Raw genomic sequence first — 144,179 nt, forward strand, 5'->3', positions numbered from 1 at the left:
ATGATTTCTACCATGATTTAAACCCAAATGCATAATTGTTTACAAGTTCTAACAGCCCTAAAACTTACATAAATCTACATGTGATAACCAGAGAAATAAATCTCAAAAACCGCTCAATAACAACTTGCTAAACCAACATACCCACTAAACACCCAATAAAACCTAGCATACACATGGTGCTTCATAAGAAAATGGAGGGAACCAAAACTATACTGGATTTTTGCCCAAAATTTGATGAGAACCGTAAGCCTTGTTGAAATCCACTGAATCCTCAAATCCAGATCTCCAACGATGGCCGATTCTTGAAAATCTCAACATGTGCTTCAAGGAGAGCGACGTTGGGCAAAACTTTGATGGGTTCATCGGCAGGACCATGTTGATGGACATTTATGGCAGGTCTATTGCTGACCTCTCCAAGACCGGTGAATGGATCTTTGCATTCTTCATATTTGATAATAAGATGACAAAGAGGATGGCGTTGGTGTCGTGTAAACACCCCAAATTTTCCACCTTCGTTCACAAACCCTTTCTCCTTGCCACTAAGATCCGCTCTCTAAATCCTTCAGGGAACCAGTTGGTCGACATCTGAGCCAGGGCTATTCAGAGCTTTAATTTTGCCCCAAATTCAAATATTTCAAAATTCAATTTTCATTTTGGGCTCAATTTCAATCATTAGTTTTTGCCTTCAAACAGAAATGGTCAATTCTTTATCTCTGCCAGGGGTCCGGGACTTCAAGTCTCTCATCCAGGGTTTGTCTTTTACATCTCATTTCATATCATTTCACATCATTTCGCATCATTTCGTGTCATTTCATGTCATTTCATTGCATTGCATGTCATTTTTAAGATCTAGCACTCTGTTTTTCCAAAAAATTTCAATCCATATTTGAGTTTTAAAATTTTCTTTCGAAATCAATTATAAATACCTGGTTTTAAATTGACATTTTGCCATTTGCCAACCCACGGGAGCTTTACTTCAAAATATTTTTTTTAGAAAGTGATCTGAATTCATTTTAAAATCAATTTTTAACTAATTTCAATTCTCAAATGAAATCTATCTAGGTAGTGTCGCTTCTGGATTCTTTCATTTCTCAAATTTCTTAAATTTTAGAGTTTTAGTTGATTTAGGACTCTGTCTTTTTAACTTTTTGAACCTTTTAAAATTCTATTTTGGTTTTAAATCAGAGGTAGTCTTATTCATCATCAATTTCTTTCATTTTGGCCAAAATCTCAGAGTTTCAGTCATACTAGAACTCTATCGCAGAGTTTTAGTCGAATTAAGACTCTATCTTTCATTTTATTTTTACCTATTTTCAATAAAATCTTTCCTTTTGGCCCAAAATATCAAATTTTCAGTCAGACTAGGACTCTATCACAGAGTTTCAACCGGATTAGGACTCTGTCTCTCATTATTGTTTTAACCTGTTTTCAAGAAAACCTTTTCAAATCTCTCAAAAAAAATCAAAAATTTAATTAGAGTTTTAGTTCATTTAGGACTCTATCACAGAGATCCACTCGAATTAGGACTCCATCTTTAGTTTCTATTTTTACCTATTTTCAAAAAAATCTTTAAAATCTTTAGAAAAAAATCAAAATTTTAGAGTTTTAGTTGGATCAGAACTCTGTTCCAAAGTTTCAGTTGGATTAGAACTCTAATCCTGACTTCATTTTTAAGAAAATCCTTCAAAAAAGTTTTTATTTATCCTTCAAAAAATCAAATTTCAAAATTTTATGACTTTATTATAGAGTTTCAAAATTTTAGGACTTTGTCCCAGAGTTTCAGTCGGTTCAGAACTCTACTTTGATTTCCTCTTTTTACTTTTATTTCACTTATTTTTTGAAAACATATTCAATTCTAAGAGTTTCAAAATTCTGGGACTCTATCCTAGAGTCCCACATGATTAGGACTCTAACCATGGTTTCGTATTTTTGCTCATTTTTACTAATCTTTGAGAAGATCTTTCAAAATCTCTTCGTTTGTCTTTCAAAAACCAAAATTTAAGAGTTTCAAAATTTTAGGGCTCTAACCAGGAGTTTCAATTGGTTTAGAACTCTAGTTTTCTCAAATTTTATCCTTTGCTTTTATTCCCATCTGTTTCAAAAACTTTTTTTAACCTTTATTTTAACCTGTTCAAAAACTCAAATGCGAGGACCACATACCTGGTGCCACATTCGAGAGATTTTCAATTCATCTAGGACTCTAGAGGATTTAGAATTTTGATTTTTACCATCTATTTTAAACCCTTTTGAAAATCTTGTTTTTAACCACTTTATTTTCAGGTTTTTAAATCGTTTTCTGGAAAACAAGTGAAGGCCCACACTAGGTGGTGCCACATTTGAAAATATTTTGGTTAGCTTAGGATTAGTCAGCGTTCTAATTAGGTTAGAAGTTTAAAAGAGTCAAAATTGATTAAAAAATACATTTTCACTTTGGTGTTTTTAACCTTGTTTTATTTAAAGTTTTAAAATCAAATGTGGGCCCACAGGGATGGCGCCACATTTGGGTTGGTTTTAAGGCTTGATTAGGACTCAATTAGGTTAATTAGGGTTGACTAATTAGATTTTAGTTAGGATAAGATTCTCAAGAAAAAATGTCCTCCTTAATTGGATTTATTAAGAAGAGTTTCAAAAAAATAAAACACCTTAATTAGGTTCTAAAAAAATCTACTTAAAGGACTCTAAGGGGGTCGACCTCCACTTATTTTTCTCACCCTCTCCCTCTCTGAAATTCGTGGCTCTCTCTCTCTCCTTCAAGTTCCTCCTCTTCGACCATTGCTACAACAAAGGTGAGTCTTCTCTTCTTCTTCTTCTTCTTCTTCTTCTTCTTCTTCTTCTTCTTCTTCTTCTTCTTCTTCTTCTTCTTCTTCTTCTTCTTCTTCTTGTTTTACTTTATTTTTTTATTAATTTTCACCATTGTTGCTCCTATGTGTGAGCTTTTTTATTTTTATTTTCAAGATCCATGCTCCACGACCTAAGATGATGATCTATCGATCATCCAAGGTTGTTTTCATATTTTTGATCCATTGAATTTGTTGGAAATACGTTTATTATGCTAAATGATTGAAAAAGATCAAGATTCAACCTTTTTTATAGGTCATATCCCTCTTTTAATGGCTAAATCAAATTTTTAACCATGTTTTTCTGAATGTTTTTTGTTTATTTTAGCATATTAATGATTATTTTATTTGTTTAATCATCAAAGCATGATTCATTACATCATTTGCATATTTTTTTAGAATTTTACATGTTTAGATTAGGTTTAGTTAGGTGCTTTATCGATAATATGTGAATCTTGATTCTAGACACACAGAAACAGTGTTATTTCATGTACATTTTTTGGTCAATAAAATTTGATTTTTTTAGAGTTGAATCATGTGTTTGTCAGTGACTTTCAATAAAAATTTTAGATCATTTTGAGTTCTGTAACCCTGCTAAAAAAAAATAGAAATCAAAACCTGGTTTTTGTACCGTGAAAACGTTATATAGAATCAGGTACAGTTTTTTGAGGTGATATCTCCCTCATCGAATATCCAATCGATGATCCGTAAAAAGCAGTGAGTTCCTCAAAATATTCAATATATGTTGTGAAATTTTTAGATTTTACATGGTTTTTGCTATTTTTACTCTGTCAGAAATTAGAATTTGTTTATCAGAGACAGTTATGTATGGTTTAAGATCTAGGTCAACTTACGCAAATCGTATCTCCCTAACCGAAGATCATTTTTCCAATCCGTAACATACCACAGATTCAGTAGCATGTATAGTTTTATCAATGTTAATTTGGTAATTTTTGAATTTTGTCTGCTATTTTTATTTGAACCAAAATCAAAATTGTATTTTCTAGAGCCGTTACACATTCGCCAGAGTCAAGAATATATTGTTGAAACGATATCTCCCTAACTGAAGATGCTTTTTCCGATATGTAAAAAAAAATATGTTTTTTCATCTTTTCAGTTTCTTCATGTGAAATTTCACTATTTTTAATTATTGTTTGTTACCCAATTCGGGTCTGACACTGTGATAAGTACGTGCCCGCTGACAAAATCATATGTTTTCTTTTCTTTATTTAATTTTCATATCAAAGTAATGCCAAAAATTCTATTTTTCGATTTCATTTTAATTTTAGGGTTATTAGAAGTGTCTGTGTCAATTTTAATGAATTTTGCCACTCATTTGATGCATTATTTAGTTAAATCATGAAAACAAGATGCCCGTGGAGTCCTGATTCAAGCGGAACATGGGCAAAATTTGTTTTTATTATAATATTTCATATCTTTCATAAAAAGTTTCATATTTTTAGGGTTTAATCATGTTCATAATCGTATTAGGGTGCCCTCCACCCGATTTTGCATCATTTTGAACTTGTTTCATCCCCGGGTTAAACTTTTTACAAAAATATTTTCTGAATAATCTGCATTTTAACCCTATTTTGCAACAAAGGTCAAATTTTAAGGATATTTTGGCAATTTTTTCTCAAAACTTTGAATTTAAAAGTTGTTTATTTTTATTATTTCTTTAATTATGCATCATCTTTTATTATATTTCTTTCAGGAAAACATGGAAAAAGGCTTATATCTAGATAAATCCCTTAATTTCAGATATTGTTGGATAAATCCTAAAAAACTGACATATGTCCACAAACAAGTTTGCTAGCTTTGCAGGGACACTAAAGATTATATTTTCTTTATTTTTTTTCTTTATTTTAATTTATTATTGATGTAAATTATAAAAAAAATATCATAATAAGAATTTAATTTTCTGCTTAGAATAGTGTTGCATTGCATATAGTTTATTTATTTTCAATAATATTATTTGTATGATGGATGATGACTCATGCATATCCAAACTCACAATGGTCTACACGAATGACACGTGCACCTGCTTCTAAAAAGTTGATAAACTTGGTGGGTTTTGTATTTATGGTTTTAGTCAGAATACGAATGAAACCGAGATTTACCATATTTTTCTAAGTTACAAACGGCCTACACTCTAAGACTATCTTAAAAAATTATTGTATTTTCAAATATTTCTTAGTATTTCTCCCTTTTAGAACCAAATAAGATATATTTAATGCATATTCATGGCCATAGTCAGGGATATGTGTTAAATCTATTTCATCTAAGTTCTATAAGGTATGAAAATTCCTTTTATCAATGATTATCTAAAAATTCTTCAAAAATTATTTTTTCAAAATAGCATTCATGCCTTATCTAGGTTATAGTGCTTCATGAAAAGAATTTGACAGGGTCACACGCCCATTCTTATGATTAATTCCAAAATCCTATCTCAGAAAAATTGATTTTCTCAAAACCCTTGGTTTTTCAAGAAATTTTTAATCTTTATCAATTCAATTCATGATTCTCTAAAGTTTTAATATTTCTCAATTCCAGGGTTCCAATTCAAAGAAATCAAACTTCTTAAAAATTATTCAAGTTTCCTTTAAAAGTTGATTTTCTCAAAACATCAGGATTTCTTCAATAATCGATTTTAATTCTCTTCAAAGTATTCTCCCAATGTGAATCACGATTTTTAAAGTGTCTTTTTTCCAACTATTTTAAATATTCGAAGCATACATCATGTTTTCAATATGCATTTTCAAAAATTCATAGTACATGTCGGATTCTTTGTGCATTTAGGAATAGAACATTTATTTAGACAAGTTGAGCAAAGCAAAGCATATGTGTTGAATGTATTTCATCTAAGTTCTATAAGGCACAAAAATTCTTTTTATCAATGATTTCCCAAAAATTCTTCTGAAAATATTTTCACAAAATAGCATTCATGCCTCGTCTAGGTTAGAGTGCATCATGAAAAAAAAATCACAGAGTCACACGGCCATTCTTTTGATCAATTCCAAAATCCTATCTTTGAAAAATTGATTTTCTCAGTCACTTGAGTTTTTCTCAAAATCAATTTTCTCAAAACCCTTGGTTTTTCAAGAAATTTTCAATCTTTCTAAGTTCAATTGATGATTCTCCAAAGTTTTAATATTTCTCAATTTCAGAATTCCAATTCAAAGAAATCAAACTGCTCAAAAATTATTCAAGTTTCCTTTAAAAGTCATTTTTCTTGAAACATCAGGATTTCTTCAGAAATTGATTTTTCTTCTCTTTAAAGTATTCTCCCATTGTGATTCACGATTTTCAAAGTGTCCTTTTTTCAAGTATTTCAAATATTTGAAGCATACACCATGTTTTCAATCTGTATTTTCAAAAATTCACAGCAGATACCTGATTCTTTGTGCATTTAAGAATAGAACAGTGATTTAGACAAGTTGAGCAAAGCAAAGCACATGATTGATTCTTGGTTTGATTACCCCTAGTTATGACACCAGGAATGGTTGAACCTCATACCGACAGGCGAGTCTCATTCTTTAGAATTTTCCCGCATTTTAAAACGGAGGTGAGTTATTTTCAAAATCTTTTTCAAATGTCAGTTTAACTTGCAAAACTAAAATTTTGCAATGATAACATGTCGACATTGAGAAAGGGAGAATTTGTGGAGACCAAGCAAGTTACCAATGAATCGCAGGTTGTTATTGTTGTAGTTGCAAGAGGTGTGATAACAGTGTCGAGGCCACAGCAATGCAGAGCCCAACTGGATGGTGGTCACAAACCATGGCAACAGGAAGGGAGGAACATAGAGAGAAGTGTTTTTCTTTCCAAAGCACAAAGTCACAATAGGAGAGTTCGGGGTTTTACGGTTGGGTTTTGAAATAAAAAGAAAGCATAGAGGAGTCAGGTGCCCTAGTGGGACCCACCCAACTCGTTCTACCCAAAGGTCAGGCGTTCCCACACGGTTGGGCCTAGATCGAGCATCGGCCCAAGTGGGTCGGTTCCTACTCAACACATCATACTAAAAGACATAAAATAAATTAAAATAAATGTATCTATATATAGACCATTTCAATAAAATAAAAAGAAATAAAATATAGACGCCTCATAAGGTAAAATACCTAAGGGTTAAATAAATACACAAATCAATTTAAAATGAGATTTCGAGTCAACCCATTGGTTCTGAACCCACTTGGACACCAATTCTAAATTGCAAATCCATCTACATGTGAAATCTTTTAAATGGTGTTTTAGAACTCTAAAAATCATTATTAACTATTTGTTGTGACAATATTTTAAATATCCAATATTTTAAATATCCATTATATTAAAATAAAAAATGGTTGATTAACTATTATTTGACCAAAATGCCCTTATGATTATAAATCAAAGATATGATAACTAATATAACTAGTTAGTCAAATAAATAGTTGATTATATTTCATAGTCCATAATATCATAATAAAATTTATATATTTAATTATAACTTAAATATAAATGATGGTTAAATGGCTGAATAAATCTAGAAATCTCATTTCTACCCATACCGGTCAGAAAAGAATACCTGAGCATGTAAAATAACCATAATTGACAATTAAAAGACATAAACACATTTCTAACTCAATGATAAAGTTGAACTATTTATTTATTAATAATCCTTAAAAATTACAGATTTTACATTCTAACTCCCATTAAAGAAATTTTGTCCTCAAAATTTTTTACTAAGATACAAATAAATGTGGATACTTATCAAGTTCGAATACAAATAAATGTGGATTCTTTTCAGATCATTGACCTTTCCTAGCCAAACCATCTGCCCAATAAAAGATCACACAATGAATGAGTCTTAGGCATATATCTAGATTCACATCAATAACATTTCAAACATCACCCATCGTACATGTTTTTCATATTTAATATCGATACATTTCATATATGGGCCTTGAAAAGATTTACAAACGGATACCTTGTGAAGGTCGTCTTACTCGCATCTCATAGCCACAGTTACCAAACTGCTCTGATACCATTTGTAACGCCCATAAAATTTTAAGCTTAATTATTGTTAAAATATTGAAATTTCAAGGCCAAATTTTTTTTATAAGTAAATAAGATCTTATAATGCGAAAACGATTTAAAAATACTGGTTAAAAAGTTTGGGTAGGGTTACACGAAATATAACAATTATATCAAAATGTATGGGATATACACATTTCATACCACATACAATATAAGACTGAAATATGAAGAGTTTTAATTTCATTTCAAATGAGAGTATAAAAACAATAGTTCAGTCTCTATATGATTAAGTACTTAAAATGAAAATATCATGTTTACCAAGATCGCAAGGTAAGAGTGCACCCTCGAGGATGTAGCTCAACCAGTCCTTCGCTTGACTACTCATCATACTTTGCTTGCATTATTTGTCCCCCATAAAACAGGGTCAGGTTCGCTAAAGTCTAGTAAAGCAACCTAAACTCAAACTAAAAAAAATATCAAGCATTTAAAGGTAAAGACATGATATCTTATTCATCAATCGTCAACTGATAGACAAGGGAACAATGTCCTATGAGTCACTCATTTCAAGCATTCAAACGTAATGCATTTAAAAGCATTCCATCACTTAATATTCTATTCAACCTTAACTCACATAATAAAGCATAATTAATATTCATTCAAATCATACAAGTCATCGCATATATATACGCATCTAAGACATTCTGTAAACACTCTAAATTTTTCAGGTACATTCTGGACACCCTGCTTTCACAAATGTCAACCCTGTAGTACAGTGTAGGAGTCTAATCCCTAGGTTTGTTCCAGTTTAGGTATCATTTTACCCCTTTTTACCTGAAAAAATGCCATTTTACCCTTAGGTCACCTTAGACCTCTGTCAGTCAGATCCGTCCAAGCTTATTTTTAAGTTTAAAAGAGTTAGAATGACAGTCATTTCTAGTTCACCTAAGCTCACGATAAGTAAATCCTATTCATTTCTCATTATTTTAGCTAAAATTGGTTCATTTCTTGAGAAATGAGCCCATTTCTAGCTTGAATTCTAGCCAATTGGCCCAGAGTCAATTATTTTCAGTTGAATCTGCTTCCATGAGTCTAACTCAAGCTCACCAAGAGTTCAAGTTGTCCGGTTCCCGTTTAAATTCATTTTCCACAGTCTTGGAGTGCATTTTAGCTCATTCCAGCTGAAATTGAGCTAAGCCTTGTTAGTTCAGCTAGTGTTTGAGCTTCAAATTTAGTTCATTTCTCACCATTTCTCTGAGAATTGTGTCATTTCTCAATCATCTAGTGTAGGAGTTTAGTTAAGTCAGTGTCTTTTTAGTTTATCTGAGTTTAGAAACCCTAGAACCCAGTTCAAACCTCATTTTTCAGTGTCACTCCTTGCCCTGTAGAGGCAAAATCATTTCTTAAGTAATTTTCATTCAAAACATCATTTTTATCATTTTCCAAGTTGGTACAAGTGCCAATTCGGACTCGGATCAATTTCTTTTCTAAATTTTTAGCTATATCCAAGATCTAATTCACATTTGGATAGGATTCAATATCAAATCTGATATCCAATACTCAATTTTTATTCTCAGACGGGAATTTTTAATTCTTTGTCTCTGCCAGGGGTCTGGGACTTTAAATCCCTTATCTAGGGTTCACATTTCGCATGTCATTTCATATCATTTCGTGTCATTGCATATCATTTCATGTTATTTCATCTCATTGCATATCATTTTCGAGATCCAGCACTCTTGTTTTCAAAATATCAAATCCAGACTCGATTTTAAAACCTTTTTTTCGAAATCAATTTTAAAAACCTGAATTTTAAAAGCCAATTTTTCTAATTTGACCAATCCCTAGGGTTTTATTTCCCTTATTTTTAAAAGTATTTCCTTAAAAAATTTATTTGTATTCAATTTAAATTTGATTTTTCAACCAATTTCCAATTTTCTTCAAGTGGGGTCAACCCAGTAGGAGGCGTCAACCGTAATTTCTCAATCTTTACTTAATTTAATTTTATTTCATGTCATACTTATTTCAAAAATACAAAAAATTTAGTGGGTCTAGGTGTCTTTTAAAAAACTTTTGAAAATTTTGTTCTTAATCCCTTTATTTTGCCTTTTTTAAAATTATTTTTTTAAACCAAATGAAGCCCGCACATGTGGCACCACATTTGAGGGTATTTGAGTCTATTAGGTTTAGTAAGAGTTTTAATTAGGTTTAGAGTCTGAAAAGTTAAAAGCCAAAACGAGAATTCAATTTGGAATTTGTTTTTATTTTCAAATTTATCTTTTGTTTTAAACTTCTTTTAAAAACCTTTATTTATTTGCTTTAAAAATTAAATGTGGGGCCCACTTAGGTGGCACCACATTTGAGGATTTCCAAGCTTGTTTAGGACTTAATTAAGTTTAGTCAAAGCCAAACCTCATTAGGAGTCCTCTAGAGAAATCCCCCCCCCCCTTGTTTATCTCTTTTAATTAAGAGAGTTTCGACTAGAACAGAACTCTCTAAACCTAAGCCAACTTTTTTTTATAAATAGAGCCCTCTAGGATTTCGACTCCCTCATGCATTCCTTTCCTCTTCTCCTCTCCTCCAAGTTCCAGCAGCCTCCTCCATTAAAGACTAAAGTGAGTGCCTTCTTCACTTTTCGTTTATTATTTTTTTTACTTGTTTTTTTATGATTTCCCATGGAATCTACCATTGCCGCCCCTTGTAGTTCATCTTTTTCTTTTCTTTTTCATTTAAGAACCGTATTCATGATTCAAGAATATGATCAGCTGAGTGTTTAATGCCCTTTACATCATTTTGATCCATTAATAATGTTTATGATACATTTATTTTGTTAATGCCTAAAAAAAGATCGAGATTTGACCCCTCTATGGATTGAATCCCTCTTTTAATGGATAAATCAAATTCGTGATCATGCTTCCCTGTATTTTTATTTTTATTTTATCATGCTCATGCATATTTGCATTATTTCATACATTAAATCATGATTCATAGCATTAATTACACGTTTTTATTGTTTTTAGCATGTTTAATCAAGTTTTATTTTGTTCTAGGGTTTTAGATTTCATATCTTGAATTCTAATCGTCTGTTAATGCTATTATTTTAGCTGTTTATATTCGTTTGTTAAATATAAATTTTTTAGGGTAGAATCATGCATATATCTATGCTTTCTAATAAAAAATAGATTTTTTTGAGATCTGTAACCCTGTTTTCAAAAATCAAAGTCAAAACTGCTTTTTTGAAACAGAAAAACGCTGTGAAAATCTATGAGCATCTTTTTGAGGTTGTATCTTTCTCATCAGAGATCATATTAGCGATCGATAAAAATAAGCATGCTCGTCAAAGTGTCTATCTTGTTCTATGATTTTTTTATAAATTTCTACGATCGATTACTATTTTTCTTTAACCTGACATCAACATCTATGTTTCTTGAACCGACAAGCACAATTCAGAGCCAAGTTCATCTTTCCAAAGTGATTTCTCTCTCACCAGAGATTGTACTGACTATCCATAAAAAGTGACTGATTTGTTTATGTACCTACTTTTTGTGGTATGATTTTTTATAATTTTTCACCGTCATTTTCTATTTTATTGAAGTCCACAATCAGAGTCTACGTTTCTTGAATCGTCAGATATGATTTGAACCCTGGGTCATATTGCCGAAATTATTTCTCTCTCCCATAAAATTATTTTATTTCAATTATTGATGTACATTGTAATTGTAACATTGGAATAAGAATTTTTATTTTCTGCATAGATTAGGGTTGTATTGGCATATAGTTTAATTCCAATATTAACTATGATTGATGATAATTCTTGAATATTTCAAATTCACAATGGTCAACACGAATGGCATGTGCACCTGCTTTTAAAGAGTTAATAAACTCAGTAGAATTCATATTTATGGCCATAGTCAGAATACGAATGAAATTTAGATTTATCATCTTCTTTTAAGTTACAAACAACCTACACTTTTAGGCTATCTTTAGAAAATATTGCATATTCTCAAAAGTTTTTTCAAGTATTTTCCTTTTTAGAATCAAATGAGATATATTCAATACATATTTGGGGTCATAGTCGGGGATATGTGGCGAATTTACCGTATTTAAATTCTATAAGGCACATAAAAGCCCTTTTATACAAAATCAATTTCGGAAAGAAAGGGGATTTCTCAAAGCCTTTTCAAATTTCTTTTTTCAAATATGATTTTATAAAACCACATTTCATTCACCATATAGGTTAGTCAACATCATTTCTAAGCCTTCTTTTCCTCAAAATCAATTTTCTCAAAATCTTTAGTTTTCAAGAAATTTTCAATCTTCTAAGTGCAATTCCTGATTTTTGAAGTTCTTCTTTTTTTTTAAATTGTTTTACAAGTTTAAAAAAATAATTTTCTAATCATATCCTTTTTTCATATATTTTAAAATATTTGAAGCATACATCATGTTTTCAATCTACATTTTCCAAAGTCTTGGCGCATTCCTGCTTTTTCGTGCATTTAGAAATAGAATAACGATTTAGATAATTGAGTAAAGCAAAGCACAAGATTGAATCTTGGTTCGATTACCTCTGGTTATGGCGTCAGGAATAGTTGAACCTCGTACCGACAAGCGAGACCCATTCTACAAAATTTTATCGCATTTTAAAATGAAGGCGAGTTATTTTCAAAACTTTTCAAAAGGTCAATTTGACTTGCAAAAGAAAAAATGTGATGATAACAGGTTTGACGACCGAGATGGAACCTGTCTTCGCCTGATCAATCTAGTGCTTTTCTCTATTCAACTTGTCAAAATCGTGTTCTACAATGTCAGATATATTTCATGTGAACCTAGTTGCCTAGAATCAAACCCAACTGACATGAAAGATGTAGACTTTGGCATGGTTTGGTAGGACCGATTGAGGAGGCATTATTCATGCTCACATAGACTTAAGTTTCATACAATCCTCCTGAATCTAGGAATTGCTTGAAAACATTGTTTCCTTCTCAACATTTTTCAAAACTCTACTTCTTTAGGTCATTAGTGTCTTCAATTTTCTTGCATGTTGATCATTTTTCAAAAACAACCCCACCTACTTTTACCGGGTCACCACGTTGCTCGGCTTTCTTCCAGATCCAAAGTTTGGGACAAAGCCTCACAATTAGGCCACCTATTTGGGTTGATCGCCCCTGCCACGTACCAAGAGCCATAGTCCAAAGTATATTGGCAGGTGTTATCATTGTAAAATTTTACTTTTGCAAGTCAAACTGACTTTTGAAAAAGATTTTGAAAATAACTCGCCTCCATTTTAAAATGCAGGATAATTTTGAAGAATGGGACTCGCCTGTCGGTATGAGGTTCAACTGTTCCTGACACCATAATCAAAGGTAATCGAACCAAGGATCAATCATGTGCTTTGCTTTGCTTAACTCATCTAAATCGATGTTTTATATCCTAAATGCATAAAGAATCAATCATGTGCTATGACTTAGAAAAATTTTGACCGAAAACATAATATATGCTTTGAAGATTTGAAAATATTTGGAAAAAGAAGACAACTTGAAAATTGTGAATTGCATTTGGAAAGTACTTGTGAATAAAAGGAAAATCGATTTTTGAAGAAAAGGAGATCTTTTTTAGAAAATCAAATTCTGAAGAAACTTTGGAGATTTTTAAGAAAATCGATTTTTTTGAGTTTTGAACTCTTGAATTGATCAAAAGGATGGGTGTGTAACCCTGTGAAAATCTTTTCATGATGCAATCTAAACCTAGATGATGCATGAATGCAATTTGAGAAAATATTTTCTGAAGAATTTTTGAGAAATCTTTTGTAAAAGGATTTATGTGCCTTATAAAATTTAGATGAAATACATTCTCTACATATCTCTGACTATGGCCACGAATATGTATTGAATACATCTCATTTAGTTCTAAAAAAAGAATACTTAGAAAAGTTTGAAAAGTATGCTATGCTTTTTTAAAATGCCTAAGAGTATAGGGCATTTGTGGCTTAGAAAAAGATGACAAATCTGGGTTTTGTTCGTATTCTGACTATATAAATAAATATGAAATCCATCGAGTTTATTAACCCCTTAGAAGCTAGTACATGTGTCATTCGTGTAGACCATGGTGGATTTGAATATTCACGAATCATCATCCATCACACAATCAATATTATTGAAAAATACACTATATGCAATGCAGCCTATTCTAAGTAGAAAATTAAATCCTTATTCCAAAGTTTACAATTTACATCAATAAAAAAAAGCAAAATAAAAAGAATACAACCTTGAGTATCCCTCCAAAACTAGAAAACTTGTTAATGGAGATATGTCGGCTTTTCGAGATTTATCCAATAATATCTAGAAATTATTGGATTTATCTGGATATAAGCCTTTTCTCATATTTTTCTGAGATAAACATAACAAAAGATGATGTAAAATTGAAACAATAATGAAAATAAACAACTTTGAAATTCAGAATTTTGGTAAAAATGATAAAAAATGCCCCTAAAAACAAAACTATGGTCTTGAAATTAGTGTTTTCAGACAAGATTTTTGTAAAACTTTTGATTTAATGATCAAACGGATTAAAATCAACACCAAATTGGGTGTGGATTGCCCTAACAAGATTATGAACATGATTAAACCCTAAAAATATGATGTTTTTCAAAAAAATAAAATATCTTAAAAATATCAAATTTTGCCCATATTTCAGTTGAATCGGGATTCCGCGGGCATCTTGTTTTCAAAGTTTAACCAAATAATGCATCAAATGAATTCTAAAATTCTTAAAAATTGACATTGACACTTATGTTGACCCTAAAATTAAAGTGCAAATTAAAAACAGAATTTTGGGAATTATTTTAATATGAAAATTAAATAAAACCCAAAATATGCGATTTTGTTTGCAGGCACACACCTGTCATAGTGTCAGACCCGAATCAGGCATCAAACAGTGATAAACATTTATGAAATTTCACATGAAGAAACTAAACAAATAAACAAAAATATTATTTTTTATAGATCAGAAAATGCATCTCTGGTTAGGGAGATACAATCTACGCAAGTTGAACTGATGCTTAAACGATGCACAACGGTCACTGTGAAATAGATTCCAATTTCTGACAGAGAAAAAATAGAAAAAGACCATAGAAAATCTAAATTTTTCACATAATATACTAGACATCATAACAAACACACTGTAACTTACGGATTGTCGATCAGATCTTCAATGAGGGAGATATTGCTTCGACAAACCATACCTGATTCTCTATAATGCTTTCATGGTACCAGAGTCAAAGTTCAGTTTTTTGACTTTTTTAGCACGGTTACAGAACTCAAAATAATCCAAATTTTTTATGAAAATTAACTAACACATGCACAGTTTAACCCTAAAAAAATTAAAATTTCATGACAAGAAAAAGAACAAGAAATAACACTATTCCCGCATGCCCAAAATCAAGAACGCATATTATCAATAAAGCGCATGAATAAACCAAATTTAAGCATGTAAAAAACCATTAAAAAATGTAAATAATGCAACGAATCATGTTTTGATGCTTGAACACATAAAATAAACATTAACATGATGTTATCATTGCAAAACTTTATTTTTGCATATCAAACTGACCTTTGAAGAAGATTTTGAAAATAACTCACCTCCCTTTTAAAATGTAGGATAATTTTGAAGAATGAGACTTGTTGTCAGTACGAGGTTCAATCATTCCTGGCATCATAACCAGGAGTAATCGAACCAATGATCAATTATGTGATTTGCTTTGCTTTGCTTTGCTTTGCTTTGCTTTGCTTTGCTCAACTTGTCTAAATCGATGTTCTATTTCCTAAATGCACAAAGAATCAAGCATGTGCTATGAACTTTGAAAAATGCAGATTGAAAACATGGTGTATTATTTCAATATTTGAAATACTTGGAAAAGGGAATACTTGAAAATCGTGAATTACATTAGGAAAGTATTTTGAAAAGAAGGAAAATTGATTTCTAAAGAAAATGAGATCTTTTTGAGAAAATCGAATTTTGGAGAAAGACTTTGGGGATTTTTTGAGAAATCTGATTTTTCTGGGTTTTGAAATCTTGAATTGATCAAAAGAATGGCCGCGTGGCCCTGTGAAAATCTTTTCATGGTGCAGTTTAACCTAGATGATGCATGAATGCTATTTTGAGAAAATATTTTCTAAAGAATTTAAGGAAAATCATTTGAAAAGGAAATTTATGTGCCTTATAGAATTTAAATAGAATAAATTCTCTATATATCCCTGACTATTGCCACGAATAAGTATGGAATATAATTCATTTGATTCTAAAAGAGGAAAATACATAGAAAACTTTGAAAATATGCAATGATTTCTGAAGATAGCGTAAGAGTGTAGGTTGTTTTGTAACTTAGAAAAATATGATAAACTGAGTTTCGTTCGTATTCTAACTATGGCCACAAATACGAAACCCATCGAGTTTATCAACTTCTTAGAAGCTAGTCCATGTGTCATACGTGTAGACCATGGTGGATTTGAATATGCATGAATCATCATCCATCACACATTAACATTACTGAAAGAAATAAACTATATACAATGCAACCCTATTCTAAGCAAAAATTTAAATTCTTATTCCAAAGTTTTTATAATTTACATCAATAATAAATTAAAATAAAGAAAAGAAAGTAAAGAAAATACAGTCTTGAATGTCTCTACAAAACTAGCAAACTTGTTAGTAAAGATATGTCAGCTTTTTTGGATTTATCCAATAATATCTGAAAAGTATTGGATTTATCCAGATATAAGCCTTTTTACATGTTTTCCCTAAGATAAACATAATAAAAGATGATTTTAAATTGAATAAATAATAATAAAAAATAATTTTGAAATTCAAAATTTTGAGAAAAATGGTCAAAATATCTCTGAAAACAAGACTATGGCCTTGAAATCCGGGTTTTCAGAAAAGTTTTTTGTAAAACTTTTGATTTAAGGATCAAACGGATTCAAATCAACATCAAATCGAGTGTGGAGCACCCTAGCATGATTATAAACATGATAAAATTCTAAAAATATGATATTTTTTTATGAAAAATATAAAATATTATAAAAATATCAATTTTTGCTCGTGCTTCAATTGAATCAGGACTCCATGGGCACCCTGTTTTTGTGATTTAACTAAATAAACCACCAAATAAATTCAAGAATTAACAAAAATAAGCACGTACACTTATAATAACCCTAAAATTAGAATAGAATTGAAAATTAGAAATTTTGACATGAAAATTAAATAAAAATATGAAATACACAATTTTGTCCGTAGGCACGTATCTGTCATAGTGTCAGGCCTGAATCGGGTATCAAACCACCATAAAAATTTATAAAAATTTACAGAGAGATACTAGACAGATAAACAAAAATTTCTCTTTTTACAGATCAAAAAAATCATCTTCGGTTAGAGAGATATCATTCCGGCAATATACGCTTGATTTTGGCGAATACGTAACAAGTGAAAATAAATAGATCCGGTTTTGGGTGTAGAAAAATATAACTAAATGTATTCAAAAATTATAAAATTTTAGCAAATGACAGTGAACACATAGATAAAGATGCTAATGTTTACGGATCATCGATCAAATCTTCGGTGAGGGAGATACGATCCGCACAAGTTGATTTAGGGTTTAGACAATGCATAACGGGCTGTGTGAAACCGATTTTGATTTCTGTCATAGGAAAAATAGAAAATAGATATATAAAAACTAAAAATTTTACAGGAAATACTAGATAGGATAAAGAACACACTGCAATTTATGGATCACTGATCGGATCTTTGATAAGGAAGATATTGCCTCAGCAAGTTGTTCCTGAATCGACATAGCGTTTTTCCAATTCAAAAAGCATAGTTTGGTTTTTTATTTTTTTGACACAGTTATAGAACCCAAAATAATCTATTTTTTTTATAGAAAATCACTTACAAATGCCAAGATCAACCCTGAAAAAATTTATATTTTTTTACAGAAAATCAAACATAAAATAACATCGTTTCTGCGTGCCCGGGATCACGATTTACATATTATTGATAAAGCATAAATAACCTAATCTAAACATGAAAAATAATAAAGAAAAAATAATAAATAATATAACAAATTTATATTTGATGCTTGGATGAATAAAACAAATATTAATATGATGGAATAATGATAAAAAAATCAAGGAAAACATGATTGGGATTTGATTTAGCCTCTAAAAGAGGGATTCGACCATCGAACGGTCGAATCATGATCTTTTTCGGGCGTTTAGCACATGCTTGATTCTTTGTGCATTTAGGAATAGAACATCGATTTAGACAAGTTGAGTAAAGCAAAGCACATGATTGATCCTTGGTTTGATTACCCTTGGTTATGGTGCTAGGAACGGTTGAACCTCGTACCGACAATTGAGTCTCATTCTTCAGAATTATCCTACATTTTAAAACGGAGGCGAGTTATTTTCAAAATCTTTTCAAATGTCAGTTTGACTTGCAAAAGTAAAAATTTGCAATGATAACAGGTCTCCTTCCCACTGCCAATCTCACCACCACCACTCACTATCTTATCATCACTGCCACCACCACCATCAATCTCACCACCATGACTATCTATATCACCCATCTCTTGAAAAATCACACTTCCTACCCTACGATGAATTTTCACTATCCATTATCACCATCCATCTCACCACTACCACTACCACCCACTTCCCCAAAAAATCACCCTTTCCACCATCAATCACCATTATCCATCACCACCCGCCATCACCCACATCTTGAAAAATGGCATCGTAGAAGGTCCACCACCACCGTTACCACCCCATGATGATTTTCCACCACCACCACCCACCATCGCCCACCTCTCAAAAAACTATTCTAGAGAAGCTCCACCACCACCCTCTCCTCATCTCGTATTTTTTAAGATATTCTATTTTATTTTTCTCATGTTATTTCAAGTAAAAAAAATCATTTTAGAACAAATTTTGTATCAAAACTTTTCATATACAAAATTTTCTTTTCTTATGAGAGTTTTTCTTGCTTCCAAACGTGCCCTTAAGGTTCTATTTGAGAGCTCGTGAGGAGATGAGAAGGGTGATAAGAGTGGAGAATAAAACGAGAGATGAACATGGAATTTTTTTAAAGGCAAGTTGGGGTTACGCATATCCCTATCATATATCTCTTAATTCCCATGTGTTAGAGGAATTCAAACCTGGCCTTCAGCTTGGCACAAGACTCCGCTCACCACATGGGATACCATCTTGGTGGTGAGTTGAACATGGAGTTGTCAATACCATCCTTGTAAAAATGTAGTTGAAAATCATGACAACTCCATCCTTGTAAGAATGCAGTTGAAAATGACATATCTCCATTTTCATATCCATTCCCAACAGTGTTCTCTTCTTCCAAGAGGGAGTTCTCAAGTGCAATAAGAGGCCGAAGCAGGTTATATGCCCCCCCCCCCCAAAGATGCATTGTTTTCTACAGTGCATGTTCGGGGGTCTAAATGAGCGCCACGTATATAAGCTCGTGGGGCTTGTATCTCCGTGGTATGTGTCAGCATCACTTAGCATCGGAGTCTAGTGCGGTTGCAAAGACTTAAGTACCCTTTCCTGCCATTCTTGCCAGAAATGATGGTTCAAGAAAAGGACAAAAATATCCTCCATCTAGAAAAGTGAAACGACGGTTTAAGATCCTCCATCTAGAAAAGTGAAATGCCAATTCGAGAATGATGTTAACTCTTCAAAGTCCAAACGTTCTGTTTTTGCCCTAAGCAATAAACTTTTGCACCATCTGTTGTAACAGAAGCTCCTTTTGACGACACACCATTTGCCATCGTCTGTTGCCCCAGACCCTCTTTTGTCATCGTCTGCTTCCACCAGAGCACCCTTTGTCGTCGTCTGTTGCTGCCGGAGTGCCCTTTTCCATCATCTGCTGTCTCTGGAGCAACATTTGGCTTTGTCTGCTGTCGTCAGAGCACCCTTTGTAGTCGTCTGCTACCACCGAAATATCCTTTATCGTCGTCTGCACAGTGGCAACATCATTGTCGTCATTGGTTGCGTCTACCTTTTGGGTGTTTCTCCTCCACTATCGGATTACCAAAACTCATATCGTTTTGGTGAGTTTCGTGTAAGGTTTAGTTATGCAAACAAATCGATTTATAAATCTAAATGCTAAATCTTATAATTGGCTTTACTATTCGTGCTAAATAACACCTATTTTTATACTGAAACAAATCAATTTGTACCTATCCACCTTTGGTGCATCGAAAAATAGTTAGCACGATTTGTTCTTATAAAGCAACAATGATTTATATGTTTGAAGCAATAACGATTTAATGAAATTACCACGATTTGTACTTAAGTTTAATAAATCATACAACAATGTTTACGTATGAAGCCCAAATATTACAACGATATATACTTATGAAGGTTGTGATTTCTATAACGATTTGTAAGTTTAAAGCAGCAACGATTTATACATTTAAAGCAGTAGTGATGTGTATTTATGAAGTTGCCTCGATTTGAACTTAAGTTTGTTAAATCTTACAACGATGTTTACTTATGAAGCCAAATATTGCGATGATTTATAATGTTGGTGATTGTCTAACGAATGGGGTAATTTGTAATATTATATACTTGGGGAGGCAGTTGTAATATATTATGATGCGGTTAAATTTATGTATTGTGCAGATTAGCAATGTCTAAAGCTCGTCAGACAAGAAATCCCCTGCCATTCGATTTCATGAAAGTTACTGAAATAATTCACCGGTCCCATCTATATGAGCGTTATGAAATGTACCAAAATATAATGAAGATTAAGAATGATAAAGAAAGGTACAAAGCGTTGAAATTGTATTATGCGAAGCAATATCCATCAGATATTGAGGCCGAAGATCAAAGGAAGCATGAGAAAGAACTAAAGATGAAGAAGAAGAAGAAAAAGGATGACAAAGAGAAGGAAAAGCAAAGGAAGAAGGTGGAGGAGAATGAAAAGCAAAGGCAAATGAAGAAGGAGGAGGAGGAGGAGAGAGAAAGTCAAAGGAAGAAGGAGGAGGAGGATGAGGGGGAAGAGAAGGAAAGACAATTGAAGAAGAAAGAGGAAAATGAGAAAGAGAAGGAAAGGCAAGTGATGAAGATGAAAGAGGAAAGTCAAAGAAAAAAGCATCAGGATGAGGAAGAGAAAGAAAAGCAAAGGAAGGAGAAGGAAGACAAGAAAGAGAATGAAAGGCAAAGGAAGGAGAAGGAGGACGAGAAGGAAAGGCAAAGGAAGGAAGAGGACAAGGAAGATAAGGAAAGATAAAGGAAGAAAAGGAAAGGGAAAGGAAAAAAAAAGAAAAGGAAGAGAAGGAAAGGGAAAGGATGAAGTAGGAGGAAAAGAAGGAAAAAGCAGGAGGAGGGAGAGAAAGAAATGAAAAGGAAGAAATTGAAAAGCAAAGTAGGGAGCCAAAGGAGCGAAGGAAGAAGAAAGATAGAGAATGGAGGGAGGGGATGAAGAGGAGAAAAGTGTGACCGAGGTACATAAATTGATCCTGTTTGTCATGATTTATTCTGATAGTTATTACTATGTATAGTGATTACTGTGAACGATTTACTGTGATAGTGATTACTGTGAATGATTTATTGTTATAGGTATGATTATATATAGCGATTATTGTGATAAAAATTACTATATATAGTGAGTGTGCAATGATTATTATTTATAGAGATTATTGTGTACAACAACGTGTAGAAGTACAAATAAAACTAATTTTGATTTGATATGAAAAATATGTTATTTTGTGTTATAAGAAGGTCACAAGAGAAGTAGAGAACCAGGTGAAAAGCTCAGAGGGCGGTGTTAGTGGCCTGTAGTTTTGTCATGGTATGGACAGCTGAGTGAATATCAGAAGGATCGATTGCAAAATATGCACTTTGACAGCCTTCTGGACCGGCATTCTTTTGAAACGTGCTGGAACACCATGACCCACCTAGTAAATAAGTGGAATAATAAGACGAACACATTCCAGTTTGATTCTTTTGAGATCACCATGACCTTAGAAGATGTGGCACGGATTATGAACCTTAAGTGTCATGAAAGTGTTGTCCTATTACGGGATTCAAACTATGCCACAAGGGACAAGTGCATGGCCATTTTAGGAATGTCGATGGAGGAATGGAGGCAATGTATTTCTGGTGGAAGCAATTCCACATCGATGAAAGTTTATTCTTTCTGTAATAAAATGGGAAGGTAAGTCTGCTACATGTGCATCTAAAAGAGCTGACCAAGAGTTGTGCGGCTTCCTTCTTTATTTTTTTGGACTTACTTTATTTTCTGGTTTGTCTGGTTCGAGAATAAGTTACATGTGGCTGCAATTCTTAGAAGACTTAGATAAAATCGACAACTATGCATGAGGTGTTGTTATGCTTGCACACTTGTATAGTCAACTTTATCGTGCAAATAATGGTACAAAAACCGATGAAGGGTTTTGGCCATTTATCCAGATAATTGTTTATTATATATGTTGTAGTTGTAGACTAAGATAGTTGAAGGTTATAGTCTTACTAATATATATGATTTTGTAGGCCTGATTATGGGAGCATATTATCGTCTTACGTCTTCAGTGTAGCCCTACGATTTGTGGTTTTCGAAAGATCGGTCGGTGGGCTAGAATAAATGTAAAGCAAGATAATGCTAAGTTCATTTTACATGGTCTGCAATTAAATGAGGTAAATGGTTTAAAATCGTTTACAATTATATCAACATTTATCATTCATTAGTATAAATCGTTGAAATGTTTAGCGTTCTTAGGTAATCATCGTTGCAGGATTTTCACTTTGTTAGTATAAATCATTCTAATGTTTAACATTCTTAAGTAATGATCGTTGCAGGATTTTGTATTCCTTAGTACAAATCGTTATCGCTTTAGCATTTAACTTTCATTAGTGTAAATCGTTGTAATCATTAGCATTCTTAAGTAATGATCATTGCAGAATTTTGTATTCCTTAGTACAAATCGTTATCGCGTGTAAATCGTTGTAAATGTTAGCTTTCTTAAGTAATGATTGTTGTAGGATTATTTCTTTGTTAGTACAAAGCATTATGTTTTTAGCATCTAGCATTTGTTATTGTAAATCATTGTAATTTGTAGCATTCATTAGTGTAAATCATTTTAATATAAATCTCTCATTAGTAATAGTCCTTGTAATATATTTAGCACTCGTTATTATAAATTATTTTAATATTTAGCATTCATTTGCATGAATAATTATGTCTATACCTAAACCATAATCTCTAATATACAGGTTGTGTGGAGGTCGTATGGAGATGGGAAGGTTGTGGACCAAGAGATTGTTGCTCAGGCTGCAAGACTGTCTGGCTGAGATATTTGGCTGTTTAGCAATTATGAAGCCGAGTTGCAGCATGGTAGTCAAGTTCTTCTACAAGCTGGCTTATGATAGTCTACCCCAAAGCAGCCTGTGGAAGTGAGAAGGAATATGAAAAGTGGTGGGACCAGAAACGTAAATTGGCACGATCGCTTCAGGGAACAATTGGATAGCTGGAACAAAGGAGGTGTTCATGTCATAGCGTATGATTATAAAGAATGACAATATGACCCCAACTATTTCAAAAAATATTTGGAACCCATGAGTCAAAATCTGGAGATTGAGAATAAGGAATGTGAAAATGTTAAAAACCCATGTGTCCCTTTTATCCCCCATCATGTCGTCTCCCAGCATAGAAAATATGTCTATCATGTCTATTTAGCTATAGCAACGATTCCCTCAGTTGCAGTACACGATGAGGAGCAAACACAACTCACAAAAAAGAAGGTAATCTCCGCCACAAGGTTTGAGATGCTGGAGAGGGAGAATAAGGAGTTACGAAAGCATGTGAGGAATTTGAGGAGACAAATATGGTCACTGGTAGAGTTGATTACCAGTGGTTTTAATAAGATCACGGGAACCAAGAGGCTACCAAGTAAAGAATGTCCACCAAGAAAAAGAAAGAAATAATTTGTATGTCAAAGTCCATCTGAGTCATCAAGTGCCACTGAATAAACATTATAAGATTTTTTTATCTTGATATTTATTTATTGCAATTTTATAATTCTTTATTGTAATTCTATAATTTTTTTTGTAAAGTGACATTTTATAAATGTATAATTCTTTTTTTAATAAGCGCAATACACAAGTGCCATACATTGACTGATAAAAGGTGAATAAATATATATCTACTTAGAACCATAATTCTTTAAGTATCATAATATAATAATATTTTTTCTCTGGCAATTTTCTTTTACGAGCTATATCTATGTGAATGATATGTCCATCGCGATTTACACAATGACTGATTCTTAAATGGCAGAAAAAAAAAACAATAAACAAATAGACACGATGTTTAGACTTAGTAAACTACAAATCTTGAAATAGTAGCAAATTGATTTCACTGTAATGATACTTGCTATAGTGATTTGCTTTATACTGATTGTCCTCTCGCGAATTAATTTGATGAGCTTTGTATATGTGAACATGTCCTACCGTGATTTACATAATGACTGATTCATAAAAGGCAGAAAGGAAAAATAATAAACAAATCGAGTTAACTTCAACGATACATTACAATCACATTCATTTACAAAATAATGAGTATTTAGTTACAATACATAACCATCATCATCAAAGAAAATAGATATCATCAGCAGCAGCAGCCCCATATCCAAATAGTTATGTGCTTCGAGTGCAATCCAGGTGCGCATGAAATCTAGCTTGATTTCAGGCATAACTGAAGTATATCAAAGGTATGGATTGCAATAAGCAGAGAAGATGCAACTCGCATGACTAGCACATTCAGTTTACTGAGTGGCCTTCGCTAGTCACTCGGAATGATAGAAGGAAAATCTATCTACCAATGGAGGTACTTATATCTTTGCAAGTTTTTTTTGCAACACATTTGTACCTCTTGATTATGCATAGACTTGTTCCCATGTGTTTCTCCTAACGTATAAGAGTTGCTTGACTTTTCCCATGCATAGACTTTTACCAAGATATGCAGCTACCCTTTGACATCCACTTCTACCAAATATCTTAACATCAAAATCCAAATTACAATTATATTTGAACACCGAAAATTCTTCAAATTGCAAGAAATGACATGCGACAAATGTTGGCCAACCATTCTTGAGAAACATGGCACCATCTTTAGCGTACACTTTCACAGGCCAAGGGCCGCCTGTATGGTTGTTTAAGGTGACATTAACATATTTATCTAAATTGATACACCTTGCAAAGGCTAGAGGAATGTACTGCAAAAGCAAATGGTCTTTCAGATCATGCATTTATCACTAGCCAGGGGAGAATTTAACACTCAATCAAATGATTCCAAAAGTTCTCAAATTTTCATCCCAGATAGAACCCCACATAGAACAATCGAAACAAATGAGTATTTAGTTACAATACATCATGGAAAGCTATTTATGGGAGGACATTTTCGTCAAACGCATATCTATCTTTTAGAGACCCCATTTTTATAGAAGAGATCACCAAAACATATATATGGTTCATCGTCGAGTTCATTTCCTGCTACAAAATTATTCTATGTGCAGCTGAGGATACATCCTCTCAAAGAAAATGAGTTCATTAGTAATGACAGCCCACTGCACCATTTTGTCATGAAGTATATCGAAGATTAGGCAAATATTTTTTCAACTGCGAAGTATGGTTTGCGAACAATAGAGGGACCGACAGTAGAAATATATCAAATAGATGGACATCAGCATCACCCCCTGTCTATCATGCAAAATATATGTGCTTGCTTTGGTATGGCGACAACGATTGAAGATGATTATGGTCGTTATATTCTGCGTAAGCTTCGATATACTTTATGACAAATACACCACAATCATATATGTCATAAATATATTGATATATACACAAAAGATAACAAATATAATCATCATCGAAGATTATATAAATCTTTCTTCACGGCGTGAAACAACTACATTATAAGCATCAAACCCCATCTATCAGGCACAGGTAGAAGGAACACAGAAGAACAAAGAAGAAAGAAAAATACAAGAACGAAGAAGAAGAAGAAGGAGGAGAAGAAGAAGACAAAGGCGAAGGAGAAAAAAGAAGAAGAAGAAGTTATGTTGCCGCAAAAAAGAGGAAGATAGGTTGAATAGATTAGGGTTTTAGACGTAGACAACGGGTAAGGTAGGGTTTTACATAGAATAGGGTTTTACACTGATTTATATTAGGGTTTTACATATAATAGAATTTTTACCCACGTGTACACAAATCGACACGTTGTTTAGACTTAGTAAAGTATAAATCGATTTATAACTTGATATAACTATTTAAGTAAAAGTTGCAAATCACAATTATTGTTTTATAGAAGGTGTTCTATCAGAACCTGTATAGCAACAGACATAAAGTGAAAATGATTTATCATATCCCAATTTGCATTTACGAGATTTGTCTATGTAAACGATGTCCTATCACGATTTACACAATGCTATATTAGTAAGAACCTGTTATTATAAATCATCATCTCATGTTTAGCACTCATAAATAAAAATTGTGATTTACACAATAATGCTATATTAGTAAGAATCAGGATTAGGGTTTGTTGTCCTGTTGTGATTTGCTTTTATGAGCATTTTCTATATGAGCGATATGTCGTATCGTGATTTACATAATGATTGATTCATAAAAAGCGGAAAGGAAAAACACTAAACCAATCGACACGATGTTTAGACTTAGTAAACTATAAATTGAGGTAACTTCATAAATATAAATCGACGTAACTTCATAAATACAAATCAACATCATTCACAAAGACATATTATTGTCGCGGTAACTTCAAAACTATAAATCGATGTGATTTACAACCATATTCATTTACAAAATATATGAGTATTTAGTTATAATACATCATGACCAATGGTTTGGCTTAGATACAATACATGACTATCATCATCAAAGAAAACAGACATCATCATATGCCCAATCGCGATTAGGGTTTAATATTTAGGATTTAGGATTTTAAGGGTTTAGGTTCTAGGGTTTAGGTTCTAGGGTTTGGGGTTTGCAGTTTGCGGTTTGGGGTTTAGGAGTTTAGGAGTTTAGGGTTTAGGGTTTTATGTTATAGGGATTGTGGTTTAGGTTTTAGGGTTTAGGATTTAGGTTTAGGGTTTTAAGGGTTTAGGGTTTAGGATTTAGGTTTTTGGGTTTTATGTTGTATGGATTGAGGTTTAGGGTTTAGGGTATAGGGTTTAGGGTTTAGGGTTTAGGGTTTAGGGTTTAGGGTTTAGGGTTTAGGTTTTTGGGTTTTATATTGTAGGGATTGGGCTTTAAGGTTTAGGGTTTAGGGTTTAGGATTTAGGTTTTTGGGTTTTATGTTTTAGGGATTCGGGTTTAGGGTTTAGGGTTTAGGGTTGATGAGCTTTGTCTATGTGAATGATATATCCTATCGCGATTTACACAATGACTGATTAATAAAAGGCAGAAAACTAAAACAATAAAAAAATCGAGACGATGTTTAGAATAGATAAAGTAAAAATCGAGGTTACTTCATAAATACAAATTGATTTACAACTTGATACCGATTTAAGTCACAGTTGCAAATCAATTTCATTGTAACGATTTGTCCTATCGTGATTTGCTTTGACGAGCTTTATCTATGTTAACGATTTTCCTATCGCGATTCATATAATGACACCTAAAAGACAAAAAAAAAAGAAAAAAAATAAATCAACATAATGTTTATTGGTAATATGAATGATTTGTCTTATCACGATTTGTTGTTACGAGCTTTGTCAATGTGAACGATATGTCAAGAAAAACAATAAATAAATCAACACGATGTTTAGACTTAATAAACTATAAATTGAGACTTAGTTGCAAATCAGTTTCACTGTAACGATACGTGCTATCACGATTTGCTTGATACGTTCTATTGCGTTGACTAGTTTTGTAAAAGGCAGACAAAAAGATGCGCAATGCAATTTATTTGCTCGCGCTTTTTGAAAACTGGCAGTATTTTTTTAAAACTGACAGTATTTTTTAAAAACTGACGGTATGTGAAACAACGTTTCCTTTATGTATGAGTGACACACCACACAAGTTCAGGAGGGTGTCATTTTGCTTTGCTTCGTGATTAAGGAACAGACAAACCGACATTTCCTTTATAAACGACGTGTTCATGAATCGAACATATAACCTGCTTCATTGTAAAGGGGGTATCGATGTCGAGGAAGGAGACGATGACAACTACATGGTTAGCAATGACAAGAAAGGAGACAATGACAGCTACACGACCAACGATGGCGAATCAAACGTATATTATCTAAACCTCATGATGAGTTTCGTCAAAATTTATCTCTTTTATGCCGTATATTCGATTTATGTTGTATACTGTAGAAAGGAATTTCAATATCGTTTATTGAATATTCTGTTAATGTTAGTGGAACTTTCACAAAAAAACAGTGCCCGAAAACTCGACAAAGAGCTCCAAGATAACATCATTCAGCTGCAATACAAATTTACAGAAGAAAACATTATCAGTAATTTTATATGTATGAAACCACTATGAGTTATATATTACGTATGCTATGAGTATGTATGTTAACACATGCATATTTGTTGCAAACGGACTATATCCGATTTCGTCATGTATATTCAAAGCAACGCAACAACCAATACTAGATGTGTCGTCACCCCTTATTTCATGGTATATCGGTTCTCTTATATGTTTATTTTCTTTTTTTATTTACTTTTTTTACTTTGTGTTTTAACCTTACTATTATCACTGTTTCATTCAACAAAGTTTTGTCCGTCGATTGCCATACTCCATTGGATTTCAAGATGGACTATCATACTGGGTTAACGATGATCATTGCAGAGCTTCTTGTCCAAGGTTTAGGCATAACAGTCCTAAAACGATTTGTACTATCAATTTGTAAGATATTGTATCGATTTGCAGATATTGATTCTTACACTCTAAAAAACTGCTCAGCATTGGGTCTTATACGTGATGGATTTATGGAAAAAATAAATATGGTTCTACAACTCATTGGACTTTCACATTGGTGTACAATGTGACATTTTGCATTTGGTAAGTTTCCATCTATAAGGGTATTGTATCATGTATGGTGGCCCAGAATTTACTTGCTTTTCCATTAACCACATGTGGGATTCATCAAAGATGTTTTGGGTGTCGACATTGGCAAGTGGAGGTTTCACTCAGCACATGATGCTCCTTTACAAAATAATGGTGTCGATTGTGGCATATTTGTAATAAAGTATATTGAATCAATATACAATGGATGAGAAACTAATTTTGATGTTGTATGCTCTTTATTATCCTCTATTATTGGGGACTCAATTTATATATTGGTATCACATTATATTTTTGTTGCAGGATGATATACCTGGATTCCGCACAAAACTATGCAAAAAATGGATGGAGTTTCTAATTGTGAAAGAGAAAAAAACTCAGCCAACAAGAATACCTAGAAGGCAACGAACGACGCGACCCCCTCAGGAGTAATATGATGTACATCGACTTCTAACAGATTTCATAGACTTATAACCAAATTTTGTAAGACTGTGTATATAAATTATGTAAATCTCTCTGGGTTAAAATAAATAAAATTCCAATTTTACTAAACACGCCAATAAGTTCAACTGTTATTTATAGTAAATGCAAGTCGTTGTTATGTTCGCCCTTCGTAAATGAAAATTGTAAAAGCGATTAGCGTTGTGTACAGTGAAAATGAGATCTTTTTTGTAACATGACATTTTATAAGTGTATAAATCTATTTTAATTAGTGTAGCACACAAATGCCACTCAGCAAATCATTGTAATGATCGGCCTTCGTAAATTAAAATCGACATGACGTTTAGACTTAGTAAAGTACAAATCGATTTAAGTAACAATTGCAAACCTTTATGAGTAAATCATGATATTACATATCGATATCGTTCACATAGACAAACAAAGGCATATCATTGTCGCAGTTACTTCATAAATATAATTAGACGTCCCGATAATTACCTACCGGTGATGATATCTATTTTTTTGATGATGATGGTCATGTATTTTATCTAAGCCAAACCATTGTGGTCAGGTAAAAAAAGATTAGTTTTTTTTTAAATGATTATGGTTGTAAATCACATTGATTTGTAGTTTTAAAGTTACCGTGACAACGATATGTCTTTGTTAGTCTTTGTGAACAAAATCGATTTATATTTATGAAGTTACCACGACAATGATATGTCTTTGTTAATCTTTGTGAATGAAATCGATTTGTATTTATAAAGTTACTTCGATTTGTATCATTAAAAATTTTTTTATTTATACTTTACTAAGTCTATACATCATGTGACTTTGTTTATTGTTTTTATTTTTGGCCATTTTTTAATCAGTCATTTCGGTCATTGGTCATAATGTATTGTAACTAGATACTAATATTTTTGGTAAATGAATGTGGTTGTAAATAACATCGATTTGTATTTAAGAGGCTACCACGACAACGATATATCTTTGTTTTGTCTTTGTGAGCGATATCGATATATAATATCGTGATTTACTCATGGATTTGCGATTGTTACTAAAATATTGTTTCTGTATAAAACGTAAATCGGTATCATGTTATAAATCACTTCAAATTTACCTCAATTTTTTCGTTGAATTTCACATCGATTTGTATTTATGGATTTAGTTAGAAGAGTGATTGGATTGGGTTGTACAACGATGTGTATATTTGAAGGCTAGATGAGACAACGATTTGTCTGTGCACTTTTATCGCGATTTATAATCATGCACATTGCGATTTTCATTAAGTTGTGGTTGACATAGACGTTATTATGTAGATCGCGATAGGACACTACATGGTATAACATCTTACAAATCGATACTAGAAATACATAATATCTTACAAATCGATATACACATCGCATAATATATTACAAATCGATACGAAAATTCAGCATAATAACTTACAAATCGACACTACAAAACACATAATATCTTATAAATTGATATACATATGATAAAATATATTACAAATCGATACGGAAATTCAGCATAATAACTTACAAATCGATATTAACAAACAAAATAATATCTCACAAATTGGTAGTATGTTACTACAACTGCGATTTGCGATACATTGCATATACTGGGTGAATGGACGATACCGGATGAGGTAGAGACCCTTCCTTACATCTGTAAACAAGCATTTTTGTCAACAGGTCGCACAGTTGTAGCATATTTGTCATAAAGTATATCGAAGATTAGGCAGATATTTTTTCAACTACGAAGTATGGTTTTTGCGCAACGATTTAACTACAGTATATGTATAACGATTTGTATATGTGAAGGTTAGATGAGACAACAATTTTCACTAATTGTATAAGCACTGAACAATGGCGATTTACCTACGGTATCAAAATTGTAGTTTTGTAGGCTAGATGAGACAACAATTTAGTCATGTGAATGATACATATTACAACAATTTATACATGTGAATTCAAGTAGACTTTCTAATTCTACTTTTTAGATGATGCCATTTTCATGAACGGTGATCCACAAAAATATTACCAATTCTATTTTTATGTCTCACGATTCATGAAAATGGCTTTATCAAAAAACTCTTTCTTAATACGACCATCCAATGTACAAGCATATTCAACTCCTGTTTTGTTAAATTCTTAACAAATCCGACAATGAGGAAATTGGGTCATGCAAAGAGGAATAACAACTAACTTTATGGTAAGACTTAAGCAAAATTCACACACGATTCTTGTGTTCTATAGCTCGCTTTTAAATTGATCTGAGCTTGTCATGAAACAGAACAATATAAGACATTATATTAAGTTTCACAAGAAATGCAAACATCCTCTCAACATTGATTACATACAAAAAGACTTGTAAAACTGAAGCTATCTTTCCAGAAAAACTGGTGAGAAGGATTGAAGTTTACAACATTGTAGTGCACATCTGTAGGGTATTGCTGCATGTTGAAAATTACACAAGTTAGATATTAATAAGTTGTATGTAATGCAATTTACATGTAAAGCAATATAATGTATTATGTACCTGTTCATGCGAAGAGCTTGGTTGCTTTTGCTTAGAGGTTAGTTGTTTTTTAGACCTTTTCTTGCCAACCAATTCTAGTGCACTCTTTATCCTCCAATGACTGTGATCTGAGACAGGTTTTCTTTTGATACTCTTCGCTAGGTGAATTTTTTTATTATAATCTACAACGTTTACTCTTGAATTGTTGAAGATGATGTTTACACTTCGACGCAACTTCTCATGAGTGTCAAGGAAAGCATGATTTTCACTTCTGTTGTTCGCTCTCATTTTCTTGGACTGGTCTTCATGAGCTGCAATGGACTGATGGTGAATTAACTACACATTTTCAAGTAACTCTCTTGACACTTTTCTTATGCATACATAGGCTTCTTCACTTTTCGATGCCAAATCTGCAACATGCATAAGTGACCTACATAGTTGTTGGTAACAGGAGGCTATGTGGCACTTCTCATCAACATCAGATTGACTGATATTATATGTATCTAGCAGTTTGATTTTTGTTTGTCTCATCCATCTTTGTATTAAATATGACTCATGTATTTCTTGTATTTTTTCTTGATTAAGTGCCTTTAATGCATGACGACATAAAATACCTTTGAATTCATACATTTTGCACGTACATACAAATGTTTTGTTGTCAACATTGCACATAACATGTGTTTCTTGCCTTTTTGGATGCTCTTTGCCCTCCCATACAATATGGTATTTGTGCATATTCTCGATTTGCACGTGTCCTTCTATGTTGTACTTTGCGAACTGTATAACCTCCTTAATCCATTAAAATACAGATAGTGTATACAGATCTACAGGTCACATCAATATTTTTATGCCCATAGTTACAGAACGTGTATTAAAGCATTTCATATCTTATTCAAGCTCATTCTGTCTAAGACCGTCTACAAATAATTCATATTGTTTCATGAAGCGAAACATTGTTAAACATGAAGACATGGTTTTCTTCAGTGTGACATGCATAGATTCAGCTCTTTATGTGCTTATCATACCTGCATAAAAGTATTGTCTTTCATATACCAATGCCCACTTCTCTTTTTCTGAATATAAATTTTATAACTACATACAGTCTTCAAGGTTATACATCTGAATCGTTTTCTCCCAATAAGACATAAAGGTGACCTTGTCTGCGCTCTCAAGTACACACCTTGTAAACTTTTTTGTCAAACCCTGTCTTCTGATTAAATGTGTCCTATGTTCTTTACTGCATTTTGAAAGATATGCCACAAACATAGGCGATGATGTGCATCTGGCCATACATAAGACACTGCATCCGCAATTGTGTGATCACCACCTGTAAGTACAACTTCAGGTTGCTTCCCATTCATTGCTTGTATAAATACTCTGAACAACCACTCAAAGCTTTTCTTCGTATGGTCATATAAAAAAATGTCGCCTAATATACAACTCTGTGAGTGATGGTTCACTCTGACAAACAACACAAATGACCATTGTTCGGTATTAATCTTCACTGTCGTATAAAAAATATGCACATCATTGAAGCATTCATAATCAATTCTTGACTTTGAATATGCCCAAAACATATTCACAACATATCCATCTTCATCCATATGCATTACACTACAGAAACCAGGGTCAATGTTTGATTTCTTCTATAAGTAATCAACCAAAGAACATATTTCTCTATTCTTCATGTTATATGTCCTCTTCTTTCTCAAGTGGTTTCTTAGATCCATAGGTGTGAATCACACATTCTCGCGGCCACCATCTATGTGCATGCAAAAATTGTATGTCTTCCTTGGTGCAATGTTAATGCTATCAGCTATTTCAGCAATTGCAGCATGCGCTTCACTTACTTTATGATGTGACATTAACATAGGAGCCATAAATAAAGCTGCTAAATCATGGTTATGATTACTGATTAAAGTCTGAACTACATATTTTCTATTTGGAAGTCTTCTTAACACCATTCTCGTTGGACATCCACATCTTAAATCTGGCTTGCTCCTTATTGGATTTCCACTTTTCTTCCAACCTTCCTTAGAACAAACATATGTCTTTCTCACCACGACACCCTATGCATTTTTTGACCAAAAATACCTTCTAAAACTAAAGCCAAGTTTTAAGGCATAATCATTATAAAATTTATATACAACTTCCTCATTATTAAACTGCATTCCTTCTAAGGGAACAAAGTCAAGTGTAGTATCATGTACATTCCCAATGCCTGCACATTTATCAAGTGTATTGTTATGATCGTCTACCTCATTATAGAATTGCATTTCTTCTCCTAGAGCATTCAAGTCAAGAGTGAATCCAATGCCTGCACCCTTCTTATCATGTGCATCATTAGTGCACATGTTCACTTATTCATAACTTTTCAATGATTGAGATAGATCATCTTCACTGCAACTAGGTGATAAACTCACCACTGTCATAAGCAAGATATCATTTTGCGTTAAACAGATACCGATAAGGTTAAGCAAGTCAATGAAATGATTGAATGAATCACAATATAAAAGCAATATTGATTTCTTATTTGCTTATACTATGTATCGAGTTGTTACTTACCATGCCAATAAAAGAAACAATTTGTCATATATGTGTTGACGATAGCGATTCACGTGACAATGATTTAATTATATCTACGATGTTGTGAATCGATTTCAATAGAAATTGCTAAATGAACATCAATTTGAATACGAAAATTGTCACCGCAAGCATGCAATAATGTATTTTTGCATGCACACGTTTTAAAATTCTTTCTATAAATATCTTATAAATCGATACTAGAAAATACATAATATCTTACAAATCGATATACATATCGTATAATATATTACAAATCGATACAACAATTCAGCATAATAACTTATAGATCAGCACTATAAAACACATAATATCTTACAAATTGATATGCATATCACAAAATATATTATAAATCGATACAGAAATTCAGCATAATAGCTTACAAATCGACACTATAAAACACATAATATCTTACAAATCGATATACATATCACAAAATATATTCCAAAACGATACAAAAATTCAGCATAATAGCTTATAAATCAATATTAACAAACAAAACAATATCTCACAAATCGGTAGTATGTTACTACAATCGTGATTTGCGATACATTGCATATACTGAGTGAATAGATGATACGAGATGGGGTAGAGGCCCTTCCTCACATCTGTAAACAAGAATCCTTGTCAACAGGTCCTAGCGTCTTATAAATATCTTTTATTTTCAATCGTTGAAAGGACAAGATCCACCTGCAATAACAAAACCACACCTTAATGGCACTCACGAAGACATACGTTCTTCAACAATAGCACGATGGCATGGAAAGGTGCTCACGACGCCTTAATGGAACTTGTTGGAATGTTTGTGCGTCATTGCTTTCTTCCATAGTGCCTAATGACAACGAAAAAGAAGAGAAGACTATAAAAAGAGATGGCTGACAAATGCCCCTATGATGCCCACCAATGATCAAACCAGTTGATCGATTTATAGTTATCTCCATAAGGTAGGAACGAACTCAGGAATGTTTGTAACACAAGGCAGGAACGAGAAGGCAGCAATGTATTGCAACACAAACTAAAAACCAAAGCGGGAACCTGGACTCGAGACAATGACAAAGGCTGGTCTGACGGCAATAGACGACGGTAAAGGGTGCATCGTCAAAGGGAGCTCATGTTACAACAGATGGTGCAAAAGTTTACTACTTAGGGCAAAAATAGAACGTTTGGACTTTAAAGAGTTAACATCATCCTCGACTTTCTAGATGAATGACATTTTTGTCCTTTTCTTGAACCGTCATTTTCCTTTTTTTGAATGAAGGACATTTTTGTCATTTTCTCAAACTGTTGTTGCATGGCAATAATAGCAGGAAAGGGTACTTAAGTCATTGCAACTGCACCAGACTCCGATGCTAAGTGATGCCGACACACACGAGAATAGGAGCCCCACGTGCTTATATACATGGCGCTCATTCGGACCCCCGAACACGCACTGTAGCAAACAATGCATCTTCAGGGGAGAACACGCAATATCCTCCCATAAGAGGCAAGTGGTATTTATTAAATCCTCATTAAATATCATCTCCCCTCTCATCTTCATCTACCAAACATAGCCTAATTCATTCTCTCACAACCACGTTTTTTAATAACATTTATAACATGCCTCACAACGAGGCTTGCGAGAAATAAGGCTAGGAGACGAGATGAGCTCCTTGCAAGTTACTTCACATAGCTAGTTAAGAGCTCATAAAATAGGCTTGGCAAGCTCCTGCATGAACAAGTTCATAAGGGGTTAGCATAGTTGGAGCGGGCCATAGCTGACACACCATTAGTTGGGGGTTCGATTACCGTGGGCGCTACTTGGGGGTCAAGCGTCCTAGCCACAACATTTTACGCCCCGAGGATGGCAACTAAGTCTCCATACCCCGTGCTACGGTTTCTTTGTGTAAAGCATGAAAATAAATAAATAAAAAGTTCGTGCATGAACAAACAACCAATATGGGTAGGGGTGTCAATGGGTCAGGTTTGGTTTGGACTTAGGCGGAACCAGACTTTGACCAGATTTTTAATATGAAATTGGGTCCCGACTTGGGTCTAATTGGGTCTACTATAAGAGAAACCATACCCAGACATGATAAAAACTACATGAACTAGACCCGGACCATACCTGATAAAATAATTGAAAGTTCACTAGGATCGAGGCAACGAGCACTAGAGGGGGGGTGAATACTGCTTTTATAAATTGTCTGCGGAATATTGAAGGATTTTGCAAATTGAAAAGCAAACACACAAAGAACAGAAGATTTTATCCTGGTTCGGTCTATCCCGACCTACATCTAGTCCCCAAGCAAAACCCGCTTGAGATTTCCACTATCAACCTTGTTAACTACAAGATCACATGGACCAAAACTGGTCCCACTTTCAGTAACAACCCTACTGAAAGCAAACAACTCCTTTAAACCAAAGAGTCCTTCTTTTTACAGAAAAGAAATAACAACTTACAATACAACCTATGAGCCTTTTTTTGAATGCAAATGAGATGCAATTGGCTTTTGAGGTTGTTGAAATACTCTACTCACGAATTCACTATCTCTCAAAGTGATTTGAGTCAAAAACTGAAGTGAAAATATCAAGTGAGTGAGAAAACAAATACTTGAATGAATATGAGTGAAAAGCAATAAGTAAATGATTCAAATCGATTGAATTCTTGTTATTTTGAGTGTAAAATGCACTCATATTTATAGTTCAAAGATTTCATACGTTGAGAGTATGAAAGGGTGTCAAAACAGTCCATTTTGAATGATCAAAACGCTTAAAAAATGAAAAGACACGCATTTTTAAAGTTTCAGGAAAATGACAAAATTAGTCGACTGAAACATCAGTTAGTCGACTAATAGTTAGTTATTAGTAGACTGACAGTTATCGTCGGTCGACTGATCTGTTAATCGAGTCGTTTGAAAATCTGAACTTTTGAAACTTAGTCGACTAGAGAAAAATTAGTCGACTGATAATATCATCAGTAGACTGAAAAATCTTTCAGTCGACTGCTGCTAAAATCTTCTGAAAAACAAACATTCTGTTCGGTCGACTGATAAAAGCATTAGTCGACTGCTGCTAAATTTTCAGAAAACACATGTCCTGTTGAGTCGACTGATAAAACCATTAGTCGACTGCTGCTAATTTTCCAGAAAACAGACATTCTGTCCAGTCGACTGATAAAACCTTCGGTCGACTAATTTGACAAAAATGACTTTTTAGAAAATATGGCGCGAAAGGATTAGTCGACTGGTAAGTCGATTGGTCGACTAATAAACATGAAAATTTAAGAAAAGAGTTTTTTAAAAAGATTTTCAAGAGGGTTTCTTTTAGAAAAGTTTTTCTAAAGACTTTTAAGGTGAAATGCAACCTAAATATGCACTCTAAGTAAGGCTTTTACAAGAATCTAAGACTTTTAATGAATTAAACATTTGCACACTAGTCTTCAAAGATTCTTCATAGCCTTAGCTAAAATGCAGTTGATTCTACTTGCTCATCATCAAAACCTTGTACTTGAAGTATCATGTATGACTTCATTGTCGTAACAATCTCCCCCTTTTTGATGATGACAAACTTAATCAAAGATGAAGCATTTAGATGCATAGATGGAGATTTTACTCCCCCTATCAATATGCTGCAAAACATTAAAAGTTAGCACATTTAAAACCCATATATCACATATTGATTGGTTTGCATTTCCATTCATCATTACTTCATGCATTTTATCTTTTTCTCCATATGAGATTTTTCTCTTGCAAGATCTCCTGCAAATTCAATTTAATGCTATCTTTTATCTTTTTCTCCCCCTTTGTCAGAATCAAAAAGAGTAAGGGCAGAAATAGCATAAGCAAAATAGCGATACAAGTTTAAAATATTACAACCAATAAAGTATGAAAGTTTAGACAACAAAGATCAGAAAAGTGAGTTGAGCAAATCCTTGATTGAAGTAATCTCTTTCTGAATCGAAGATAGTTGTTGGGTCACATCTTCACGAAAAGTGTGTTGATGCAGCTCCAAAGTTTCCAGTCTCTGCATAACTTCATCATTGTCTTGATTTGTAGAAAATTTCTTTCTTTTTGCATGAAATGAAGGTGTTGCAGAAGGTGAAGGTTCAAAAATAGATGGTTCAGTAGGATCAGATGGTTTAGTTTGATCAACATTTAAAGGAGGCAGATATTTAATTTTCATTCTTTTAAAAATTGTTTGATCAAAGAACTCTTTTTGCTCAATATATTTTTCATTTGTTAAGGGAACTTTGAAATGTCTAAAAATACGAGTTAAAAGACAACCATAAGGAAGAAATGGTTTTTGTTTCCACAAATTTGTAAAATACACATTGGCCCAGTTGACAGAAATATTTCCAAATAAAACATAAAGAGTCGTAGAAAGATCTGTGGAATAATAATCAAAAGAACCAGTTTTAGGTAGAACATTGTGGGCAAGGATTCGTCCAGCAATGCGTGCACGAGTTTGAAGATTAGTATTTTTTAAAGGAGGGCAGTGAGGTGCACCTGGAAGAAGAATTTGTTCAAAAACTCTTTCATTATTTAATTCAATAGTGTTGAAAAGAGTGTCTGAAGGTGGAATTTCAAGAATTTCTCCAAGTAGTTTCGAATCAAACTCGATTTCAACATCACGAACAAGAGAAGAAAGAACTCCAGTTTCATGATTAATTTATAAATTCGTGTAAAACAAGTGAATCAGAAAAGGATAGTGAAGAGTATTTGCACAAGCATCAAAGAGATGTGAAATTCCAGGAAATAATTCTCTTATGTTGTAACGAGAAAATAGGTGAAATAGAACATTTCGGCCTGGTAAAATAGGTAGTGCAGAAATTGATCCAAAAGTATCATATAAGAGAGGATTTCGGAGTAATCTGAGTGAAAAAACATGTCTTGAAGAAGGTGTAGGAGGAGGAGAACCTAAACCTTTTGCAGATGCAGACTTCGTACGAGGCATGGTTAAAAACAGAGTTACCAAAAAAAATGTCGGCTTCCAAATGACGTCCGGCAAGAGGAAAATGTTGTCCGGCGTTCAGAAACGAAGGAAGATACGGTGGCTGACGGCGAATAGAAGTCGGCCACAAGGGGATTCCGGCAATGGCGGAAAAATACACTGTCACGGCAAGAGAGTTCCGGCGTGTTTTGAAGATGCGCCAGTTACTGCAAGAGGATTTCGGCGTTTCAAGATCACGATCAGAAGACTCCGGTGTCTCCTTGTCACGGCAAGAAAATCCCGGCGAGGATGAGATCGAACGACACTCCGAGGGTTTTTCGGAAGAGAGAGAGAGGCAAAAGAGAAAGAGGGTTTTCGTTTTAAGGGTTTCATTTTTAAGAAAAACGAAAAGGTACGAAAACGAAGTGAAACGATGCCTATTTTAAAAAGAACGGGTAAAAAAAATCCAAGGGGTATCGGGTCCCTTCTTTTAATTTTTTTTTTTAAAAAAATAGTCGACTAAAACTTTATCGGTCGACAAAAAAATGTGCGACTCATTCTAAAAAATATCATCAGTCGACTAGAAATATATCGGTCGACTAATATGGTGTGATTCATTCTAAAATTTTAAAACATCAGTCGACTAGAATTTTATTGGTCGACTAATATAGTGCGATTTTTAGATTTTGTTCAAAAAATAGCATTTTTACAAATCTAAAAACAAGCAAATACCTAGTTCTCTCCTAATTCTCATAAAATCTTCATTCTTAAGAGGTTTAGTGAAGATATCGGCATGTTGTTCTTTAGTGGAAATAAAATTTAACGAAATATCTCATTTTAACACATGATCTCTTAAAAAATGATGTCTAACTTCAATATGCTTAGTTCTTGAGTGCTGAATAGGATTTTTCGAAATATTTATAGCACTAGTGTTATCACAATAAATAGTTGTTGTGGAGTAATTCAAACCAAAATCTTTTAAGGTCTGTTTCATCCAAAGTACTTGTGAACATGCTAAACTAGCCGCTATATATTCAGCTTCAGTTGTTGAGAGTGATACTGAATTTTGCTTTTTACTAAACCAGGAGACTAAGGAATTTCCTAAGAAATGATAAGTTCGACTAATACTCTTGCGATCAGATTTACTTCCTGCAAAATTTGCATCACTATATGAAACTAAATCAAATGAAGATGATTTTGGGTAAAACAAACCGAAATCTGAAGTATCTTTCAAATAACGAAGAATTTTTTTTACTACAGTTAAATGAGATTCCTTTGGATTAGCTTGAAATCTTGCACACATACAAACACTAAATATAATATCAGGTCGACTAGCAGTTAAGTATAATAGAGATCCGATCATACCTCTGTAGAGCTTAGTATCTACACTTTTACCATTTTCATCTTTATCAAGAGAAGTAGTTGTACTCATAGGATTCCTTCTTGATTTCGATGAGTGCATCCCAAATCTCTTGAGAAGTTCTTTTGTATACTTAGCCTGATTGATGAAGATTCCTTCTTCAGTTTGCTTTATTTGAAGTCCAAAGAAGTAGTTTAATTCGCCCATCAAGCTCATTTCAAACTCTTCATGCATAGCTTTAGCAAATTCTTTACAAAGAGAATCATTAGTAGAACCAAATATTATGTCATCAACATAAATTTGCACAATAAGAATATCTGAATTAAGATTTTTAATAAATAAAGTGGAGTCTACCCGACCAATGGAAAACCCATATTGTTCTAGAAAATTTCGTAGTCTTTCATACCATGTTCTTGGTGCTTGTTTGAGTCCATACAAAGTTTTTTTCAATTTGTAGACTTTTTCTGGATATTTCTCATTTTCAAAGCCTGGAGGTTGCTCTACATAAACTTCTTCATTGATGTGTCCATTTAAAAATGCACTCTTAACATCAATTTGATATAACTTGAAGTTCATGTAACTAGCAAAAGCAAGCATCATTCGAATTGACTCTAATCGAGCCACTGGTGCATAGGTTTCATCAAAATCTATGCCTTCTTCTTGATTATAGCCTTGTGCTACTAGCCTTGCTTTGTTACGAATGACTTCACCATTTTCGTCCAGCTTATTTCGAAAGACCCATCTTGTTCAAATTATTGGATGATCCTTTGGTCTATCAACTAGATCCCAAACATCATTCCTAGTAAATTGGTTAAGTTCTTCAGACATGGCCAAAAGCCAAAATTCATCATCACAAGCCTCATTGACATTCTTTGGTTCTAATTTAGATATGAAAGCAACATTTGCAATATATTTTTCTAATTGCCTTCTACTTTGGACACCACTCTTTATTTCACCAATAACTTGTTCATGTGGATGATTATGAACTTCTTTCCAAACCGGTTGAAGATGAATATTTTCTTGAGAAGTACTCTCTATCAAGGATTCTTCTTGAAGTATTACTTCTTCTCCTTCGCTTAGAGGTATAACCTGCTCACAATTCTCATCAAATGCAACATGTAAAGATTCTTCAATACAAGATGTTCTTTTATTGAAAATACGATAAGCTTTACTTCTAGAAGAATATCCAAGAAATATTGATTCATCTCATTTTGAATCAAACTTATCAAGATTATCTTTGGTATTTAACAAGAAACATTTACTACCAAAAAATTTGAAATATGAGATCTTTGGTATATGATCATAATACAATTCAAAACATGTTTTATGTAAAATTGGTTGAATAAGAACACGGTTTAGAACATAACATGCTGTATTAATTGCTTCAGCCCAAAAGTATTTTGGTAAATTTTTATCTTGAAGCATGGTTCTAGCACATTCTTGCAAAGTTCTATTCTTTCTTTCAACAACTTCATTTTGAGGAGCCACTCTAGGAAAAACAAAGTTGTGAGATATACCATGTAAATCACAAAACTTTAGAAAAGATTCATTTTCAAAGTCACCACCATGATCACTATGAATTTTAATAATAGATGTAGCTTTTTCATTTGTAATTCTTCTACAAAGTTTGGAAAATTTCGAAAAAGCATCATTTTTGCTTTTTAGAAAAATTACCCATGTAAACCGAAAATAATCATCTACTATAACAAAAGCATACTTGCTACCATTCATACTTTGAATTCTAGATGGTCCAAATAGATCTAAATGTAAAAGTTCAAGAGGACGTTTTGTTGAAACTATATCTTTTGCTTTAAAAGAACTCTTGATTTGTTTACCCCTTTGGCAAGCATCACATAAGTGATCTTTCTTATATGGTATTCTAGGTAGGCCTCTTACAAGATCATTCTTGGATAACTTTGAAATAATTTTAAAGTTAACATGTCCAAGTCTCTTGTGCCATAACCATTGAATTTCATTTGAAACAATAAGACATTTTTCATTAAAAGTGGGTAATTCATCTAGATATAGTTCATACACATTGTTCCTTCTTTTACCTTTAAAAATTATCTTTTTAGATTGAAAATCAGAAATTAAGCATAAATCATTTTCAAAAGAAACATAAAAACCTTTATCACATAATTGACTAATAGATATTAAATTATGCATTAAACCATCTACTAAAAGAACATTTTCTATCAAGGAAAATTTTGGATTACCAATACTTGTTACTTTTCCCTTGTTATTGTCACCAAAGGTGATGGTTCCTCCATCCTTATTTTGGAGGGTGGAAAATAACTCCGGCCTTCCAGTCATATGTTTGGAACAACCGCTGTCCAATATCCATTTGCTCCTTATGTTGTGTACCTACAACAAAATTAGAAAACAGAGCATTTGACCCCTTTCTATTTTCGGGTCCATGAGAGTTAGTCTTAGGAACCCATATCCATTTGGATTTTGGTTTCCTTTGATAATAAATATTCTTTCTATAAAATGATTTATCATGTCTAGAATAATCATGTATAGAATAATCATGTCTAGGATAATCATGTCTGGAATAATAAGCATTATAGTTTCCATGATTAGATGCATTTCTATTAGAACTAGAAAGTTTAGTTCTATGAACAAATGGTTGAGAATAATGTCTTTGATTTTTCACCACATAGTTTGGTCTATTTTGAGTATCAAATAAGCTATATTCCAATCCGGTTTTATTAACCGAGCATCTTTGAGAACCAAGAAGTTTTTCTAGATTCTCTTGACCATTTGTGAATTTGGTCACTATGGAAAGAAGATCATTTGATTTTTCTTTTAGACTAGATATTTTTTTTTGTAAGCGATTGGTTCTAACTCCAACTTCTTTTATCTCAAATGCTTGGCAAGAGTTTTCCTTCTTGAGATCTTCTATCTCTTGAAGTAACACTTTATTTTGAGAGCCAAGAGTTAAATTTTCAGTTTTTAACTCTTTATTTTTAGAACTTAGACTCTTGAATTTAGCATATAAATCATTGAATGCTTCAAATAATTCATCATAGTTAAATTGACTTACTGAATCTTCTTGTGCTATAAAACACATGTTGGCGACTTCTTCATTTGTTTCTTCATCGGAAGAGGAGTCACTATCATCCCAACATGCTTGAAATGCTTTTTTCTTCTTGAATTGGTCCTTGGGCTTGATTTTGAGAAGAGGACAATCTTTCTTGATATGTCCTGCCTTTTTGCAGTTAAAGCATTTGACTTCATTGGGATTGAAAGAATCTGCTTTCTGTACCTTTCTTTGAAATCTTCCTTTTTTGATGAATCTTCTGAATTGCCTTGTGATGAGGGCAATATCTTCATCTTCATCTTCTTCTGAATTTTCTGAGTCAGATGTAGCCTTAAAAGCAAGAGATTTCTTCTTGGGCTTTTCTTCTTGTCTGTCTTGAAGTTGGACTTCATATGTCATAAGGTTACCAACCAAATCTTCAAGAGTGAGAGTGTTAAGATCATTTGCTTCTTCAATAGCAGTGGTTTTTCTCTCCCATTCAGGAGTTAAACACCTTAGAATCTTTCTGACTAAATCTACTTGTGAATATTCTTTTTCAAGGGATTTCAAAGTGTTAGTTATATCGGTTATTCTAGTTACCATGTCCGATATAGATTCATTTTGCTTCATTTTGAACAATTCAAATTTATGAACTAAAGAAGCAATTTTAGATTCCTTTACCTTTGACGTACTTTCGTGAGTCACGAGAAGAGTATGTCATATTTCATTTGCTGTAGAGCATTGAGAGATGCGATTGAACTCTACCTTGTCAACAGCACAGTACAATGCATTCATGACTTTGGCATTCAGTGAAACAATCTTCTTTTCATCATCGGTCCATTGGCTGAAATCAGTTGATGGAGTTTGATACTTTTCTGAAACAACTCTCCAGATTTCGAGATTCATGGATTGCAAAAATGTTGTCATTCTTACTTTCCAATATCCATAGTTTGTTCCGTCGAAGAGAGGAGGACGAACAGAGGAGCTTCCTTCTTTGTGCTCAGATGTTGTAGTTGCCATGCTAGATGATGGTCAAATCAAAGTAATAGCAAACCTGTGCTCTGATACCAAATGAAAGTGCACTAGGATCGAGGCAACGAACACTAGAGGGGGGGGGTGAATAGTGCTTTTATAAATTGTCTACGAAATATTGAAGGATTTTGCAAATTGAAAAGCAAACACACAAAGAACAGAAGATTTTATCCTGGTTCGGTCTATCACGACCTACATCCAGTCCCCAAGCAAAACCCGCTTGAGATTTTCACTATCAACCTTGTTAACTACAAGATCACACAGACCAAAACTGGTCCCACTTCCAGTAACAACCCTACTGAAAGCAAACAACTCCTTTAAACCAAGAAGTCCTTCTTTTTACAAAAAATAAATAACAACTTACAATATAACCTATGAGCCTTTCTTTTGAATGCAAATGAGATGCAATTGACTTTTGAGGTTGTTGAAATACTCTACTCATGAATTCACTATCTCTCAAAGTGATTTGAGTGAAAAACTGAAGTGAAAATATCAAGTGAGTGAGAAAACAAATACTTGAATGAATAAGAGTGAAAAACAATGAGTAAATGATTCAAATCGATTGAATTCTTGTTATTTTGAGTGTAAAATGCACTCATATTTATAGTTGAAAGATTCCATATGTTGAGAGTATGAAAGGGTGTCAAAACAGTCCATTTTGAATGATCAAAACGCTTGAAAAATGAAAAGACACACCTTTTTGAAGTTTCAGGAAAATGACAAAATTAGTCGACTGAAACATCAGTTAGTCGACTAATAGTTAGTTATTAGTAGACTGATAGTTATCGTCAGTCGACTGATCTGTTAATCGAGCCGTTTGAAAATCTGAACTTTTGAAACTTAGTCGACTAGAGAAAAATTAGTCGACTGATAATATTATCAGTAGACTGAAAAACCTTTCAGTCGACTGCTGCTAAAATCTTCTGAAAAACAAACATTCTGTTCGGTCGACTGATAAAAGCATTAGTCAACTGCTGCTAAATTTTCAGAAAACACATGTCCTGTTGAGTCGACTGATAAAACCATTAGTCGACTGCTGCTAATTTTCCAGAAAACAGACATTCTGTCCAGTCGACTGATAAAACCTTCGGTCGACTAATTTGACAAAAATGACTTTTTAGAAAATATGGCGCGAAAGGATTAGTCGACTGGTAAGTCGATTGGTCGTCTAATAAACATGAAAATTTAAGAAAAGAGTTTTCTAAAAAGATTTTCAAGAGGGTTTCTTTTAGAAAAGTTTTTCTAAAGACTTTTAAGGTGAAATGCAACCTAAATATGCACTCTAAGTAAGGCTCTTACATGAATCTAAGACTTTTAATGAATTAAACATTTGCACACTAGTCTTCAAAGATTCTTCATAGCCTTAGCTGAAATGCAGTTGATTCTACTTGGTCATCATCAAAACCTTGTACTTGAAGTATCATGTATGGTTTCATTGTCGTAACAATAATATTTTTTATCATTTTTACATTGAAAAATTGTGGGTCTTAATCAGAACTCGGGTTGGGCCCTGGTCTGGTATAAAATTTCACAAACTATACCTGGTCCATGTATTAATCGTACCTTCGAGTCAGGACCCAGGTCTTAATCGAGTTTTCTTATTTGTCTCAATACCAGGACCCTATAGGGTTTGGTCCGGGCCGGGTCCGGGTCTGGGTCTGGGTCGGGGTAAACCCGACCCGTTGATACCCCTAATATTGGATGAGGGACAACACGGGCCATTCAGCCTAACGCTCACGACCCTCTCTAAAACCCTACCCGCACACCGACTCGGTCTCGATACTTTTCACCCAAACCTCCTCTTGTGGCGAAGGCCCTACGATACAAGAGCCCTAGAATCCGAACGCAGGAGCAACGGTAGGGGAGGGATCCTAAACCCTAGGAAGGAAGCAAAGGAGGAGTGGAAATCCTTTGAATTGTAGGTCGAAGTAGTATAAGTGAGGGACGGAAGGTAGTGGAAGAAGGGAGGGAGGGAGGGATGGACGCGCTGCGGAAGCAACTGGACGTGCTGATGGGGGCCAACAGAAACGGCGACGTGAGGGAGGTCAACCGCAAGTACTACGACCGCGACGTCTGCCGCCTCTTCCTCGTCGGCCTCTGCCCTCACGAGCTCTTCCAATTGACCGTACTCTCCTCTTTTCTTCTTCAATTTTTTGGGGTTGAAATCTTCGTTTGTTTGCTTTTTCGGTTTTCTGTTGAATTTTCCGTTTTTGGTTGGACGGATCCTCGTTTTGGTTAGGTTTTTGTGATCGTTTTGGATGTATACAGATGATGTAGAAGCATTTGGATCCCAAACCCTAGGGTAATTTGGATTAACAAGGACAAAGTGCAATCTTGGTTAGTGTATACTGTTGAATTGGGTGGAAAATGGTAGTTTTGTGACAGATGAAGGTTCGGTACCTTATTTGTTGACCTAAATTTTGTCTGGGATGGATTCTAACAATTCGATTGAGTGGTGTCGGGTTTTGTTGAATGTAGTGGTTAAGATCTCACCAGGTTTGGATTGAAGTTACAGGTAACAGAACCTTGGGAACCCTGTGTTCAAGGAAGAAGAACGTGCTGGACCAGTTGTATGGATATGGAGATCGATGAATAGATGAAGTTATAGGTTCCAAGGAAGAACATGCGGGACCACTTGTACGGGTCTGGAGATGGATGACTTAATGAGGTTATTTGGTTCAAGGAAGAAGAATGTGCGGGACCAGTTGTATGGATCTGGAGATTGATGAATATATGAGGTTATTGGTGCTGCCAAATAGATTACGGAACTTATCTGTCTTGAAATCTACTGGAGGCCTGACTAGGTTTTGTATTTGCAGTTGTTTTGTTCGGTCTTTCTCCATGTCATGGCGAATTGAGCACTTCGTGCAACTTCATCATTAAAATATGTTTGGTTTTTTGGAAATGAAAGGCAACTCGTTGCATCCACAGAAAAGTCGAGGAAAGACATCACATGTATCTGAGACCTAGTTTCTTTAAAAATTTGATGGCAAGGGATTCAGGATTAGCATGATTTACAGGACATCCCAATTTAATCATCGTCATATTCAACGAGTTGCACATGATATACAAAAAAATAAGGATTAGATATTGAGAGTTTTTTTTTTGGTAGATTATTTCAATGACAGTCTCGTTTTCTAGAGTTTAAAAACATTAGGGATTGGATGCTGTGTTACAAAATAATTAACTTCTTAGTTCTTACCAGAGTCATATATATTTAGTGTTTGCATCAGACTGATTTTACTGTTTATGAAACAGTAGGGTTTCCGCATTTGTGTGTTATTCTTTTTTCCCTTTTCCCTCATAAGATCAGTAGGTTACATAATTACCTTTTGTTTAACTAGTTAATTTTAGGTATTTCTGTTCTTTATGCTAACTTGTTAGATCTACCACTGCTAATGCCACAACTTTGACTGTTTAAAATTTTTAACATTCAGTAGAGGCCTAATAAATAAACAAGGTTGACCTCTTGTCAGGAAAGCCATCTCATTATTGGTAACCCATTTGGATTAATGGAATGGGATGATGCAGGAACAATTGGATGAAGAAAAAACTATAAGAGATCATGTCTTACATTAGTTTATGTTGATTTCTTGGTTAAATATGTACGTATAGTTGTACGCATTGATGACCCATGGACATGCCACATTATTTTGCCTGTTATATTTAAAATATTTTTAATTCCATTTTTATATCATTTTTTTGTGTTATTTAAAAATTTCCATGTTTACTCCTTAAACTCATGAATCTTGACTTTCATGGTTATTTTTTTCAAGGTTACAAATGTCGGTCTCATCTATATCTCGGCAAGACTAATCTCATGATAAAATATAGGTTTGCTTGGTAAATCTCGGGAAAATCTCAGCATTAAAAAATTTCAAAAAATAAAAATAGCAGAAATACGGAATAAAGTAATATGTTTAGATCATAAGATACACATGTACAAAGTATAATGGAAGAAATATATCAAAAACATAAGACAGAAGAAAAAACAAATTTAAGCTATGGAAAAAAATAAAATAAAAAAAGTAAAAGTAACTGAAAATATTGTGATATTTTCATGATATTATTGTGGTAATATCACTATAAAACTATTTTGTAAAATATCACGATATTTTACTTTTTAAATTGTTTTCCCCAAAAAGGGTTTATAATGCTGATGTTTTCAAATTATCTGCTGTACCTGTGACTTATTTTTTTTATTGTGCTTGTCTTCTTGTTTATCTCTTGGCTAGTTTTCAGACTTTTTTGTCTTCTGTTTTTTCTTCCTCTTTTTCTTTTTTAACTCAACAGCTTTCATTTCCTTTTAGGCTTTGTCTAGACTCTAGCTGTCATAGTTGGAGTATGTGTCGAGTGTGTGGTGTGTGTTTGGTCGAGCTTCTCTGGCGATGTTGGTCTAGGAAAAAGGTGTTTAGGAGACATTTGCTCCTTTGTATTGCATTCAAAAGCGGAGTTGGCAAATAATCCCCTCTAGGAGGTGTTGTCGAAGAATTGGAGACATTGCATCTTTCGAACTCCCCAGTTCACTCTAGTGGCTAGCCCCCACACATAGCCAAGCTTGTTTCTTTCTTCTGCAACAAACTTTTAGGATATGGGAGTATTTAGAACCACTGTCACCAATATCGTCAATGTTTTGAAAATATCGCGATAATATCGGTGATATCAAGTCAGCCAATATTATTGACAATATATTGCGATATTATCGCAATAATACCATGATATTTTTAGGAAATTTCTTTTTTTTTTTAATTTTTTTTATTTATACATTTTCAATTTTTTTGTTTCTTTATATTTTAAGACCTTTTAACACTTTTTTTAAATATTTTTGCAAGGAAAAATTCAAGACTATTATTTTTTATCTTTATTATTATATTATATATATTTTCAATATTGTTAGGCTCTCTAGATTTTTCTGAGAAAAATCAACTTTTGAAAATCTCTCCAAGAAAGTTCCTTGAATGATATTGGTGACTATGCTTAGAACATCATTATTATAACATCAGTAAGATTTTTTTTCCAGAGAATTAGAAAAAGTGGGTTTCGAAGGAAACTTCATCACCTTCTAAAAACAGAAAATGAACACATTTAAAAATTAGAAACTATATTCTTTTTGAGGAAGAGTTTTTCAAGTAAAATATTTTGATATTATTGCAATATTATGTTGATTATATGTTGTAGAGATATTTTCAGTGTATTTAAATATTTATTTTAAGCTATAAAATGTCTTTAATAATGTATCTTATTGAAAAGTCATGACATTTAGTGATTACATTCATACGTACTATATGGTTCAACCCCTTTGACCTTTGTTTTATGTTACCTATTCGTCTGCATTGTGGAAAAGGTCCCATGATTTTGCAGGAGTGCATATACGGTCCATTCTTTGCGATCAAAATGTATTTAACATATTTTTCATTATGGTTTCTAGCTGGCACATTAATAACTGCCTTTTGTAGGATCTAATAGCTTTTATGATCTTTGAGCTGGATCCCCATTGCACTTCCCATCATGATAATTGTTGCACATTATTAACTGCCCTTTGTTGGATCTAATAGCTTTTATAATCTTTGAGCTGAATTTTTTTCTATAATAAGTTTCATCATGTCATTATGTCATGTATTGTTGTCATTCATGATTGTTATCTCTATCTTGTTATGAAGTTCTTTATCATCATGTTTTGATTGTTGCATAAAAAACATTCATATTCATTCAATCAGTTAGGTTGTCTCATTTGACCCACATTGGTCTATAAGTTTATCCTCCAGCAAGGTTTATTTTGACAAAATTTTATGCAAAACCGTGTTGATTTTATCCAAAATCGGGCTTTTCGCGATGCGTGGATCCATGGTATAGCTTTTGAAAAAAATGTCATTCCAAGTCAAATTTAAAATGTGTCATTGTCGTACTGCATTTTGTCTCACTTGTTTCATCTTGAGACTGATGATTGGTCGTCATCAATAGCTCCCACCTTGAACGACTATTCATTAAGCTAGGGAGACTCTCGTGTGAAACAAGGTTTCTATTTCGTCTTGAGACCGATGGTCACTGAACCCCTTGATACATACCTGGGCCTAGGGTTCAAATTTTTGGTCAGGGGGTAGGTTTGGTTTGGTTAGGACAAGTCAAATGGGCTAACTTAGGTAGACTGGGTATGGTTTTCTGATAAGTTTCTGGAGGAAAATCTGAACTCCCAAACGGTGCCACAGAAAAATCCCAAATTTTGATGCATGATTCTGGACACCCTAAACTGGGTTTGTTTAAAATTTCAGAGTTATACGACAAGGGAGCTGGGAGATATGATTTTTGGATGTTCACGGAATTCTGAACAGGACAGTGACAAACTGGGTTTTGGGCTATGTCACATGGGTGCGGGTGCGGGTGTGGGTGCGAGTGCGGGGATTCGGCACTTCCAAAAAACCCGGGTGCGGCAAGGGCAAAAATGTAAAATTATATATATATATATATAAGGGGGCCTGGGGGTTCCCCCCGCAGCGCCCCCCCCCCCCCAGAACTTTTTTTTAAATTCCACAGCCCATTTCATAGGGCAATTTTTTTTTTTTAAAAAACCAAAAAAATGGACCATCCGCAGCCCATTTCAACAACAACAACAACAACTACGCCTTCATCCCAAAACAATTGGGGTCAGCGATATGAACCAAAAAAGAAATTCATTTTGGGTCTTCCACATGAATCCTTTTCCTCCAATCATTTCTATCCAACGCCATGTCCTCGGTGAGGTTCAAAGCATTCCTATCCTTTCCTATCATCTCCATCCAAGTCTTCCTAGGCCTACCCCGACCTCTTTTAACTAATATATTTTCTCATTTCTCCAACCTTCTAACTGGAGCATCATTAGGCCTTCGCCGAATATGTCCAAACCACCATAAACGATTCTCTCGCATCTTATTTTCAATGGGTGCAACACCTACCTTCTTACGTATCTCTTCGTTCCGAATCTTATCTTTTATTGTATTTCCACACATCCATCTAAGCATCCGCATCTCAGCTACACTCATTTTTTGAATATGATGTCTCTTGACAGCCCAACATTCCGTACCATATAGTAAAGCGGGTCTAATAGTCGTCCTATAAAACTTTCCCTTCAACCGCAATGGCATTCTACGATCGCACAGCACTCCAGTAGCACTTTTCCATTTCATCCACCCAACCTTTATCCTATGATTTACATCTCCATCAATTTCTCCATACTTTTGAATGATGGATCCCAAATATTTGAAATAATCATTCACCGGTATATCTTGCTCACCAAGCTTCACTACACTCCCATCACTACTTCGTTGCTTACTAAACCGACATTCCATATATTCAGTCTTACTCTTACTCAACTTAAAACCTCTAGCTTCCAATGTCTGTCTCCATAATTCTAACTTAGCATTAACCCCAGCTCTAGACTCATCAATCAAAACAATATCATCAGCAAACAACATACACCACGGTACATTTTCTTGAATTGATCTCGTAAGCTCATCCATCACTATCGCAAATAGGAAAGGGCTTAAAGCAGATCCTTGATGTAACCCAACCGTTATCGGAAAATTGGTTGTCACTCCTCCACAAGTGCGGACATTGGTTACTACTCCTTCATACATATCTTTAATTATACTAATGTACTTGAGAGAAACACCTTTCTTCATCATTGTCCACCAGAGAACGTCCCTAGGTACTCTATCGCATGCCTTCTCTAAATCAATAAAAACCATATGCAAATCTTTGTTCCTCTCTCTATATCTTTCAATAAGTTGTCTAAGAAGATGTATAGCTTCCATAGTTGATCTTCCAGGCATAAAACCAAATTGATTCTCCGATATCATGACAACTTTCCTCAACCTAGACTCAATCACCCTCTCCCAAAGTTTCATAGTATGACTCATGAGTTTTATACCACGATAGTTTGTGCAATCTTGTATATCACCCTTATTCTTATATAACGGCACCAAAGTACTCTTCCTCCACTCATTAGGCATCTTATTTGTTCGCCAAATCAAGTTAAAAAGATTTGTCAACCATTCTAAACCTTTCTCTCCCAAGCATTTCCAAGCCTCGATAGGTATACCATCTGGGCCAACTGCCCTTCTTGATTTCAATTTCATCCGCAGCCCATTTCATAGGGAAAAATTAAAAAAAAAACAAAAAAACAAAAAAAATGGACCAAAATGACCCTGGGTACGGTCAACACACCCAGGGTCGGGTTGACCGCACCCGCACCCACGTCGAGTCGCGTCGACGAGGGTGCGGCACCCTACTAGCCGAGTCCCTGTGACATAGGTTTTGGGACAGACATGCTGACTTGTAAAATCGAGTTCTCCCTACAATGATCTCAATAAACCGTGAAACTCGGAGGGTTGGTTAAGGACACCCTAAAAAATACTGGGTTCAAAATTTAGACTCAGATCTTTCACGATTATAGCTGGGTGAATTTTAGAAGTTGGATGAATTCTGGGTTTGTCAGAATTCAGGTTTGGGCTGAAGTGCGTTGCGTAGGATCCAACTTAGGTTGAGGTTAAGAAAAAGGCTTGGTAGGCTTATTGGGTTTAGGCTGACATAGATGGGGTCTTCTATGACAGCTGGGTCGGCTGGTGGAGGTCGGTTGTACCACGAAATTGGCTTGGGGAGGTGAAGACTGCCGAAGATTTGGTTCTGACCATGCCGGTTGGGTGGACCTTGGCAGCAACCTTGGTTCGCTTAGTAAGCTAGACCCACTAGGGACCAACACATCGAAATAGGAGGGAGGGACGAGCCCTTGAGAGAGAAAGAGAGGGAAGAGGGGCAGAGAGAGAAAGACATCCTTAGAGAGAGAGGGATGTGAGCCCAAGAGAGAGACAAATTTGAGAGGGATCAATTCCAATTCTTTCATGTTTTGCAAGAGGGGGATACAAGGCCTATATATAGGCCAGGGGGCTCATTAAACCTTCACAAGTTACAAAACAAAGATTAAATGAAAATCTATATCTAGGTAAACCTTGAAATGCTTGGACTATTCTTGGTTAAGGCTTCCTTGGACCAAGCTAATTATAGAGTCTTCTTCTCTAGAAATAGACCACTCTTTGGTCTCCCAAGTTCCATCTTTAGAGGGGCTCTTAAAATGGGCTGTTAAAGCACCCTACACGCCCTTCCTTGCTCTCCAGAAATAGGTGCGGCACCCATGGGGTGGGTCCCACTAAGCCTTCCAGTCTAATTTTAGGAGGGGGCATCCCATGAGTGGACCCCACTAGTTCATTCATTTGGATAATTGGGTATGAATTCCTATCTGCAAAATTTGGATCCGTATCACCTCTTGTGATGGTAATTTTCTTTTGTGATGCTTGTGATTTCAAAATGCTTGTTGATCTTTGAGCTGGAACCCCACTGAACCTCTCATGATAGTAATTTTCTTTTGTGATGCCTGTGATTTCAAAATGGTTGTTCTGTCCTTTTGTTTCTTTAGCATCTTTCACCTTGTAAATCTTTCTCACACTCTCACTCTCTCTGTAGCGTTTTTGTCATATTTAATTACTGTTCTTTTGCTGTTATTGTTATTTTTGCATTTGTGAAGTGTTACATCCACCAGCTGTTCGCGTCATTTTGATAGTAAAGTGTTCCACTTCCATCCATTGGCTGTTATTGTCATTTTTGACATCGTGAAGTGTTTCATCCACCAGTAACATCTGTATTCTGTTATCTTGGCTGCAGAAAATGGATTTAGGCCCTTGTCCCAAAGTGCACTCATTGCAGCTGAGAAAAGAGTATCCTTAATATTGTCTTTCTATAGGTTTTGTGCTTATGGTTTCTTTCTGCATTAGAAGTTTTCTTGCTGGCTGTGCTTTTGTGCATGATTACTGTATATTGACAAATATTGTTGGCGTGCAATGCTAAAGTCAGTTGATAATAAATTAGAAGTGAGCTCCTGTTTGCCTTTCAAATCTTTTTCCTTTCTCTCCGGCTTTTCTCTTCGTGTATCCTGGTCAACTGATAGAAACGTTTTTTTTCTTTGCTAGAATGACTCATAATTGCTTTTAAATCTGAAAGAAAATCATCACATATAAAGGCTGACAATGTGGTGTATTTATTTGGATTGCGTTGTCTAGACTTGGTATTTTTTTGGTGTACTCAGTACAACTGGATTTGTTGACATGTCAGTTTTCCATAGTTATCATTTGTTAACCTGTGGTATTCTTGCCTGTGGCTGTCCATCTTAGTTGCAAGTGAAGCTGACTGAATCGTGCCTTTCCCGATAAATCCTGACCTGTTTTCATCATGATTTATGTTACGATTTTAGTTAGATATATCATTTGGGTGCTATATGTTGTTGATTTGCCTTTTTTTTTTCTGCCAAAAAAAAGATGATTCACCAAAGTTGACAGTCATTGTTTTCTTTGTGCATTGATTTTACTATAGGTATGATTGTATCATAAACCTCATGGACATACTTGGAAATATTGATATCTTTGGACAAATATTACCTTTTATGGTTTCCAAACCTTAAAGTGAAAAATGTAAATCACTACTCTTCAATCATGCAAAACAACATTTGTAATGACTTCATTAGCATTATTTGCAAAATGCAGATGCCACCAGAATATTTTTCTGATTTGAAGTCATTATTGAAATAACACAATGATGTTGTGGGCGTCACATAATGTAGCAGCCATGTTTAGCTTTACCATTTATGTCATTGTACATTTGTATATGCATCTTTACTTTTATTCTTTCCATTTTATAATGGTGCAATTTTTTTTGAAGGATATAATGGTGCAAATTTTACTTACACAAAGAATAATTGACAATGTTCTTGTCCTAAGGTTTTCCTTCTGTGATGTTGAATTTGTTGCATACCATTGTCATGCTCGGTGTAGTTTGCTTAGTGGTTAAAAACCTTAAGTTATAAAATATTATGTACAGTTATTACTAAGACTGTCACCATACCATGTTTATTTAATGCACATGATGGCGCTCTTATCAGAATCTTTTCCCCTAATTAAATTCAAAAAAGGAAAAAATCCTTCTTCCAGTTATATAAATGTCCTTAAACTGTTACACCATGAAATCCACTTCTTTTTTTCAGTCATGTTGTTTCTACTAGCTTTCACTGTAGATTGCATTGGAAGTAGAACCATTGGTTAAAGGATGCTTCATCTGGACTCTTTCATGCTGTATGCTCGTGTTCATCCAGAGTTTCCGTCAATTATATATGATGCACTGCACACAGGGAATAATATTCACTTCCATTAGTTTTGCATGTACCATTTCATGCTTTTGCAAGAAAAGAAAAATCCTTAACTCTTTTTCCAGGTATGAAGAGGCTAGGAAAAAGAGTATTGATAATTATGAAAGAGACCTCGAAGATGTCATTGAGAGGCTTATCCTTGAGTGTGATAGAAAAATTTCGAGGGCACTTAAGCGTCTTGAGGATGATGATGCAAAGGCTGCAATAGCAATATCTGTGTCTGAGGTCACTCAGGTAAAGACTAGTGTGCTTTTAGCGTATGATTGATTGTTTCTTGCTGCTGAAAAACTAAATTTCCTCTCCAAAATTGTAGACACCTGAGGTGCTTGAGCTGTCAAAGCAAATTAATGAAAAGCTGAAAGAGGCTGATGCTTTTGGTAATTGTTTATTTCATGAATATGATTATCTTTTACTTGTCTATGGTTTTGAGAAAATGTTCTGATAGTAACTTTTATAACTTTGTTATGTTGTGCCATGAGTACACTGTGTGGTTTGGAGTTAGTGACACTCAGAAACTCTTTTTCTTATCCTTGTTTGGTTGAGCTGAAGATGAATTTCTGAGTTTTTATTCCTTCTACAGCCAACTCAATAAGCATGCATGCATATGTGTTTCTTTTTGAATTTTCTGGTTGGTTTGGCTCACTTCGTTGAATGCTCTTGTGAAAAATGTAACCGCAGTCACAAGTAGCCTCCAGTGTTTTTGAAAATATAATATATACCTACAGATTACTGCTTGCTAGCTACATCGCATGGACATGGATGCAGACAAGGGACAAAACATGCGCACACTTGTTAGGGCACATGAGTTTTTGTAAAACTAATACACAAGGGTATGGCTGTATATTATATATAATTATTATATAAAATGTGTTTATGATTTTGGTCATTCAAAATTATTAATTTCAGTCAATATAGAATGAATATCCTCTTAAGAGAAAATTCCTGAACAGCAATTCTAACTCATTGTTATTAAAAACATTATACGTTTATTAAAATGTAATGTAACCAATGACAAATTTTGGAAGAAAAAGAACACAAGTAAATACAAATAGACAATGAAACTAATAAAAAGAAATAGATAAGTTGGAGACAAGGTGTTGACCATGTCTGACACATGCTTGACTGTGTTTGTGAAGTGCCGTTGTGTGTCTGACATTGTCTTGTGTTGTCATGGGATACACATGCTTAGTAAAGTGTCACAAGCTAGGTGTTATCTGGACCTTTACTGATATGCTGCGCCTTTTCCAATCCTGATGCTCACCATTCTGGCCTGAAATATTTCCTACTTACAAGCATTTTGGGTATACCTAATACCCTTATGCCGGCTTAAGATAAAAATGCTTGGTTGTTTATACTACAAAGCTGTGAACACATGGATAGATATCATTAAGTTTTCAGCGTGAATGCCACAATCTCATTTCGGCTTTTGATAGGGACACGTTCTTCCTGAGTATTGGTTACCAGTAAATTACTAGATGAGATTGTGGCATTTGCACATCAGCCCTTTGTATGCCTGTTATGATAATTCAGCTCAAGAATCTTTATGGAGGTTCTTATCTGGTTTTCGATTTTATGTAAAGCATTAGAATTACTGCCACTGGAGTATGTCGGCAAGTGATTGTTGTATGAGTTGCGATGGATTAGTTTTGAAGATGATGCCTGGATAAATAGATAGAACAACAAAGCTATTTTGGCATAGTGATATGTCAGAATTTCACCCTTAACACTTTTTCTGGTCAGAAGGAAAAAAGAAAGAAAGAAAGGGAAACATTGGTGGCACTTTTATTGTTACTACCATAATGTGATGTGCAGGTCTTATTGTTTTCAGTTTGACCACAAAGCCATGTCACAAGGGCATGTGGTGTACATATCACGTGTACACTGAGTATCAAATAGCTATTTTTCGCAGAAGGGGTTGTGGTATGGCTTTGTGGATGTGCATGTGTGCGTGTGGGGGTAAGCAGATACCAAGTGTGTGTACTTACACATGTATCATAGTCTTTGTAGTTTATTACATTTTATTTTTCCCCAAAATAAAAAGGTGAAAGCATCACCATAAATTGAAAATGAGTTCATTGTGATATTATCATGATATTTCAATGTTTAGAGGGAATTAAAATATTTAGCTTTTACTATTTTATTTTCAAAATGTTATTGCGAGACTAGGATGTGTGTGCGCGCGCATGCGTGTGCATGGTGTGCCCTACTTAAGTATGTTCTGGTACTACACGTTGCGTGTTGAGCCCTAACCTGTTACTGGGTGGGGCGATCTTTGATAGAACTTCAATGTTCACTACCAGGTTTGCTGGGATTGGACACCTATCCAAAACACAATATATAATTATCTATAAATTAAATAAGCAAAACATAACCTAGTACCTGACTTGTGTACTTGGCAAGACCATATGCACTTAGTTTTCAAAGGCGGTAGGTGGTGAGCTAGTCGGGGACTAGGCAGACTAGTTGGTACCCCAAATAATTTTTTTTTTAAAAAGTGCACAAAATATGTAAATAAACTCTAAAATTAATAACATGTATACAACACAAAATCAATCACCAATAAGCAATAGACAAAACACATATCATCGAACAGTGTAAAGCAATGATATTAAATAATCTGCTCAAAACAAATTAGGAATAAATGAATAATTGAATAAACAAACCATACAACTAACAATGTGAATAAACAATATACAAAAGATAAAATGATGTATACAAAATTAACAACAACAGACATAAAATAAGCAATAGACAAATCTGAAGAAGTGAACAATTGAATAAGCAAACCATGCAATTGACAATGTAAGTAAAAGACAACTAAATAATTTAAACACAATTAAAGCCTTAACAATACTAAATTCACATCCAAGTCATACTAACATAGTTGGCAAACCCGATGATCCGACTCAGGAATCGTCCGAGTTGGATCGGATCGCCCAACAGTTCGGCCACTGATCCATCCCAAACCTGTTTTCACCAGGTTTAGCCTGGAATCGTTCAGAAATCACCCGACTCAGCACTGACTCATCAACTCGTGGAGTCAGTGCTGAATCGGGCGATTCAAGTCAGTTTCAAGCTAGCCGATTTTGACCCGATTCACCAGGACGAACAGGTATGCGAACCGGTTCTTTACGAGATGAACCAACATGTGTACCTGTTCGTTTTGCGATGAACCAGATTTAAAACATAAAAGGGGGGGGGCTCAAGTCTCTCAACTCTTCCCCTCCTTCCTCCATTTCTGAAACCCTAGGCCCCTCCATTTTTGGTGGCCATCACCACCACTGACGACCACCGATGAACGCTGACGATCACCGACCACCTCCCACGCCACCGACAACAAGGTTCTCTCTCTCTCTCTCTCTCTCTCTCTCCGAGGCTTACCTCTAATAGACGAGCATCGAGGCTCTGATGCTCTCTCTCTGCAAGGCTCATGACAAGTATTATTTAATAAAAGTACTAAAAAAAATTGGTCCTAACCCATCCGAGTTACCGAGTCAACTTGCTGACCTGCGAGTCAAGGGTCGGGCGATCCGAACTCGAGTCACGGGCTTGCTAAGTATGCATACTAGAATGTCATAAGTCATAACTAAACTACTGATAGTTCATGATAACTAAAAACATTACATTTAACCAAAGTCTCATATGCTAATCTTCATCTCGAAACTATAAAGATCCTAAAACTAAACCATATATGCCAAGAATTAGGACAAAAAATCCTCATTGTTGTATCCAACTGTCACGCAACCATCCCTTCATATTGACGCCTTTTTTTGGCAAGTGAAGTTAATCGAGTTTGCCGTGGTGAGTCATCATTATCATCTTTAGAATCTAGAACAATGACTGAAATTCTTTCTTCTTTGCATTGGTGCAATCTTCTTATTCTTTCAATTCCCTCTAGTTCTACAACACCAACACGAAAAGTGGCAAGAAAAGATGGAGAATACGGATGTACAAACTGATGACGACTTGTAATATGTTGCTTAAATATGTTTCGTCCACCTCTAATAATAACACCACCACAAAACACACATCTCAATGACCCTGTTGCCATACTAGATCATTTCTATGACATGAACGTGAAGGTGACATCAAAAAATCTAAAATAAAACATAACAAATTAACCACCAAATAAAATATATGCATACACATTTTCGACAACAAATCTATATACACATAACAAACTTAACTAATAAAAAAAGAAAAAAATCAAGCAAGCAACTTAGTTGTCAAAGTCTGTGGGGCTGCACATTCAATATACAAAACATGATGATGACCCACCACGATAAATATGTAGCACATTCAAATATATATTTAAAAATATATAGCACATTCAACACAAAAAACATGCATTATTCAATATACATATTTATACCTATGCATAATTCAAATTACTGAAAGAACAACATAAGTGCATTCAAGTCTAAAATAGTCAAATCCAAACTGATATATGTCTAAAGGGTAAAGGTCAAAGAACCCCAATAAGTTTACAATAACAAGTCAAAAATAGTCAAATCCAAAATGATATGTCTAAAAGGTAAAGGTCAAAGAACCCCAATGAGTTTACAATATAAAAAAGATATGAATCAACAAGCAAACTAGTCCAAAACTCTTCACTATAATGAATCTAATCTTTAGATGATGAACTTGCAAGTCCATCGTCATCATCCGAATCATCTTCATCAATATATTGACCTTCTTCTTCAGTTTCTACTGAACTAGCTTCTTCCTCTTCTTCTTTCATCCTCGCTATCTTTTATTCTTTGTTTGATCTTTTCTTTCATATGCCTTGTGTAGCATGAGTTTTTGGGCCCCCATATGCCTCGATGCTTCAGATGCCTTATCAACAAGAGACCGTATAAGTGAAGTGTCATCTTCAAAGGCAACATTAAGTGATCATCTTCACTTGGTCACTAATCTTTTTTGTCAACTTCTCTTAAGATGATGGGGTCAATGAGATCTCCTTTTTTCATTCGCTTATCATATCTTCGCTTCAATCTCCGTTTATATTGTTTGAACATTTTTTTCACTAACTTCTTCAACAATCTCATTCAACATTTCAAAAAGCAAATCTCGATCTTTAACTTCAACAGATGCATCGACTGATTTTCAAAACATTGTACTTAAAAGAAAATTAACCAAGAACTTAATAAGCGTTCAACCTTTCGTATTAGTCCATCCATCCGACATTATGCTACATCCATATTTAGCTCAATGCACTTTGTATTAGTCTAAAAACTCTTTTGTTTTCACAATTTCTTTAGCCAAAATTGGCTCTCACAACTCGTGGTATGATTGAGGCTTCATCCCAGGTCCAAACTGGCCTATGACTTCAATCATCCTATGAAAGGAAGACTACTTGGATGTATTAAAAGTTATTCCCACTTCATAAAACCACCTACCAATGTATTCACACACTACATCTATTTCTTCTTTCTTGAAGCGGTTCGCTAGCGTTGTTGTTTCAACCCAGTGTTGTTTCCTTGCCTTCTTTTCTCTAGATCACCTCGAAGGTATAAATCCGTAGGTCCTTTTAACTATGGTGGTTTCAAGGCAAAGTTACTACTGGGTTGCCTCTCCATTTGCAAAACTGCAAGTCCTTCACCTGAGTTTGAAACTGAGAACATGTATTCAGATCTCCCCTCATATATATTAACTGCCTTTTTTTTCATCTTTTCTTCCTCGATTTCTTTATGCATAGTTTGAAAAACTCGTCGGGTCAACCCTGTGACTCGGCCCAAATCGTTCAAGTACTAGGTCAAAAACCAGTACAACTCGACCGAGTCATGGGCTCACTTGGCCAAGTTTTCCCATGATTCAGCCGAGTCATGCATATATTATACATATATGATATATTATATATATAATTACATATACTATATGAAATATAATATAAATATTATGTATATTACATATAAAAATATAGTTATACATGCATTAATAATATTATACATTAAAATATTATAAAAAATATCATATAATGCATATTATATATAATATATTGATAACATATTGTAAAATATACATGGTATATATATTTATATATTTTATATAAAATATAAACTTAACATGACTCGGCCGAATCACAAATCACTCAAGGACGAGTCACCGGGTTTTAAAACCATGCCTTCATGTACTCATAAAGTACTTTATTGATTTCTGGTGTTCTATCACATGCCTTCACATTATTTCCAATCCTAGGTAAATGCTGCTTAATTGTGTATATGCCTCATTTATAAGTCGTTTTACATTTAGAGCACGCCACGGTATTTAAATCGCTTTTGTCCTTACAATATGCTCAATTCATTTTGGATCACCAGATTTTCTCTTCAAGCCCATCACATCTTCCAAATTTAGAAATGCTGAACATGGAGTAAACCTGCTAGCAGTTGCAGAAGAAGCTCCTTCCATTGTTGTTCTAAACAAAAAAAATGTAAAATCACTAAATTAAAAGGAGTAAGCAATAAAAAACATAAGATAATATATAAGTAAAAAACAGAGGGGCTAATTGCTAAGTTGCTAATCGCCTATGTCACAGGGATTCGGCCAGACAGGTGCCGCACCCGCGCCGACGTGGGTGCGGCACCCGGTGCGGTCAACCCGACCCTGGGTGCGGTCAAAGCGCCCATGGTCATTTTGGTCCATTTTTGTTTTTTTTTTTTTTAAATCTTTTTTCCCGATGAAATGGGGTGCGAAATTTAAAAAAAAAATTCTGCACCGGGGGGAACCCCCAACCCCCCTTCTCTCTCTCTCTCTCTATATATATATATATATATATTGACACACCCGCACTCACAACCATGTGACATAGCTAACCGCCTAACATACATACGGATCTCTAGAAATAGATCAACATCTATGTCACATGGGTGCGGGTGCGACACGGGTGTGGCGCAGTTTCAAAAAATTCGGACACGGGGACTCGGCTATATATATTAAAAAAAAATATATTTTAAATATATATAATTATATATATAACAATAAATTAACACATAAAGATTGTAAAATTTAAAGCAAAATTAGCACCCAGCCTCGTTCTTATTTTCAGGCAGCCCCCCCCCCCTCCTTCCCTGCACCCTCTGCTCGCAGAAGAGGGGCTCAACCCCTCCCTGTGCCTCCGATTCACAGAGGAGGGGCTCGACCCCTCCTCGTTTCCCTTCTGTCCGACGGGCAAGGCTAGGCTCGGCCTGTCAGCCTAGCCCCCTCCTTCCCACACTCCTTCTTACCCCTGCCAGACAAAAGGGAAACAATCCTCTGTGAATTGGAGGCACATGGTGCAGGGAAGGGGGGGGGGGCTGCCAAAAAAATAAGAACGAGGCAGGGGCGGATCACCCTCCCTCGTTCTTTTTTTTTGGCAGGGGGCGGAGGCAAGGGGCTTCGCCACCTGCCGGAAAATAAGGAGGAAGGGGGAGCCCCATGCCGGACGAAGAGGAGAGAGTGGGAATGGGGGGCATACCTGTTGACGGAGGAAAGAGGGAGACACATGGTTGCCAGTTGAGGAAGCGGGAGCGGGAAGCGATACGGGAAGCAGGAGCGGGAGCGAGAAGCGAGGCACTTTCAAAATTTCAGGAAGCGGGAAGCGTGGGACCACTTAGGAGCAATTCAGAAATCGTCTCGGAAGCGACCTAGGAAGCGAAAAAAAAAACAAAAAATACAAAAAATTATAAAAATGGGGGAAGCGTGCTTCCCATTAAAGGGAAGCACACTTCTCATTTAAAAGTGGCGCTTCCTCGCATGCTTCGGAAGCGCAACGTTTCGCGCTTCCGAAGCACGCTTCCGAAATGGGTATTTTTGGACTGGAAGCGCCTAAGTAAAAGGGGAAGCGCGAGTGTAGGAGAAAGCTGCAGGGGATGGGGGGGGGGAGGCAAAATTGACAGGGTAAGCCCCTCCCCCTATCGTAAAGCCCTTTTAGGGTTCGGGATGAAGTTTGGATCTGGGTCGGACCCGATCCAGATCCAAAACATATTTCGAAATGGATATTTTTGGACTCGGTCAACGTTGACCGAGTCCAAAATGAGGATGACCTCAACCTCGATTCATTGACCGAGTCTGACTCATTGTTGACCGAGTCCGAAGCCGCACCCGCGTCCGCACCCGTGTTAGGGCGTGTCGACGTGGGTGCGTCGCCTCCCTAGCCGAGTCCGTGTGACTTAGTTTAACATACATATAATATATATATATATATATGTGAAAAATAAATACATAAACTATATAGTATATACATATGCATAATTACATACGCTTATAAGTTGTAAATTATATATATATATGTACATAGAAAATAGATATATATATATATGTGTGCATTAGCATCTGTGTTTGTGAGAAAAGATACAGATAACAAATATACATACATGATATATATATATGTGTGTGTGTGTGTGTGAAAATAAGAAAATTGATAATAACTGAGACACAGAAATATAAATCGGAAACAATACACACAAAAACTATGCAATATATATACATAATTACATATAGTTATATATAATTATATATATTTACACCGAAAACAGATATATATGTGTGCATCAGCATCTGTGTGTGTGAAGCATTAACTGTGAACATATATACATACAGAGTGCATATATACACACATTATATATATAATTTGTGTGTGTGTGTGAAGCGTTAACTGTGAAAAAGATAAGAAAATAGATTATATATGAATTACACACACACACACACACACACATATATATATATATATCAGAAACAGTCAAACAAATTATATAATGAATTACACACACACACACACACCGCCTTAACGCTGGATGCACGTCCATTGTTGATTTCAGACATTTACCGTCACGACCGCCGCTAATTGTCTTTGTTTCGCAAAAGAAAAGTGTTGCAGCTAATCTGCTCGTGATCAGCGGCGGATAATGGTTCGATAACAGTGGACAATTTGCTCGTCCACTGTTACAGGCTTTTCTCTCTCCATATATAACTGATAATGCTCTGTTTCAGTTATATATTATATATTTTATTTTTCAGTTATTATAATATGTATATATATATATTCTGTGTTTCAGTTATTATAATATGTAGAATATATATATTCTGTGTTTCAGTTTTATATATATATATATATATATATATATATATATAACTGAAAAATATAAGCTGAAAGATGGAAAAAAAGAAAGAGGATGGAAAAACAGGAAGAAGAAGAAAAAAAGGAAAAAAGAAAAGGGAAGAAGGAAAAAAAGAAAAAAAGAAAAGGGAAGAAGGAAAAAAAGAAAAGAAGGGGAAAAAGCGAAGAAGAAGAAGAAAAACAAAACAGAGGGAGGAGGGCGAGAGTTTTGAGGAGGAAGAAGAAGAAAAGAAAGGAAGAAAGGAAAAAGTAAGAAAAAAATTTGCAACAAACCGAGAGAGAGAGAGAGAGAGAGAGAGAGAGAGAGAGAGAGAGAGAGAGAGAGAGAGAGAGAGAGGCTACATCCTTCCCCTTTTACACTTGGCCCTTGGCACAGTTGACCATGTTTGGACAATTCCAAACCTGGTCAACGAAGTTAAAAAAAAGGGCACATAACTGTTCCACGCTTAGCCGGCAACAGCCTAGCGAGCCAGGCGGAGCCTAGGTGGTAAAAAAGGGCCCCACCGCCCAAACCCAAAAACCGAGGTGGTGGGGCTGCGCCTAGGAGCCACCTTTGACAATTAAGCATATGCATGGCCAGATTTAGTGATGAAGCCGAACTACAACACGTAATCATGTTACAGGCATGAAGAAAAAATTAATTTCGGTTTCTCAATCAACTTTATCTGGTAACTTTGTTTTATTTGTACTAAACAAAGTGTGTATAGATGTCTCAAGCTCCTTGACATGCGGATTATGATGGGTTGTAAGCTGGAATCTATATATGTCATGTCAGTTGAATCAGCCTACATGAAAATGACATAAGAATGAGGCAACTGATCTTTGCATGCTCCAATAGTTCATATTGGATTGGATTCAATATGTAAAAATTATGATGGATAAGTCAAACAGTGACTTATATAGTGGGTGTATATTTTGTTTACATATTTTTTTATTGTTGCCATAGTTTATCTACCATACCGATATGTTTTTATGGTTGTGGAATTCAAATTAGCCATGGCTCTTAAGAACTCTCTTTCTCTCTCTTTGTCTATATATATATATATCTGTGTGTGCATATATAATACTATAATATATACATGCATATGTGTGCGCATGCACGTGCACATGGATGTCTGGTTGTGTGTGTACTATGTTGTATCACTATTATCTTACTATGCTACATTATGTATCTTATCTATGAGGAATATCGATATACGTACATGCATGTGTGTATGCACGGATGTGGGTGCACATGCACATGTGCGTGTACTATGTTGTAAGTATCATAGCATATCTAATGGTATGTATCTTATCTATGTGGAATATCGATATGGTACACTCCTCAACCCCATTTTTGGTGTGTATTGTATCTGTATTAGGTGCCTCTGTATCATACATACACCTTGATACTGGGCATATCTTATGATATGCAATTGGTGCAACATAAGTTTCATCAATTTTGATTTTTTTTTTCTGAAGCATATAAGGCCCCTTAGAGCTGGTTCATACCATAGTAACTGATGTCATTGATAATTTGAAAATATCATGATATTATCGGTATTTCAAGGTCAACCAATATTTTCTTGAAAAATTTTCAAAATATCGCCATAACAAAAAATATCATGATATTTTCTCGAGATGTTCAAAAAACTTCTTTATATGCTAATTTTTTTTGTTTCTTTTACGTTTTAAAAAATATATGTCACATGGGTGCGGGTGCGGAGATGCGGCACTTCCAAAAAACTCGGGTGCGGGGGTGCGGCAAAAAAAAAATATATGACTTATAACCAGTTTTTTTTTGCTGGTGTGTTTGTTTGAAGGCTTGTTACCCACGTTCTGCTTGTTGTGTACTTTGGCGCAACGGGACAAAATTGATGAACCAAAAGGATTGGCGATCTGATCGACCCAGCCTGCTGAGTTCTACTGACTGTCATGATTCAATCTTGTCTGAAACTCCCTGGTCTTCATGAAAAAAAAATATAAGCGAAAGGTTTGATGCGGTTTGTTGGAGAGAGAGTCTTCACGAGGCCTATGACTCCACCGCCACTGCCACGCCATTGCCTAGGGTTCTTCAAATTTCATTTTATATACAGTTGCACACAGATCTCCGGTCTGGACTCTGGATGACAGCTAAAAGAAATTTATTGGATTTGACATGTGGAAAAGAGCGGTCTACACCAGGCTACGGCTAGAGCACCCATCTCGTCTGGAGAAAAGTGAATACTAATAGCCACCAAGGCTACCACCACCATTATCATTTATTATGGAGAGAGAAAATCCTTGACGAAGAAAGATCAGGATGCCAACAAAGCTCGTCAGATGTTGTGGACATAAGTGTCCCTTTATAAAACAAGAGCAACAACAACAAGCAAGCATCCATGCTTCGGTTGTTTTGTCCTTTCATCCTCTCATCACTACATTCTCTCATCACTACCTGCAGGGATCCCGCAAGGGGTGGGGAAAGGTGAAAAATCTGGAAGTCCTCGTCAGGGAATAGGCAAACTCTAAAGAGACCGAAGCTATCAAGGCCAAAATCAAAATCCAGCAAGGGGCGGGTCTTGCTGCGTGGTGAGCTGTCAGCAGAATATTTTTTAAAAATTCCGCAGCCCATTTCACAGGGCAATTTTTTAAAAAAATAAAATAAAAAAATTGGACCAAAATGACCTTGGATGCTGTCAATGCACCCAGGGTCGGGTTGACCGCACGCGCACCCGCATCGCGTCGCATCGACGCGGGTGCGGCACCTGTCTGGCCGAATCCCTGTGACTAATCATTTCTTTATATTTTTGCAAAAAATGCTATAAAACCTATTCTTTCTTCTCTTTTTTATTATTCATTGTATATTTTTTCAAAATTTAAAAATTTCCGATATTTTACCAATATTTTACTGAGAAAAACATTTTTTGAAAAAAGCTCCCAAGAAAAACCTTGCCGAGAAATTGCCTAGAACGATACTGGTGACTATGGTTCATACCCATTCTTGGAAAGCTTGTATAGACAAAGAAGAAGATGATGCTGATTGACATCATCTACTTTGTTTTTATTTATATTTAAAAAAAAGTGGTTATGTGAAATTAAGTATTGTTCATACCCATTCTTGGATAGCTCGCGTATAGACAAAGAAGAAGATGATGATGATTGACATCATCTATATGTGAAATTAAGTATTGAAAAATACTTTGTGATTTTGTTTTTGTTTGTGTTAACCTGCGCTATTATGAATTTTGTGACTTGTTAGCTTAATTTCATTGTTTATATATGCAATACTGTTTCATAGTTTGCATTTTTACGATATGATACAATATGATGTGCATTATATTTTCGGCCTGGCTGATAGGGGCATTGATCTGTTTTTTACAACCTTGTGTATCTATGCATCTGGGCAAGTATGCAGGTGTGTATGTATATATGGGTCTGTTGATTGTAGATCTATTGATTGATGGCTATGTCACATGGGTGCGGGTACGGGTACGGGTGCGACACGGGTGCGGAGCAATTTAAAAAATTTTGGACATAGGGACATGGCTATATATATTTAAAATATATATATATATATATAACAATAATAAGATTGTAAATTTTAAAGCAAAAATAAAAAAGTAATTCTATTGAAGTAACAACACAAATTTACCAAAATGGACAAATTAATTTTAATAAATGGACAAAAATAGACTCAGTCAAAGTTGACCGAGTCCAAAATGTGGACGGACTCGCCCCAGGTGCGTTGACTGAGTCCGGCACTTAGTTGACCGTGTCCGCCCCGTGTCCGAAGCCACACCCGTGTCGGGTGTGTCGACGCGGGTGCGTCGACCTTTTAGCCAAGTCCGTGTGACTTAGATTGATGGTTATGTTGATGTGTCTCAAATTTTTACGTGCACAAGCTTCTTCAGAGAAGCTTGGTCTGTACCAAATAAAGCTTTGTTTGGTGATGCAGTTATTCATGTGCTCATTAAACTTGAAGCTGAAGTTCATACAGCCTTATGTTCTCTTTGTTATTGAATCTGTGACTTCCATTGTCTGGCAAATATGTATGGTTTTATTGTGTTATTAGTATTGTAAACTTTTTGCTCTCGCAGATCTGGAAGGGAAGACTGACAGTAAGATTAGAGCTTTGGAAGTAGTGGAAGAGCTGAGAGCCAAAAGAGCTGACAAACAGGTACATATCTGCTGTTTTGTTATAATCTTAGGCATTTAAATGGATCATGCGTGCATATTTTTAAATATGAATTTTGCTTATGTAATTTCATTTGGTACTGCAGTCTATGCTTCTATTGGATGCCTTTAATAAAGACAGAGCCTCCCTACCACAGCCTCTCACAAATCCTCCAGCTCTGGCCCCCTTACCATTTGCAGTCCCAGATGCTCGCACTCAAGAAATGATAAATGAGAAACTGAAGAAGGCAGAGGATCTTGGTGAGTGCATGATACGTTGCATACTGAATACTCAAATTGGTTTTGGTGCTGACCAAGGTGTTTAAGGTCAGTTTGGGCTTGGTAATGGCTGCTCAAATCCCCTCATTAGCTAGCCCTTTCAAGCACTGGTTTGGCTGGAGTGTTGGGGTGACATCAATTTTGAAGGATGTTGCTGTCTCCATGTGTTCTGTCTAGGCTAGTGTCTGAGTATAAAGTCAAGCATGCTGCTTGCTCATCCTTTACGAAATCCATTTGAGTGTTCATTCTTGTCAATTTTTTGGTTAAAGTTGTTTTACGAAATCTCTTCATTTGTATTCCATTTATCGCTAAGTCTAATTGTTTGTCTTGAGACCTCACAGATTGTGTTGCTTTTCTTTTCTGCTTGATTTTCTTCTTTTCTTTTCAAGAAAGCATTTTTTGTTATTAACATTTGCCGATGTGCTGGTTCTGTTTGTTGAGCTGCTAATATTTGTTGGATACTCCACCTACATTTCTTTTTGGCAGTATTCCTGTTTTTTCTCAAATATTGTGGAGCATTTATAGCTAGTGCTTGCTGTCTATGTAGTTTTATGTTCATGAACAAGATATCAGTTCATAAAATTAGGAGAAGCTGGAAATATTGACCAAGAGGTGCAAATGGTGATTTTGCTGAATTAGTAGAAATGGAGTATCACAAAAAGAGGGCTCTAGGGTTTGAGTCCTACTCAGGCTACTGTTCAATTCACTCACCCAAAAAAAAAAAGAATATGATGTGACAGTAAGATTTCATTTTGAAGGCATAAAAGGAAACCTAAGTTTTAAGCATTTATTAAGAAAAACAAAGTGCATGAACAAGAGGAGCTACAGGTCATTAATTTGTAGTACTGGTAGTAAGATTGCTTTGACTATGTTGATTTGCTGACTATTTAGTTTGACTTGTGTAATAAACAGTCTGTTCTTGTAGCCGCTTGCTTGAAATGGTCCCTGTTTTATAGCTTGGCCTCTTATAGATGTACTGGTATCCTCACATATGTGATTGTGTTTGATCCACTGTCTCACCTCAACTGGTGCATGACAGTACATGAGGGAAACAGGGCCTAGTTTTTGTTTTCTGGGTGTTTGATCCACTGTCTCACCTCTACTGGTGCATGACAGTCCATGAGGGAAACAAGGTCTGGTTTTTGTGTTCTGGTTTGTGTAGGGATGGTCAGAGTCATAGTCACTGATATCACCTATATTTTGAAAATGTCGTAATATTATCAACATTTTCAGCTAGGCCGATAATATCGGCAAAATATCGCAATATTTTCAAAATATCACTATATTATCATGAATTTTTTGCAATATTTTTTTTAAAAATTCTTATTTTTATATATTATTGTAAGTTCAGTTTTTCTATTTTTTGTTTCATTTGTATTTTAAAAACTTTAAAAACTTTAAAAACTTGTTTCTTTATGTTTTTTGCAAGATAAATAATAACCTATTATTTTCCTAACTTCTCTTATTATTATTTATTTTCTTCAATTTCTAAAGCTTTTGAGGTTTTCCTGAGAAAAATCACTTTTTGAAAATATCTCTGAGAAAAACCCTCACCGTAAAATTACCTTGAAGGATCCATATGTGACTATGGTCAGAGTTGGTAACCATAATGGCCATAGAGTTTAACAGTAGTAGACTAGGTTTATCCATTGTTTTTTTCCTAACGATGATGTAGTATTGAAATGGGTGGTTGCTTGGATCTATCTTTGCCCTGTAGAAGTTTGGGTTCTTTGTCTTTCAGTTTTTCCCTATGACATGTTTGATTTCTTATTAGATATGTTGACCAAGCATAAGGAATATGTAGTCTTTGTGTAAAACACCCTTTTGGGATTAATATTTGCTAAAAAATGTCACATAACCGCCATTTGGGTTGGTGGAAAGACTTCAATTTGAAAGTTTCTGTTTGGTTGATCAACTATCTAGATGGGAAATCACTATTATTATAGATGACTGTCTAATAATGGTGGATTTGGATCGAGAATAGCTAGTGTAACGCCCCATTTAATTTTTTTTTATGAAATTTTAAACAATTTTTTTTAAGGAATTTAATTAAGCCAATGGGGAGCTACATAGAACTGCAATCTTATTCCAACATAGCAAAGTTTATTACATCAAGGTCAAATGTCCAGAAACATTAAACAGAGAAGTAGTAGTGCCATGACTGCCTCGACGAAGTCACCACCTTCACTCTGATAGCTTATTTATTTCTTCAACTGAAAATAGTAAACCATAAAGGAATCAGACTACCACTGTCTGAGTAAGTGATACAGTCCTAAATACATATGTGAAAGGTAGGTGTGGATTATGATTTAACAAAGATTTACTACTGATGTAAAAATACGTTTCTTTCTAAGGCTATCATGTCTAATATGATTTCTGAGTACGAAATCCAATGATTTCAATTTTCTAAGTTTTGTTCCACTTGAACCCCTATCTGTTTCATTAGTTATTACCACATTTATTGGTTTGAATCTTCATTTCATTCTTAGCCTGTGGGTACGCACATGCATTCGACATCGTAACAGACCGAGATTAATACGGAGGTTCATTACATATAACCCGTATAACTAGCCGTACAGATACCCAAAAGGGGCACAATGCTCGACCGAGAGAGATCCCCAATTGGCAAGAACTAGCATTGGATGCACCCATAACTCTTCTGCAGAAGACTCGGACCCACCACCTAGGACTCACTGGTGGTCCTGGTCCCCTAACTCCGAGGACTGGGGACCGGGTGAGACGCCTCGCTCTCACAACACGAGAATGTCCCACGGAGTGTGTACCAACCACTCTCTCTAAAGTGGACCATGGATCCGGTAACATACACTGTGATACAGTGTACCCAGAATCCGGAAATTCAGTAACATACACCGCCTTGGTGTACCCAGAAACCCAATGAGAAACCAGTAACATATACCCTTTTCCGTATACCCAGTTCTCATAAAACTTTTCTTCTTTATTTTATCATATATATTATGTATGGCTAACCCGACAAAGTTTTCTTATGCCAGTTAACTCATCGGATTCACATACCCCTCTTGACATATAATTCTATCTTGAGTTATACCATACTCAAGTCATACTCTGCGAACCCCTTCCGGGTGAGCGAACATTTCAGTTCCTTGAGTCCTCACAACCAAGTGCACTCCACCATACCTCACTCATATGGATGGTTCCTACTAAGGGAGTGGCCACTACCAGCCCCTTCAGCATGATACAGTAGTGGTTACCTACTTACACGATACACTGTGGAAAGGAGGGTCCATATATATATATAATTTTTTTTTCAGCAGTCACGGGTTAGGTAACACTCCACCCGTCCACTTCATTGAAGCCATTGAAATCGGTAAGACTAGGCAAACCGGTTGATATGGTAGCACCGATAGTAGTGGGTTGGTTTTGCTGACTCACCACTGTGAGTTTGCCAACACAAGGCGTTGGTCACAGTAGAACTCGGTTCAGCTGAACCCTACCACCACTACGAGTCCAGACCTGTCGAACTAGACTCCGACTGTCATGGCCCAGCAGGGCACGAGAGGCCCTGTAGCGTGCCGAATAGTTGGCCTATTGCTGGCTGCAACCACGATTGGGTCCAATCAAAATCCCAGTAGGCTATTCCATCAGGCGAACCATAACTGCGTCTTAAGTTCCAACAAGAAAAAGAACGTGTGTGTACATTCATATAGGTAAACCTTTAGTCAGCCTAATCCTTACATGGGTTATAATTGAACAGGTTAACATTGAGATACCTTGGTCTGGACATATGATAACTGAAAATTTCCTCTTAATATAATTACATTGGGTATTGAAAATTATTTTGATACCTCATGTACACACTAGGCATACAACTAAAACTAACAAGATGGTGATCTGAAATTATTATTTTTTTTATACATGTATTTACGTTGGAATCTGATTTATTTAATGCTACCCATTATATGGCAACAGTCCAAAAGCCAATTCAAACCCCAACTACATACACCAATTTTTTTTTCTTTTGTTAGTTGAGTGTCTAGGCCCATTACAACATTAGTTTGCTGGCAGCCCTCAATGAAGCGTGAGAGGCATATGGAACAACAACAAGAAAAAAAGGTAGGAGCTAATAAGTCTACCCAGATTTTCAGTACATCACATGAAGTCCAACAAGTTGAACTATTCATGCAGGGTCTGTTTGTTCACTAACGTCTAAATCTATGCTCAGGTCATGCATATAACCTGTTTAAACAAAGTTTATACAAGAGATGTCTTTCTTTTCCTCTAACAACTTAGGTCTCAATGTTACTCGATGTCAATGTAGTATTTTTTTTTTGTACAGAACAAGTAAACTTATTTTATGCTTTAGGAACACACTACGCTACAAATATGTATTGAGTTGTGCATCCCCTACCTCGTGAAGCTGCGAATCCGAAGGTATGGCGCTCTTCTTCCTTACGGACGTCGGGTACCCATGTCCGAGCTCCTCGCCGGAATCAATGGTGGATGGCGTCAACCCTTGCACGGCTGGCTAGAGAGAATGGGCGTGAGAGAGGGGAAAAGCCTGAGGTGGGAGATAACGTGTTTGCTAGGGGAAATTGGGGGATTCGTGAGAGTAAAGAGAGGAGGGCGAATTCCAAAGGCCCCTTTTTGTAAACTCCAGCCCACCATCCGTTCCGAGCCTCCTCATAATTTCAATTTTCGTAAACCCCCCCCCAGTCCACCATCCGAATTCCAAGGTTTTCTTCCCCTTTTATTTTTTTTTCATTAATTATTTAGTTGGGCTTCCTAATTGGAAAAAACGCCCAGCCTTCTTTCCTTGGGCGCCACCCCTTCCCCATTTAAGTCATCTTAAATGGAAAGGTGAAACACCCCTGTTTGTTAGAATTCCAAAAAAAAAATGTTAATCTAACTTTTTGCAAAAACTCTTTATTATTGGTACCCCGGGGATTCGAACTGATGTCTCTATCCTAAGGGGTAACGCGCCCCACCAGTGCACCAGGTTGTGTTTCGTTGCAATACCTTGCAACAATAACCTTTTTGTCCTCTTTAGACGCATTTTACAAAAAATAGCGTTTTCTAAAATTTTTGGGTGTACACGGGGTTCGAACCATACTCTCTTCTTGTTGAGGCAACCCACCATCCCAGTGCGCTAACTTTACTTGGTTGCACTTCTTTGCGACTAAAAACTACTTCAGTGATGAGCGATGTTCGAAATCGCGTAAGTATGACATACAAAATGGCGTGAGCACTGTTTATGAGGAATCCAGTCCCGGAAATTATAAGTCAAAGTCCTTATACCTATGACTAGTAAATCCCCAAATTTGAGACCCAAATGAGGAAAAAAAACTCGTTATTTCATGTGAATTACTGAAATGCGCATATCAATAAGATATGGTTATAACGAGGGCGATATTCGCAAGAGATGAAACTTTAGAGATGTGCTCTGCAATTTCAATCGAAATTGAAAGTTTGAAATTGAATTTCAAGTAGGTTTCAACTCCATCCAAGGTCCGAATCCCTATATAATATTCGAATCCGATTTCTGGATTCGCTTGATCCATTTGGATAGACTCTTCATCCTTTTATCGTATCCATTTTCAAGAATTATAACCTTTATTAAATTTGATAATTATCGAAATTTTGCGGGTTTTACAGCTAGACTCTTTGAGGGAGAGCTTTAGTTCTCTTGTTGGTGTGCAGTATTAGGGCAACAATATTTTAGTACACGTAAACGTGCTGAGCTTGAACAACCAATCCAGCTTGGATAAGCTCAGTAAGCCCTTAGATTTTATATATGTATTATATTGTTCATAATATGGTTATAAAGAAAGGTCCTACCTTAATGGGTAGGTTGTTGGTCTTTCCTGGAAGTGGCGTGAGTTCAAATCCCATTGTCTTCCCTTCTTTCAAAAAGGCTTTTGACACAATTTTCAGAAACTTTACAAAAAATAAATAAATTAAAGGTATTCAGTTCAAGCCTAGTCGATCCCAGGCAAAAGGTGTTCAAGCTCGGCATGAGCTCGAGCTTGAACAACCAAAATTTCTTCTTCTGCCGAGCCGAGCCAGCCCAAGCTCGGCTCGAGCTCAGCTTGTGTGCATCCCTACTTGATAGCATGCCTTTATGTTGATGGCTATTGGCTTGCTATTTACGGCTAGTAATCTCACCATGATAGATGAATTCAAAAAAGTCCATGACTAATGAGTATGCAATGACGGATGTTGGGCTCATGAACTATTTCCTTGGCCTTGAAGTAAAACAATTTGATGATGTAATAAATATGATGATTCTCATATTGATCCTACATCAAAAGTATAGTAGGAAGCTTGCATTATCTCACTTGCACAAGGCTGGATATTTTGTATGGCATTGACTTGTTAAGTAGATCTATGGATAATTCAAATCAAACTCATTTGAAGGCCGCCAAAAGAAATTTTCAATACTTGAAGGGAACACTTGATTATGAACTATTTTATTCATCATCCAATGAATTTAAACTCATTGGACATTGTGATGGTGATTGGGTGGCAGTGAGAGACCAGTTTGTTCCATTTTTCTTGGGGTGATATGAAGATCACTTTGGCAGACATCTGCCATATTTGGGCATTCTTATGGGTTTAGAGCCTCTGGTACCTTCAGATGAGGATCCTGTGAAAGTTTTCGAGCAGCTGTTGGGCTGTCCACCTCCAAGTGAGAAGGTGGAGATGAGTTGGTTGCGTTAGCACTATGCAGCCTCCACAGACAAGAACAAGACACCGCGAGACTGATATCAGAGGCGTTATGCCTTCCTGCGTGTTTAGTTTTTTTTCAACTAAACATTGTTTGCATTAAAAATGTGGGAAATCTAACAAAACTTATCTTCAATTTTAATTATTGGAGTTGGTGCCACCATTTATTGTAGCTTGTAAGTTCTTAAAGATACCATAAAGCGGGGACACACAGGTGTAATAGTTCTAGGGATGTCAACGGGTCATATGTAACCCAATATCCGACCTGAATCAGTATTAATTTTTCATTGAAATCCGAATCCAAATCCGATTAAAACCCGAATCCCACTAAGATCCGAATCTGATTAAGTGTAAGTATCAGGTTTTGGACTAGTCGGATCCGGATTCAGATCTATTTTTTTCAATCTGACTCTGAATCTGAATCCGAATCCGATTATGTGAGATCCGGTTAAATCGGATTCATTAATGCCTAGATGCGACCCGTTGACATCCCTAAATAGTTCCCACTAGTATTGATGACCAACCATGAATCTCAGTATTTCAAGATGCATTGCGTTCTTTGTTGTATCTTTATTTTCTGTTTTTCTCTTCAAGTGCTTAACTTGAGGTGATGGCTTTTTTGGCCCTGACCTGAAACGTTGCAGATATCTTTCTTTTCTAATATTATTGGTTAACCTTTTTATTGCAGTATCTTTGGTGACAGTAGTGTTGTTTCTTGATTGTTTGAAATACATGCATTTCCTCTCTTACATATCTAATTTCTTCTTTTGCATATTTGCAATTTAGTCAGTTTTGAAAAATAGGTTTTGTCTTCTGCTGATACTGTTATAGCACAGCTGCTATTTAATGTTGTAGCTATTGGATAAACTGGATACTTAATCTTTTCTTTGAGTGTGGACCATTTGCAATAACTTATTGCATTTAAGGATCTGTATATTCTATCATTTATTTTTTTTCATTGGCTTTCAATTTTACAAATAACATTCTTGTAGTCGGTGTATAATGAGTTTTCTATCTTGTTGACATGATTGCTGGATTTATAATGAGGTTTTGTTTATACAGGTGAGCAGGGAATGGTAGATGAAGCACAGAAAGCATTGGAAGAGGCTGAGGCTCTGAAGAAGGTTTCTTACGATTTCTAGTTGTCTTTGGCTTACCATATCATTTTTAATCTGCTGCTCTCTTTGGCTGCTTTCCCCCATACAATTGCCTCTGTTGTGTTGGGAATTTATGCTAATGAAATATGATTTCTCCCAAAGCCAAGGGTGTCCATTACGTCTCTTCATTTAATTTGAAGGAAATGTTCAAAAACACACCTAAAATTTTGGTGATGGTAAAAAACACACCTAAGTTCTGGATATTGTTAAAAAGACACCGAAATTTATTGTCCGTTAATTGAAAGCATATTTCCATCAATTTAATGTGGGTTATCACCATGGTCAACAATATCAATGATATTTTGAAAATATCACAGTTTTAACGGGTTTTAAGGAAAGTTAAAATTATCAGAAAAATATCGCAAAATTTTCAAAATATTGCCAAAAAGTATATATCGTGTTATTATTGGGATATCATCTTGATTTTTTAAAAACTTTCTTATTTTTATTAATTTTAAGCCCGTATTTTTTTAACTTTATGAACTTTTCTACTTGCTTCTTTATAAACTAGCAAGAAAATTAAGGCAAAACCTTTATTTCGTATGCCTTTTATTGTTCTTTATATATATTTTTACAACAACAACAACAACAACAATAACTACGCCTTCATCCCAAAACAATTGGGGTCGGCGATATGAACCAACAAAGAAAATCATTCTGGGTCTTCCACATGAATCCTTCTCCTCCATTCATTTCTATCCAATGCCATGTCCTCGGTGAGGTTCAAAGCATTCATATCCTTATATTTTTAATTTTTTAAAATTCCAAGATTTTCTTGAGAAAAACCACTTTTTGAGATAAACTCCAAGAAATAACCCAAGTTGAGGTAACATTGTTAAAGTTACTCATTTACCATCAAAACATTTTTTGTTTTGTTTTGTTTTTGTTTTTCTCTTTGTTAAGGTTTCCCATGTTCATTCTTTCCCAACCGCCATTGTTTCCCACTTACCCAATCTCGATTATAGAAGTCCTTCAGCAGGGACTCTTCCACTTCTGTACCATCATACATATAGGTGATATACAAAGTGAAAAGATAGGTGCGTTGTTCAATATTATTGAGAAGTTAGGTGCTTTTTGAAATAACTTTTGGAGGATAAAATTGTAATTTCAGTAAACATTTAATCGCAACAGGAAAAACTTTGGACCTTTTTAATTAGGAGAATTTGCGTATGGAAAAATTGCGCTTAATCACCTATTTTGTAAAACTTTTCTTATGAGCGGCTGCCTTTTCAAATTTCAAGAAATTGCTCATAAACTGCCTTATGCTACTTCTATCACTTCACTTTATTGATGATACTTTAGCCATTTCTTTTCTTTAAATGACTGAATGCTACTTTTTGTAGCTGTCATGCAGTTAAGGTCAAATAAGTAACTTTAGCAAGAGTTTGATTCTTTAAAATGACACTTCAAACATTTCCTTAAATGACTGAGTGTCACTTTGTGTAGTTGTCATACAGTTAAGGTCAAATAAGTACTTTTATTAAGAAAAGTGACATAGGTGGTCATTTGAGCAATTTGTTGAAAACACAGGCGCCTGTGTGAAAAGTTTCAATAAGTAGGCAGTTAAACATAATTTTCATAAGTTAGGTACCCATATGCAAAATTCACTTGTAACCTTTGTTGTCAAAAGCGGTGAGGCCCTAAAAAGACTAGTCAGGGACTAGTGGGTACCCTAATTTAAAAAAATTAAAAATATGTAAACAAACTGCTAAAGTTAATAACAAACATATATATACAACATAAAATTAATCAACAATAAGCATCTGTGTCTGTCAGAAAAGATACATATAACATATATATGTCTGTGTGTGTGTTTTACATATGAACTGTGAAAATGACAAGAAATATATGAATTATACATAGATATACTCAGAAACAGTCAACCAAAAATATAACTCAGAAACAGTGAAACAAATTATATATGAACTATGTCACACGGACTCGGCTAGGGAGGTGTCACACCCGAGTCGACACGTCCCGACATGGGTGCGGCCTCGGTCAAGGAGTCGAGGCAGAGTCCGTCCTTGTTTTGGACTCGGTCAACGTTGACTGAGTCCAAAAATGTCCATTTTTAGGGCAAAAAACAAAAAAAATGATCTTTTAATATATATATATATATATATATATATATATATATATATATATATATAGCATGAGTCTCAAACATAAGCCCCAGAATTTTTTTTTATTCTTAAATATTATCATTTAATTCTCTCTCTCAATCTTAAAAGCTAATAAATTCTCATCCACGAGTACCAACACTTTTCATCCACCCAGTTCTCTCTCTTATAAAAGCTAATAAATTCTCATCCAGGAGTAGCAACACTTTCTCATCCACCGAGATCTCTCTCTCTCTCTCTTTTTCAAATCTAGCTTTGAAAAATTAAAAGCTTTTAATGCTTTTAATTAATGTTATGAATTTTAGCAAAACTGCAAAAAATGTTTAATGCATTTACCAGAACATGCTTTTAGTTAATACCTTGATGATGTTTTATTCCCATGGTAGCTAAGACTCGGCCGATTCAATGATAAACTCAACCGAGTTTGGTTCTAACCCAGTTATACTACTATTTTAACTCAGTTAGTTCAGGATCTGAGACAACTCGGAAGAGTCACGATCCGAGTCCCCGTGTCCAAAATTTATATAGATATATGCACGCACTATATATATATATATATATATATATATATATATATATATATATATATAGCCGAGTCCCCGTGTCCAAAATTTTTAAAATTGCGCCGCACCCGTACCCGCACCCATGTGACATAGTATATGAATTACACACACACATATATATAACTGAAAACATAAACCGAAACATAGAAAAAAAGGAAAAACAGGAAGAACAAAAAAAAGGAAAAAAGAAAATGGACCAAGGAAAAAAAGAAGAAAAAACAGGAAAAAAGAGAAGAAGAAAGCATAGTGAGGAGGCTGAGAGTTCAGATGAGGAAGAAGAGAAGAAGATAAAAAAAGAAAGGAAGAAGGGAAGAAGGAAAAAAGGAAGAAAAAAATTGCAACCGAGAGGGATGGAGAGAGCAAACCGAGAGAGAGCGACAATCCTGCCCCTTTTACCTTGTCCTTGGCACTGTTGACCATGTTTGGAAGATAGAAAACACACAAAAAAAGAAAGGTGCCATATCTGTCCCATGTCTAGTTGGTAGGAGCCTAGGCAGTAAAAACGGGCCCCACCACCCAAACCCAAAAGCTCAGGTGGTGGGGCCGTGCCTAGGTCGCGTAGACTCTGCCTTTGACAACTAAACTCTTAATTAACCATCCAAAACTTAGGGTTTGCCGGTTTGTCTGCAACAATGTCCAAAGCTTAAGTTTGCTTTTGATTATTGGCAAAACTTTAGTTGCATTTTTTAAAATTTCCTTTATTTTATTCTATGTTTTAGTTGTCTTTTAGTGTAGTTTTTTTGAGGCAGTGATGTCAGCTTTATCTATAGTTGGCAACGTCATGCTTTGTCTTGGTTTATTCTCCCTAAAAAGTTGGAAAAGCTCTCTCTCTCTCTCTCTCACACACACACACACACATGCACACACACACACACACACACAAAAATACATTTTTCATTTATTTGTGTGTGGATTTGGGTCTTTAGGCTTGACAACACGAGTTGGTTAGTAATTGTAGCTCACAATCTGCTTTTAGGACAGTTATTCCAAACAATATTTTCTGCATTCGTTGTCTTGAAGGTGTAGCTAGTTTAAATGATACCTTGTTTTCTTTTCTGATTTATGCAATTGAGCTATTTGACTCTTCTGGCATGTTTGGGATCTAATTCCTCATTCTTTGCCAGCATCTGAGTTTTGACTGACAAGCTGACCTGACACATAAACATGTTATTATCAAAATCCGACCATCCAGAATCTAGTCCATCCCATCACTATAAACGTGTTTTATGTCAAAATCCAATTATCCATAATATAGTCCATCCCAACATTAAGTTAGAATAACATCTAAGAAATGGATGGAAACAGTCAAGTATTTCATGCTTCAGTGACACAAAAAAATGTATGTGCTTGCATGCACATTTTCATATGCCTAACTTGGAAGAGAGGCTGAATAAACTGATAGGTTATGTTTCTAAATTATGTATTTCTGATTGATTGTGTGTGCATGCAATGTGTTCTTATTGTTAGTTTGTATATGTGTATTTTATTTTACTGTTGTGTTCTAAGAGTTCCTTCTTCCCTTCTCTTCTTTCTCTCCTCAGTTGGGTGCGAGGCAGGAGCCAGCAATTGACACATCAAACACAAAGTACACTGCTGCTGATGTCCGCATTGTAAGCACTCCATCCCTTCCCCTTTCTTTCAGATAATGTATTGCTTCGATGTGTTCATGTACTTTGAGGTGCTTGTGACAGTTGGAGATCAAAAGAGGCAAAGTGATCAAGTAACATGAACTAATATTTGGTTTTGAGAGTTTATTTTGTTTTTTGCCTTGCTAGATACTTTTCTTGTTTGATTGATTATATTCTTCTGTGCATTGTAAGGGGCTCATTTTTCAACACTCTTTTAAGTTTTAACATAATTGCAAAACTTAAAACTAGAAATAGTGTCATGCTATCTTAGTATGGGGCTTAGTTTCTAAACCCACTTGTGACCTCCATGAGCATGCTTATAAAAATTTCTAGTATAATTAAGAATCCAGACCAGACAACTTTCTAACTTTCTGAACCTGGTGTATTTAATCCCGAAAGTTCTCTATTTGAAGGGGTCATGAGTTTATCCTGTAGTGTCTTGACGAGTCCTGGATAGATGTCTAAATTTCCAAGCGGCCTGCAGGTTTAATTCTTTAATTGAACTTGAGCCAGTGTTACTCTGGAGTCTGAACTGAGATAGTCAAAGTGTGGTCTCCCTTTCAAGTGGTTAGTTATTCAGATTTCTGTGATCCCTCCATATATTTGTTGTTCGTGCTTGTTCACAACACAACCAGTATAGCTCTATTAACGTGGATTGCTATCTTGTTGTGGCTATTGGTATAAACTTTTTTTGTTTTCGTGAAAGTGGTGGATTGAGAGATGGTATTTATGCAGTGTCAAAATGATGTACTGGATACTAACTTATGAGCCACTTTCATGGAAAATTATTATGCATCTTCAGGGTAAAAAAACAAACATAAGTTCAGTCTTCTATCTCCGTAATTTTACGATATTTATCACTGACTTGGCTGATATAATTTTGCATGCCTTTATAAGAGCCATTGGTATGCTGTCTTTTTCTTTGTTGTTATTATTGTGTAAGGAACAAATTCCAAAACTTATCAGGAATTTGGTGTAAGGTTCCTAATTGTTTTGTTTAAAAATATCAAATCTGTTGGAGGGATGGAGTTTTGAGACATTAGTTTCAAATGGCATATAATGAGTTGCACAAACCTATTGAATGGATGGTTGGATTGATGGTCTATTAATACCCTGAAGAATTGGCGTGGAAGTATTTTCTACCCCAAACTTGTATAATCCATTGTGATTGAGGTAACATTTGCTAAATTTGGGCGGCTCATATGTCTTGGGATGACCCTTGCTGACAAAACTATGCTTTTTATGCATTGGAATTGTGGTTGTTGTGATGCAAGCTCCTTTTTCTTGATTACTGTTTCTCTATATGTTTTAAAGTTGAGAATTATGCAAATCCATAAGCCTTAACACATCAAAAGGGAAACCTAAGATAATTCACAATAATATAAATATATGAAATAAAATTCAATGTGAAGAAAATTTGCCAATCTTTTTTTCTATCATGCTTGAGTTTGGTGTGAATTTCATACTGTGTGCTGCAAATGTTAAATATGCAATCGAGTATTGCTGCTAGTTTATTTGAAGTATTGTCCATAGCTTGAGCAGAACTACAGCTTTAAAAAATATGACATCCTTGCTTCTTATGATGACAGTTAGGGATGGCAGTGGACTGGGGCGGGGGACAAGGTCTCCACCCCTGCCGTGTCTCAAAATTTTGCCCTCCATCCCCGCCTCCATCTCCACACGGGTTTTGATTTTAACCTCCATCCCCGGTCCATTCCCTGTTTCATGTCCTCCATCCTTGGTCCAAACGGGCCGAGGCGGGGCTCCCTTTCCCCGGTCCTTCTGCCGCTGCCGCCTTCCGCCTTCTGCCGTTAGAGGAAGGAGACGAAGAAGAGGAGAAATGGGAGCTCGAGCCTCGCGCAGCTCGTTAGAGGAAAGAAAGGAAGGAGAGATGAAAGATTCGAGTAAGGGTTTTATAGTAGGGTTAGGAATATATATATATATATATGATTTTATAATATGTATAAGGGTATAATAGTAATTTTCTTAACAAGAATCGTGGATGGGGTAGGGGGCGGGGGCAAGACTAAGTCCATCCCCACACAGGTTTTGATTTTAACCTCCATCCCCGGTCCATTCTCCGTTTCATGTCCTCCATCTCCGGTCCAAACGGGGCAAGGCGGGCGGGGCCCCGTTTCCCCCTGGTCCACTGCCATCCCTAATGGCAGTAAAAGTTGAATGTGATTTAGAGGATCTTATGAAAACCAAAGCACTTGTTTGGTTCTTTGGCTCTTGGATTAGATGTTTACTTTCACATTTTGATATGGTTCCTTTTCTTTCCACATTTGGTTGGATTAGTGCTTGACATGATTCAACCAATACGTGGAGTATGGTGTATACAATGTATAGTGTTTAGTAATTGCTTCACATAATACCTGTTCGGTTGAAAGATTGTTGTGGTTTGTAGCAGGGTAACAGAATCTGTTGTAAGTTCCAGCAAAATACAAACTAGTTTGTGTGAGCTGGATGGGTTGTTACTTGTTAGCAACCCAGTTTACTGAATTCAGTATATTTGTCTATGCAAGTGCAGTGTGCGTGAATCTGTGGAAAAAACTAAAGCTACTCTAGTCTAGTGGGATCATGTGGCAGTGGCACCTAGGACTAAGTAAACAATGTCTCATAGCCATAGCAGCTCTTCTGGTCTAGGGAGAAAAATCGTGGGATTTGTTGGACATGCCAGTGAATCACAAACAGTTCTTGAACTGTAGCATGGGTCTTTAGGCACCCACTTCTTCACTGAAATTAACCCATGAGTATTTTATTTAAATGGTCAATTTATTTCATATATATATATATATATATATATATATGAAACTACCTTGGCATACAGGGATTACTAGCCGCATGGTAACCCATGTCCCAATGAACTGTTATTATGGTGACTTTGGTGGGCAGTGAAGTGAAGATGGTGAATGCAGGAAGGAGTTGTACTTCGAACTTTTCAATGACTCATGTATATGAGGCTTATTTTAGAACCCTTGCCTACTTTATTATTACTCATGAGGAAGTAATCTTGATGTGGACTTTAAAGTTAGAGAACTATGACATAGAGTGTCGTTGGGCACTTGAAATTATTGATGCACATGAGCTGTGCTCGAGTCGAGCTTGACCTGTTCAAGCTTGGCTCGCCCAGGTAAAGTGGTGTACAAGCTTAGCTCGAGCTCGGCCCGAACCTGAACCACTGGTGTTCAGGCTCAGGTCGTGCCGAGTATCGAGCAAAGCCGAGCTTGGTCAGTCCTCAACAGGTAGAGAGAGAGAAGAAAGAGAGAGTGCTAGAAAGGGGAGGAGGGCATTGAGGGATCTCACAGAGCGGCGAATACCGAGCTTATCCATATGCTCGAACATCTGGATTGACTCGTGAAGCATGTCAGATTTCTCATAGAGGATGATCACCTTGTTGATGAATTGCTCGCCGCTTTGGACAATGGGCTGGTTCTTTTGGTCATCGAGAAATGTGTGGAGGGTATTGAATGAGCGGGAGGCCGCAATGTAAAGGGGGATGTGGTCAAGGTGGGACTCGGGCGAGAGGGAATTTGGATGATGTGATGAGGGTCGGTCTCAGATTTGAGAAGGGCGAGGGCATTTCGGGGTTTCTGTTTGGAGGTGAGGAAGGGGTGGTTTTGGGTGTTGAGGAAGAGAGAGAGAGAGCCACCTCCACCGAAGAATTGCCCTCCACCATCAAGTTTCTCGTTGAGAGAGAGACCTCCACCATTCCCTCCTGTTTCCTGGGGAGGGAGAGAGAGAGAGAGAGAGAGAGAGAGAGAGAGAGAGAGAGAGAGGCGGGGGTTTGAGAGATGGGAGAGAAGGGGTGGGGAGGTTGAGAAGGGGGGCTTGTGGCGGGGGGGGGGCAATATTTGTATAATTAATATATCTATATATATATTATATAAAATATAAATACGAGCCTTATCGAGCTCGGTAGGCCGATCAAGCTCGACTCGTTTGCTCGGCCGAGCCTCAGAGCTCAGTTCAAGCTTGACTCATTTATGGGATGAACCTAGCTCAAGCCGAGCTTGAGCTATCTTGGCTTTTTGTGCATCCCTTACTTGAAATAGACTGAACCAAGGTTACTAGACTAAGAAGCATGAAACAAATCAAGAAGCAAGTCATTTTAAAATCTATAGGAAATGACTCAAATGAGAAATGACAAATGAGGAATAAAAAATGAAGCAAAATGGGAATTGGGAAGAAAACGATATGAGAATCAAATGGAAACCAAAATGGGAATCAAATAAACGCTAGAATAAAAATAACTAATCTTCAATATCATGATTTTTTAGTATAAGAATTTAATTTTTCTCAGAATCCAAAAAGCGATGGTAATCGATTTAGAGAAACACATGGGAAGTGATTGGGAAGCGCATGGAGAAAAAGCATGAAAAGAAGCACGAGTTGCTAGAAAATGATATTATATTGTAACATTGTAAAATTTGTAAATTTGCATAGGATAAAATTGAATAATCTTAAAGAAATGGAAGTAATCACATGATAAAGATTGTAAATGAAACTAAATAATGCAGTGAATATATGATACAGTAGTATCAACAAGTACTACTACAAGTAATTTATACACAATAATAACATTCAAGCTGATTTGAAAGGTCATAGTTCGTGATACTTAAAACACATTTAGTGATAAACAAAATGGGCAAATATTACCTTAACAATCAGGCCAATTTAATAATGTATTATCTAATATCCTAATATTATAATTTTCTAAGCTCTATCTTTAAAGTCTAAACACCTTACAACTCGATTGCTTCTACAATATTTTAGGTGTATCTTTGCATTTCATTTTTAGTTATTTGTTTTGCTTTTTCATATGCTCTGAGATCTTCTCTGATTTCTGAAGTTGGTGGGGGGTTTACATTTGTTGGTGATAATGGCTCATCATCATCAAATATTTCATTTTCAGAATCCAGTATTTCTGATGGTGGTCTTCTTTTAGAGGTCATTAGCCCCCCCTGCAAACTTGACAAAGTCACTATCAATGAATTCTCAAGTTCGCTCCTCTACTTTTGAAAGTTTTAGGGACTATATTCACCTATGTAACAGGGACTCGGCTGATGTGGGTGTGGTGGGATGCAGTTCTCGCCGCATCCGGTGCGGTCAACACAAGTCCCGGGCCCCCTTTCTTCCCTGCCCTCTTCTCTCGCAGCTGTCATCGCTAGCCATCACCATCCCTGCCTCCTTTGGTAAGTCTCTCTCTCTCTCTCTCACTCACTCTCCTCCTTCCTCTCCTCCTTCCACTTGGCTCAGCTGCAGCTGCCTCTCTCTCTCTTTAAACGAGATTTCGTAACACCCGGCCTTTCAGGGCCAGGTGTCGAGGTAGCCCAGGTCTGGATCCAGACCTGGGTCCAACCTTGACCCAGATCTGAATGAGACCTGGGCCAGGTCTGAGGCAGACCTGGGCCTATTTGGCCCAGGTCTAATGCAGACCTGGGTTTGGTTTGACCACCCAGGTCTGATTGTCTGAATCAGACCTGGGTCAAAACTGACCCAAGTCTGAATCAGACCTGAGTTTGTTTTGACTCAGGTCTGAAGCAGACTTGAGCCTATTCGACCCAGGTCTGATTCAGAGCTGGGTCTGGTTTGACCACCTAGGTCTGATTCAAACTTTGGTCAAAGTGGCTCAGGTCTGATTCAAATTAGACCTGGGTTGCTTTGACCAAAATATGAATCAAACTTGCGTCAAACCAGACCTAGGTCTGAATATATATATACACGTACCCCTGCACTCACGTTTTTCGAAAGTGCCGTATCGCCGCATTTGCACCCGCTCACTAGTATTACTCGGAGTTCTAACCAATAAACAAGGATTCCTTGCCTCAAAGTGTAGAATAATAAAAGAGAAGGATAGCGATGACTTCCTTGGCCATAATTAGCACAAATCGTCCTCTTTTCATTGTCAATTTAGGATTCTAAGGAGAATAGTGTAAGAAAACACGTTCCTCCGAAGATGTTCACCAAATCATCAAAGTGGACACTCAAACGAGTTCCACCAAAGCACCAAAAGAATACACAAAAGCCGCACAATGGGCTCACACACCAAATTCACCAAAGGTGGTTAATACAAGAATTAAAAATAATATTTTATTGATAATGAACCAATGCAAGAAGCATTACAAATGGTGAGGTTTTGCCCCATATTTATACACAAAGAAGGAGACCCAAGAGAGAGTCGTTGGGGGTTCCAACGGCTCTAAATAGAGCCGTTGGACCTCCAATGACTCGTAATATTGACTAGTCAACAAGTGTTGACTAGTCCCCGTTGGACCTCCAATGAATCTTAATATTGACTAGTCAACAAGTGTTGACTAGTCCTATCTCAACAAAAAATAAAAACTAATCCAAACTAGACTAACCCTAGTTACTGACTTAGTTATACACACACATATATATTTATACATTTATACATTTTTAACACTTTTCCTCAAACTTACGGTTGAATAACTACAAGTTTGTCCAAGAGAAAGTGAAATCTAGGAGCAACGAGAGGTTTGGTGAAGAAATATGACATTTGATATTCTAAAGTAACATAGTGAAGATCGATAGTGCCATGTAGATAGTCCTCTTGTATATAGTGATCCATCTCAATGTGTTTGGTTCGTTCGTGGAAGGTCTAGTTGTTGGCAATGTAGATGAAACTTTTGTTGTCAGAGCACATTCATGATGCTCCTTTAATTTGAATGCCCATGTCAGCCAACAATTTCCTTAGCCAGACCACCTCCATAGTGGTTATAGCCAGCTCAGTATTATGCTTCAGTTGAGGAGAGAAACCTTTTGCTATTTCTTATTATCGCCACGAGATCAACGAGTCACCTAAGAAAACACAAAAACAGTGGTTGAGTGTTAGTTATTGGGAGCACCTCCCCATTCAACATCTGAACAAGTAGTTAAATCTAAAGATAAAGAAGTAGATAAGAAAAGACCTTGATAAATAGAAGTTTTGATGTATCTAATAATGCATAAAACTGCCTCCATATGAACAAAAGTGGGAGTATACTTAAATTGGCTAGCTGTGCGAACTGCGTGCGCTATCAGGTCTCGTAATTAAAAGATAAGATAATGCTCCGATAAGTTGTCTGTATGGTATCGACTTTTCAAGTTGTTCTCCATCGTCAATTCTCATTTTGATATTAACAACTTTTGGAGTGTCAACCTTATTATTTGAAATTCTAGACTTACAACAATATCTAAGGCAAATTTAGATCGAGTTAATAGATACCTCTAGAATAATAAGAAACTTCGATATCAAAAAAATTTGTTAAAAAACCCAAATCAATCATTTCAAAATATGTTTTGAGAAGTTTCTTAATGTGTTCAATTCCATGTTTGTTCACTTCAGTGATGATCATATCGTAACACCTGCATTAGAACTCTTAACAAACAATACTGTGTCAGTCTGACAAGATTGAAATCTAACATCAAGCATAACTTGACTAAACCGGTTATACCAAGCGTTTGGGTCTTGTTTAAGACCATATAAGGCTTTATCTAAACGGAGAGTCTTTCCTTTAGAAATAGTTATACCAGGTGAGGCTTCCATATAAACTTCTTCAACCAGTTGATATATAGGCAATCTCCTCACAGAGGCAAGGGCTACTAAGGTCCTAACTATGGTCATCCTAGTAACTGGGGTAGGTGCTTGTTCATAATCTACTCCATACTTTTGACAGTATCCCTTGGCAACTAATTTGACTTTATACCTTTCAAGAGTTTCATCACTCTTGTTTTTTACCTTATATTACCCATCGACAACCTATGAGTTTTTTTCTTGGGAGAATATCTTGGACAATCCAAGTATTCGCCTTTTCTAAGGCATTTAATTCTACCATCATGACTTCTACTCATTTAGGATGTTCTTTTGCTTCAGCATAGTTCGAGGGTTTATATAAGAATGTATTAACACAACCTAAGCTTGATACTTAGTTTAAAAATACTCATAAGACACCAATTTTTCAGGGGGTTTTGATACATTAGATGACCTTCTAGTTTGTATTTGTACATGGTGTTTTCATCATTGGTATATTTTTCAAGGGCACATGGATGTTCAAAATTACAATGCTTGAAATATTAGATACAATTTTTTTTATCCCTATGAGGTTGTTCTTCACTCATCTCATTATCATGAGATTCTTCTTCACTTACTATAACATTTCTAACTTCCTGATCTTCATTAAGATCACCATCACAATCACCAAACTTTGGAATTAGATCCAACAAGAAAGAATACTTAGTCATTTCCTTAGGATTTTCAAATTCAAAAAACTTTTTCTTTTCTAAGAAAGATGCATTTCTTAAAATATATATTTTTTTATTTTTAAAATCAAAATCAGCTATAGCCTTTTTGGTTATTTGCATGTCCTAAAAAGACACAAGGAATAGCACTGGGAGAAAGTTTATCATTTTTATTAGTGAAAATAGAACATTTACATATGAAAACTCTTAATATAGAATAATCAGGGATAAGTTTAAAAAGTTTTTCAACTTGTGGTACATTTTTCAAGGAGGCTCATGACATTCTGTTAATGAGGTAAACTGCAATTAATGTGGCATTAGCCCAATACTTGATTTGAAATAAACAAAGTTCTTGTGGTTTCTATGATATTGCTTATGTTTTCTTTCGGCTAAACCATTTTTTTATGGAGTGTTGGGATAATATTTTTAACGTGTGATACCATTTAATTCTAGGCAATCTTTAAATTGTTTTGATAAAAATTCTCCTCCTGAATCAGTGCGAAAGATAAAAATATCATTTTGAAATTTATTTTTGTCCAAATTGTGAAATATTTGAAAGTATGAAAAACTTCTGATTTATATTTAAGGAAATGAATTCTAGTGTATCTAGTAAAATCAACAAAGATTACATAATATGCAAACCCACCCTTAGATATAATAGGTATTAAGCCCCAAACATCCGAATGTATTAACTCAAGCGGCTATGTAGAGATGAGGTTTTTTCTTGAAATGACAATCTCTTCATTTGCCAAGAATACAATCTTCACATGTAAAATTTTCAAGATTACAAAATTTTTTCATATTTGGAAAATGCTTAATTTTGGATACATTAGGATAGCCAAAGCCTTTTATGCCATAAATCCAAATATAGTTTCTGAACATTATAACAAAAGGTATTCTTGGGTATTCCAAAAAATTCATGTAATATAAACCAGAGTTACCAAAAGCTTCTTAAGTAGGTGGGAAGCTCGCTTCCCAAAAACTCTTTTCGGAAGCGCACTACTCCTCCCTTACGAAACTTCATGGGAATCTCGATTCCCCCACGCTTCTTCTATGCTTCCCACACACATGGTCTATGCTTCCTATATGTTTTTCTCACGTTTCTTTTCATGTTTTTCATGTATTTGCTCTCACGATTTCACTCACTTTCCATGTACTTTCTTTAAATTGGTAACCATCATGGTTAGATTTAAAAAAATTAACTCTTTTACTGAAAAATCATGAAATATAATAATGATCAATTTTATTTTAGTTTTTATTTGTTTCTTATTCGATTTCTATTCAATTACCATATTGCTTCATTTTTTATTCATATTTCACTTTTAAATTGATACATCGCTTCTCGCTTTCTATAAATTTTTAAATGCCTCGCTTCTCGCTTTCGCTTCTCGTATCATTTTCCGCTTTCACTTCCTAGTTTGGCAACATTGGTATAAATCTCCTCTATGGTCTTCCCCAATATCTTCCCTGACTGGTGATCCTGCACTCGACAACAAATAGAAGAGAATGAAACATTATACTCATGGTCAGATAATTGAGAAAAAAAAGATTTATATTTAATTTGGAAATATATCTAATTTTTGGAATTAGAAACCTTTTTGAGTTTTGAAAAATATTTTTGAAATTTCTTATTATTTTTATATCAAGAAATATCCCATCGGCAATAAATATATTTGATCCACTTGAGTTATGACATTCAGATAAAATATCACCGTTTGGTGTCATATGAAATAAGGCACCTGAGTCAAGAAGCTAAAGAGATTTACCACGATCAATGATGCCAACAGAAGAGAACACAACTCCGGTTGATGAAGCTCCTTTGAGTAGGGGTTAAATGGCTTCTACAAATTGTGTCAAAGACATGTTCTCAATGGTTGACTCTTGTAGAATCGAGGCAACCTTCTTCTCATAAGGCCTCTTTAACTTAAGGCAATAAGTTTTGATGTGTCCTGGTTCGCGATAATAATCGCAAATAAATTTTTTCTTATCAAACTCATTGCCTTGTTTTCCATAGTGATCATTGTTTGGTCTTCCATAATGTGGTAGTTTGTAATTATGAACATGGTTTCCTGGCCTAGATACAGCTAGAACCGATTCATCATCATTTTTAGATGTCTTCTTTTTTATCCTGTTTTCCTTCGTACTTAGCTCTTCAATGGTATCTTCAGTAGAGGGGACTTTCCCTTAATGAAGAAGAGCCGATTTTGTAGACTCAAAAGCCATTGACGAATTGATAGAAATGCTCTGCATCAATTTATTTTTCTCAGAGTTTTATATCTTCGGGACAATGCCATCTAGTTTGAGAAGAGCCAACTCATTCCAAAGATCGGACAACTCACTAAAATATTCTCTAATACTTTTTTATCCTTGAGTCATATTACATATTTTGTTTAGTAAATTGCATCCGTGTGCAATATCTTTAAGAGAATATATTCTCTTAAGATAATCCTATGCCTTGCATGATCGAATTTGGCAAGACTAGAATACTTCGTGATACCAACACTACTAATGAGCCAAGACATAGTCTTGACATGCCCTATTCTTCATTCTTTTCATTTTTTCTCATATGTGACTATATCATTGGTCATTTTTAACCTCCGTAAGAGGTATTTTTTTCACCTTCTATCTTAATAAGAATTAATTTGGGTTCCGAATCAGACCCATTCACTAATCCCCACAACCCTTTTCCCTATATGAGGTGCTTCATGATTGAAGTCCATGTTACATAATTTGTGTCGAGTTTGATGGGTTTTATGGTGACATTTTCATTGCCATCCAGTTTTTACAAGGGTTAAATAGAATAGAACAAAAGATAGAGAGGATGGGGAAAAAAGAAAAGAGAGAGAAAGAAGGAGAAACAAAGAGAAGATCACGATCACTCCACCACTAAGTGAGCACCACCAATAAAGAGTACGAACACTCCTCCACAAAGTGAGCACCACCAATTTTTTTCTTGGAAAACAATCACGATCTCACAAGCACTTGAATGGGTTTTGCAAAAGAGGCTTCAACTCTTTCAAAATTTCAGTAACACGCTTTCCAATGCACCAAAAAATATAATCAGCTTGATCACCAAGCTCTGATACCATGTATGAAAACAAGTTCCTTCGAAGATGTTCACCAAATCATCAAAGTGGACACTCAAATGAGTTCCACCAAAGCACCAAAAAGATACACAAAAACCACACAATGGGCTTACAGACCAGATCCACCAAAGGTGGTTTACACAAGAATTAAAAATAATATGTTATTGATAATAAACCAATGCAAGAAGCATTACAAATGGTGGGGTTTTGCCCCATATTTATACACAAAGGAGACCCAATAGTCCAACAACTTTTAATATTGACTAGTCAACAAGTGTTGACTTGTCCTATCTGAACAAAAAAAAAAAACTAATCCTAACTAGATTAACCCTAGTTACTAACTTGGTTATATATATATATATATACATTTTTAACAAATAGAAAGGAAGAACCCCAAAAAAGAAAACCCTTGAAACCCCAAGTCTAGGGATGTATACGAGCCGGCTCAACCCGAGCTTAGGCTCAAAAAGCTTGGCTTGTTAAAAAAAATGTATGTTCAAGCTCGACTCGAGCTAAGCTTGAACACCTAATGTACAAACTTGGTTCAAGCTATGTTGACTTGTTTTAAAAAAAGTTTTCAAACAGGTGTGTAAAGAGCAGGATTCAAACCTTGCTCCTCATGCACGAATGCACAACGCCCTAACCGCTTGGGTGAAACCACTTTTTGCGCTTTTTGAGAAACAAAAATTATACAGATGCTAAAATTTGTCATTATACGATTGCATTAAACAAGCTTAATTGAGTTTCAAAGCTTGATCAAGCTCGGCTCATTTACTTACTCGGACGAGTCCGAGCCAAGCTTAATTGACCCGAGCTCGAGCTAGCTCGGCTTGTTGTGCACCCCTACCCATGTCCATTAAAACCCTAAAACACACACTTAGTTTGTGAAATATGAATTTGGGTGTTTTAGTGCCCCAAAAACAACCCTAATAGACCAAAAAATTTGGTCGGATTTGATAAAAAAATGAACAAGCCAGAACTCATGATTCTACCAGAGTTAGGGTCGTACCTTAAACCATGTATTAGGGTGTATCGTATAACATGCAGATGTATTTCATTTATTATATTTAACTGTCTGCTTTATGTGAGTTCATTTCAAATACCTGCCTGAGATGTAAATGTCGTGTTTGTCCTTTTTTGATGAAATAATTATTATAGTTCAACTTATGCTCTTTTATTAAAATAATGAGGGCATTTTAATCACTTTGTTTGACTAAACAAAGGTCAACTTGATGATTTAAAGACCAAGCATGAATGATAAAAACAGGCAGCTGAATATAATTACCAGAAAGTTGCTCTTCTTTTTATAAATAGCTGATAAGTGTGGCTACTTTTCTGTAAATTGCTCGAATAGTATCTCATTTCTTGTTTTTGTTTTGGTTGTGTCTCATACTTTCATCTGCAGTTGATCAAATTTAGTTTTGGTTTTGATGTGCAGACTGATCAGAAGCTACGTGTCTGTGACATATGTGGAGCATTCTTGAGTGTTTACGACAGGTGAAGCTCTGTCCTTGCCCTTTTATAAGCCATGCTTTTGTTTTGAAATTTTGAGGGCATCGGAAAAGAGTAGTCTTTGGATGCTTCAAGTGCTTCAGCTTTTGACCAGGCCATTATACCTCCTTGTTACCAGCAGGCTTTTGGGCCCAGTTTTACGGGGAAAACTTTTGCAGCTTCAGAATGTGCGTGTTTTCTGTTTTATGCTTGTAGATTATGATTATTGAAAATTCTGGGGCCATGAACACTACTACATGCATAAGAAGTTTTGTAAGAGTGAAAATTTTTCATTAACACATTTTCTTTGATTCTGTCTTGTTTTTAGTGATCGTCGTTTGGCTGATCATTTTGGGGGAAAGCTTCATCTTGGCTATATTCAAATCCGAGAGAAGTTGGCAGAACTTAAGGTAAGATGCACTGTGATATTCTATTTGTTGCTGCTTTCTGTACATTTTCTTCATTTATTGCATTGTTTTAAGTCATTCTAATTTCCTATTGTACGTTAATCTATTTTTGCACGCTAAACTGGATAGGACTTTTAGATTTTTTTAGTTTGTAAAATTCTTTAGAGTTGTAGCTCTTGAAGTTGGTTTAGATGTCAAAAATCAGTATAATGCCTTCCAAAAAGCACAATTGGTGGAGATATCATGCACTGCTGTGTTATCACTATTTGCTAATTGAAATTGGATTTCTGGCAGTTTAACTCTGTCTGTTGAAGGTCTTGGCAAGGAGGCCATTCTTGATTTATCCAAGTGAGAATCTATCTGTGCAAAAATCCATCGGCGTGAATTCCGCCAATCTTTTGCTCTGTGATCTTCACTAGTCTGGGAGAGTTGACACATTTCATGGCTTGACGTGGCCTATCATTTATGTTATTACTTCATGTCTCTGTTTGTGCTATTTTTATGCTTCTTTGGTTGGCTGAAACATGACTAATATCCTTATGGTTTTTAGCTGATTCATTTAAAACCATAGTGGTTGTGGGTCATGGCCTTAAGTAGAGGACCTGGTAGCTATATGAGTTTTCGCTATACTGGTTACAAATAGTTTCGCTATACTGGTAGCTATATGGCTTCTGTGATGATTCTATATGTTGCTACTGAAGAGTTGGAGTTATTGCTTGGTGTTTGCATTGGGCCTTGATAGAGGATGACAGATGTGGGTGATTGGCTGGCTCTTGATAAAGAAGTTGAGAACTGTAGGTATTGTGGACATTGTTGCAATATCGATTGCATGAAGTGGACTCTTGTTCTGTCATAGCTGCACTTTTCCAGGTGGTGCTTGTTTAGTCTAAATTGTGGTGTTATATTATTTTTATCATAATTCTTTACGCTAACAGGCTTACCCTACGTTTGGGTCATATGCTTATGTTGGATTCTTTATGTGGGGTTTGGGTTGCTTGAACATGTGTGTTATGGACGTAACTGGGCACAGTATAATTTACCTACTTTTTTCAGGAAGAGAGAACTAAAGCTCAAAAGCTGGATCGAGTTGATGATGATAGAAGGTAAATAACATCAACTATTCTTCCTTTATCCGTTGCCAATATGTGTTGCAAACAGTTTCATTCTTCCAATTGTAAATTTCAGGTCAAAGGATCAAAGTGGGGATCGTGACAGAGCCACAAGCAGGGACCGTGATCGTGATCGTGAGAGGGAGAGGGATGAGCGGAGTGATAGTAGGGAAAGAAGCAGGGATCATGATCACAGAAGCAGAGATCGTGATCGGCACTGTGACTATGAGCGCAGTTATGACAGGGACCGTGGAAGGGAATCCGAGCGCTCTCGCAGTTATGATTCTAGGAGTCGAAGAAGGTCACGTTCAAGGGAGTATTCCAGGGACTATGATCGTGACAGAAGTGATCGCCACAGGTAAGTGGGTAAAAGTTCATACTTATATATATATATATATATATTGAGAGAGAGAGAGAGAGAGAGAGAGAGAGAGAGAGAGAGAGAGAGAGAGAGAGAGAGAGAGAGAGAGAGCTACACTTGTAGCGTCTATTAAATTCAATCTTACGGTCTGGATTCAATTTTGAAATTCAAATCCTTATAAATGATAACCCAAAAATGATGGTTATTAATGAATTGACCCTCATTTACATGGTATGCATTGAACCATTTGATTGAATCAAATCCAATGGTGCAGATAATGTCATAGTTGTTCCACCTGCAGTTATTCTTCATTCTTTTTGTATTTAATTTTTTTTAATAAGAACAATACTATTAAAACCTGTTATTTTCTTATCTTTTATATATTTTTATTTTGTTTGTTTTTAATGCTGAAAATTTCCCATGATTTTACCAAGGAAACCAGTTTTTTTTGGGCACGTTTGGAAGTGGGAAAGATGTAGGAAAAGTGATACAGATGGGAAAATCTGTACAGTTTTTCTGACCTTTCCAAAGGGAAGAATGTCTTTGATAGAGTTTTTCTAAAAAGTACACTTTTTGATAAGAAACATTCCTCCATTTAGGGAGGTGGAGGAATGCTTCCTACCAAGAGAAAATGGTGAGGTCCATTCACCACCACCACCCACCTCTCGAAAAACCTCCCTTGCCATCATGATTTTTCACTATCACCCACCACCATCCATCTCACCACTACCACCCACCTCTCGAAAAATGACATCGGAGAAGATCCACCACCACCACCCACACTATCAATTTTCACCACCACAATTGCCACCATCCATCTCACTACCACCACCTGGAAAACCGCCATCCCCACAATCAGTCACTACCATCCATCACTACCCACCATCACCCATTTTCTGGAAAACGTCACTGGCGAAGCTCCACCACCATCGCCTCACGATGACTTTTCACCATCACCGTTACCACCATCTATCTCACCACTACTACCACCACCACCACCACCACCACCCACCATCACCCACCTCTCGGAAAACCGCGGCGGAGAAGCTCCACCACCACCCCTTCTTCCTCTCTCATTTTTCAAGATTTTTCATTTTACTTTTCCAATGCTACCCAAACAAGTAAATTTTTCATTTTAGAACCCTTTGAGTTTCCAACTTTTTCTTCCAAAAAAAAAGGAAGACCTCTTTTTTAAAATTTATTGAGAAAAACTTTCACGGCATATGTGTGTGTGTGACACTACTATAATAATTTGGTCACTGTATTTTTATTTGAATGGGGAGGAGTTGCACGAAGGCCATCAATTTGATGGGCATGTGCTGCATGTTTGGATTTACACAGGCTTCCTTGTTTCCTTTTTATAAGCTTGTCTTTGGTCACTTTCTGGCAGTCTGATTCTGTGAGATCTGAGGGTAATCTAACAATGTCAATGAGCATTCAATGCTGTGAACTGTTCTTATTTTGATGTCTCTGTCGGGGCTGGGAGTCTGTTACAGGCCAATATTTGGTCTGGAAATAGTGTGGGAACTTCAATATACTGCCCTCTATTTACACTAATTTTCTCTAAAAAATGAATTATTTTACCTTATCTTTCTGAAAATTTTCACAAGTTAATTTCTGGCCTTCCGCTTGACACTAGATTAAGAAAAAGGAAAAAGTATCTGTATATGGTCATTCTCTGTCCGGAGCTTAAAGAACAGGTTAATCTAAGAAAAGGGAAAACAGTTCTTTGTATGGTCAGGTTCTGTCCAGAGCTTAAAGAAAAGGCTAAAAAGTTTATCAGAAGCTCAAGCCCAGCCCAAAGCTTGCATGCATCATGCTTCATCAGCAAACAAGTGTTGGAGCTTAGTCTGGACATTCCATTACTTTGATTGGCTTATTTTTCTGTTATCGATGTCTCGTGTCTCTTTGTTCCTGTTGCGAATACAGTCAGAGATGTGGATATCTCAAGTGAAATTCCTGAGATTTTAGAGTCTTCAAGAGTGCGCACAGTACCTGAAAAATCAGTTTCTTTTTTAGCGTAGTTTAGTTTGTTTTATATTTTATCTTGGAGTTTTAGACTAATCTCTGTGCTCTTGATTTCAGGCGTCATGACCGGTACTAAGATTGCTTCATCAGTTGGGAGTTGTTTGTTTGAATGTGGGTACCCTCTTGGCAAGAATATCTTGATCTTATTTCCATGGATTCATTTTATATCTGCTTCTGGAATATTGCTTTGTTAGCTATAGTTGTATCTTGGGCGTTTGAGTTGGAATATCAAATCATGTGACTTTTATCCCTCATTGAGCCCAAATACTAGCTAGCAGAAGATCCGAGAGTAACTTTACTATGTCGAACTGTCAGCTGCTACACTTGAGCAGAATCTTGAAATTCTGGAAGGTTTTTACTGTATCCATTGTGGTAATTGCAAAATACAGAGGATAGTGAAAAAAGCAATGTATTGTCTCAACAATAAAAACTAGGACAATTATGACTTATTGAGTATATTCTATTTCATATCAACCCTGTTGCAGCTTGTTGACAAATATTTGGGTTTTAGAACTTTCCAGTGGGACAAAACTCCCATAATTATCATTGCTTTTGTGTATCTTAATTTATTTATTCTTGCCAAGATTCCTAAAAGAGAAATTTTGGAAGCCTCTGTCTAGGACTTCATGATAAAACGATGTTAAGAACTTTTTTGTCACTATGGCTGTATCAATTTATTTCTTGGTAGCTTTTAGTGGCTTATATTTATCTGTTCGGTGAAGTTTTATCTTGAAGAAAGAACTTTCTCTAGTGTAGCGATAAGCCAAGTCCATGAAATGCGTAGGAGTCAATTCAAGCACACAGTTGTGTGCAATGTCACGTGTAATTTGCAACTTTGTCAATTTGACTTCATACATATCTTTAATTTGACTTATTGAGAGAAATAGAAAGAGGAACAAAGATTTGCATATGGTTTTTATTGATTTGGAGAAGGCATACGATAGAGTACCTACGGACGTTCTCTGGTGGACAATGATGAAGAAAGGTGTTTCTCTCAAGTACATTAGTATAATTAAAGATATGTATGAAGGAGTAGTAACCAATGTTCGCACTTGTGGAGGGGTGACAACCAATTTTCCTATAACGGTTGGGTTACATCAAAGATTTGCTTTAAGCCCTTTCCTATTTGCTATAGTGATAAATGAGCTTACGAGATCAATTCAAGAAAATGTGCCGTGGTGTATGTTGTTTGCTGATGATATTGTTTTGATTGATGAGTCTAGAGCTGAGGTTAATGCTAAGTTAGAATTATGGAGACAAACATTGGAAGCAAGAGGTTTTATGTTGAGTAAGAGTAAGACAGAATATATGGAATGTCGGTTTAGTAAGCAACGAAGTAGTGATGGGAGTGTAGTGAAGTTTGGTGAGCAAGAAATACCAGTGGATGATTGTTTCAAATATTTGGGATCTATCATTCAAAAGTATGGAGAAATTGATGGAGATATAAATCATAGGATAAAGGTTGGGTGGATAAAATGGAAAAGTGCAACAAGAGTTTTGTGCGATCGTAGAATGCCATTGCGGTTGAAGGGAAAGTTTTATAGGACGACTATTAGGCCCGCTTTACTATATGCTACAAAATGTTGGGCTGCCAAGAGACATCATATTCAAAAAATGAGTGTAGCTGAGATGTGTATATTTAGATAGATGTGTGGAAATACAATAAAAGATACGATTCGGAACAAGAAGATACGTAAGAAGGTAGGCGTTGTACCCATTGAGAATAAGATGAGAGAGAATTGTTTACGGTGGTTTGGACATATTCGGCGAAGGCCTAATGATGCTCGAGTTAGAAGAATGGAGAAATGGGAAAATATATTAGTTAAAAGAGGTCGGGGTAGGCCTAGGAAGACATGGATGGAGATGATAGGAAATGATATGAATGTTTTGAACTTCACCGAGGACATGGCATTGGATAGAAATGATTGGAGAAGGATTCATGTGGAAGACCCAGAATGATTTTCTTTTTTGGTTCATATCGCCGACCCCAATTGTTTTGGGATGAAGGCGTAGTTGTTGTAATCAGGCAATCATTTTCCTTTTCTTAATGTTGGAACGATGTATTCAGTTGGTTGATGAGCCTAGCTAATTTTTGTTATGGTATCTTTCTCAGTAAAATTGAAGAAATATATAATGGTCAGCTAATATTGATATTTTCAATTTATAGTGTTTTAAAGAATTTCTAAAAAACAACAAAAGACTTTTAATGTATATCACCAAATTGAAAAAGGTAAACCTTGGGACAGAAGTATTGCATAATTGTGATATCATTACAATATTTTCATGAAAATCATATTTAAATTTTTTGTTAAGATTTTAAAAATCATGGAGTTTTTATTTTAAAACTAATTGTTATTAAGTCTTACCTGAGAAAAGTGCTTGCCGATGTTCGTGAGACTGACATTAATGCTTATGGGTAAACCACTAAAGTTGCAAGTTTTGTTTCTCAAGTTGTGGGCTTGGTGCTCACTAAAATCTATTTCTTTTTTATTTCAGTTGCCAAGTTATATCTTGCCATAGATCTGTGAACTTTGAGGTTTTGATCACAAGCTGAAGGAGGTGCTGCTATCAACTCTAGCGTCCATCGTCAAAGGTACAGGGAACTATGCAGCATACACTGTCCTGAACGTGTAAGGATAATTTTTGCTCACTTTAAATACTCTAATTTATACGTGCACTTGTTTTATAACTAGAAGATTAAGCAAGTTTCAACTCTAGTTGGTTATACTGTGAGAAGTGGGATTACTTGACTTTGTAAAAGGCGTTTTCCTTTGGGTTTATATGCAAATGGATGCCGAGTTCCATGACTATACGAGGCATGCATGTACCACCGATCTATTATTCTTAAATGAATTCTAACTTACATAATTAGAAATGGTTGATTAACGAAAACAAATTATTTTCAAGCTTCCGTCTCACATGCAGACAAACAGGGCAAACACGCATGTACACATGCACAGTTGGGAAAGTCGGGAAAATAGCTGGTCCGGGGCCAATTGTCTTTGATTGTGGTTCTCCATTGTCTTCTGATTCTTGTTCCTCCTGCCATTTTCTGTCTGTCTTACAGAAGTTTTTTATCCTCTTTCCAGGTTTAGATGTTCCTGTTTAACTTCTGATATAGATATGGGACATGATGGTTTGGACTTGGTTTGCGTTTATAAAGTTGTGGTTTTGGGTTCCAGAGTTGAGATGTTAGGTCTGAGCCAATTGGGTGGCCCGTCTCGGACGGTACATTGTAGGACAGATAATCACACTCAAAACACATTTCAGACAATCAGTTTGTGTCATTCAATATCACCTATTATTAGATCAATTACGGACTTGTCCTTGACAAATCAACAGCTTAATTCCAACACAACTACAAAAAGAAGAGGAAAAAACAGGCGTAGTCACCCGAATCCAAGAGTTAGTAATCAAATGTACGAGTTCGGTGACAAATCTTGTTCTCGGGATTGCTAAAACTTGAAAAATTGAATCTTTTGTATGATTGTTCGATGTAAAAAAAGAAATAACCAAAAGGTATATGTTGCTGCTGTTCGGGAAGATTATAAGCACACGGTGGATTCGGTTGGATGTGGGTGTTATCATATCCGACTAATTGGATGTGCTTTAGTCAAATCCAGGATTGGATTCAGACTTGAATGCTATTGCTATATAACTCTAACTGAATTAAAGTCCCACTAGGAAGATAGTAAGACCCTGTTTGGAAACTAGGAGCTGGGACAGGAGTTGATGCATTTGGCAAAAACTTGTTAAAATAACTTGTGATCGTGGTCTGTAAACTCGTAGCTGTGACGAGTGTTTATTCCTTTGGGATGGGAAGTGAGCTCTTCTCACCTTTGTATTTACGCTAGGGCTCTATTTGGAATCTGGTAGCTAAGATGCATTCATGTGCGTTTATGCGTTTGAAGAAGTGTCTGCTGCCAAATCCATTTTTAGTGTAAATACAAAGGATATAGGGCCTCACTTCCCATCCCAAATGCATAAACGCACATCCCAACTACCATATTCCAAACAGGACACGGTAGTTTGTCCAAGATTTTACCTCGTGGACACCAAATGCATAAACGCCCATCCCAGCTACCAGATTCCAAACATGCCCTAAAGAATGGAATCCATAGCCACCACCTCCAAGAGGTGGTGGTAGCTGGTAGCTGCCAAATTCAGGATTTGACCGTTGCCACTTCCTCAAATATCCCTTCTTATTCCACCTACTTGGTTTCCACACAGGGCCTAACATATCCTGAGTCACTCCAATGTGTTTGGGTCATATTTGCTAGTGTCAAATTAAAAAAGAAAACGGAAATGGATTGTATTGTACAACAAAAATGATGTGTTTCTAAAAAAAAACTTATAATTTTTTGAAAATCTGTTCGATGTTTAAAATTAAAATTGTTTGTTGTTAAAAGGATCATTTTAATCTTTGCACATCTTGAGGTTTGTGTGATATATCGGTAAGCTTTTCGGGTATCACACCCTCACTTAAAGGTAGATCTTATAATTTTTTTTATTAATTTCGAAGTTTTCATAACTATATTTGTGGACCTCCTATTGAATTGAATCCTTGAAACATTGCAAATGGCGTATTAAATTTGCATATATAACATAAAATTTGTGAGATATAGTATGAACCTCATGTTAATATATCCTAAAACTTCACAAATACTGTACTAAATTCACTAGATATAATGTGAACTTTTTATGAACCTCAAGAAGTTTGCAAATTAGGTACCAACTTTGCAAATCATGTCATTGCAAATATGCTTGTTTGCAGATTTTTGTACGAGTATTAAATATAAAATTTTTTATTTATATAAAAATTGATTGTGGCACTCCAATATCATTTTTGCATAAAACTAGGATTTTTTGTGGTCCTTCACATGCTTTCTCTCAGCAATAATTTTTGATAACTTATTTTTTTGACCCCAATTGTTTTGGGATGAAGGCGTAGTTGTTATTTTTTTGACATGATTTGTGGTCCCCAACTATTCTTCCACAACATAACTAACTTGTGCTAATGTTTAAGAAAAGACTATTGATTTAAATCATTGTTTAAAAAAAAACATGTCCAGTTGTTAAATATGTGCATACTAGAAAAATGCTCTAGTTTTTTTTTTTATTTTTCACGATGAAGTGCCATCGATGAATCATCGCCGATGAGGAGCCATTGAGTGCACATCTATGGAAAGATGTTAAGCACATTTGTGGTATTTATCTACAACCAGATGAGAATGTGTTCAAAGTTGAAATGTTGAAGTTATCATAGTTGAAGAACCATTATGACCTTAACAGGGTAAGGAGAATGCAGAGAAAGCCGCCGTGTGTTGGAGGGAAGGGTGGTACTAGGTTGGACATGGATGTGAGAGTATCTTTATTCTACTTTGGTACATGTGTATTCATGGATACTGGTGGGAAGACGATCCACAATTCATACATTCAACTGTTACAATACCAAAATCACGTCGATGAATACACATGGTGCGTAAAAACCACATGTAGAAGGATCTACTCCAAGGAAAGGATTCCATTATATGGACTTAAGCTAACCTTATCACTACCAATGATCAGGTACCGTGTTTGATGAATCCACAATAGTGACTTTCGTCTTCGATTGTATGTGTATATATATATATATATATATATAAACATTGATTCATTGTAAATTTAAATACTATTATAAATCCTTGGATGTAAATTTGACAGATTATTGAATGTAAAATGCTGAATTGAGTGTAATTTTGATAAATTGAACAAGTGAATTTTATAAAATATTATAAATTTGAATTGAGCAAGTGAATTTGAATATAGCAAGTTAATTATGTAAATTTGAATTGAACAGGTAAAACTATAAATTTGCAAGGATAAGAAACTTCACAAAAAAATTTGTGAAAAATGACCAAGATTTGCGAGAATGAGGAAGTCCATGAAAAAATATTTATGAAAAATAACAAATATTTGTGAGGATAAGAAAGTTCATAAAAAAATTGTGAATAATTGGACCAATATTTGGGAGGATGAGGTAGTCCACAAAAATATTTACGAACTTCCTCATCTTCACAAATATTAGTTATTTCTCGTAAATCTTTTTTGCGAATTTTCTCATCCTCGCAAATGCTCTATTGTTTGCAAATTTTTTTTTGCAGACTTCCTCATCGTCACAAATATTGGTCATTTTCACAAATCTTTTTCATGAACTTTCGTATCCTTACAAATGCCCTACTGTTCATAAATGATTTTTATGGACTTCCTCATCTTCGTAAATATTTATTGTTTTTCATAAATCTTTTTTCGTGGAGTTCCTTATCCTCGTAAATCATAACATCTAGAATTTATAAATTCAAATTTACAGCTAAAGAACAAATGCCAATACATTGATATAATTTAAATTCAAACTTACATTTAAAACTTACAAACACAAATTCAAATTTACATAATTCAATTGAAGACAATTCAATGACTTATTGATTTACAATGACCAATGCATTTTGCGCATTTCCTTGGTATAAACCTGAAATAAAGTTAAACATACAAACTTCTTTAAAGAACATCCAAAACTCACAAAATATAATGTACAAAACATTTAGAACTTACAATTAATAATATACAAAACATCAAATATTATAAAACATTAACAATTTAAAAAACATCAAAAAATCTATCAAATTTACATTCAATAATCTATCAAATTTACATCCAATGTTTTACAATAATAATCAATGTATAATCTCCAGAATTATCCATAGCTCAGCTTCTAATATTTTGTCCTCTGACGCCTGATTGTCTGATGTCTCATTCTTCGACACCTGATTGTTCGATGTCTCATCCTTTGCCTTTTGTTTACTCTTTGGATATTTTTTTTTCTACTGCGGTCATTTTTGGTTTTTGCATCCTCCTTAACTTTCTTTTTGGCATCCTCCAAAGTCGTCTACTCCCTTATGAGTTTATAAAATTGATATACTTCTTGATTTTTGTATCATCATTCTTAAAAAGGGATATTAGTAAACAACTAATTATAAATTACATCATCAAAACTTAACAAAATAGCATGTATAAACATGTATCTGTATAAAATTCAATTCATTTTTTTTATAATTTGTTTATATAAAGTAAGACAAATATACAACATTCATACCTGTAACAATCATATAGCAAGTCAAGTACATGTATATGTACAAATCGAGTTAACAAAATATGCAAATTACTCATTTTTTTGTTGAAAAATAATGTTTATGAGAGAAATCATCCAATCGGTGTAATAGTCGTAGCCAAACCATGCTGTAAAAAATAAACATGCATCGTTAATATTAAACCTACCAAGTGCAAGAGAGCAATACACACATTATTAAATAACTAATAATATAATACTGTCTTTGATGTTCTTATCTGCATTAGTTATGATTTTCATAGAATTGTATAGCTTGAACTCCTTCACATTCATATCTATTTCTTAAAGAACTCGGTGTTGGTTGTCTCAATTGATAGGAATTATGATCTTCAACATAAATCAAGTTTAAAGTTGTGCAAGTTTATGTTTTGTAATTTTGCAAAGTTGTAGAGTGAATACCTTGTCAACTTCAGTGAAAGGATACAACAATTTTTCAATCTCTAAGCATGAACAAGCCTCATCTTGCACCCTTTTAGTTTTGATCATTTGCTATGAACAATGGTTTCTATTACTCGATAGAAAAATATTAGAAACTATGCTTTCAAGAATTAAAAAACTATGTGGTAAGGTAAATGGTCTTTGACAATTTTATTCCGCCTGCCATGTTCTTCTTGTGGGCCACTTGGCGTCTTTCTATGAATCTTGCTGGATGTTACATAAGAGCAATATATGATACATTCTTGTTAGATTCAAATGAGTGTATATACAAACATAACAAATGAACAAACAAACGAATGTGCAAACCTAATACTTACCTCACTTGCCAACAAAGTTTCTCCATAAAATTCATGGTCTTTTGGGTCTGATGATCCTTTGCTTTCTGTGTCAATAACATATTTTGATTACCAATTGAAAAATGAATATAAACACATACATAAAATTGTACCACTGGTTGTATGCACATATGACTCAAAATATTGACTATACCTCTCAGTCCACACAATTGAGTCCTTGCATAGGGGTGAGGGTTTGGATCCATTTTTTTCTATCATGTTTTATAAGTATTCATTGCAAACTACCTAAGATATATAAAATATATAAAATATTGGGACATTCATTCAAAACCCTTAGATAAATATAAAGAAGCAAAGAAGCAATTCATTAATCAACTCTTAACACATATATATTTTGCAAAACATTAACATACTGTAAAAAACCTAAACCTAATAAATACTAAACAATAAATCTACTAGTATATCTTAAATAAGAACATGAAAAATATAAAAAAATATCCATAACAACAACCAAATAGAAAATTACTCATTGGGCTATTAAATGTTCATATTTACAAAAAAAATAAAAAATTCAGAATGAAATATCATAAATATGTAAAGGGCTATGAAACTCACTTTTCGACTTAACCTGAAAAGTTGATACAAAGGATATCGAAATCTTGTTGAAATGTAACAAAATTTTTTACGAGAATTGCTGCAAGAGAAGAGAGAAAATGTTGAGAGTTCTAGAGGAAAAAAGGTTAGGGTTCTTTCTAAAAACAAGCGAGAAAAGAAGAAGCAAAAATAACTTTATATATGATTCAATAAGCATGCAAATTTTGCAAAATTTTACAATTTATTATGTGTAGATAGCCATTTTTCTGCGGATCTCCTTGATGATCAGTTAATCAAATGATATCGGCAACGCCCATGCAAACTTCAAAATATATATGCGAATTTAGTAGAATATTTGTGAAGTTTCTAGGTTTCAGTTACTAAAAGTTCACAAATATGGTCATGTGATATCCATATAATATATGTGAATTTAGTAAAATATTTATGACTTTTTAGTTAATGAAAGTTTGCATATTTGGTCATGTGAAATTCTGTCTAATATATGTGAATTTAGTGAAGTATTTGTTAAGTTTTTGTTTAACAGTAGGTTCACAAATTTGGTTATGCAAACTTTATGAGGTCCACAAAAAAAATAGTGTGAATCTATATTTATGTGTTTGTGATAGTCGACCGATAATATCATACAAACATTAGGAGGTCTGCTGTGTGAATGGTAAAATAATCTTTTTAAAGCCAGACATTTGCAGTTTGAATATCTAGCGGATTTGTGAAATTTATATAGTTTTTTTTGAGAAACACATCATTTGTGTTGTACAGGACGATCATTTTCCTAACAGAAAAATGCTTCTCGTGCATTTGCCACAAGCATGAAAGTGGATGGGCAGGCTAGCCTAGTCTGTTCAGTCCGCTCAAATGTACTATTGGCATGACCAAATTTGACTAGATGATTCAAATTCTTTTACTACTAAATTGGTTTGAATCAGTTGGTAATTTTACTCGAACCCATGCCATTCAGCTTGTCTGGCAGGAGCATCACCTGAGTTGCAAGTTCGAATCTCAAATGGTATGGTTGTATAACTAGTAGGGATATGCCTAACCCCAACTTTCTCAGTCAGAAAATAAAATGCGAGTAAAAGAATACATAGTTTAATATATCGAGAAGGCAATGGTCTGAACATATTGTGAACTCTATTATGGTCTTCATGTTTTCGTGAATTGATCAAAATAAATCCAATAATGGTTGATACTTGTGACCTATTGACTGAGGCTGACGAACCCAACAATAACCAAGATACCAGTGTTGACAAGAGGGAGGGTTCATTTAGATCTCAAGGAACCGGGCTCAAACAGTCAGATCGGCAGCAGGAGCAATAGGCCATTGATGGGGGGTTTTCGAAGAATGGAGAAGTCGATTATCCAGTCTTCCAAGGGGAAGAAGAATGCCATCCAACCTAGCAGCGATGGTCCTCTAGAGACAGAGATATTGACTCTGCAAGTGGAAGCCATGGAGGAAGGATTGAGTACTCCCCACCACCCACCCCAGCCTTCCAAGGCGATGCTGGTCCCTGATCAGAGCAGGGCCCGCTGGCATCTCTGATATTTGAGGCCACCGCCGGCCCTCCTAATTTTGGAGGGGCCTCAAATCTCAAAGTGGGGTTGTCGTCTCAAGTATGTCGTGTTGGCGGTGTGACCTCACCTGAGACCTCCATCCGTTCCATATAACACCAGGCTGTGCAATACAAACCCATTTATGCAATGTAGTGCTAGCCAACAAGTTGGGCATGATTAGAATTATCTGGCAGGAGGTCCATGCGGTGGACTGATCTCCATAGTCTAAATTTGTTTATCCTTTGTGTCAATTAAGACTCCATATGAGCTTGAGTGCTAGTGAGCTATCATATAAGCCTTGATGTTGCCTTGAGTTATTTTTTTTGTTAAAAATTGAGGCAAGTCTTCTTAACTAGCTTAAGTGAACGGACTTTATGTATAGTGTGCTCATGTAGCTAAGTTAGCTTTCCTCTTATCCAAGTTTTAGGAGTTTGTCTCATTCTTTTTATTGTGTCAAATATGTTATTATAGGCAGAATCATGGAATTGTAGAAGAATGTGGCTGTGAAATTTTAGTCTTTGTAAAATGTTTCTTAAGCTCTTTGGTGAGGAAGATAGAAATTGATTACAAAGTTGCCTGCTTCCTATGAGGCTATTGAAGCTAGCAGAATAATTTTGGTAGCATTGTCAACTAGGTCATAGGCTGGGCGTTGTGGTCTGTGAAGTGCCCAAACCCCAGTTGCCAGTACACTAGGAGAGAATTATTTGTCCAAAAGAACCTTGATAGACTGGTAGTGTAGGGTCGTGGGTCATGAACAACTGCCAAAGTAGAGAAACCAGTAATTGGTGCCTGACAATGATAATGTGGCATCAGATGTCTACTTTCATACTTATGTCCAGTTTCTTTTATTTGTTGATCTGCAGATATTTTTAGTATCTAGTGTAGGTGTTTGTTTTTCAAATGCAAATGATGTTATTGTCATTTAATTGCTGTCATTATTTTGTAGAGAACTATCTACAGAAGGCATGTGCCATGTTTACTGTAAATGGTAAGAGGGAGGTAGCTTGCATGTTGAGTATATATATATATATATATATATATATATATATATATATATATATATATATATATATATATGGAGGATACTAAAAATTTAAGAAAAAAAAAGATGCAACCCCTTTAGTAAATAATAGAATTTTTATGTACAATGAAAAAAAAAATTTAAGGCCTCATTTGGAGGCTTCGCCTAGGGTCTCAACTTCTCTTGAGCAGCCCGGACCCCCCTCGATCGAAGTGGCTCAAACGGTGCAAGTGAATGGAATTGGAGTCACTCAATGCCATCAGTTCCTTCAGGATTTGAGTTTGCCTCTGCAAACTCACCGTCCTATGGTGGGTCTACAAAAATGAATGTCACTTTAGCAAGGGGCTCTTCTAGATGCAGCAGATCTAAGGGGGCACAGAGGAGATGACTCAGTAACAAGGACCAATCTTCTACAGCATACTGAGCTCGTCTCAAGAATGCCTCTAACCTGGCTAGGCCAGAAAGGGCTAAATGCTTCCAGCAAAGTAAGGCTAGGGAACTGCTCAGCCAGGCCAACAATGAGGGAACCAGCAACATACAGGACTCAGGCAAGAGGAAGGACAGCGATATGAAGAGGCCAACTCTGGAAGGGACCCAATTCAGCTTGTGGTTCCAATGAGATTTCTCAGTTGGAATGTTAGGGGGTTGGGCATAGGCCTGGAAGGAGGTTGGGCGAGTCCTCACCAACAGGCCTGAGGTGTTTTTTTTTTGTTAGAGACAAAGTTGTAGTAGAGCATGTTGAAAATTTTGCTTTACTTAGTGGGTCATGCAACAGAGCTTGAAGCAGGTATGCTTGGAGGTACACATATACATGCACTATCTTTCAAACAATAGTTGCCTCGATTATGATCAAATCCTCGGTGCAATTGGTACTTGTGCAACTATCCTTTCAAGATACAACCGAGTTTTCGCCTACTCATGAAAATTGGTTCACGCCCTGCACTAGGTGATAACGATAACCTTGACACGAACCACTTTAAACAACCTCTTGAGTAGGATAGGAAGATCTAGGCTTGAATTGGGTATGAATCTTAGGTTCAAATATGGGTATGGATCCAAACTGTAAGTGGGTATAAATCCAAACAACAACCAAATCTGGATATGAACAACAACCAAATCTGGATCTCAAGATTAGATTCAAACTACAATTGGATCTGTATCTAAATAGCTACTGGATCTAGATTTGAATAGTATCTAGATCTGAATCTAAATTACAATCAGATCTAAAAATAAATCTGAACTTGAATCTTGAAAACTAATAGAAGAGAGAGAGCAAAGCTCCTGAATAAGAGAATAGAGAGCACTTGATAGAGAGGGAGGAGAGGTTTATATAAACCTCAGCCCCTCAGCCACAATAAAAGCCATAAAGAGCTTTTAAGTGGCTAAAACAGAAAACTATAAAGGCCCGAACAATTATAACTAGAGGGGCACCAAAAAGTGCAAAAAATGATGCTGAAAGGGTCAAGTTTGACAAATACTATGTCAATAGTCAAAGGTCAAACCAATCAAGGATAAGGGGAAATTTTTGGACTGTTTGGACATTTAATGTAATAACCCAAAATTTTGAGTAAGTTTATGCATTTTGGGTCCAAGATCCATTACCGGATCCAAAAGGATATATATATATATATATATATATATATATGGGTATTAAAGGTATATACATAATAATAAGGTTTAATAAAAGAATAATTTTAAAAGTATTATAATAAAAGAATTGGGTAATTGGGGGTTGGACCCAAATGGATCCAACCTGTGGATCCACCATCCACTTCAACCCGAATCCACGTTTCTTGTGGATCCAACACTAGAGAACCAACCCGGATCCACTCTCTTAATCAGCCCAGATCCAAATTGGGATTTGGATCCTGAGTAGCGGGTTGTGGGGTTGGACCCGGACCCGGTTGCGTTATAATAAAATGGGATTCAAGAATCGTGCCTAGGGCACGATTCTTGCAACTCAAGAGTCTCAAGAGGAGGCATAACAGCCGGTCACCTCTCGTTAAAAGGGGATGAAGAGGGGTCTTGCTCCCTTCATTCTGAAGATTCTTTTCCCTCTGTAGCTCGTGACCTCCCCTCTATTTCAATTTGGTGCACGCCGACAGGGGCACCGTCGTCAGCAAGCTTCCCGACCACCTGCTGCCGCCGTCGCCAACAACCAATGTCGCCGGCGACCTCCTTCTCACAGCAAGCGAGGAACCGACGCCAGAAAACCTCCTCTCGCTGCAACAACCTCCTCCAGTCGTCGGAAAAAGGTAGGATTCTGTGCTTTTTCTGTAGGTATCGAGTGACATCGGTTTGTGATTGGGTCTGTCACGAGAAGGGAACCGAGTGTTTGACGCGATTCTTGGCTATCGGAGAACCCAAATTTGAGTTGAGGGTTTCAGTAGCTGCGAGATCCGAGCCGTAAGAACCATGGAAGTATTTCTTGATTGGTGGGGTTTAGGTTTGCATACTATGTTGGATATCTGAGAAACCCCGAATCCATCTTCTAATTTGGGGATTTCTGATGTTGTGGGAAGAAACCACAACCGATCTTGCAAATTGGGGATTTCTGGTGTTGTGGAAAGAAATTATAATCGACCTTGCAAATTGGGGATTTTCGGTGGACCTGCAACTGGATTCGATCAATGAGTGTTTGTATTTTTCTCGAACTTCCAAATAAGAGCATTTTGATTTTTCTCTTAGGGGCAGATGTTAAAAAATATTGGAATCAAATGTACCTATCTGATTGCCCTGTGTTGGGGTTACGGTGGAATACTTGATGTTAGCAGATTCATGTTCGATTTACGCTGAGAAATGCAGTATGTCTATGCTAAATCATGTTATCGGATTTTGTTTTTTTTATCTGCTTCCTTTAACAGTACATTAGCATGTTTACTTAAATTTTGGATTAGCCACCTATGTATGCTTCATTTAGCCAAACCTACTATGTTAAGTTAATCTCTGTTAGCCAATTGGGTCTGTTGTTAGCCTGTTGTGCATCAGTATCATTTATGTTCATTTTAACACCTGTTAGTAGATCTTTTGTGTATGTTTCATTAAATAGTATATAGCATGTTTATGTAACCTCTTGTGAGCCTAATTTGGGTTTGACTCATTTAGTAAAACATACCATGTTTTAGGTGAGTTTCTGTTAGCCGAACGGGTCTATTCATTCTAAAAATTATAAACCGGCTTATGTTAGCAGGTTGAGTCTGGTTCATTATGTACAATATGGCCGTGAAGTTTACACACCACACTAAGTAGTTGACAAGGGAAAACTCCTGAATGAGGATACATATCTGACTTGGAGATTTAAATATGGCAATTGCCACAAACATAAAAACAATGTAAACCTATGGTTTATATGATGGCCTGTCGACAGTTTAAATACTTGAGTAATATGTTAATTTCGTGAATTGTATCAAATCGGTTTTCCTGTTCGTTGGTTGATTGTGATTAGATTTGATTATACGATATCTAGAGTTCTGTCATCAAATCTGATTTCTATATTTTTATGTTAACTGATATTCAAGATAACTATGTCATTTTACTGCCTATATCAAATCTGTTTCAATGTTGGTTTAACAACTGATATCAAATCTGAATACATGTGATCATGTATAATCTCATACAAGTTGTATGCATGATATTGTGTGAAAAAAAATGCTGCAGTCTAATAAGCTTCTTCCTTATAAATTCTTACATTGCTTTTTGTCAGAAAATGTGTGATGTGAATTGCCCGTATGCAGCACGTTATCTGTGTTTGAGGAATGAGAATGTTATGTTAGTTTCAAATATATGAAGGTGCACTTAGTGACATATAGAAATGTGCTTTGCCTAAAGGGGCAATATGAATGGATTACCCGATGCGGGTACTTAGACTATTAGCTTGTGCTATGACAATCAAATAATGAAAACTTAATTGTAAATGTTGTGTGCTTGATTGGTTTAAAGACACCAGAACATTTTAAGTGGGTTTATGAAATCAATATTACAAAGGATTGAGATTGTTTTATAAACCTTGGTAACATGACTAAGGTTGTGATCAACTGCTAAGGTTGTAGGAGGAAGTGAGGAAATGCCCTGAACTTCGAAACAATAATTAAATAATAAAACCAGTTTTTGAGGCTTACCTTGGAGAGTGTAGGTGGTATAAAACTTTGAGGACTTGTGTTGTGTTTCGAGCGTGAAGTGGCTCGTTGGTCCCCGTCCTCAGAGTTAGGGACCAGGACTACCTATATGTCCTAGGTTGTAGTTCCATGTCTTCTGCAGAAGTTAGGGATGCATCTTGTCTTGAGTGGAGCCCTTGGAAGATTCTCTCGGCTATTAGTCGTTCCCTTGGGAATTCAGTCTTAGTTAGAATGTTCGGGTTAATAAAATACTCTTGAATAATATACCCCCAAATGTTCTCTTCTGAGATGGTCACCTGTGCCCGTGTGTACCCGCAGGGTAAGATAATTTAAACACAATTTAGTGCAGTTAGGTATCACAGTGAGTGAAAATATTGGAGATATGCTTATGTTCTTTAACATGCTTTATATTCTGAGCTTGTGACGATATAAAATTGTGAAATGTGTAGATATGAGGTAGTTGAACAACTATATGAGAGTTGTACATGTTAATGCTATGATTGTTGCAATACACATCTCACTTACTGATTAATGTTACACTCTGTTATTATTATGACTGTTGCATACCATACCTCTTTTGCTTATTAATGTTGCACACTATACTTACTTGCTCCATTATGGTTGTTGTATAACTGTTTACATACTCATGTATATGAATGTTGCCTTCGTTTGCATAAACTGCTTATTTGTTTAGACATATGTTGAGATTCACCTTTGGCACCCACATCACATGCTAGATTCATGACATACCTGCATTAAAAGTTACAATTTTCATACTTAGACGTGGTAGTTTAATTCCTATAATTTTTATCATTTTCAGGTAAACGAGTAGACTTATGAGCAGTTGCGGGATGAGGCATTGGATCGAGATTGTTGATTTACTATTCTAGTGATTCCTTGGGTTTACGGTAATTTAAATGTTCATATCATAATGAAATGAAATACCTGTGTTGAGTTTCCTCTCAAATGTAATGTTCCGAAATGCTTAATTCTATATTGGTTATTCTTTCTGTTGTTATAAAAAAAAATCACATAAATCTGGGTTAAAATTTCAGGGCGTTACATTTAATGTCCATGCAAAAACATTTTGACAAGGTTTAAATGGATTCAGATAAGATCCAAAAAGATTTGAAGATGATTTAATGCAAAGTCAAGGTTCATAAATGGGCTAGTCAAAGTCAGTATTAGACTTGAGGATTAAATTTATCTCAAGTACTAAAAAGAAAGTTAATGCCAGGCCAAACTGGATCAGACCAGGACAAATTTGGATCTAAGTCAAAAGTCAAAGGTCAAGATCAAGATCAAAGATCCAAGATTCAAGGTCCAAGGTACAAGAATAAAGAGATGCACAAACCCAAGATCTAATGCCCTTGAGGATCTTGCCTTTTAAGGCAACACCCCCTTATATAAGGACAAAAAAGTTTCTACAACTTTCAATATAGGACTAAACTTATAGGAGAGACAAGAAACCCATAAACTTAGAAAATCATGAAAAACTTACGAATAGTTTTGAGCCAAATCCAACAATCCCTCACATGTATCAAAACTATAGAAAAGGACTACAAAGGCTATTTGCAAAGATTTAGTGCACAAGTAAATGTACCTTTTGGGTTTGAACCCCCATATTAGTGTTATTTAGTCTTAGTCAGTCAGAGACCTTAATAGTGTTAACTTTTAATTGTGTATCCTAATTGACCTTAAAGACACCGTAATACACACTTTCACTTCAGGTGGTTATTGTTTGTCTACCGATTGTATTAAAGCTACACATTAAGAGTCCTATATTGTATCCCAATTTCATGAGTGCTCTAGAGACAGAGTCTAAGTGCCATAAAAGGTGACCCCTACCTTCACACCCACATAGGTAAGTCCATCAAAGTTGTAAACCTGTTTGAAACACCCTAGCCATAGGCCTTGGATCTTATTACAAGTTCAATTTAAACTCAATCTCCTTATACAAGTTTTAAGCGCTTAACATCAGGAATAAGAAAAATATTAAGTGTTCAATACAATTACTCATAGACTTGTTATTCTCATTAAACCACTTGACATGATTTAACCCTTATCATGTGGTTAAATTTTCATCAACAATGATTACTTTTATAGACTTTAATCTCATTCTCCTCGATGTCTTAAAGACAATATCTCGTGAAAGTCTCTTTATCAATGAATTCACTGAGTTTTGACAAGATTTCACACATTCAATTGAGATTACTTTTTGTTTGAGTAAACTATTTATATAATTATACTTTAAACTGATATGTCAAGATTTTTTAAAATATTACTTCCCACTTTGTATATAGCTGCTTAACTATCACAACACATAGCTATCAAGAGTACTGACTTATTTCTTAATGGTATCTTTATTAAGAGATTTTTTAGCTACTTAGCTTCTACACTATCTGATGCTAGTGCTATCGACTCTGCTTTCATTGAAGAATGAGTTATCACAGTTTGCTTCTTGAATCCTCAAGAATTGCTTCAGATCTAAGGGTAAATATCCAATCACTTGTGGACAATGACTCAGTAAAACTAGAGCTCCAATTTTTATTACTGTATCCTTCAAGTATAATTGGTTCTTTATGATATAATATCTCATAATCTGAAGTTTCTCTCAAGTACTTTAGGACTCAATATATAGCATCTCAATGCTATTGTACTAGATTACTAGTATATCGGCTGAACTTACTCATGCTAAAAGCTATGTTTGATATAATTCAATTTATAGCATACATGAGAATGCCAATAATACTTGCATACTCTAATTGAGATATACCTTTTTTAGTGTTAGTCAATAGCTTAACACTAACATCAATTAGAGTAGCAATAAACTTACAATCATAATAATTATATTTTCTTAAAATTTTCTCAATGAAGTGGGATTGAGTTAATGTATAACCATTCTCATGCCTAATCAATTTAATACCAAGTATAACATCAACTAAACCCATATCTTTCATGTTAAATTTTAGATAAAAGAAAGCTTTTGGTATCATTTGTGCATTCTATATTATTACTCATGATTAACATATCATCCATATAGAGACAAATAATTATAACATGACTATCTTCTACTTTTCTATATATGCATTTATCAAAGTCATGAATACTAAATCCGTTTGAAATAATTATTTCATCAAATTTCTTATGACACTTTTTAGGTGATTGTTTCAAACCATATAATGACCTTAACAATTTGCAAACTTTCTTTTTTTTGACCTGGTGTGATATAACCTTAAAAGAAATAGTTTTAAGATATGATTTTAAAAAGTATTTTTAACATCCATTTAATGAATTTTAAGGTTGTAAATTGATATCAACAACCATAGTTCTAATAGATGCAATCCTACTTATAGGATCATAGGTGTCATTAATAATGAAGTTCAAGTTTTTGTTTGAAACCTTTAAATACAAGTCTAGCTTTAAACTTTTCAATAGAGCCATCAGTTCAAAGTTTCCTTTTGAAAATTCATTTGCATCCCAAGTATTTAAAATCAGGGAGTAAATCAACTAAAATTCAAGTTTTATTTTTTATAATAGAATCTAATTCACTGTCTATAGCCTCTTTCCAAGAAAGGATGTCAAGAGTGGTCATAACTTTCGAAAAAGAAACAGGGTCTCTATCTATCATATAGAGATGAAAACCAAGACCAAAATCATTTAGCTTTTTTGATCTTTTACTTTTTTGAATTTCAGGTTTTTTAGGCTCATAAATTCTTTTTCTTGGATTAATTTCAATAACTTTTAGAGCTTCAAGTGATTTTAAAGTTAAATCTTCTCTAAATTTGGCTTGGATATATTCTAAAATCACTTTGATTTCAATATTTATAAATCTTTATGTCTTACTATTTTGAGAATATTCAATGAAGACACATGTTATAGTTTTTTAACCTAGTTTGGTTAATTTTGGTTAAGTAAGCTTTACATAAGTAATACAACCTCAAATATTTAAATAATTTAAATTTGGTTTTCTATCTTTCAAAAGTTAATAAGGTGTAGTGTTTGACTTAGAATATGAAACTCTATTTAATATATGATATGAACTAAGCAATGCATCACACAACATGTTATACTATATACCAGAACTAATAAGCATTGAATTACTCATGTCAATTAGAGTCCTGTTTTTATGTTCAGCTATACCATTATGTTGTCTATGTATTCCAAAAGTTTCATAAAAATCAATGAACTCATTTGAAACATATTCACCACCTCTATCAGATCTAAAAGACTTTATTTTATAATTTTAAAAGTTTTCAACCTCTACTTTGAAAATCTTAAAATTTTTAAATGATTCATTTTTTGTTTTCATGAGATAGACATAAACATATTTTGAAAAATCATCAATAAAGGTTATAAAATAATTGTTATCCCCTATGAGTTGAAGTATTTTTCAAATCACATACATTACTGTGTACTAAATCTAATAGTTTGAAAGTTTTTTCTACACTTTGAAATGGCTTTTTCACAAACTTTGCTTGAATACAAACATCACATTTTCTAGCTTGTTCAGTTTTGCATTTAGGAATAAGTCTTAAGTTACTAATGCTTTTTAAAGACTTATAATTTACATATCCTAATCTAGTATGCTATAAATAATACAAGTCAAGCATATAAACAGTAATAGAATAAACTTTATTAATCAAATTGAGCTTGGACAATCCATTGGTAGCATAGCCTTTGCCTACAAACTTGTGGTTCTTAGATAATATAATACTATCGGTGTAATATCTGATATTTTTCTTGACTTTTGTAATTTTTAGAAAATAGAATATAGTTGGATTTTTCATGCAACTTGCATGTTTAATTACGTTCTTATGGATTTTTTCAGAATGAACTTCATTTTGTCAAAATTTGAAATGAGTTTAAAGTACATAAAAAATGTTTGAGGCTATTTTGATCATTTGTAGGTTGTTTTGAAGGTATTTTAATCCCAGAGGACATAGTTGTCCAACTCTAAGTTGACCAGGTCAGTCAACATTGGTATTATTTGAATTAGTTCAATGGAATTCTTCTGATTTGAGTTTGAGAAAATAATAAAATAGACTCTTTTTATTTTTTAAAGGCAATTTGGTTATTTCGGCTGGGGCAACAGGTGCAGCTGTCGCCAGCTCAGGCTGCCCCAGTAGGTCAAACCTGCCAAGGTCAACTGGACCTTGCCACTTGGCTATTTTGCTTTTTGAGCTGGTTTTCTTTTTGGTCAAACCAACTAGATGGGGACCTAGTTAACCAAACTAGTGGGCAACCTAGGAGCCCATGTCCCCCTTATGGTTGGGAACCGGTTGGAACCCAACCAGATATGGACCCTTTTGGATCCATTGTGCATAGGTTCGTACCCATGATGTGTGGGATCCTATAAGAACCCCTCTTAGGCATGTATTTCTCTTTTTCTCTCTCTTGGCTAGCCCTCTACCTCTCTCTTTCTCATACATACTCTCTCTATCCTTCTCCCTAAATTCTCACATTCTCCCTCCCTTTGTGGATGACCCATCAACTTCACCACCACCCTATGGTTGAATTGCACCATTGTTGGAGTTACTGTAGTTGGAGCAGTCGTATGGTAGTGCCCAATCCGTGTTTGGGTGTCGCTTTGATATTGTCATTTCCCAAGCTCGAGTGTTGCAATTGGGACAACACGAGCTCATGTTCGTGTTTGAGTCAAGGATAATGCTTTGGAGTTTTCATATTGCATTTTTGTAGACTTATTCCTATCAAAAATAACATTGCAAGGTAAGTGTTCGATCCCCATTTCATAGGTAGTGAGCATGATAGAACTATATGTAGTTTGTGTTGTGGTTTTTGTGATGAATCATTTTTAGAATGTTCTAAATGTATTGGAAAGATCATTTTTGGGTGATGTTTTGGTTAAAAGATGTGTATAATCATTTTGAAATACCCCTAGATGTGTTTGGGTTGAGTTTTGTTGGAGTTGGGTGTTTCAAACCCCAAGTTTTTAGAGTTTCAAAAGTGAGACTGAACTAAAAATGCCTTATGGGTTGACTTTTGTATTTCTCGGGTCGACTCCTATGCATTTTCATGTTCTGGTTAGCTTGATGATTGCCTCCTACAGAACAGGGGTCGACTCCTTCATGCATGTTCTGTCTAGTGTTATTGTGAGGCAAAACAATCTACTCCTTTGTGATTGAGTTGACTCCTATAAAAGAGTCAACTTCTTTATATAAGAGTTGACTCCTTTTGTAAAAGAGTCAACTCCTTTATGTAGTGAGTTGACTCTTGAAGTGAAGAGTAGACTCTTTTATGTTGTTTAAAGTGCAATTAGCCCGATGGTCGACTCTTAAGTTAGGAGAGTCAACTCCTAAGTGAGAAGATTCGACTCCTGCGCATTGTTTATTCTCAGAGTCGACTCATGTCCTTGGGAAGGTTGACTCTTGAGCCAATTTTGTGATAAATATGTGAAATATATGCAATTTTTGGACTGTTATGCTTGAGTTTTGGTGGAATCAGCCCGAAGAAATTGTGCATTGGTTGGTTGGGCCAATGTTGCTATATCTTTTATCTGCACTCATATTTTTCATGGATTTACAATTTAACTATGTGTTTTATCAAATCTTTTCTCAAGTTATATTTTAAGAACAAAGAAATATATTTTTGTAGTTATTAGGAAAACTGTATATGCAAATTTCTATTATTTGATATTGCATAAAGTATTCATAAACTGATTTTTTTGTATTAGTTTTATGAACTAAAATTTTTGTAGCTCTCACTTGTTTAAAAGTGTTTATATATATGATTTTGTATATGTTAGATAAATAAAATTTTTTGTAGCTCGTTCATAATGCAAAGTATGTTTGAAAATGTAGTTTTAAGACCAATACATGTACTAAAATTTTGTTTTAACTAGATGCCTGTTTTCAAGAATATTTTATTTGAAATCAAGACTTGTTTTTAAGAAAAACTCATGTTTTAAAGATAAAATTTTTAGAAACTGAATGTGCTGCAGATTCCATGTGAGAATGAATGTTTAAGCATGTTTCTTGGTTTTACTTGGTGTTTATGTTTTGGCTTTTAAGTAAAAGCTGACTGATAAGAGTGGTTATAAGTACATGACAACATGACATTGTATGGTTTATTGTTTCTCATAATTGCAAAGATTGCAATACGAAGTTATGCTGATGTGGGTACTACATAGTTGTATCCATGACAAGAGGTACATTAGGGTACAAGAGTGACCTCATATGTGCAAGTGTATTTGCACAAAAAGAATGCATATTGCATAATAAAATTATGTGTAGCTTGTTGAGCAATAACTTAGGGTACTAGTGTGGGTACCTAGATAACTTGCATTAATGCACATAAACTAAATTTTAAACAAGTTACATAGAGATTAAAGGTTATTTCCTGAAAGATGGGGTGACCTATAAATTAACTTGCTCGTTGAATGAGTTAGCACCTACACATTAGGATGTTGAGTTGCCAATGGAGTGCTCTCAATGATGGTAAGTTTGTACCTTATCTTGGTCACTGAGAGTGAACCCGTTCTCAATCATGGTGACTTAGGAGATGAAGACTTCTTATGGAAGAGACCGAGCTACGTATGCTAACGGTAGTGCACTATGACTTTTCCAATAAAAAAAATCCTTGATGAAGGGTTTTGGACTCTTGATGCCGGTGTAACCATATGCTCTTGGGGTTAATAAAATACTGAAATTACCTATGTTTGAAAATACACCCTCATGTAGACTAGTGATCCTATAGCATCCCAGTCACTGGTGCCCCTTGGACACAAATGATTAATATCAGAACAAATAAGTAATTTCATTTGTATTATATAGAAAACCAAAAAATAGACTTAAATAGAGAAAGTAATTAAAATACGTGCATGCATCTAGGTTTGAGCATGTTTTGTTCAGTGTGACCTATTGTTGGTGTTTTCCTCTAGAGTTAGAGGATGTGTTTATGTGTTGATTTTTTTTCATAGAGGGATGTTTGTACAACTTGTGGTTGTGCTTTGGACCTTTTGTGTGTCAGTTTGCTTGTAGACCTAGCCATGTTCGCTATTATGAGACAGGTGATCGAGTTACTTACTAAGATAGTGGTTGGTTTCACCTTTGCTTACTTCTCCTTTTTTAGGAAACCAATGGTAGGTGTGTTCTTGGGACTGTTGTGTATTTTGGGACTTCCATATGTTTTAAATTTTGACATTTTGTATATGCATATTTGTAGTTCATCAGATTTTGTAAATGAACTGTATATGGATGAACTTTCTTTTGAATGATAAAGAAAAATATAGTTGGTCTTCAATCTTAAGTTCAGCTCATTGTTGAAAATGTTTTCTCTTGATTTGGTCTTCACAAACCAAGTTTTCTTTCGTTGTATTCTCATTTCAATATCTTTTAAAATCATTTCAAGTTTTTTTTGCAGTTTTTTGGGTTCATCATAATTTTGGTATCGAAGCAAAAGTTCCCAGAATGGTCCAATATCTGATCTAAATACTCACGATCTACATCCTGCTGACCGCCTAACCCTATTAGTGTGGGTAGTATTTAGTGTTGTTTGTTTGATATATATATATATATATATATATATATATATATATATATATATATATATATACACATGAATAAACTGGCTGTTTCTATGTATGATGAGTAACTCGGTAGTCTTTGTCGTGATTAGAATTATTTGTGCATTTTTAGATGCCAAGATGTCTAGGTGATTGATTGAGTCTGACAAATTTTGTTATGGAGGCCCTCTCAACCTTGACCCAGTCTGTGCAGATGCAGACATCATAGAAGATGACATATAAAAAGTTCATGGACATGGATCCTTCGTCATTTACGAGTACTTTTGATCCAGAGTGAGCTGAGTTCTAGATCTAGGAGATTGAGAGCATGTTTGAGGTTCTTAGTATGCTTGATGAGAAGAAGAGTTTGATCATTTGATTGATGATGCCACAAAAAAGTGAAAGAGCACCTAGAAGATTCGCTTCGTTGGAGTCTCCATTATCCCCTAGGAGGAGTTTAGAGTAGCTTTCTTGGATGCCTACTTTCCCGACTTTGCTAAGGATAAGAAGGCCCAAGAGTTCTTGGAGCTGAGGCAAGGTAGTTATACTCTACTGGAGTACATGAGCCAATTTTGTCACCTAGAGCATTATTGTCTGAATACAGTTCCAATGAATAAGGCTCGAGTTGAAGTTTGCTTGAGGGCTTTATGATGGGCTTTGCAACAAGTTTATTATTGGACGACTTTAGACTTTACCTGAGGCAATTGAGGCATCAAACATCCTAAACAAGGACTGAAGGTCCTCAAAGAAGAGTTAGTCTAGAGCAAATCCATTAGAAGCATTTCAAGAGGAACCAACAAAGGAAGAACCAAAGGTTACCCCCGTATTAGAGCTACAAAGGTTTAGGGGCAGACAACATCAAGAAAAGCAGAGGCAGTATGCTAGGAGACGTCAGAGGTGTTAGCAGGACCACGTGGGACAACCTTGTCCCCGTGAAACTGGAGCATGCTTGCGTTGTGGCAAAAAAGGCCACTACATTCAGTTTTGTCCATAGAGGTTGGCTTCATCGCATCCCCTGTAATAGCATCTTGTGCTGCCATAGATTTAGCATTAGTCAGCTCTGCAACAACGATAAACCCAACTAGTTCAACAACAGAAGATGAGCCATGTTTACACAACTACTGTAGACAAGGCATGTTTGAGTCACCAAGTCATCAAAGGTACTTTGACTATTGCCCATTATTCTGCACGAGTACTGTTTGATTTTGGTGCGACCCATTCATTGTATCGAGTGAGTTTGCTAAGTTGTTGGATATTCCAACAGTCGAGATGGACATCTGTGTGGCAATAATCACACTGGTAGGAGGGAAGACCTATTATGTGTTGCAACTTTCAAGGGTTGCTGTTTTGATTGAGGGTCTAGTGTTTTTGGCAAACCTTATTCTCCTTGAAATGATGGGCTTTGATGTTATTCTCGGGATGGATTGTCTTTGCTAACACTTCGTCAATTTAGAGTGTTGTGGGCGTAGCGTCCCGTCAGAGAGACCTAACCAACCCATAATGGAGTTTTGTGCGGTTCGACCTTCCAGTGATGAGAGTGATCTCTTCATTGAGGGCTTCAAGGTTCGTGCATTATAGAGGCCAAATATTCCTTGCTAGCATGGTTGCCTTGAACCACAAGGATGTTGCGAACATTGAGGTGGAGGTTGTTCGTGAGTTCACAAATGTTTTTTTAGAAGTTTTGCCAGGATTACTGCCATCGAGAGATGTGGAGTTTTTCATCGATTTGGTATCTGGTATGTTGAGTCCTGGTATGACGAAACACCTAAGAGGGGGGTGAATTGAGTTTTAAAAAACTTTTCATTGTTCACACAAATGGAGACTTATGAATCAAAAGAAGCAATATGAAATCCAAGAGAATAAGCAAGCACGACACATGATTTACAGAGGTTTGTCCTCTTGACAATGCCCTTGCTCCACTAAACCATTAGCTTCATGGTGCTAGTAACTAATACACAAGTTTCACACTGCTTGTAAAACCCAACATGAGCTTTCTCGATTCACCATAGCTCAACCCAAAAGCTACCAATACAATTAAGGTTGAAAAGATCACTCTTTACAAAAATTACAATCTCAACATAGTGAGAATACAAGTGAGTAAAACCCAAAATAGAAAAGTGTTAAGAGATTCCAAAATAAGAGTAAGAAATTGATGAAATCCTTGTTGGAGAGCTTTTGAACGCTTGAGAGCTTTGAATCTTGATCTTCTTAAGGATGTGCGTGATTTCTCTCTATTCTACAATGATCCACCATCTTGATTTTATACTAAAAGAGGATTTAGATCCCTTGGGGAAGTGATGGGTACAAAAAAGTACAACATCCAATGTCTTTATGACCATTAAAATCTCTCTGTTGAACATAGGAGTCGACTTTGAACACACAAGGGTCGACTCTGTATCCTCGAGGGTCGATTCTTCTACCAGAGGGTCGACTCCTTTTTTTTTAGATTCAAACTCTGTCATTTGTAACAAACCAAAGGAGTCTACTCTTCTTAGAAGGAGTCAATTATTTTCACCCTGAGAGTCGATTCTTGATTCTGAGGGTTGACTCATAGTTGCTCAGTCAATATTTATGCATTTGGTTAACTGAGAATTGACAATTCTTTAAGAGGGTCGACTGATCCTTTTGGTGAATGATGTTCATCTCTCTTCAGGAGTCGACTCTTCTTATTGAGGGTCAACTATTAGAGTAGAGTATGTCATTATGCTTCACAGAGAGTCAACTCTTTATCCTTAATGGTTGACTCTTTTTCTTGAGGGGAGACTCTTTGATGCTTTTAGCCTTGATATGTCTAGTTCTTCAAGGGTTCTCTTTTGTTTAAGGGTTGACTCTTCTGTGCCTATATATGATGCTTTGATAGTTGATTCTGAACATATTCTGGGGACTCTTGCAGCTCAAGGGTTAACACTTCTTCATTATGATTATGTGAATATCTCAAAAAAATCATCATTGTAATGGTGTAATCTTTTAACACTTTTAGAGAGATATATACAACTGTAATATAATATTTAACAGAGCATTGTAGGCAAATTTAAAATCATGCACACTTGGGGTTAAATAATTAATCCTTAAAGAGTTTGGTAATCATTGAAATCAGTTTAGGAGTTCAACAATCTCCCATTTTGATGATGACAAAACTTTCCCAATAGTAATGCACAAATATATCATACGTGAAAACCAACTCTTCAAATGCTTCACATTTATACATTTATGCATTATATTTACCATTTCTCCCCTTGTTTTGACATACATCGAAAAGATAACTATGCAATCAAGTAATAAACATCTTGCATTCATTGGTTTTTGGTAATAAGCTTACAACCAAAATCATGTTATAAAAGTTTAGTTAGACAAAATAAGTGACTTGTTAAGAGAAAAATAGAGAGAGACCTATTCTCATATGACAATCATATCAAACAAAACATACATAACATACCAGGAAGGAGGAGGCCTTTGTAATTGCTGACTGGTGTGTACAAGGTTGTTCCTTATCTCACCCTGGAACTCTTTCATCTAAGTTTCCAAATAAAAAATATGATCACGTATTTCAAGAAGAAGTTGCCTTACTTTGGCTAGATCAGTCTTCACAGCTCAAACCTCTTTAAAAGTATGAGATCCAAACTACGATCTCCAATAACCCTCCCACTCCCCCTCATCCAGTGCTGGTCTCCAAGAGGAAGATAGAGCAAATGCAGATGCAGGTGTGAAAGGAGTGTTTGAGGCACATACTTCATTAGCTAAGTCGGAAGATGAATTAGAGGATGTGTCCTCCCTCTTAGCAAAGTAGGTTTTCTTTTAGAGATCCATTGATTTCCTTCTTAAATATACCCTATCCTATGTAGGGTACCTTGGTCAAAAATATCTGAATGCCCCAAAAATTTGGCTTTTTCACTTGTTAAAGGGACTTCATATAGTTCCAAAATTTTAGTAATCACTGATCCATATGGAAGAGGTCATTTGTGATTGACTGCATTGATCATATGATGAAGAATAAATTATGCAAGATTAAAGCTATGTCCATTAATAATGCAGTTTAGGAACATTAGTTGAAGCTTGGATACTCTTCCAAGATTACCACTGATAGGTAGGAGGATAGTGACGAAAATATAGTGGATTAAATGGTAATTCAATCCCAGTTTGGTGACTACAATGGCTTCTGAATATGATGCAGAGGGGTTTTCAGTAACAAGCCTCACCACTTCTCTTATACTTGTTCATACTGTCCAACCTCCTTTACAAATGTGGAGAATCCATGGTTGTTAACACACTACTCAAAACATCTTTGTTAACAACAATCTCTTTCTCCTTTACAAAAGTGGAGAATCCATGGTTGGATATTTTCATATTCGCATAAAAATGTTCTGTTAAAATAGGGTATGTGGGATTCTTGATAGATATAAACTGTCCACCCCATTACATCAAATTTTCTTGAAAGTTTAAATTTACCATCTTGCTATTCAATACCCTTCTTTCCCTAAACTTTAGCTCATAAAATGTTTAACATGCTTTGTTGGGGAAGTACCTTTGGTCGAAATCCAGAGAAGGAGCTAGGGTATTTTGATCCCACTTAGTTTGGACTTCTCGTTCGTGGGTGGAAGAAGAACCCATTTTTCTTTTGCCTGATAAGATTTTCTTCACCATTTTCAAGAAAAGTTCAAGGGATTTGCTGAGTTGATATGAAGGAATGGATACACAAACCAGATGGAGGATTACCCGCTCTCAATAGAGGATGAGGCAAGGAGTCAGTGAAGGGTCGATTGTGCCCTAGATGCCATTTGGGAATTGAAATGGAGAGAGAAAACAAAATTTCAGAATGTCGGTGAAGGGTCAACTCTTTTTAAATAGGTCACAAAAGGGTCGACTCTCGAATGAGATGAGTCAACTTTCATGATACATGTAAATACGACTTGGACATGAGGGGTCAACTCTTATAAAGAAGGGTGCACTGTTGGTTTAAATGAGAACCAACTGATACAAAAGGAGTCAACTCTTGAAATGAGGAGTCGACTCTCCGTTTAAATGAGATTCAAATAACAAGATGAGAGTCGACTCTCGTTAAAGAGGGTTTGACTGTCTGTACTTAAAAACTAGTCTTTGAGTGAGAACAATGTGGAATTCTGATAAAGAGTTGACTCTTGTTTGAAAAGAGGATGACTCAAGCACACTTGAGTCACATAAATGAAACTAGGTGAATTTAGAGGAAGATATTTAAAATCTTTTAATATCTAACAAAATTCGCTTTTTGGTTTACTTTCCTTTTGAGATATAATCAATCAAATATATAACATCATATGATTCAATCAAGTTAAAACAAGTCTTTTTCCAATGAAATCATTCATCTAAGAACACACAATCACATAGAAGATCAAAGACAATTACACATGCCTACTTTTCTTCTAATTGTAGAAAATCTATCTTTACTTAGGGGCTTAGTAAATATATCAATTAATTATTTATCAGTTTCAACATATCTTAGCTCTATATAACCTTTACTAACATAATCCCTAATAAAATGATGTCTAACTTCTATTTTTTTAGATCATAGAATTGAAGCACAACAACTACTAGATGCTACCTATTCGGCCTTGGCAGTGGACAATGCCATGAAGTATTGTTTCTTTTGAAGTTCAAGAAATCAAATATCCTCCAAAGAATTGACATGTTCCACTTGTGCTTTCCCTATCTATCTTGCATCCAACATAATTTGCATCTGAATAGGTTGTAAGATCACATGAATATCCTTTTGGATACCAAAGACTAAGGTCCAAAGTGTCTAATAGATATTTAAAAATCCTCTTAATAACACTTAGATGAGATTCTTTGGGATTACTTTGATATCTAGTACACAAGTATATACTGAACAAAATATCTGGCCTACTAGCAGTTAAGTACAGTTAAGTACAATAGAGATCCTATAATGCCTCTATAAAGTTTAGTGTCAACCGATTTACCTCCTTTATCACTCTCTAACTTAATTGAAGTAGATATGGGAGTTGAATATCCCTTGGAGTTGTGCAACCCATACTTCTTTAATAGTTCTTTGGTAAATTTGGTTTGGCTAATGAATGTACCTTTTTTGCTTTGCTTAACATAAAGTCCAAGAAAGAAGCAACTCATCTCGAATCCCTCCTGCATAAGCTTAAAAGATTCTTTGCTCTTTGAACTATTAGTAGCACCAAATATAATATCATTAACATAAATTTGAACTATCAAAATTCCGATTTCATTCTTTTTGATGAAGAGTAGTATCTACTTGACCTTTTAAAAAAACTTAATTTATCAAAAATATGTTAAGCCTTTCATACCAAGCACGAGGAGCTTGTTTCAAACTATAAAGAACTTTCTTGAGTTTAAAAACATGGTTTGAAAAGTGAGGTCTTCAAATCAAGAGAGTTGTTTCACATAAACTTCATCTTTGATAAAACCATTTAAAAATGAACTTTTGACATTCATTTGGTATAATTTGAAATCAAGAATGTATGCAAAAAGCAAAGGCATCATAATAGCATCTAATCTAGCTACCAGTGCATAGGTTTCATCATAATCATTTCCTTCTTCTTGACTATATCCATGGGCAACTAGCTTAGCCTTATTTTTAATAATTTAATCGAATTCATTAATCTTATTTCTAAAAAGCCACTTTATACCAATAACATGATTATCCTTGGGTCTTTGAACTAAATCCCAAGCATTGATTCCATTAAACTGATTTAGCTTTTCTTGCATAGCTAATATCTATGATTCATCATTAAGAGCAACATCAATCGACTTAGGTTCATTTTGGGACATAAAGCCTAGGAACTTGCATACATTATTCAAATAATGCATAGTTCTTACCCCTTCATTTGGATTACCAATTATATTTTCCTTGAGAAGATCATTAACATATCTTTATTCTTTAGGGAGATCATCATGTTGGATATTCTTTTCTTGCAAGTCTTTCAAAGGGGATTCTAATACTCCTTGCACAGTCTTATCTTTATCGACGCTTTCACCTTCCATTATACTTTAAAAACTACCTAGTCTATCATCAATAATGATTTCACTAGGAGAGATGTTAGATTCATCAAATATTGCACTGATAGATTCCTCAACAACAAGAGTTCTTTTTGTTAAACCCTCTATAAGCTTTAAAACTCAAAGAATAACCAAGAAAAATATTTTAATCACTTTGGCATCAAATTTAACTAAATTAATTTTTTTATTGTTTAGAACATAACATTTACAACAAAAAGACTTGAAATATGAAATGTTGGGCTTTCTACCCTTGTAAAGCTCATAAGGGGTCTTTTTAAGAATGGGTCTTATCATGACCCTATTTATGATATAACAAGTTGTATTTACGGCTTTTCCCCAAAAATATTTTGGAAGATTGTTTTCACAAAACATAGTTCTTATCATTTCCTACAAAGTCCTATTTTTCCTTTCAACAACTCTATTTTGTTAAGGAGTTCAAGGAGCAAAGAAGTTGTGGAAAAATCCATTTTCATCACAAAATTTTGTAATGTCTAAAATTTTAAATTCTCCACCGTGACCACTTCTAATATATGTAATTGAGTATCCTTTTTCTAATTGGGTGCATTGGCAAAACTTGATAAATTCATGAAATACATCACTTTTATTGGCAAGAAGAATCACCTTTGTAAGGTGAGAAAAATCATCAACAATTACAAATCCAAATATTTTTCCACCTAGACTATTTGTTCTAGATAGACCAAAAAGATCTAAGTGTAAAAGCTCTAAAGGTCTTGAAGTTGAAACAACATTTTTTGATTTGAAAGATGAATTTGTATGTTTTCCTTTTGTACAAGCATCACAAAATTTGTCTAAAACAAAATGTAATTTTGGCAAACCATTTACAAAATCATGTTTGCTAATTTTTGAAATAACACTAGTGTTAGCATGACCTAATCTCCTATGCTATAGCCAACAATCATCTTTTTCATTAGATATAAAGCATACATTAGTATCATGCAAATTTTCTAACTTAATAATATATACATTGCCGAGACATTTTTTAAATTTTTTTAACATTAGACTTAGTATCAATTACTTGACAATGAGGATCATCAAAACTAACTTTGTGTCCTTTATTACATAGTTGGCTAATACTAAGAAGATTGAACTTTAGTCCATCTACATAAAAGACATATTCAACGAGAGTAGAGCTTTTACTACCAATGGTTCAAATTCCAATAACTTTTCTTCTCTCATTGTTTCCATAGACAATCGATCTATGATCTTGCATTATGAGAGAGTTCAAATATGATTTGTTCTCGGTCATGTCTTAAACAACTACTATTCAAGATCCAAACATCATCTTTAACTTTGGTTTCGAGACATACCTCATCATGGTTGTTTTCGTTGACCATGATGAATGCATTGCCAATTTCATGCTCACTTTTATCGAATGAAGAGTCGTCGCCATCATTCTAACTAGCCATCATGTTTTTGCTCTTTCTTTTCTCCTTTGATGATTTTTCTTCAACATAGGACAATCTATTTGAATGTGTCCCGGTTTCTTACTTTCAAAGCAAATTATCTCATCCTTTGATTGTTCCTTGGGATGAGAAGTTTTATTTGCAAATCTCCTTCCACTTTCTTGTTCTTTCTTTTGATATCTAAGGAATTTTTTAACTTCATTGACACCATGAAAAACTCTTCTTCTTCACTCCTTTTTTTTATTGCTACTTAATTCAAATACATTTGAATATTTTGCCTTTAATGCAAGTATCTTTTTCTCTTTTACTTAAACTTCCTTGTCCTATCTTTTTAATGAGATTTCATGGATCGTAAGAAAACCCATGAGCTCATCTAAAGATAACTTTTTGAGGTCCTTGGCTTTCTCGATTGTTGTAACTTTTGAGCTTCATATTTTGGAAAGAGACCAAAGTACCTTGCTTACCAACTTCAGGCTCAAGTATTTTTTGCCAATATCTTTTAATCCGTTGATTATATTGGTGAACCTCATGAACATCTCAGTTATGAACTTTTTGGGCTTTATCTTGAAGAGTTTGTAATCATGCACCAACATGTTTACTTTGGATTGGTTTACTTGGGAGGTACCTTCATGAGTTACCTCAAGCTTGTCCCATATCTCCTTCATGCTACTGCAAATTGACACATGATTTATAAAGGTTTGGCCCTCTGGCCTATGTTCTCTTGACAACGCCCTTACTCTACTAAAATACTAGCTTCACGGTGCTAATAACTAATACACAAGTTTCATACCGCTTGTGAAACCCAATGTGAGCTTTCTTGGCTCACCGTAGCTTAACCCAAGAGCTACCAATACAAATGAGGTTGAAAAGATAACTCTTTATAGAAATTATAATCTTAACATAGTGAAAATACATATGAGTGAAACCCAAAATAGAAAAGCTTTAAAAGATTCCAACAAAAGAGTAAAAAATTGATGAAATCTTTGTTGGAGAGCTTTTGAACACTTGAGAGCTTTGAATCTTTATCTTCTTGAGGATGTTCTTGATTTCTCTCTATTCTATAGTGGTCATCCATCTTGATTTTATATTAAAAGAAGATTTAGATCCGTTGGAGAAGTGATGGGTATGAAAAAGTACAACATTTAATGTCTTTATGGCTGTTGAAACTCATCCGTTGAACACATGAGTCGACTCTAAACACACAAGGATTGACTCTGTATCCCCGAGTGTTGACTCTTCTACTCGAGGGTCAACCTTTTTTTTCATATTCAAACTATGTTATTTGTATCAGACCAAAGGAGTCAACTCTTCTTAGAAGGAGTCAACAATTTTCACCCTAAGAGTCAACTCTTGATTACGAGGGTCGACTCATAGTTGCTAAGTCAATGTTTATGCATTTGGTTGCCTGAGAGTCGAAAGATCCTTTTGGTGAATGATGTTCAACTCTTCAGGGTCCAACTCTTCTTTATTATGATCATGTGAATGTCTCCAAAAAATCATTGTAATGGTGTAATCTTTTAGCACTTTTAGGGAGATATTTAGAACTAAAATATAATATTTAACAGAGCATTGCAAGCAAATTTAAATCTATGCATATTTGGGGTTAAATAATTAGTCCTTAGAGAGTTTTGTAATCATCAAAATCAGTCTAGGAGTTCAACACGGTAAACTTTTATATTCACAACACCATATCGTATGGTGCTAGTCGAGTTAGTAGAGCTAAAGAAGCAGTTGGAGTTGTTAGAGCAAGGTTTCATCCAACCAAGTGTTTCACCATGGTGTGTTTCTGTTCTTTTTGTCAAGAAGAAAGATTGATTTTTGTGATTGTGCATTAACTGTAGGATGCTGAATCAAGTGATGATTAAGAACAAGTATCTATTGCTGAGGATCGAGGATTTGTTCAACCATCGCATGATAGCTAAGGTGTTCTCAAATATAGATTTGAGAATTGAATATAATCAATTAAGATTCAGAGCAAAGGATGAGCCGAAGATAGCATTTCGTGCTCGATATGAGCATTATGAGTTCCTAGTGATATCGTTCGGGTTGACAAATGCTCCTGCAGTTTTTATAGATCTGATGAATCATGTTTTTTATCAGTGTCTGGATCTATTCATGATCGTGTTCATAGATGATATTTTAATGTATTTGGATTATGAGGAGCAACACATGGCTCATCTTTATATTGTGATGGAGATGCTGCAAGAACATAGGCCTTACGCTAAGTTCTCAAAGTATGAGTCTTAGTTTGACCATGTGATGTTTTTGGGTCATGTCATTTTTGAGAATGGTATCGAGGTAGATCCACTGAAGGTTGTAGCTATGCTGGCTTGGAAGCAACAAAAAAGTGTTGCTGATGTTCATAACTTCTTGGGCCTAGCAGGCTATTATAGGCGATTAATTCAGCACTTCGCCAGAATAGCAAGGTTGTCAAGTATGTATGAACTCCGTAGTGCGATGAGAACTTCAGGATTCCCATAGAGAAGATCACTTCAACCTCATTGTTAGCCTTACCTAGTGGTTCTAGAGGCTTTATTGTTTATAGTGATGCCTCAGGTATTGACTTAGGCAATGTTTTGATGTAGTATAGTAGGGTGATCGCTCATACCTTGAGATAGTTGAGGACTCATGAGCGTAATTACTTGACATAGTGACCCGATTTACCATAAGTATAATAAGAAACAAAATTTCTCCTTTTAGCAATGAACTTGGATTTCTTATTCTTGTTGCTAAGACCAGGTTTAAACTTTGGTATGTGTTTAACCATATTTATCTTAGCACAAACTTCTTTTACTTTATCTTTTTTATTTTTGGATCGAGCTCCCTCCTCGATTCTAAGATGTTGAAGTTGTTCTAAGGTAAACTCTTTATTCTTTTGTTTTAATTTATTTCGATAATCTTTCCAATATGGGGGCAATCTACCAATAATTACAACCACCTGGAATGATTCGTCAGGGTTCATATCATCAAACTTGATTTAGGCTTGAATTGGGTAAGACTAATAAGCTTTGTTCACGCCCTACACTAGGTGAGACTGATAATCTTGACATGAACTATCTTGAATAACCACTTGACTGGGATAGGAAGATCTAGGCTCAAATTGGGTATGAATCCAAGGTTTAAATATGGGTATGGATCCAGACTGCAAATGGGTATTGTAGTGCCTCCAAAAATTTAATCCAAAAATACAGTTTTTTTTCTAATATATAGTAATGCAATGACTTTACCCACAAATAAGTTCTACCAGTACCAAGCACTAGACGACCTGCCTGAGCACAAGCACGAGTGTGTCTTAGCTTCCTAGTACCAGATCTAGTACAAAATCACCATTATCAAACTGATTGAATACATAACATAAAAAAATCATTAATTCAAATGACTCATTAATGACATTGCTTTAATCAAATTAGGCTCTAAAGATTCAACCTACGCATGCACCAACATTTAATAGCTTCTTAAAATAAAGTTTGAGAAAAAACATCTAATTGACGAAAACCCACTTTTAATTATATTGAAAAATATAGCTAAAATATTAATTTAAAGTCGGTTAAATATTCTGGATTTTTGGTTAAACATCTTGGGTGGGTTACAATCAGTAAGCACATCTCACACAACCATCAATATAAAATTAACCTAAATGTTAAATGGTTCTACATAAAATATAAATCATTCACATATTATGTCTTAAACTTTAAAATCTAAACAATCAATTAAATTGTTTAAATAAAAGTCTAAACTGATGTCCTCAATTGGTTTCACACAATACCACTATAACATTCAGCATCTGTTTAAACTTGATCATTCATTGATTGAAAATTTTTATTTTGAAAACAAGTATGAGACTTTAAAAAGTCTCAGTAAAATTCACATAAGCATTTCATATATACAAAACACTAAGCTTGCATAATCATGCATCTATCACATTGCACAAGGTATATCAACAAACATTTTACTGAATAACTACACAATTAAATTCAGGAATACATATCATCATAATATTTCACAATCAACTATATATCATCTCAAGCATGTATCAGATATAGGTATGAACATACATATAAATGCATAAAAGTAAAGTGAGCAATTGTTTTATTGTTTCTCTTTTTACCAAACCCTATCAGGTATACGTAGGGTATCACGAAATAGACTAGACCACTCGAGTGTTTATTATGTTATGTGATTTGATTTTCTGAGAGACTGACTAAATCACACCCCACAAGAGTGGTCTCAGACCGAGAGAAAGCTCTCCTGGTGGCTTGGCTATAGGCCAAACATGATCGATTCTAACTTCTGCAGAAGACATATACATACCACCTAAGATTAAAATTGGTAGTCTGCCTCCCTAACTCCTTTGGACCTGGGGATGAACTAAGCTATTGCCACTTAAAGTATTTTTATAGTTAAAGGGTCTAGAGAGTTTATACCGCCTACCCTCTCTGAGGTAGACATGGGCTATTTTGGTTCATCACACCTTGGTAAGGCATACCCAGAATCTCACTACATGGTTATAGTTGTTAGGCCATGGATCAATGTAGTTACCACTAGCCCATTATAATAATCAGATCATGATACTCTTTTGGAATCCTAAATGAACATATAAATTCTTTTGAACACCATATGCATGTAACCCTATTGCTATCTATTACCCTGTATTTATTTCATACTCATATATTGCATGACATATCTCTACATGCATTCATCATAACACATGCATAACATAAACTGATATTCATAAATTAACATAAAAACTGTTAGAATACAGATCGAATATGGATCCAGTAGAGGATCCATATAGTCCACGTGTATGCTATATTGTAATGTAATATACATTACTAACACATGGTAGTTTTTTCATTGTAAAAGATTTGTAAAACCAATTTTGTCTTAATGAAGTTTAGTACAACCATCGTTCAGAGTGGCTGCCAATTCCAAGAAAAGAACGTGCTCACTTCTCTCTCCTCGCCCCTTCCATTCATTCTCAGTTTTCAGGACAAAGTCTGCCAACCAAAGGCAGTTTTATCATGGTATCAAAGCAGTACAGGTTCTGGGCGTGAAGAAAAGTTGTCAAGCCCGTGCTCCATCAACGTGAAAAGTTGACATGTCACGTTACCTTCATCCTTCTTTTCCATTCTATTATTTTTATTCTCTTAAGTGAGTCTCTCTGTCGTAGATCTGGAATCTTTTCAGATATGCTATCGTCTTACTTTCATTCTCTCTTAGTGAGTTTATCTATCACAGATCTAAAACCTTTTCAGATCTGCTATCGTCCCTTCTTAAATCGAGTTCTCTTCCACTCTCATAAAGTCGAGTTCTGCTACCGTATCTTCTTAAGTTGAGTTCCTTTCAGTTTCATAAAGTTGAGTTTTTTTTTCTTCTTAGTTTCATTCCCATATCACATTGCTGTTGGTTTCTGATTCTCTTCTCCATCATTTCTGATTTCTCAGTTTCATTCTCTATCGTTTTAAAAACATCTCATTACTGCTAGTCTGAAATCTGCCTGTCACGCTTGTCTATTCTCATTCATCTTATATTAATTTTCTGTCAGTCCTTCATTTCAGTTTTAGCCACACTAGTTTTATTTTATTTTAGTTTCAGTCACTAGTGTCTTTCGGTTGTCAAACAGTCTATCAATGGATACTTCAGGTAATTCAGGTCTTTCTTCCAACTTCCTAGGATAGCTAGTCTCGAAAAAGCTAATGACCAATAATTATCTGACTTGAAAAAGGCAAATTGCTCCTTTTATTTAAAGTCAAGACCTTTCAGGCCACTTGAATGGCTCCACTCCAATGCCTCCAGAATTTATCACAACTGAAGCCAAAGAGGATGGAGGATTGCCGAATATTATTCGCAATCCTACATTTGTTACTTGGATGAAGCACGATCAGGCCCTTGTCGCGTACATCACTTCCACATTATCACAAGAAGTATTGATTTCCATTCCTGATGATTGCACATCTAAAGTTTTGTGGGAGGATTTAGCTCAGACCTACTCTCAGATATCAGAGTTTAAAGTATTGTTTCTTAAACGCGAATTTCAGATGTTAAGAAAGGAGGCAATGCAAATTATTGAATTCTTAAATCAGGTCAAAAGCATCACAGATCAATTAGCCATGGTTGGATATCCAGTGTCAGATAAAGAGAAGGTGCAACAGACACTGAATGCCTTGGGATCAGAGTATCATGTTCTTGTGACATCTTTATTATGCTTGCCTACGTTACTCAGCTTTGAGGAATTACGTGCCAAACTTTTTCAGTACGAGATGACTCTGAAAAGCATGTCTGATACTTCAGCAGGACAATCATCTACGCATAAGGTTCTAGCCACAGGGATGATGGTTGATCGTGCACAAGGAGGACGTGGCAGAGGCAGGGGAATTCCCATCCAGGGTGGACGTGGGTTACTACCTACACCAAATTCCACAGTCAGTTTTTCAAAGAATGTTCCCACATGCTATCAGTGTAATAAATGAGGTCACATCAAAGCCAACTGCTGGTTCAACCCATAAAACCAGAATAGAGCGCAAAACAATAGAAATGTTGCTACATCAGGAACTGCAGGTACATTTTGGGTTAGTGATGATGCTAAGGATCTTCTCTTATCTGCAATGGCAAACTTGAACTTGAAACCGAATGATGATGGAATATGGTATGTTGACTCTGGGGCAGCAGCTTATGTCACTGGCAATGCAGGTAAGTTCTCTACTTTGGTTTCTTATTTTGGTAAATCTAATATTGTAACTGGAGATGGGACTCACCACCCTATTTTAAACATAGGCAACATCCTCATTCCTTTGTCTGAGCCATCTATTTTTTGATGTTGTTCATGCACCAAATATAAAGAAAAATATTGTCTCTGTTTCTAAACTTGTTAACTCTACCAATTCATCTGTGAAATTTACTCCTACTTCTGTCTTTCTCAAGGATCTTTAAATGAAAGAGATGTTCGCTAAAGGAGAGCGACGTGGAAACATGTATGTCTTCAATGAAGATCCAGCCTCCACTGTCTTGAAGCCTAAGTCTGATCATGTCTCTAAAAACGTTCTAAGTAAATCCAAATGTAATAAGCCAGATCTCTGGCATTCTCATCTTGGTCATTGTAGTCAAGTTTTTATTGAAAAGTTAGTGTCCAATGGTTTTCTCTCAGAGTCTGTTTGACCTTCATTGAAGGATAAAATGTGTCCCAGTTGTCAAGTTTGCAAGAGTCATGTACTTCCTTTTCATCAAATAAATAAAAGAACATCTATGCCTTTTGAGATAATATGTTCTGATGTTTGGGGTCCAGCTCCCAATCCTTCCTCTTCTGAAAGAAAATATTATGTATCTTTTATTGACAGTTTCTCTTATTTTACCTAGATATTCTTCATGAAACACAAATCAAAGGTCTTTCTTATTTTTCATCACTTTCATGCCTATGTTAAAAATCAATTCTCTCAAAGTATTCAAATTCTCCAATGTGATGGAGGTGGTGAGTATTCCTCCAAAGAATTTTTAGATTTTCTCCAAGATAATGAGATACATCGTAGAGTTTTTTGCCCGTACATTCAACAACAAAATGGAATTTCTGAACGTAAACACAAACATATTGTGGAAAGTGCAATGAGTAGGATGCATGGTTGTAAGTTGCTCATCAGTCTTTGGACAAAAGCTTTTCATAAAATCAGTCTCCCTATTATGTTCTCTTTGGTGTACACCCTGATTATGATGAGTTACGAGTTTTTTGATGCACATGTTATGTAGATATTGACAAATCTATGAGAACTAAATTTTAGGACAAAGCATCTATATGCCAATTTGTAAGTGTTATCATCGCAAAAAAATTTCCCCTCTCTTGCGAGAGAGAAACAAATTTCGCGAGTTAAACTCGACCAAAGTTTTGAAAATTGGTTTTGAAAATTACTCGCCTCCGTTTTGAAAATTTGCGGGAAAATTCCGTGGAATGGGATCCGCCTGTCGGTACGAGGTTCAACCGTTCCTGGTGCCTTTACCAGAGGTAATTGAACTAAGGATCAATTATGCGCTCTAACTTGACTCAAATATCTAAATTATGCTCTATTTTTCCTAGAATGCACAAAGAATCAGACTTGTGCTATGGAATTTAGAAAATAATGCAAGTTTTGAAAAACATGATGTTTGCTTTGAAAAATTGAAATGTAATTGGAAAATGACTGGAAAATGCTTGGAAATGGAATTCCTGGGAAAATTATTGAATTTCATTGGAAATCAAAAATTTGCATTGGAAAGTGATTTCTCCGGAAAACTTGAACTTTGGAAAATCGATTTTGAGATTTAGATTGCTTTTTTGAGGAAATGGATTTGAAAATTCTGATAAAATCAAGAAAGCTCATTGGAAAATGATTTTGAAATGGAAAATGAATTCTCAGAAAACTGGATTCTGAGGAAAATGGGAAATCTAAGAAAATCGATTTCTGAAAACTTGAGATTTTGAAATTTGAGAATTTTAAAACATTGGAAAATCTTGATTTGAACTTGGGAAAGGCTTTGAAATCTCATTTGAAAATTTAGAATAATGAGAAAATCAAATCCTGAGAAAGACTTAGTAAATCCTTGAGAAAATTGTTTTTTCTGAAATTGAAGTTGGAGAATGAATTTGAAAACAATGAAATTTGAATAATATGAATGAATGAATATGAATTTGAAAGGGAATTGCAATTGAGAAATTGAGAAATCCTTTTTGAAACTTTGAGGAATGCAGTGCATTTTTGAAGTTAGACTAAGTGTGTACGCTCAATGTGGCTAATACGAAGATCATAAATCTTGGTTTTCCTCGTATTCTGACTATGGCCATAAATACGAATCCCACCGAGTTTATAAACTCCATAAAAGCTTGTGCACGTGCCATTCATGTCAACAATAGTGAATTTGAAATAAATGCACATGAATCATACATCAAATACTGGAATTTGCAGAAATTAAACTATATGCAATGCAGCCCTATTCTAAGCTGAAAAAGTAACTCCTATTCCAAACATTACATTGCTTTTTACATTTAATTGAATAAAATAAATAAATAAAATGGTTAAGTCTTCTTCTTGAATATTCCTGCAAAAATAGAAAACAAGGTTAGCACAAAAATGTAGGTTTTTCTGAATTTATCGGATATTATTCAGGTATAAACCCAAATTCATACCTCCTTTGATATAAATATGATAAATAATGAATAATCTTCGAAAATAAACTTGGAAATTCGAAATTGGGGTCGAAATGACCAAAATGCCCATGATGACCTTCAAATAAGGGTTTTCTGAAAGAATTTTTATAAATTTTGGAATTTTGAAAATCAAATGAAATAAATCAAATACAATATAATGAAATATGATGATATGCATGAAAATGTATGGAATTATAAATTGAAATTTCTAAATTTAGGTCAAAATGACCAAAATACCCCTGATAACAAGACTATGGCCTTGAAATCAGGGTTTTTTGAAATAAATTTTGCAAAATTGAAAAATATGAAATGCAAATGAGATTAAAATTAACCCTAATATGATTCTACATGCTTATGTACATGATAAAAACGCTAAAATAACAAAAATATCAAAAATATCAATTTTAACCTGATTTTCGCCTAATTTTCGCTTCTGAATTTAAAGATAAACTAACACATGGAGCAAATGAACTTGGAATCAAGACAAATTTGGCATGGACACCTAAAATAACCCTAAAAACAGAATGGAGCTTGAAAATATATTTTTTTTGTATTTGTAAATATAAAAATTCAAATAAAAACCCTAAATTTTGTGACTTTTGCCTAATATATTGATTCTAAAGGGGATTTCGGCTATCAAACTTCCATAAACCTTTTCCAAATTTTATGGGGTGACAAAGGACAGTTAGGAAAATATTGTTTCCTTTTACACTTTCTGGTTTTGACCTATGGTCGGAGCTGTACCACTCCGACAAGTCAGATCGGAATCCGGCGACTCTAGGATTTGGGAGAAACAGATAGGTTTTGGTAGAAAATGTGCGAAAAATAGTAAACAGATGAGAAAAAGGCTAAAACTGTGGGAAAATGTTCCTGACTGACAGGGGAAAATTTTATCTTTTTACACTATTGGGATTCGGGTTACGGTTTGGAAAAAGACACACTGTTATCAGAGACCCAAATCTTTGAAAGTTTTGGATATTGGAATCTGTCAGACAGAAAAAACAAATCGGTAAAAATACTGAAACAGTTCCAAAAATCTCCAAATTTTGGGAAAAGACATAAAAACATGTTAGGAAAAACTTTTATGTTGAAAGTTTTTGCAGATGGGCTACGGATTGGGCGGACTTGATGCATTAAAATTTGTCTATACCCTGACAAAGGAAAATCAAGAATTTCCCAGGGGTCTGGGAAATCCGATTTTTGACAGAGATCAAAACTAATTGGAAAATCCTTAAAATTTTCAGATCATCAGTAGATTCAATTATACATATACTGTGATTTTTGGAGAACAATACGGATCTTCCACAAGGGTGGTGCCAGAGGTTTTTGTCTGCTAAAACTGGACTTGAAATTTCGGGAGTATGAAAAACCCGATTTATGTTTTGATTTTTAGAATGGGGTTAAAGAACCCGAATTGATCTGGGTTTTTGTCAAGGAATAAAAAATAGATTAAATCACTCAAAACAAATTTTTTAACATTTATTGATGAATAATTAGACATAAAATAATGACTGGATTTTTACATGTAAACACAGATCTATGAATTCTAAATTAAACAATAATATAAACTATATAAAATGCATGAAATGAATGATAAACTATCCTAAATACATTTTTTAAACATGAACTAATATGAAAAATGAAAATCAATAGGGGGTATAACTTACTTTTTTGTTGTTGGCTTATGAAGTAAAAGATCCAACCCATCAAACGGATGGATCTTCTATTCTCTTAGCCCCTTGGATCAATGGCGACCATTTTTTTTTATGAAGAGGATGATGAAAGCAACAACACCGATCGTCGTTGTGATGCTTGAAAGGAGGTACCTCCAGGGTGACTGCGAGGACGTTGATGTGGTGGCTGCTGCAATCAATGGTGGTGGTGGATGGCAAGGCTGTTGCTACGGTGCACCCATGGAGGGATCTTGCTGGAAGTTGAAGATGGGCTGTGATGGCTGCTGTGGGAGCCTTTGGAAGAGGTGGTGCTGGAGATCAGCTGCAATGGCTTGAGGAAGGTGGCTGTGATGGAGGCCCATTTGAAGTTGTGGAAGGAGCTCTGGAGGTGGCTTCAATGGCTGGGAGTTGCAGCCAAGGAGAGCTGCTCCCAAAAGGGAGAGAGAGAGAGAGAGAGAGAGAGAGAGAGAGAGAGAGAGAGAGAGAGAGAGAGAGAGAGGCCTAGGTAGGCAGCCGTATGGCTCTCTTTGTTCTTTTTTTTTTTTGGTTTTTCCAACTTAGGTCTTAATTCATTCTCAACTTAGGGTTTAATGAGAAGGGAATGAGAGGGAAAGAAGGGTTTACGTGAGATGGGTTGGAGAATAGGGAAACGAAGGAAGGAAGGGAAGAAGGAAAGAAAGGAAGAAAAGAAGAAAATGAAGGAAGAAGAAAAAGAAGAAAGGAAAGAAAAGAAAGAAGAAAAAGGAAAGGAAGGGAAAAAGAAAGGAAAGAAAGAAAAGGAGGGAAAAAGGAAAAGGGAAAGAAAAATGAGGAAAAAAAATGGAAAGTGGGGCTGGAGGCTTGGGCGACCACCTTGTGGGTCCCACCTCTCTAAAACGCAAAATAAATAAAAACAAAAAAAATGAACAAATAAAAAGAAAATTGAAAGGAATAAAAGAATATATATATATATATATATATATATATATATATATATATATATTAATAAAACAAAAATGTAAATGAGTGGGCCATCTCAGAGCGGGTCCAAATTCCACTTTTGAAATTCATTTTGATGATTAGAGGGGTAAAACAGTCTTTTCAGAAAATTTCCAGATGAAACGAGCTATTTTTGGTAGTTTTTGAAACGAGCTCAGATTTTGAAGTTCAATACCCCGTTGCGAAGCAAATCCAATGTAGAATTTAAAAATGTAATTTTGAAAGAAATCCAGATTGTTTTTCTCGAGAAAATATTTCCAAAAAATTTCCAGATGAAACAAGTTATTTTTGGCAGTTTTTGAAACGAGCTCGGATTTTGAAGTTCAATACCTCGTTGCGAAACAAATCCAGTGTAGAATTTAAAAATTTGAGTTTGAAATAAATCAGATTGTTTTTCTCGAGAAAATATTTCCAAATTTAGACTCCTGGGGGTAAAAATGTTAATTTTGGAAACCCAAGGTTTGAAATTGATTTCTGAAAACTTTAAAAACTCAATCTGGATTGAAATTTATAAAACTGGAGTTCTGGACTTCGAAAATGAAATGAAATGTGATGAAATATTTATGAAATGCTGAGAAATGATATGAAATCATGAGAAATGACATGCGAAATGCAGACCCTGAATGATGAATTTTGGATGTTAGACCCCGATTGGTAGTTGTACTAATTCAAAAGTGTTAAAAATGATAAAATTTGCAAAAATGGTTGAAGAAATGGTTTTTGAACTCTACTGGATTAGAGTGACACTGAAAATTAGAGTTTGAGCTGAAATAAACTGAAATAAGCTGGATTGAGCTAGGTTTTAGAGTTTTAGAACTCAAATGAACTGACCAGACACTGACTCAACTGACCTTTCTGACTGAATTTTCAAGAAAAGCTGTCATTTTTAGAGAAATTGTACAGAATGGTCACTGGAGTGAAGTGAATTACGAACCTGAACTGGCTTTGAGCTAAAAAAAAGTCAGTAATACTGAGATGAACTAAAATTGAGGCTCAAACACTAGCTCAACTGATTGAACTCAGCTCAATTTCAGCTGAAAGAGCTGAAATGGACTAAAAAGGGCTCCTAGACACTTAAAAATGGTTTTGAACTAAAATGGGAGCACTTGAACTTCTGGTGAGCTCAAGTTAGACTCTGGGGAGTATGACTGACTATGAATGACTGACTCAGAGACAATTGGCTTGGATTTGAGCAAGAAATGAACTCATTTTTGAAGAAATGATCCCATTTTGGCAGGAATTGTTAGAAATGAAAATGGTCTGTTCATCATGAGCTCAAATGAGCTTGAAATGACTGATATTCTAAATGTTCTGAACTGACCAGTGAGCTTGGTTGACTCCGACTGACTGGGGTTCGGGATGACCTAGAGGTAAAATGATAATTTTCCTAATGAGAGTGGGTAAAGTGGTGATTTTTTGGAACTGAGTCGGGGTTTGACTCCTATACTGACCTAACAGAGTTGGCACTGCACGAGAAGGGTTGTTTGAGAATGGATGAGGAAAATTTGGGGTGTTTACAGATGTCCCTCTTTGCTACTAAGCCGGTTTGAAGACAAGCTTAGTGGCAAAGAAAAACACACCAAATTTGGGATATAAAAATGCCTCAGTTAGAAGGATCTGACTGGATATGAAAATATTAGCCCTGATGAAAATGGTAGATATGAAATGGATAATGAAGAAGAAAAATTTACTTCAAAGAAGTGAGATTCAGGTTTTGCCCTTAACCTAGATGGGACAAGAAAATACCTCATGTAGAAATGAGCCTC

The 144,179-nt window shown here is 35.2% G+C and overlaps 1 protein-coding gene across 1 annotated transcript; it reads left to right on the forward strand.

The window, feature by feature from the left end:
* The first annotated feature begins 46,652 nt into the window (after nt 1-46,652).
* Nucleotides 46,653-101,237, forward strand: LOC149811831 (U1 snRNP-associated protein usp106-like). Its single transcript, XM_089993132.1, has 14 exons — nt 46,653-46,931; nt 54,497-54,549; nt 56,096-56,264; nt 56,344-56,407; nt 69,183-69,262; nt 69,366-69,519; nt 77,302-77,363; nt 81,621-81,689; nt 94,473-94,531; nt 94,854-94,935; nt 95,986-96,035; nt 96,118-96,399; nt 98,488-98,541; nt 100,927-101,237. Exons 1-13 carry the CDS (start codon nt 46,785-46,787, stop codon nt 98,504-98,506), a joined length of 1,290 nt encoding a protein of 429 aa, XP_089849258.1. The 5' UTR covers nt 46,653-46,784; the 3' UTR covers nt 98,507-98,541; nt 100,927-101,237.
* Nucleotides 101,238-144,179: the final 42,942 nt, after the last annotated feature.

This window comes from Nuphar pumila, chromosome 17 (genome assembly GCF_984573655.1).
Source record: "Nuphar pumila chromosome 17, dmNupPumi1.hap1.1, whole genome shotgun sequence".
In the NCBI taxonomy this organism is placed as follows: Eukaryota; Viridiplantae; Streptophyta; class Magnoliopsida; order Nymphaeales; family Nymphaeaceae; genus Nuphar; species Nuphar pumila.

Bases quoted from the DNA above. Each gene is read 5' to 3' on its own strand.
- LOC149811831 (XM_089993132.1), top strand. From the start codon at position 46,785: ATGGACGCGCTGCGGAAGCAACTGGACGTGCTGATGGGGGCCAACAGA. The intron at 56,265-56,343 runs GTAAAGACTAGT...CCAAAATTGTAG, and splicing joins CTGTGTCTGAGGTCACTCAG to ACACCTGAGGTGCTTGAGCT. The intron at 94,936-95,985 runs GTAAGATGCACT...TACTTTTTTCAG, and splicing joins AGAAGTTGGCAGAACTTAAG to GAAGAGAGAACTAAAGCTCA.